This window comes from Hemiscyllium ocellatum, chromosome 42 (assembly GCF_020745735.1).
Source record: "Hemiscyllium ocellatum isolate sHemOce1 chromosome 42, sHemOce1.pat.X.cur, whole genome shotgun sequence".
Classification (NCBI taxonomy): Eukaryota; Metazoa; Chordata; class Chondrichthyes; order Orectolobiformes; family Hemiscylliidae; genus Hemiscyllium; species Hemiscyllium ocellatum.
The window spans coordinates 14,737,074-14,881,252 of record NC_083442.1 but is presented as its reverse complement, the minus strand read 5'-3'; the positions used below and the strand labels follow the sequence as shown (position 1 = coordinate 14,881,252).

Sequence of the window (144,179 nt, the reverse complement as noted above, 5' to 3'; positions counted from 1 at the left end):
CAGAGACTAGCAAGATTGCACATAGGTGTTGAATGGCCATGGCCAACACTACAAGCCCAGCAATGATAGTGATAAAGGCTATCAGACCCTGTGGTAGAGCTGTGCCCCATTAACTCCACCAGGAGGATGCCCAGTCCCATAAGTCCCAGTGGGAGCTCTGACCATGCAGGACAGAAGCTGCCTGCTGGATATGTTGGGCCAGCCTCACTGGGGTCAGGAATGCAAGTGCAGCAGTCAGCACCAACGAGGGCACATGTGCCCCCTCTCGCAGCAAGCAGGTAGTCCAGGGCCATCCTGTTCTGCAACAGATGGCAACAGTCTCCGCATTCAGCTGGGTGAGTGCGCCTGCTGTGGAGTTTGCGACCTCTTCTAGCGTGGTGGTGAGGTAATAGGCTTCTGCCTGTAACCGTAGGGTGGGGTGACATCAGGTAGATGGCAGCGAGGGCTCGTCTGCTGTGGCTCATGGGCTTTGGGAAGGGAGGGGGCTAGGAGTGATACATGAATGATACTGTGTACCCGACATAACAGCTCCCAGTCCAGGATAATGGCAACCAGGGGTAGGCTTTGCGGCCACAGATAAAATAGGTGCCGTTGTAGGTCCAGAGATGGTGGGTCTGGGTCCCTGTCCAGACAGTGAGGAAGGTGGGGTTCTGGCTGGTCCTGTTGAGGAACCTGTAGGTTTAAAATGCTGCCTTCTGTGGATCAGCGTGCTGCGGGAGTCAGGAGCAGGGAGTCAGTGCACCGGCTCCAACCAGCCTCCCAACCGGATGCTGTGTGAATTTAAACAGATGGATCCTGCAGATGGCCCATCTGTGTCAGCAATGGTCAGGGCTGGGGGCTCATGGGAGAGGTAGGCCGGCTAAAACCACCCTTTCAGTTAGTCCAGGTGGTACCCTGCCGACCTCCAGTGGGCTAGGCTGTTGTCCCCATAGTTGGGCACGGCCAGTGTAGTAACTTAAGGGGATCTGTCTGGGTTGAGCCACCACTCCTCCACATCAGAGATGTTTAAGGGGATTGAGCCTAAAGGAATGCCCCCGTGAGAGTGGACAGGGACCCTAATGCAGACCCAGCAGCGGGTCTGATTAAATCTCTGGGCATACCCATGGGTCATTCTCAGGAAGTTGTTGGACCACAAATCACAGCGGGTTATGAAATGTCCTGTCCCTTGTCCCTGTTTACCAGCAAGCCACAGTGTGATGGTCAGGCAGGTCAGGCCGAGGGTGCTGATGGCTACTGTGAGCAGCTGGATCCATCCTCGGTGGTTGGAGTGGTGTCTTCCTCTGTCCGGTCCTTGTTCATTGGTTGTGGAGCCCTCTTGCAGTGGGGCGGTACGTGTCCATTCGGGCCGTCCTTCCAGTTTCACGGCTGTCCGGGTCCTCATCAGGATCAGGGACGGGCCTTTCCACTTTGCCTTTTCTGGGTACTCTTGTTCATTTTCAGCCCTGGGCCATTCTCACCACGTGGGTTGGAGTTGCCCAGCTCCCACAGCTGGCATCTCCTGGCAGAGGGTGGATGTCCGTGACTCCATGCCATCCTGGACATATTGGGATGACTTGTAAGTGCTGTACTTAGCTTTCGAGGAGAAAGAAAAGGCAGAGAGCGCTCACAGAACACGCAGGCAAGGAGTGATTGACAGGTTCGGCAAGTGACTGCAGAACAAGCAGAGAAGGGTGGGAATGTTAATACCTCATTAATAAAACTTATGCAGAACTTTCATAAAGCACCGACAAAAGAAAAACCATCATAGATCACCGAATGCAAAATAAATCAAGTCACCTCTGGATCTTGAGGTGCAGGAATTGAAACAGACATTCAATCACCAGCAAGGCAAATGTGCATTCAAGGCCGAACATAAGTTTCTCCAAGGTTTAGTGAATAAGTTCATCCAGGCACTAGGACCCTATCGATTACCAACATGAATTCTGAAGGGCTGCTGGTCAGTCTCTCTCTCTGCCGCCCCCTGCAGCTGGGAAGCCAGAAACTCAGCCACCTCATCCCCCCCTCCCTCCTCCCCCTGCCAGGACCAAGTTCCTCAGCAACAAGGTCGATGTGGGGTACTTACGGAAGGGGGGGTGGGACAGGACCTTTGTTTTTCAGAGTTTTCGGGACTCTGTGATTTTAATTTAAGGGTTGGGGGGGGGGGGGGGGCGGTGTGCTGACCACTTCCCTAAACTTATTTACTCTCAGGCCACGAAGGGTCACCATAACTACCTTCCCTATTCTGCTCCCAAACAATATTGGCTGGTGACTTATATAAAAAGGGTATTCCCCTACCTTGCTCTCCAAGTGTAAGTGGTTACCCTGGTGCTTGGTACTTCCTTGAGAGATTCGGTGTCCACAGACTGCTGCCTCAGCAGGACAAGTTAGACTTGTCCCCGGGGCGGTCCTTCTCTGGAGAGTTGGGGTCCCACAACCTCATACGCCTGTGGTTTGAGCTGGGAATAAAGAACAGACTGCAGCACTGACAAACACAGAAACAAACGGGACAAGGAGACGAGACAGATACAGGACAAACACAGGACAGACAAACAAAACAGCAGGGCCCCTGTCGAGTTTGCACGATCTGTGGGTTTTAAAGTGAAAATTTAATCGGCGAACCATACTTTCTCCGTCCGACCATCTTTCTCCTGGCTCGTGATACATGGCCTGGTTCAAGTTGGATCACACATGGGCCAAATTTCTGTGTCTTGCAAAATTTAGGTAATGAATTTAGTACAGCTGACTACCTCCACAGGCCAAGTCTACGGCTGCTCAATTCCAAATTACCGGCTGCCAGTTAGTTAACTTACTTGCTCACCAGACCACCTCCACAGGCTAAGTCGTAGCAGCCGATGCCAATTTGCCGCAGTTGCTACATCAGAATTGTGGCCACTCTCCGCAGTTGTCCAGCCTTTCTCTGGTCGGGCCTGCTAGGGCAGGGCTGACTGCCAGGTCCGAATTGGGCTAAATTTGAAATGTCAGTTCGCTTACCCTGTTGAGAGACAAAAAAGGCCTGCCGACTAACGCCAAACTGTCGGAGAAATTTGCCCAATAAAGTAGAGACCACACAAACCAGATCGGGTGAAATTGACATGCTGTTTAATTACAAGCGATATCGCTGGAAGAGAAATTGACTAGGCTGACACATGTAGATCATAATTTCTCTTCCTCAAGCTGAGGATGAAGCCAGTTTTTATAATATTCCTGTACAATGAGGCTAATTAGAAATGGGGAAAATACAATGTACCTGGAATGTATCTGGAAATGGAGTAATCTAGTTACGATGCTGCTAAATGGAAAATAGTTATCGGAGGAATGTCCTAATTCTCTACACAAAGCAACGTCCTGACAGTATCCATGGGTTTGGAGCTTCCATTCCTCTTCACAGGTAGATGCTAGTGTCTCCTCTGAAGTGGTGAGGTGCTTCCATTGTCTTGTTCTGGGAATAGTGCTCCTGCTGGTGCCTCTCTGTCTGACCTGCTGTTTGTGGGGCTTTGGTATTGCTGGGTTGTGAAACTGCCCTCGGAGCTTTGGGATAGCTGTGGTGCTCTGTCATTGCTAGTGGGAGCTTGACGTGTATTCCCTTGTCAGCGAGTGCTGTCTAGTTTCGCTTGTCAGCCTGCTTGGTCCCTGCTGAGGCATTCTGGGTGTTTTGGGTACAGTTTGGCCAAGTTTGCTTTTGTAGGCCTATTCTGGGTTGGCAGGGTGGCAGATCTTTTCCCACAAGTATTAACACAATATAATCATTCTGTGGCTTTTCAACCCACACTTGTATTGACAAACTCAACTTCCAAACGCACACTTTCATTCACAAACTCAACCTCCAAACATAAAAGCTTCTAGCTGGTGTAGGCCATTCTGTCATTCAACACAATCGTGTCTAATACTCCATCTTAATGCCATCTGTCATAGAGAAAATGCTAGAAGCAATTATTAAAAGCATTGTAATATGGCTTTCAGAGGCGCTCAATGTAATCAAGCAAAACCAACATGGATTTGCTCATTTATTTGAGCTGTTTAAAGAAACAAGCTGTACTGTGGATAAAGGGGAGCTGTTATGTTTAGATTTTCAGGAAGAATTTTATAAGCTGCCATGTCAAAGGTTATTATATAAAATAGAAGCTCTTGGATTAATGTGATAGAATGACTGACTAACAGCAAACAGAATAGATATAAGTGGGTCCTTTTCAGACTTGGCAAGATGTCACATATGGTGTGTCATTGGGTTGCTGCTCTTCACAATGTCTATCAATGATTGGGTGAAGGCAACAAAGGTATGAGAGGTAAATTTGCTGATGGCACAAAGGTAGTTGGGAAAGTGAGCTATGAAGAGGACTGTACTCCTTATACACTCTGGGTGGGTGGGCAAATTACGCCCCAACTTCATTTACAAGTTGGCTGATGAAAGATCACAAACAAAAACATGACAGAATACAAGGCAGAGATTGCGTGCTGAGTGGATGTAAAGACAATAATCTCTCCATCAACATCAATAAAACAAAGGAGCTGGTCATTGACTTCAGGAAGGAGAGTGGAAGGCACGCTCCTGTCTGCATCAATGATAATGAGGTGGAAATGGTCGAGAGCATCAAGTCCCTGGGAGTGATGGTCACCAACAATCTATCCTGGTCTATCCACGTCTACACAACGGTCAAAAAGCACGCCAATGTCTCTACTTCCTCAGGAGGCGAAGGAATTTGGCACGCCCACAAGGACTCTTACCAAGTTTTAATAAGTGCAGTACAGAAAGCATCCTATCCAGATGCATCACAGTGCGGTCTGGCAACTGCAGTTCCCAAGAACACAAGAGGTTACAGAGACTCACAAACACAGTCCACTCCATCAGGAAAACCAACCTTCCATCCATCAACTCCATCTACATTTCCTGCTGTGTCAGGAAAGCACCCGACATCATCAAAGACCTCTCCCACCCTGGTTATACTCTCTTCCACCCTCTTCCATTGGGCAGAAGATATAAAAGTTCGAATAGATGCATGAACAGATTCAAGAACAGCTTCTTCCCCGCTGCTATCAGACATTTGAACTGACCTCTCAAATTTTAATTCAGATCTCTCTCTGCACCTTCTCTGCGGCTGTAACACTGCATTCTGCGCTCTGTTCTGCTACCCTGATGAATTTTGAATGGTACAATCTACCTGCCGTTCTAGATTTTTCCTCCACAGTACTGTCACTGTGGAGAATATATTCTTCCTTAGGACTTGCACACAGCACTCCAGGTGCAATGTCACCAAGGGGCTACACAAATGAAGCAAGATGTCTCTGTTTCTGTGCTGTCTACCCCTCTCCATACACCACACCTAGTTAATAGGGAGATATAAACTGACAAGAATTGAATTAGCCTGCATGATTTTACATCTACATTAGTTTTAACATAAACAGAATACAGAAGAACAACAGTCTACACTACAAACACACCATGAATCACTTAGTGCTGCAGCTGGCAGTGATAACAGCAGAAGGACAGCAGGAACTAAGAATTTGCTTCAGGGAAATTATACTTTGATCATTAAATGAACAGAAAGACCCAAGTGAAATTATTTAAAAATTGAATATACAAAGTTAATCATAAGATATTATTATCTCGTTATTTGCGTTTAGATTCAATTCAAGGCATGCATGACTTAATCAGGGACATGTTGTCCTATCACAGCACAAGAAGGTGATCATTCAACCTATTAATTCTGTACTAGCCCTATGACAGACAATGAAAAGAGCTGGTACCACTCACTGGACAGCACTGTTGTGCTCACAGTCTGAATTCTATGCAATCATCCTCGCCCCTTGCTTGGGAGGTTGTTGCAAACTGTTTTGGCTGGAGGGGCATTTCTAAAAATGATCCCATTATCTCCACCTGTTCACAAAGAAATTGTGCAAATCCAGCATTGGGGTCACACCCTGCAATTATTTGGCGCAGATACGATCTTCTGTCAAAATAAATCACCTCCACACAGCGGAATCATACACTAATGGGAGACCAGACACCGACAGAAGCGGAGGCTTTGAACTGTCATCAAACAGGATATTGTAGAAATGCATTCTCCCAGCCTCCACACAAAAACATTCTCAACAGTTGTCAAACATAAAGTAACACAAAAGGAACATATTAACTTCCTGTACACCACAATTATATAGATTGATACAAAACAACAGGAAATTCCTAGAGGCATGGCACTCATCCACAGATTCAATCAATAAGCACATCGACCTGGACCCAATATACCGGCCACTGCAGCAGACAGCTGGAACTGACAACCGGAAGCAGCAGGTACAAATCACCATAAATGCCGGAGGAAAGATCACAAAAGCGCTTCACAGGAGGCTCCCAAGCACTGAGGATGTCACCTAGACAGGGGACGAAACGTTCTGCAACACAAATTCCCAGGCTTGGCGAACAGAACCACAACAGAACCAAACTGATGAGTCATTTAGTGTCATAGAGATGTACAGCATGGAAGATCACAGCGGGTCAAGTAGCATCCATGGAGAGAGAGCAAACTAACATTTCCAGTCTAAATGACTCTTTATCAGAGCCTGAGTCCTGATGAATTTCATTCTATGTTCATAACAGAAGCAGCTAATGAGATAGCTGATGGTTTTAATTTTCCAAAACTCTTGATTTGTGGATGGTCCCATTAGATTGGAAAATAGTGAATATAACTCAAAATAGGAGGGGGTGAGAAAATAAATAATAACAGTCCAGTTAATTTAATATCTGTCATACAGAAAATACTAGAATCTATTTTCAAAGAAGAGATAGCGGACCACTTGGCTAAGTTCAAGGTAATCAGGCAGATTTTTAAAAAATGATGTAACAGAAGGTTGGAGAGTAGAAGGGTACAGAGGGATGGAGATGTCCTGATGCATGAACTGCAAAATATTAGTATGCAGCTACAGCAAATAATAGAATATTATAATTTATCACAAGTGGAATTGAATATAAAAATAGGGAGTTCATGCTTCAGTTATACAGGACACTGGTCAGACTGCAGCTGAAGTATTATGTACAATAACGTTTTCCTTGTTTAAGGAAGGATATGAATACTGTGGAAGCGGTTCAAAGTAGGTTTACGACATTAATACCTGGAATGAGGATTAGATCCTCAGGGATCTTGACAGAGAGAATGGGGAGAGGATGTTTCCTCTTACAGGGTGATCCACACGCAATCAATGTGGATTTCACCACATTCCCCATTTTCCACCCCTCCTCTCCCCCACTGCCTTATCCTAGCCCTAACCTTCCAACTTGGCGCTGCCCTCTTGACCTGTTCTACCTGTCCAAATTCCTTCCCACTTGAAAGGGTTCAGAAAAGATTTACAAGGATGTTGCCAGGGTTGGAGGATCTGAGCTATAGGGAGAGGCTGAACAGACTGGGGCTGTTTTCCCTGGAGTGTCGGAGGCTGAGGGGTGACCTTATAGAGGTTTACAAAATTATGAGAGGCATGGATAGGGTAAATAGACACAGTCTTTTCCCTGGGGTTGGGGAGTCCAGAACTAGAGGCCATAGGTTTAGGGTGAGATGGGAAATGATATAAAAGAGACCTACAGGGCAACTTTTTCACACAGAGTGCTCCACCCTCCTCTCTGACTTATCATTCACACCCACCTTCATCTCCCTACTGCATTCCTAGCTACCTTCCCCCCAGCCCCCAACTCCCCCACCCCGCCACCCCCCCTTCCATTTATCTCTCAACTCCCTTGGCCTACAAGCCTCATTCCTGATGAAGGGCTTATGTCCGAAACATGGATTTTCCTGCTGCTCAGATGCTGCCTGACTGGCTGTGCTTTTCCAGCACCATACTCTTTGATCTAGAAATAGGGGGTCACTGTTTAAAATCGGGGGATGCACATTTCAAACTGATGAGTCATTTAGAGTCATAGAGATGTGCAGCATGGAAACAGACCCTTCGGTCCAACCCGTCCATGCTGACCAGCTATCCCAACCCAATCTAGTCCCACCTGCCAGCACCCAGCCCATATCCCTCCAAACCCTTCCTATTCATATACCCATCCAAATGCCTCTTAAATGTTGCAATTGTACCAGCATCCACCACTTCCTCTGGCAGCTCATTCCATACATGTACCACCCTCTGCGTGAAAACGTTGCCCCTTAGGTCTCTTTTATATCTTTCCCCTCTCACCCTAAATCTATGCCCTCTAGTTCTGGACTCCCCGACGCCAGGGAAAAGACTTTGTCTGTTTATCCTATCCATGCCCCTCATAATTTGTAAACCTCTATAAAGTCACCCCTCAGCCTCCGATGCTTCGTGGAAAACAGTCTCAGCCTGTTCAGCCTCTCCCTATGGCTCAAATCCTCCAACCCTGGCAACATCCTTGTAAATCTTTTCTGAATCCTTTTAAGTTTCACAACATCTTTCTGATAGGAAGGAGACCAGAATTGCACGCAATATTACAACAGTGGCCTAACCAATGTCCTGCACAACTGCAACATGACCTTCCAACTCCTGTACTCAATACTCTGACCAATAGAGGAAAGCATACCAAATGCCTTCTTCACTATCCTATCTACCTGCGACTCCACTTTCAAGGAGCTATGAACCTGCACTCCAAGGTCTCTTTGTTCAGCAACACTCCCTAGGACCTTACCACTCAGACCCCTTGGTATCATGGTAGCCCACAAACCCACCAACACATTAAAACAGCAGCTAATGAACTTGAAAGACGCTATCCAGACAACAAGCAAAACTAATGTCATTTACAAAATACCGTGCAAGGACTGTAACAAACACTACATTGGACTAACAGGCAGAAAACTAGCCAACAGGATATATGAACACCAACTAGCCACAAAAAGACATGACCCTCTCTCACTGGTATTCTCACATAAGGAGGAGGAAGGACACCATTTCGATTGGGACAACACATCCATTCTAGGACAAGCCAAACAAAGACATGCATGAGAATTCCTACAAGCATGGCATTCCAACTGGGACTCTAACAACAAACACAGCAAGTTAGACCCCATCTACCACCCCCTGAGTGACTTCACCACAGGAAATAACATCACCAACCCAAAGAAAGCCAAACATATAAATAGAAAGCAGGAATTTTCAACATTGCTTCACCTGAGGCCCACTGAAGATGTTACCTAGTAGGGTAACGGAACATCCAGTAGGGTAATGAACCTTACAGCTCAGCGAGCAAACCTACATCCAAAACCTCAACCTGAGCTACAAATTTTCTCAAAACTTGCTATAAACAATATGTTTGAAATGTTCCAAAGCCAAAACTGATAGCTGTGTGAAACACCCTCCATCATAAACACAAGCAGTGTGGTCACACAGTCACAGATACTGCTAAGTACATGATCAATATCTCCAAGCATTCTTTCTGAGACATGTTTGTTCTTGTGCACAGGTACGATTTGTTGTGTCCTCATTCTGCGTTAAAATGGAAGACAGAGTTCAAACTCCTTTGTTAATAGTTGTTATAAACCAATGCCTGGCAAGGATGCTGAGGCCCTGAAAGCATGCCCAGCAGATTTGTGCATACCGTAAAGAACACTAGCAGCTGTATATAATCTGCATAAAGGCCATCCAATAGGTCTCTTTAATATCATTTCCCCTCTCACCCTAAACCTATGCCCTCTAGTTCGGGACTCCCCAACCCCAGGGAAAAGACTTTGTCTATTTACCCTATCCATGCCCCTCATGATTTTGTAAACCTCTATAAGGTCACCCCTCAGCCTCCGACACTCCAGGGAAAACAGCCCCAGCCTGTTCAGCCTCTCCCTATAGCTCAAATCCTCCAGCCCTGGCAACATCCTTGTAAATCTTTTCTGAACTCTTTGAAGTTTCACAACATCTTTCCGATAGGAAGGAGACCAGAATTGCATGCAATATTCCAACAGTGGCCTAACCAGCATCCTTTACAGCTGCCACATGACCTCCCAACTCCTGTACTCAATACTCTGACCAATAAAGGAAAGCATACCAAAAACCTTGTACTAGCCTATCTGCCTGCGACTTCATTTTCAAGGAGCTATGAACCTGTGCTCCAAGGTCTCTTTGTTCAGTAACATTCCCTACGACCTTACCATTAAGTGTATAAGTCCTGCTAAGATTTGCTTTCTAAAAATGCAGCTGCTCACATTTATCTAAATTAAACTCCATCTGCCACTTTTCAGCCCATTGGCCCCTGGCTACGTAGAACAGTCGATCTTCTGCAATTACAACGGCACCGCTCCCCACCTCTTCCTCCGCTACATTGATGACTGCATTGGTGCCACTTCGTGCTCCCGCGAGGAGGTTGAGCAATTCATCAATTTCACCAACACATTCCACCCTGACCTTAAATTTACCTGGACCATCTCTGACACCTCCCTCCCCTTCCTGGACCTCTCCATCTCCATTAATGACAACCGACTTGATACCGACATTTTTTACAAATCCACCGACTTCCACAGCTACCCGGATTACACATCTTCCCACCCTACCTCCTGCAAAAATGCCATCCCGTATTCCCAATTCCTCTGCCTCCGCCTTATCTGCTCCCAGGAGGACCAGTTCCACCACAGAACACACCAGATGGCCTCCTTCTTTAGAGACCGCAATTTCCCTTCCCAGGGATGCCCTCCAAATGCATCTCATCCACATCCCGCACCTCCGCCCTCAGACTCCACCCCTCCAACCATAACAAGGATAGAATGTCCCTGGTACTCACCTTCCACCCCACCAATCTTCACATAAACCAAATCATCTGCCAACATTTCCGCCACCTTCAAACAGACCCCACCACCAGGGATATATTTCCCTCCCCACCCCTTTCCACCTTCCACAAAGACCGTTCCCTCCATGACTACCTGATCAGGTCCATGCCCTCCTACAACCCACCGTCCCATCCTGGCATCTTCCCCTGCCACCGCAGGAATTACAAAACCTGCTCCCACCCCTCCTCCCTCACCTCTATCGAAGGCCCTAAAGGAGCCTTCTACATCCATCAAAGTTTTACCTGCACATCCACCAATATCATTTATTGTGTCCGTTGCTCCCGATGCCGTCTCCTCTACATTGGGGAGACTGGACACCTCCTAGCAGAGCGCGTTAGGGAACATCTCCGGGACACCCGCACCAACCAACCACACCGCCCTGTGACCCAACATTTCAACTCTCCCTCCCACTCTGCCGAGGACATGGAGGTCCTGAGCCTCCTTCACCACCGCTCCCCCACCACCAAATGCCTGGAGGAAGAACGCCTCATTTTCCGCCTCGGAACACTTCAACCCCAGGGCATCAATGTGGACTTCAACAGTTTCCTCATTTCCCCTTCCCCCACCTCACCCCAGTTCCAAACTTCCAGCTCAGCACTGTCCCCCTGACTTGTCCTACCTGCCGATCTTCTTTTCCACCTATCCACTCCACCCTCCCCCCGCCCCCGACCTATGACCTTCATCCCCTCCCCCACTCACCTATTGTACTCTATGCTACTTTCTCCCCACCCCCACTTATCTCTCCACCATTCAGGCTTTCTGCTTATATTCTTGATGAAGGGCTTTTGCCTGAAACGTCAATTTTACTGCTCCTCAGATGCTGCCTGAACTGCTGTGCTTTTCCAGCACCACTAATCACCTCTGATCAAGATCCTGTTGTAATCTGAGGTAACCCTCTTCGCTGTCCACTACACCTCCAATTTTGGTATCATCTGCAAATTTACTAACTGTACCTCTTATGCTCGCATCCAAATTATTTATATAAATGACAAAAAGTGGAGGACCCAGCACTGATCCTTGTGGCACTCCACTGGTCACAGGCCTCCAGTCTGAAAAACAACCCTCCGCCACCACCTTCTGTCTTCTACTTTTGAGCCAGTTCTGTATCCAAATGGCTAGTTCTCCCTGCTTTCCGTGAGATCTAACCTTGCTAATCAATGTCCCATGGGGAACCTTGTCGAATGCCTTACTGAAATCCATATAGATCACATCTACCACTCTGCCCTCATCAATCCTCTTTGTTACTTCCTCAAAAAACTCAATCAAGTTTGTGAGACATGATTTCCCACGCACAAAGCCATGTTGACTATCCCTAATCAGTCCTTGCCTTTCCAAATACATGTACATCCTGTTGCTTAGGATTCCCTCCAACAACTTGCCCACCACCAACGTCAGGCTCACTGGTCAAAAGTTCCCTGGCTTGTCCTTACCGGCCTTCCTAAACAGTGGCACCACGTTAGCCAACTTCCAGTCTTCCAGCACCTCACCTGTGACTATCGATAACACAAATATCTCAGCAAGAGGCCCAGTAATCACTTCTCTAGCTTCCCACAGAGTTCTCGGGTACACCTGATCAGGTCCTGGGGATTTATCCACCTTTATGCGTTTCAAGACATCCAGCAATTCCTCCTGTATAATATGGGCATTTTGCAAGGTGTCACAATCTATTTCCCTAGATTCTATATCCTCCAAATCCTTTTCCACAGCAAATACTGATACAAAATACTCGTTTAGTATCTCCCCCATTTTCTGCGGCTCCACACAAAAAGGCTGCCTTGCTGATCTTTGAGGGGCCCTATTTTCTCCCTAGTTACTCTTTTGTCCTTAACGTATTTGTAAAAACCCTTTGGATTCTCCTTATCTCTATTTGCCAAAGCCATGTCATGTCCTCATTTTGCCCTCCTGATTTCCCTCTTAAGTATACTCCTACTTCTTTTATACTCTTCTAAGGATTCATTCGATCTATCCTGTCTATACCTGGCATATGGTTCCTTCTTTTTCTTAACCAAACACTCAATTTCTTCAGTCATCCAGCATTCCCTATACCTACCAGTCTTTCCTTTCACCCTGACAGGAATATACTTTCTCTGGATTCTCGCTATCTCATTTTTGAAGGCTTCCCGTTTTCTAGCCATCCCTTTACCTGCGAACATCTGCCCTCAGCTTTTGGAAGTTCTTCAAGGAACAGGAGAATTGACGTTTCGGGCATAAGCCCTTCTTCAGGAAAGAAATGCTGCCTGACTTGCTGCGCTTTTCCAGCAACACATTTTCAGCTCTGATCTCCAGCATCTGCAGACCGCACTTTCTCCTTTTGAAAGTTCTTGCCTAATACTGTCAAAATTGGCTTTCTTCAATTTAGAACTTCAACTTTTAGATCTGGTCTATCCTTTTCTATCTCTATTTCTTTCAGAAACACCAACAGAAATGGCTGAGAAATCTCAGTAGGTCAGGCAGCGTCTGTTGAAAGAGAAATCAGAGCGAGTGTTTCAGAGTCACAGAGATGTACATCACGGAAACAGACCCTTCGGTCCATGCCGACCAGATATCCCAACCCAATCTAGTCTCACCTGCCAGCATCCGGCCCATATCCCTCCAAACCCCCAGTGACCCTTCTTCAAATCATGGCTAGGAAAAGGCTGGTATTGATGCTGAAGATGAGGTGGGCGAAGGGGATGATGAGTAAATGAGAAGTGGAAATGGAGCCTAGGGAGGCAAAAACTGTTGGACAGACAAAGGAATTGGTAAAGGTCAGCCTGGGAGAATCAATAACTGCTAATGGGAATTATTAGTAGCTGATAATGGGTTGTTGTTATAGCAGCCCATGTGTTTGACAAGGTCTGGCGTGTGGGGTTAGCATATGTTATGGACCAGAGCAAACCTACTTCAAAAATATTAAGGAGATAGCCTAGACCCTAACTTTTATCTTATTTAAAAGCAAGGCTAAGGTGCTGTGTTTCAGGTGTGATTTGATTGGTCACACTACTTGGCTTGAAGTAAATACACACTTTATTCTTACACCCAATTAATATACAAATGAAGGAAAGATGAATTGGTGTAACTTTAACTCTAATGGAAAACTTAACAGAATAATAGATTATTTAACAACTAAACAGCAACTGCTCCAGTGTAGTAACATGCCATAAAGACACCTGGGCAAAGGCAATGTCAGTAGAGTAGATTGTTTCACGTGTGGTGTTTCTCTAGTTTCGGGTGTGGGTTTATTCACTGAGCTGTAGGTTTGATATCCAGCTTCTCCAGTCCAGGAGGAAAGAACATTAAGAGAAAATTCTAGCATGGGGGTGGGGGGGGGGGGGGGGGGGGGGGGGGGAGAGAGAGAGAGAGAGAGAGAGAGAGAGAGATCTGCACCTCTATCTCAACCTATCTTCTGGCATTCTTTAAGCATTTTTTATTCCTTTCAGAGGGCCCTGTGTCTTTGGAACTCTCTTCCTGAAAAAACTGATGGAGGCTGAGACATGAATATTTCTAAAATAGATGGATTCTTGTTAAGCAAAGGGTCCAATAAAACCGCCAATTTCAAAACCAGCCAGCAATCAAATCTTTTCTTGGTATCTTCCTCTGTAGATTTGCTCTCTGGTCATTATCAAACTTTTTTTGTGCGCAAATCCCTTCTCTAGTCTTACTACTTTATTCTGTCTTACTCATCGCATCTCTACTGAGGGTCCCATCCCTGGGAGTATCTCCTGCAGAACCCATATTCTTTTCCTTCCAGTCTCCTCCCAGGGCCCCACGGGCGCCTGTAAAGATTCCCACAGCTGTACCACGGCTCTGACTAATATTGCCGACAAGTCGGTTTCAATATAATTTAGAAAGGGCCGCAACGTCCTATAAAACTGTTCCGTGTTGTGGTGCACCCTTTGAAGAGGTAATCTTTGGGGAGTTAAGATAGGGATAGTACATCATTTAGCCAACATTGGTATCGCACTTCCAACCAGTCATCTACAAGGAGATCCTAACATAAACACTCACCCTAACCTCTCCTGAATGGCAATGGTGGATGAATTGCAGCAGAACCTGTCAAGAATGATAGGAAATCATTGGTAAATGTTGATAACTCAACCCCACTCAGTGATCTCCAAGGAGACCATAACACTATCCCTAATCCCAAGTCTTACTGTGACCCTTTCTAACCATATCCCTAAGCCTATGGCAGGTGCCACCACCTCTGCTGAATGGCTACAGTTGGCTTGACTGTAGTAGAACTCACAAGGGCTAAGATATGGATGGTAAGTCATCCAGCAAGCATTCATATCCTACTTCCAACCAGACATCTGCAATGACACCTCAACACTAACACTAAGCCTAGCCCTAACCCTCACCCAATTGTATCTATCACCAGACAGGTTACCAACCTTATGTAGGGTGGCATGGTGGCTCAGTGGTTAGCACTGCTACCTCACAGCACCAAGGTTCCAGGTTTGATTGCAGCCTCAGGCAACTGTCTATGTGGAGTTTGCACATTCTCCCCATGTCTGCGTGGGTTTGCTCTGGTTTCCTTTGACAGTCCAAAGATGTGACCAGGTGAATTGGCTATGCTAAATTTCCCACAGTGCTGGGTGCATTAGTCAGAGGGAAATGGGTCTGGGTGGGTTACTCTTCAGAGGGTTGGTGTGGACTGGTTGGGCCGAAGAGCCTGTTTCGGCCAAAGAGCCTGTTTCCACACTGTAGGGAATCTAATCTAAAAAAAAGTCCCAACAACTCCTACAGCCTGCTCTCAAGTATGGCTAGAGTCATGTGACAGCAAGTCCTCTAGTTATAAACTTATAACCATCATTCAGCATAATTTCCAATTGCTGATGTTATCACTGTTTTAAAGTATGAATACTCCATTCTTTATATGAAAATCAAGGATGGTCTTTATGCAGATTATGTATAGCTACTAGTATTCTTTAGGTGTTTTACAGTATCCACAAATCTGCTGGGTATGCTTTCATGGCCTCAGCATCCTTGCCAGATATTGGCTTATAATAACAAGTAACAAAGGAGTTTGAACTTCATCTTCCCTTTTCATGCAGAATGAGGACACAAGTTGTACCTGTGCACAAAAACAAACATGTTTCAGAAAGAATGTTTGGAGATATTGATCTTGTACTTAGCAGTATCTGTGACTGTGTGACCACACTGCTTGTGTTTATGATGGAGGGTGTTTCACACAGCTATCATTTTTGGCTTTGGAACATTTCAAACATATATTGTTTATGGTTCAGATATATTTCAGCTATTGTTTAATGCAGTGTGTACAAAACAGCTATTATTTATAGTATGAGTGCTATACCTGAATTGCTATTGTTAATGGTGCAGTTGTCCATCAAGGGAGTATAGAGACATGAGTGGGTGAAACTGAAGAATGTATAGAAGTGTGCACTCCAGACTAAGTCCAATGCAAAACATAATGCAGATTGCAATCCTGCCACAGGTCTGTTCTATCTCGTCATGCATAAAAGCTCATCTCTTATTTTAGCACGACCAATGCACGCGGAAATGGACACCAGCCTCACCTTGGGTCCATTCCAACTTGGAGAAATTCAATAGTTTGCTAGCTTTTCTGTGAGCACAACATCATTTGGTCTCTGTTGTACCCTTGTCTCAGATATATCAATAATAGTACACAAATTAAACATTGCTAAAATGATGGGTTCACACAATGGGTGATTTCAAGTTGATGCAGGAGAACCAGGGAAATGCGTGTTACAGGGTACAGTCAAATCACTTGGAGTCATGTAATATAATAATTCACTTCAGGTTTCTGCTGCGTGGACAAGCCGGTCTTCTCAAACTCCCAATTAGCAAAGATCCCAATGATTTCCCATTGCAGAAGCCATCCCAACTACTTGCACCATACTATTTGCCAGAAGAAACAAACATGTGTTAGCTGTCTGATGGTGTCATCGTAGTTGCCACTCCGAGCAGTCTCTATCACTGCAGTGTATGCACGAGTCTTTCCAATGTAACTATACAAGAGGAAGCACTGGGCTCCATGAGTCTCTTAGTCATGCTCAGAGGAAATCAAGGTATCGAGTTTAAATCCATACAATGTAGATTTCAGGTTGGTCAAGGAGTCTGATTCAACAATCCCCAAAACCAGGCTTTCCACACCTCTGCTCAGCCACAATAACCTGACCGATGTAGAGGAGAAACTGAACATCACCCCCCTTCCCCACAAAGTAAAATATCAGAAATTACAAATCACTGAAGGTTTTTTGATCAAGAAGCCAGCATTTCACACCAACCCTGTAGAAACTCCATTTATTTCACAGAAATCACCTGTAAGTTGTCAGAAGAGAATGCAGCATGTGGAACAATGAAAATTACAAACGCAATATTTTTGTCTTTTTGTTTAATTTTGGAGGGATGTCATACAAATAATTTTAGATCCTTGGAGTCCGGAAGGCCATTCCTACTGAAGGCTGTGTGACCTGCAGATTGGACAGGCTGCCAAAGTCCTACAAGAGAAGACACAGACCACGTTAAATCCAAGGCAGAAAAAAATCCACCCAATACACAGGTCAGCTCAGTAAGGAGCAACATCAGACCAAGTGACAGTCTTTTCAGACAACAGACTTACATTCCGTCCGCAGGTGTCCCAGAGAACTTTACAAGATAAGCAAGTTACAGCACTGACAGTTCAGTTCAATGTCCTTCACAGTGCCCTCGGAAAGCTCCATGGCGTGGGAGGGTTAGCAGTTAATTCGCATCATGTATTTTCTGTGCATGAATGCTTTTTGAATCCTACTTCATACCTTCCATTTGAGGTTGAGCTAAAAACAGATCCTAAAATTTGTGTAGTTCGAGCATGGAGTTAAATGTGATCTTAATCTAACTTTCCATGCAGACTCCTGATGTATGGAACACCTCTCCCTTACAGGCAGCGGGAATGCAATGGGAAAGCTTGTGGAACAGGAAGGAACTATAATAGGAGGTTTAAAAAAAGGCAAACGTTGCAATGCAGGCACAACCCCATTCACAATGGTAAATTTTATTTGCACATGATGCATTTGCCTTAACTCAAATATAAATGAACCTAATCATGCTGTTCCAAACTCCATTTTGAAGTCAGCACAGATGGTGCATGCTTCCCTCCCCAATGAGAATTTTACACATGGCTATCTATATGAAGCAAGTGGAGTCAAGCTCCGTTGTTACTCTGAATGATAGAGTTTGTCATCCACTCCCAAGTTCCATCATTGAGGAGAAACTCTTCACCCAGAGAGTGGTGGATATATGGAATGCTCTGCCCCAGAAGGCAGTGGAAGCTAAGTCTCTGGATACTTTCAAGAAAGAGATTGATAGAGCTCTCAAATATAGTGGAATCAAGGGTTATGGGGATAAGGCAAGAACAGGATACTGATTGTGGATGATCAGTCATGATGATAATAAATGGTGGTGCTGGCTTGAAGGGCCGAATGGCCTATTTCTACACCTATTGTCATTGATGTTCGATTCACCTGGGACATACAACACATCTGACGGATAGCAACAAATGTTTTCATCCATTCTGGGATCACACAGATCAATCCAGTAACTGGAATCTTGACCAAATTTGCTCTATTTCAATGTGTATCTAATGCTCTCAAGTGTGCTACACCCCAAAATAACATACAAAACAATATGGTTGCTTCTGCCAATGCTTTTTATATGAAAGTACACTATCCTTCAAGTATTACTGTAAATAGCATCTCTGAAAAGGGAGGTCAAAAGAATAGTAGATTAAGATTTATAGACTGGGGAGTGGGGAAGTGAATGCTCAGCTGAGTTAGACTATGTTAGTGTAGATAAAAACAATGACTGCAGATGCTAGATACCAGATTCTGGATTAGTGGTGCTGGAAGAGCACAGCAGTTCAGGCAGCATCCAAAGTGCAGCGAAATCGACGTTTCAGGCAAAAGCCCTTCATCAGGAATAAAGGCAGTGAGCCTGAAGCGTGGAGAGATAAGCTAGAGGAGGGTGGGGTGGGAAGAAAGTAGCATAGAGTACAATGGGTGAGTGGGGGAGGGGATGAAGGTGATAGGTCAGGGAGGAGAGGGTGGAGTGGATAGGTGGAAAAGAAGATAGGCAGGTAGGACAAGTCAGGACAAGTCATGGGGACAGTGCTGAGCTGGAAGTTTGGAACTAGGGTGAGATGGGGGAAGGGGAAATGAGGAAACTGTTGAAGTCCACATTGATGCCCTGGGGTTGAAGTGTTCCGAGGCGGAAGATGAGGCGTTCTTCCTCCAGGTGTCTGGTGGTGAGGGAGCGGCGGTGAAGGAGGCCCAGGACCTCCATGTCGTCGGCAGAGTGGGAGGGGGAGTTGAAATGTTGGGCCACGGGGCGGTTGTGGTTGATTGGTGCGGGTGCCCCAGAGATGTTCCCTAAAGCGCTCTGCTAGGAGGCGCCCAGTCTCCCCAATGTAGAGGTGACCGCATCGGGAGCAACGGATACAATAAATGATATTAGTGGATGTGCAGGTAAAACTTTGATGGATGTGGAAGGCTCCTTTAGGACTTTGGATAGAGGTGAGGGAGGAGGTGTGGGCACAGGTTTTACAGTTCCTGCGGTGGCAGGGGAAGGTGCCAGGATGGGAGGGTGGGTTGCAGGGGGGCGTAGACCTGGCCAGGTAGTCACGGAGGGAACGGTCTTTGTGGAACGCGGAAAGGGGTGGGGAGGGAAATATATCCCTGGTGGTGGGGTCTTTTGGAGGTGGCGGAAATGTACGCGGATGATTTGGTTTATGCGAAGGTTTGTAGGGTGGAAGGTGAGCACCAGGGGTGGTAGGTAGGAGAAAGGATTGAAACACTTTCATCAAATAAGCAGCAAGTTTGTTTGCTTGAGTGCAGTTCTGCAATTTTGGATAAACCAAAAATGGACTGCAACTACAGCCTGCCTTTCGAAACCCAAATGGTGAAATGACAACAGTCACAAATCTGCTGAGGTAGAAGGATTACGGTCAAGCAGGATCTAATTTATCAGGTGACACAAATAAGACAACACAATGAGGGCATCCTCTTCATGAACCTCATGATTGAGGAAGGCAAGTGTTCAAATGCCTTAGTCACCACTCTATGATGCTACTTTCATGGAACTACACTTGTACCCCAGGTCAATATTTAATAACTCTCCCCAGGGGCCTTACCATTAACTGTCTAAGCCCTGCCCTACTGAATAAGAGCCCCAAATTCTAACAGAAGTCAGTGATTTTGTATGGCAAAATAAGCAGAGGAAGGGGGAACAGAACTTGTTACCCATCCCTAACTGGCCTTCTACCCTCAAAATTGGTGATATGGTGGACAGTGAAGAAGGTTATCTAAGAGCGGCTTGCTGTCCACAGGGCAATTTAAGACTTAACTATATAACTTGCATGTGGAGTCACATGTAGGCCAGACAGATAAGGACAGATTTCTTTTCCTAGATGGGTTTCTACAACGATTAATAATTGTTTTTTGGTCAACTTTGGCTTATGAGGAGAGGCTGAATAGATTGGGATTATATTCAGTGGAATTCAGAAGAATGGGGGCTGGGGGATCTTATAGATACATATAAAATTATGAAGGCAATCTATAAAACAGAAATAGATAGGATGCTTCCACTGGTAGGTGAAACTAGGACAAGAGGGTCTGGCCTCAAAATTAGAGGGAGCAGGTTTAGAACTTCTTCACCCAGAGGGTGGTTAATCTATGGAATTCCTTGCCCAGGGAAGTAGTTGGCACTACTTCAGTAATCGCTTTTAAAGCTAAGGTAGATACTTTTTTGAAAAATAAAGGAATTAAGGGATATAGTGAAAATGTGGGTAAGTGGATCTGAGTCCACAAAATTTTACTGAGTGGCGGAGCATGCTCGAGGGGCCAGATAGCCCACTCCAGCTCCTAGTCCTTATGTTCTTTACTGAGGCTGCATTGCAAATTTATTAAATGTAATTTAAATTCCACCAGTTGTTTTGGATTTGAACCCATGTCTTCAGAGGACTGACCTAAGCTTTTGGATTTCTGGTTCATGTCATGATCACTGAGAATACAGCAGACATGGTTAGCAAGTTTGTGGATGACACTAAAATTCACTGCAGACAGTGAAGAAGGTTATCCAAGAGTATAGTGAGGTCTTGATCAACATGGCCAGTGGGCAAAGGAGCGACAGATGGAATTTAATTCAGATAAATGTGAGATGTCATATTCTGGTAAGATAAAGCAGGGCAGGATTTACCACAGTTAATGCTAGGGGCCTAGGGAGTGTTGTCAAGCAGAAACACCTCAGGGTGCAGGTACAAAGTTCCTTGAAAGGGATGTCACATGGAGACAGAAAGGTGAAAGTGGTGTTTGGCACACTTCCCTTCCTCAGTCAGAACAGAGAGTACAGGAGTTGGGATGGCATATTATAACAGTACAAGACTCCAGATATGGAGTACTGCTTAGAATTCTGGGTTGCCCTGCTATTGGAAGGATGTTACTAAACTGGAAAGGTCTTTTCCCCAGGCTAGGGGAATCCAAAATTAGAGGGCATAGGTTTAAGGGGTGGGAAGGGAAAGAGTTAAAAAAGAAACCTGAGGGGCAATTTATTCACAGAAAGGGGTGGTGTATATATGGAATGAGCTGCCAGAAAAATGGTACAGGTGGGTACAATTACAATATTGAAAAGACATTCGGATAGGTACACGGATAGGAAAGGTTGAGCCAAACACAGGAAAACAGGACCACTTCAGTTTAGAAGCTTGGTTGGCGTGAACGAGTTAAGCCGAAAGGCCTGTTACTGTGCTGCAGTCCTCTATTATTTTATGCCATCATCTTCATATACTGTGAAGGTTCTCAGTTCCTTCTACCCTATCATTTCAGGAATCCAGCCCAGCATCAACCAGTGGGCTTCAAAAAAAATGCCACTGGACTGTCAATGGAACAAGAATAGGCCATTCAGCCTTTCCCAACATTTCATCTCACTATGGCTGATTGAACACTTCAATGATTCTTATTTACATTAACACTCTTGTCTTTATAAACCAAAAATTTATCAACCTTTACTTACTCAAAAATGGAGCTTCCAGAATCCTCGGAGGTGCAGAATACCAAACATAACCCACTGAGTTAAAAACAACCACTTCCATGTTTGTCCTAAATGGCATCCTTCCTGCTTATTTATAAATTATGCTCCCGGATTACTGACATGGAACATAGAAAAGTACAGGCCCTTCGGCCCTCGATGTTGCGCCGATCCAAGCCCACCTAACCTACACGAGCCCACTATCCTCCTTATGCCTATCCAATTCCCGTTTAAATGCCCATAAAGAGGGAGAGTCCACCACAGCTACTGGCAAGGCATTCCATGAACACACGACTCGCTGAGTAAAGAATCTACCCCTAACATCTGTCCTATACCTACCTCCCCTTAATTTAATGCTATGCCCCCTCGTAATATGTGGAAAAAGGTTCTCATTGTCAACCCTGTCTAAACCCATAATCATCTTGTACACCTGTATCAAGTCACTCCTAAACCTTCTTTTCTCCAATGAAAACAGCCCCAAGTGCCTCAGCCTTTCCTCATATGATCTTCCTACCATACCAGGCAACATCCTGGTAAACCTCCTCTGCACCCGTTCCAGTGCCTCCACATCCTTCCTATAGTATGGCGACCAAAACTGCACACAATACTCCAGATGAGGCCGCACCAGAGACTTATACAACTGCAACATGACCTCAGGACTCCAGAAGTCAATTCCTCTACCAATAAAAGCCAGTACGCCATATGCCTTCTTCACAGCACTATTTATCTGGGTGGCAACTTTCAGAGATCTGTGTACATGGACACCAAGATCCCTCTGCTCATCCACACTACCAAGTATCCGACCATTAGCCCAGTACTCCATCTTCTTGTTACTCTTACCAAAAAGGTGATTCACTTCACACTTACCTACATTGAACTCCGTTTGCCTCCTTACTGCCCAGCTCTGCAGCTTATCTATATCCCGCTGTAACCTGCCACATCCTTCCCCACTGTCAACAACTCCACCGACTTTCGTATCATCCGCAAACTTGCTCACCCAACCTTCTAGTCCCTCCTCCAGGTCATTTATAAAAATGACAAACAGCAATGGTCCCAAAACAGATTCTTGCGGAACACCGCTAGTAACTGCACTCCAAGATGAACCTTTATCATCAACTATCCTCTGTCTTCTTCCAGCCAGCCAATTCCTAATCCAAACCTAACGCACCCTCAATGCCATACCTCCGTACTTTTTGCAGTAGCCTACCATGGGGAACCTTAACAAACGCCTTACTAAAATCCACATACACCACATCTACTGCTTTACCCTTGTCCACCTCCTTAGTCACGTTCTCAAAGAATTCAATAAGGTTTGTGACGCACGACCTGCCCTTCACAAAACCATGCTGACTATCCTTGATCACATTATTCCTATCCAGATGTTCATAAATCCTATCCCTTACAATTCTCTCTAAGACTTTGCCCACAACAGAAGTGAGACTCACTGGCCTATAGTTACTAGGGTTATCCCTACTCCCCTTCTTGAACAAGGGAACCACATTTGCTATCCTCCAGCCTTCTGGCACTATTCCTGTAGACAACGAGGACATAAAAATCAAGGCCAATGGCTCTGCAGTCTCCTCCCTTGCTTCCCAGAGAATCCTAGGATAAATGCCATCAGGCCCAGGGGACTTATCTATTTTCACCCTTTCCAGGATTTCCAATACCTCTTTCCTACATACCTCAAAGCCATCCATTCTAATTAATTGTGACTCAATATTCACATCGGCAACAATGTCCTGTTCCTGAGTAAATACTGACGAAAATGTTTCATTCAGTGTCTCCCCAATCTCTTCAGCCTCCACGCACAACTTCCCACTACTATCCTTGACTGGACCTATTCCTACCCTAGGTCATTCTTTTATTCCTGACATACCTATAGAAAGCCTTTGGGTTTTCCCTGATCCTACCAACCAAGGACTTTTCATGTCCCCTCCTTGCTGCTCTTAGCTCTCTCTTTAGATCCTTCCTGGCTATCTTATAACTCTCAATCGCCCCAATTGAACCTTCACACCTCATCTTTACATAGGCTGCCCTCTTCCCTTTAACAAGGGATTCCAATTCCTTATTAAACCACGGCTCCCTCACACGACCCTTTCCTCCCTGCCTGACAGGTACATACTTATCTAGGACACTCAATTGTTGCTCCTTGAACAAGCTCCACATATCGATAGTGCCCTTCCCTTGAAGCCTACTTGTCCAAGCCACGCATCCTAAATCATGCCTCATCACATCATAATTTCCCTGCCCCCAGCTATAACTCGTGCCCTGCAGTGCACACTTATCCCTCTCCATCACTAGAGTAAAAGTCACTGAATTGTGGTCACTGTCCCAAAATTGCTCACCTACCTCCAATCCTAACACCTGGCCTGGTTCGTTACCCAGAACCAAATCCAGTATGGCCTCACCTCTTGTTGGCCTGTCTACATATTGTGTCAGGAAACCCTCCTGCACACATTGGACAAACACCAACCCATCTAACGTACTCGAGCTATAGCTTTCCCAGTCAATATCTGGAAAGTTAAAGTCCCCCATAACAACCACCCTATTACTTTCACTCTTCTCCTGAATCATCTTCGTAATCCTTTCTTCTACATCTCTAGGACTATTAGGAGGCCTGTAGAAAACTCCTAACAGGGTGACCTCACCTTTCCAATTTCTAACCTCAGCCCAAACTACCTCAGATGGCAAGTCTTCACCCATCGTCCTTTCCACCGCTGTAATACTATTCTCGACAAGTAATGCCACACCTCCCCCTCTTTTACCCCCACCTCTGACCCTACTAAAACATTTAAACCCTGGAACTTGCAACAGCCATTCCTGTCCTTGTTCTACCCATGTCTCTGTAATAGCCACAACATTGAAATCCCAGGTACCAATCCACGCTGCAAGTTCACCTACCTTATTTCGTATACTTCTCGCATTGAAGTATATACACTTCAAGCCACCTTCCTGTTTACAGGCACCCTCCTTCGAGATTAATGCCATGTTCCTAACCTCCCTACACTCAAGGTCCTGCACCCTAAAGCTACAGTCCAGGTTCCCATACCCCTGCAGAATTAGTTTAAACCACCCCCAAAGAGCACCAGCAAACCTTCCCCCAAGGATGCTGGTGCCCCTCAGGTTCAGGTGTAGATCATCCTGTTTATGGAGGTCCCACCTTCCCCAGAAAGAACCCCAGTTATCTAGATACCGGAATCCCTCCCTCCTGCACCATCCCTGTAGCCACGCATTTAACTGTTCTCTCTCCCTATTCCTTGACTCTCTACCACATGGCACGGGTAACAAACCAGAGACAACAACTCTGTTCTAACTCTGAGCTTCCAACCTAGCTCCCTGAAAGCCTGCCTAACATCCTCATCCTCTTCCTACCTATGCCATTGGTGCCAATGTGGACCATGACTTCGGGCTGCTCCCCCTCCCTCTTAAGGACCTGGAAAACACGATCAGAGGCGTCACGTACCCTTGCACCTGGGAGACAACATACCAATCGCGAGTCTCTCTCGCCCCCGCAAAACCGCCTATCTGTGCCCCGAACTATCGAGTCCCCAATAACTATTGCTCTGCACTTCTCCACCCTTCCCTTCTGAGCAACGGGGATAGGCTCCGTGCCAGAGGCCTGAACCCCATTGCTTACCCCGGTAAGTTCCCCCTCCCCCACAAGTATCCAAAACGGTATACTCGTTCTTGAGGGGAATGGCCGCAGGGGGTCCCTGTACCGGCTGCTTCCTCCCAGTCCCCCTCACTGTCACCCATCTGTCTGCAATCTTTGGAGTTACTACTTCCCTAAAGCTCTGATCTATGACCCCCTCTGCCTCCCGAATGATCCTAAGTTCATCCAACTCCAGCTCCAGTTCCCTAACACGATTTTGGGGGAGCTGGAGATGGGTGCACTTCCTGCAAATGTAATCAGCAGGGACGAATATGGCATCCCTCACCTCAAACATGCTGCAAGAGGAACATTGCACTGCCTTCACTGCCATCCCTCTAACCTTTAAAAAAACTAGGTCTAAAGAATAGAACAAGCAAAATGCAGCACTTACCTGCTTACCACAACGGGTCTTATTATTAGGTTAGAGGAGGAGGACGGGTGGGAGGCACTGTAGTGCCTTGGGTTCCTCTCCTGCGTGCCTTTATTGGAAAAATCTACCCAGGTAAGCTAGCGCTACACCAGCTTCCGGGTCCGCTCCGCGCTTTTTAAAAGCGACTTTTAAATTTAAAGCAACCTCCTGATCAGCAGAAATATTTTACCTGCACCTACCCTGTCAATCTCTTTAAGCATTTTGTAAGTTTCAATCAGGTCACCTGTCATTCTTCAAACCTCTACGGAGAATACAGGCTTAGTTTGTCCAAATTCTTCTCACAGGATGTACCACCAAAACAGGAACAAGTCTGGTAAACCTTTCTTGCACTCTCTCTCTGGCAAAAATATCTTTCCTCAGATAAGGAGACCAAAACTACATACAATACTCCAGCTGCAGGCTAACCAGCTCTATACTATTGAAAGTAGACAAGCAGGAGGCTGAAGAACACAAGTCTGACAGCATCAGGAGATGGAGAAGTCAACGTTTCAGATGTAACCCTTCTTCAGGACTGAGTTGGGTCAAATGGCCCATTTCCACACTGTAGGCCTCTATAACTCTATGCCATCGCCTTCATATACTGTGAAGGTTCTCAGTTCCTTCTCCCCAGTTATTTCAGGAATCCAGTCCAGCTTCAACCGGTAGCTTTGAACAATGCCACTGGACTGTCAATGGAACAAAAGTAAGCCTTAATTTATAAACAAACAGGAAGGATGCCATTTAGGTCCATGATAAAGTTTTTTTTAAACTCAATGGGTTATGTTTGGAATTCTGCACCTCAGAGGACTGCATCCAAGTCCTGAAGAAGGGTTACACCTGAAATGTTGACTTCTTCACCTCCTAATGTTGCCTGGCTTGCTGTGTTCTTCCAGCCTCCTGCTTGTCTACCCTGGATTCCAGCATCTGCAGTTTTTATTGTCCCTATACTACTGAAGCAAGACTTCACAAATCCTACACTCAAATCCTCTAGTGATAAAGGTTCAAAGTCCATTAATCTTCCCAATAACTTGCTGCATCTGCATGTTAGCCTTCAATGAACTTACTGACAAGGAACTCAGAGTCCCTTCGCACATCTACATCTTCTATCCTCTCACCACTTTCCTTGAAAGGACACTTTGCCTCCACATGCAAGTTCCTGCCACAAGATCAATGCAGCTTTGTATCATCAAGCCACAACTTCTGGAGGCTTTCAAACGACAGCAGTTTAGATGAATTACAAATTTGAAGCAACAGCCATTCACTGCCCCACCTCTAAATACTCACCAGCAGCTTCAGCATCTCCTTGGTATCTGGGTCCACTTCTATCATCTCCTGGTCCAGCGCAGAGACCTGGAAAACAGAGAAAACAGTCAGAACGTAGTAACCAGAAAAACCACCCCTTTCAGTCATAGCACAGGACCTGAGCCTTAGCAATGGTTGCTCACTCAGTTTGGTTCAGAGAGTGACATTCACACTAGGTTACGATGCTCAGATTCTGTCACTGACTGAAATGAAATCTTCAAGCCCAAACTTGCAGCTCAAGCTCAGATGGCCATGGAAATTGCCATGGTACTCCAGAAAAGCAGGGGAGTTCCAGCAAACATTCACTCCCTCAACCAATGCCAGAGAATCCAGTCACTCATACTGTTCTTGGCTGAGAGATCTTCCTGTGCACAACACCCACACGTGACAACCAAATATAACTGCACTACTAATTGTGCTGAGGTGTGAAAGAAACTACGCAAATGCTTCCTTCTTCCAGACACTTGGTAGGACATAACCTCATTCAAAACCCATCAATGCACTGCTCCAGGAAAGGACCAGACAAATTAAAACCAAATAACAATAAAATGCAAATTAAGAGGCTTAAACCAAACGCAAAGACTCAACAGTCAGTAATCTCGGAGATGAACACTCTGGTTGTTTTCAAAGTTTGAAGTTTGCACAATGTATTCACACACTGTGATCACTTGGACAGGACTGACCTGGGCAAGAATGTTCTAACAGCAAACTACATTTGTACTCATGATTTGTAATTGAATTAGCAACACCTCTGGAGGCAAGTTATTCAGTGTACAATGTGTTAAGGCGGACATTGCTGGCAAGAGCTACAACACAGCCAGAAGCAAAACAGAACAGATCTCAACAAGTCTCAGTCTTTTGATTGAAGCTAAACCCTGAGCATCCAAAAAGCCCTGAACAATGCTAAAAGTCTAATCAATGTTTCATGTTAGGACTTGCAACAGAGAAGCACTGCAAGTTGCAGTGATAAAGATATGGAAATTGCCTGTACTGGAACTGTCTACAATGTTGGCAAACAGCTTTTTTGAGCATAAATGCAAAGTCACTGTTTACAGTTGTTACAGACAAACAGTAACTATTTGGGTTCAGTTATACAAGCCATGATAACTTGTAGTCCCTGTGTCTACGTGGGTTCCCTCCGGGTGCTCCGGTTTCCTCCCACAATCCAAAGATGTGGGTAATGGCCATGGCAATTGTCCTGTAGTGCCCAGGGATACGCATGCTTGATGGATTAGCCATGGTAAATGTGGGGTTACGGGGATAGAATAGGGGGATTGGGTCTGACTAAGATGCTCTTCGGAGGGTCATTGCAGATTAGACAGCCGAATGGCCTCTTTCCACACTATAGGGATTCTATGATTTATTATGGAGAGCATTCATGCTTTACAAACAAACCAACACTAGCTCAACACAGGCTTGAATCAAAGAACACAAGAAAGAGGAGTAGGCCATTCAGCCCCTCAAAGTGAAAGTGAGTACTGCAGATGCTGGAGATTAGAGTCAAGAGTGTGGTGCTGGAAAAGCACAGCAGGTCAGATAGCATCTGAGGAGCAGGAAAATTGACGTTTCAGGCAAAAGCCCTTCATCACCATTCCTGATGAAGGGATTTTGCCCGAAATATCGTATTTCCTGCTCCTCTGATGCTCCCTGACCTTTTCCAGCACTATACTCTTGATGACATTCAGCCCTCAAGCCTGTTCTACCTTTCAAAAAGATGATGGTTCATTTTCTTTAATTTCACTTTCCTGTCTCTCCCCCAATAACTATAATTTGGTTTGTTAATCAAAAAATCTCTCATGTTTAATGAGGGGAATGACTTAAGGAGGACCTGAGGGGCAACAACTTCATGCAGAGAGTGGTGCATATATGGAAGGGGCTATCAGAGAGAGTGTTTGAAACAGATACAATAGCAACATGTAAAAAACAATTTGAAAGGTACACGGATGGGAAGGGTTTAAACTGATATAGACCAAATGCAGGCAATTGGAACTAGCTGAGAGGGCATCATCGTCAGCGTGAACCATAGAGTCAAAAAGATGTACAGCAACAGACACATCTCAACAGACACTTCGGTGCAACCCGTCCATGACTATGACTAGCTATACTACTTTTAGTAGAAGAGAATTTCACAGACAACAATGTTTTGACAGAAACATGTTCATCCCTAATCTTAAATGGGAGACTCACAGTTTTAAACTATGCCTCTTAATTCCTGACTCCTCCTATAGGGAAACATTCTCTCAGCATCAATCCTGCTAGGTCCCCTCCAGATTTCAAATTTTCATTAAGATGAACTCAAATTCTTCTAAACTTAAATGAGTATAGGGGTCAACCTGCTCAATCTTTCCTCATCAGACAACCTCTGCAGTCCCAGAACCAATTCAGTGGACCTTCTCTAGAAGTAGTTCAATGCTATTATATTCTTTCTTAAGCAAGTAAAGCAAAGCTGTACATAGTACTGCAGATGTAGTTTAACTAAAGGAAACTTCCACAAAAATACAAACCACAGCAGCACATTCAGCTTAAAAAGACAAGGACTTTGTGCCACAAACTTGTGCTTTTATGAGTGGAGCAACAGACTGGATCAATTAGTCGCACATGCATAATATACTGGGATTATGGATACATGGCTGTAGGGTGATCACAGATGGGAACTAAATATCCAGAGGTAGATTTTACTATCCATTTGTTCACTCACTCACGAGGGTGTCGCTGGCTAGGCCAACACTTATTGCCATCCTTAGATGCCTCTGAGGGCAGTTGAGTCACACAATGCTGTGGGTCTGGAGTCACATATAGGCCAGACCAGATGGAAACAGCAGATTCATCCCTAAAAAGGACATTAGTGAATGAAATAGGTTTTTAATGGCAATTGAGAATCGTTTTGGTCATCTTTAGATTCTGAATTCCAGATTTTTATTGAATTCAATTTCCACCATCTGCCATGGTAGGATTCGAACTCAGGCTCCCAGAATATTACCTGGATTTTGAAATTAAGTAGTCTAGTAATAATACTAAGCCACAGCCTATTAATTTTTTAGGAAGGACAAAGAGGAAAAGGAGTTGAGATAGCCTTGCTGGTTGAACAGGACCATAATGCAACAGCGAGGAAGTACATTAGCTCTAGTGAACTGGAATCTGTATGGGTAGAGCTTAGAAACACAAAGGAACAGAAAATGAGAATGGGGGTTGTGTATCAACCCTAACATTAGGGAAGGCACTAAACAAACAATTAGAGAAGCAAGCAACAAAGGGACCAACAGACAGCTGTAATTATGGGTAACATTAATCCACATATAGATTGTCAAGTCAGATCAGTTACAATATCAGACAGATGGAATTCCTGGAGTGCATATGCAATAGTTTCTGGATCAATAAATTAAGGACCAAGAGTACAGACCATCCTTCGTTGGGCATTGTGTAATGAGAAAAGAGTAAGTAGCAACCTAGCTGTGCAAGGCTCCTTGGGGAAAACTGGCCACATGACTGAATTCTTCATTAAGACGAAGAGCGACAAATCTGCTTCTGAAATAAGGGTCCTTGTTCTAACAAAAGAAATCTACGATGGTATGAGGCATGAGCTGGCTATGATAAACTGGGGAACATTTAAAAGGGCAATGGCAAGCATTTAAAGAGTACATAGAGAAACTGCAACAAATGTCGAGTCCTGTCTGGCACAAAGATAAAATGGGAAAGGTGGCCTGGCCATGGCTAACAAGGGAAATTAAGAACAGGATTAGATTCGAGGAAGGGATACAAATTGATTTAAAAAAAGCAGCAGACTTGAAGATTGAGAGCAATTTAGATTTTAGCAAAACAGGACAGAGTGGGAAAATAGAGTATGAGTGTAAGCTTGCGAGGAATGTACAAACTGATTGTAAAAGGCTTTATAGTTATGTGAAGAGAAAGATTAGCAAAGATAAATGTAGGTTCCATACAATCAAACACAGTGGAAGAGTTAGTAGGGTACAAAGAGATGCCAGGCCAATAAAATACATATTTTGCTTCTATCTTCAAAAGGACATAAATAACATTCCAAAAATGGTGTTGCACAAAGGGTATAGCGAGAGGAACTGAAGGAAATCAGCATTAGTAGGGAAATGGTGTTGTCTAGTAGATACTAATTGTTCGGAGTGCCAGCACTCACCAATTTTCAGATTGTTTGTTGGTTCTTCTCGATATCTGGGTTGGGGATTCATTTTAAAAGGAAAGGTTGCGTAGTCTGGGCCTGTATCCATTAGAGTTATAAGAATGAGACAGGATCTTAAATATCTCAATAAGATTGGATAGGGTGAAGGCTGAGGGATGGTTCCCCTTGTGAAAGAGACTAGGATGCAGGGCACAGTTTTAAAAAGTGCCCCATATTGATGCAATTAAAAGCTGATAAATCACCTGGACCAGATAAATTTACATCCCACTGTACTTAAAAGTGGCCGTAGAAAGAGGCATTGGTGGCCATCTTCCAAATATCTATAGACTCTGGAACAGCTCCTATGAATTGGAGGGCTACTAATGTAACCCCGCCAACTAAAAAAGTAGAGAGAAAATAGGAAATCATAGACTAGTCAGCCTGACAGTCCATTATCAAAGCTTTAATAGCAAGGTATTTGGAAAACAGTAACAGGATTAGACAGAATCAGCATAGATTTACGGTATAAAACTCATACTTGAGTAATCTAAAGGAATTTTTAGAGGATTTAAATTGTAGATAAGGGTGAGTCAGTGAATCTGATTCATTTGGACTTTCAGAAGGTTCTTAATAAGGACCCACATAAGAGATTAGCATTTAAAATTATAATGCATGGCATTGCGGGTAGTGCACTGACACCAATTGAGAAGTAGGTGAAAGTGAAGACTCCAGATGCTGGAGATTAGAGTCAAGTGTGGTGCTGGAAAAGCACAGCAGGTCAGGCAGCATCCGAGCAGCAGAAAAATCGATGTTTCAGGCAAACGCCAATTGGTTAGCAAAAAGGAAACAGTAACAAAGAGTAGAAATAAACAGACATTTGTTTTTAAATCAGCCATGATCAGACTGGAAGGCAAACAGAAAGGGCTGAATGGCTTACTCCCATTCCTTTTTTTAAAAAAAAAGGCAAGACTCCCTTTTTAAAACAATGCCCCATATTCTGGTCTATTTCACAAGGGGAACCATCCCTCAGCATTCACTCTATTCAGTCTTATTGAGATATTTAAGATCCTGTCTCATTCTTATAACTCTAATGGATACAGGCCCAGACTATGTAACCTTTCCTTTTAAAATGAACCCCCAACTCAGATATCAAGAACAACCAACAAACAATCTGAAAACTGGGCGAGTGCCAGCACTCTAAACAATTGTAATCGACGAGACAACATCAATTCATATTAGGAAGAGAGTGGAATGATGCTACAGCACAAATGGAGCAAAGTAACAGCATAATGTTATGCAGCGCAACACTCAAGATCTCAGATGGCAGGAATGCAGACCCTATTTATTCTCCACACTACAACTCACATCCTACAAATGTCATGGCAATTGTTGGAAAAATGAAATCAAATGCGGCTGAAGACCCCGCTAAGTACAAATCCAAATTATGATCAGACTTCAGAGACAGAGTGGTTCACATTACTTCAAATAGAACCTTGAACACTGGTAATTTACAGCCAAATTTAGTACTTTAGTTGAATACTTCAAGCTTCCTAATCTTGCAATTTAAATAAAAAGAACAAATTTTCACAACATACATGAGTTACACCAGTAGTCATTAACTCCAGCAGACAGTGAACTGGGCTGGACTGGAGAGAAACTTACCTCAGGGACATAGTTGTCCCGCCTCTCCCGCTCTTCCTCCTGCAGTTTGATAGAGATGCCTCTGACAGGTCCACGCTGGATACGCTTCATTAAGTGTGTCACATACCTGGGTAAACCAGACAGTGGTTACTGTACATTTTAACCACTAATCACTATCTACCAAGTCACTAAGCAATTCATCACCAGCTTCCAGTTTGTAGACTTCCCAACTGAAGACTCCAGCTCTAAAAGTCATATTTGAGCTGACAAATATATTCCTCTTTCAGGTGACACTCAAACTGGACATAGAGTCATAGAGATGTACAGCACGGAAACAGACCCTTCGGTCCAACCCGTCCATGCCGACCAGATACCCCAACCCAATCTAGTCCCACCTGCCAACACCCGGCCATATCCCTCCAAACCCTTCCTATTCAGACACCCATCCAAATGCCTCTTAAATATTGTAATTGTACCAGCCTCCACCACTTCCACTGGCAGCTCATTCAATACACGTACTACCCTCTGCGTGAAAAATTTGCCCCATATGTCTCTTTTATATCTTTCCCCTCTCACCCTAGACCTATGCCCTCTAGTTCCAGACTCCCCAGAGAAAAGACTTTGCCTATTTACCCTATCCATGCCCCCCATAATTTTGTAAGCCTCTATAAAAGGTCACCCCTCAGCCTCCGACACTCCAGGGAAAGCAGCCCCAGCCTGTCCAGCCTCTCCCTATAGCTCAAATCCTCCAACCCTGGCAACATCCTTGTAAATCTTTTCTGAACCCTTTCAAGTTTCACAACATCTTTCTGTCAAGGAGACCAGAATTGCATGCAATATTCCAACAGTGGCCTAACTAATGTCCTGTACAGCCGCAAATGGACCTCCCAACTCCTGTACTCAATACTCTGACCAATAAAGGAAAGCATACCAAACGCCTTCTTCACTATCTTATCTACCTGCGACTCTACTTTCAAGTTTGAGACATGATTTCCCACGCACAAAACCATGTTGACTATCCTTAATCAGTCCTTGCCTTTCCAAATACGTGTATGTCCTGTCCCTCAGGATTCCCTCCAGCAACTTGCCCACCACTGAGGTCAGACTCACTGGTCTATAGTTCCCTGGTTTGTCTTTATCGCCCTTCTTAAACAGTGGCACCACATTTGCCAACCTCCAGGGTTCCGGCACCTCACCTGTGACTATCAATGATACAAATATCTCATCATATGGCCCAGCAATCACTTTCTAGCTTCCCACAGGGTTCTCAGGTACACCTGATCAGGTCCTGTGGATTTATCCACCTTTACCCATTTCAAGACATCCAGCACTTCCTCCTCTGTAATCTGGACATTTTGCAAGATGTCACCATCTATTTCCCTACATTCTATATCTTCCATACCCTTTTCCACAGTAAATACTGATGCAAAATATTCATTTAGTATCTCCCCCATTTTCTGTGGCTCCACACAAAGGCCGCCTTGCTGATCTATGAGGGGCCCTATTCTCTCCCTAGTTACCCTTTCATGTATTTGTAAAAACCCATTGGATTCTCCTTAATTCTATTTTCCAAAGCTATCTCATGTCCCTTTTTGCCCTCCTGATTTCCCTCTTAAGTAGACTCCTACTTCTTTTATCCTTTTCTAAGGATTCACTTGATCTATCCTGTCTATACTTGACATATGCTTCCTTCTTTTTCTTAACCAAACCCTCAATTTCTTTAGTCATCCAGCATTCCCTATACCTACCAGCCTTCCCTTTCACCCTGACAGGAATATACTTTCTCTGGACTCTTGTTATCTCATTTCTGAAGGCTTCCCATTTTCCAGCCGTCCATTTACCTGCGAACATCTGCCTCCAATCAGCTTTCGAAAGTTCTTGCCTATACTGTCAAAATCGGCCTTTCTCCAATTTAGAACTTCAACTTATAGATCTGGTCTATCCTTTTCCATAACGAGTTTAAAACGAATAGAATTACGGTCACTGGCCCCAAAGTGCTCCCCCACTGACACCTCAGTCACCCGCTCAGATTATTTCCCAAGAGTACGTCAAGTTTTGCACCTTCTCTAGTAGGTACATCCACACACTGAATCAGAAAATTGTCTTGTACACACTTAACAAATTCCTCTCCATCTAAACCTTTAACACTATGGCAGTCCCAGTCGATGTTTGGAAAGTTAAAAATCCCCTACCATAACTACCCTATTATTCTTACAGATAGCTGAGATCTCCTTACAAGTTTGTTTCTCAATTTCCCTCTGACTATTAGGGGATCTATAATAAAATCCCAATAAGGTGATCATCCCTTTCTTATTTCTCAGTCCAACTAAATAGCTTCTCTGAATGTATTTCCAGGAATATCCTCCCTCAGCACAGCTATAATGCTATCCCTTATCAAAAATGCCACTCCCCCTACTCTCTTGCCTCCCTTTCTATCCTTCCTGTAGCATTGGTATCCTGGAACATTAAGCTGCCAGTCCTCCCATCCCTGAGCCATGTTTCTGAAATTGCTATGATATCCCAGTCCCATGTTCCTAACCATGCCTTGAGTTCATCTACCTTCCCTGTTAGGCCCCTTGCATTGAAATAAATGCAGTTTAATTTATTAGACCTACCTTGTCCCTGCCTGCCCTGACTGTTTGACTCACTTGTTCTCAACTGTACCAGTCTCAGATTGATCTCTTTCCTCACCATCTCCCTGGGTCCCACCCCCACCCACTTTACTAGCTTAAATCCTCCCGAGCAGGTCTAGTAAGTTTCCCTGCCAGTATATTAGCCCCTTTCCAATTTAGGTGCAATCCGTCCTTCTCGTACACGTCAATTCTACCCCAAAAGAGATTCCAATGATTCAAAAATATGAATCCTTCTCCCATTCACCAGCTCCTCAGCCATGCATTCATCTGCTCTATCCTCCTATTCCTGCCCTCACTAGCTCGTAGCACTGGGAGTAATCCAGTCTGAAGAACATTTTAAATTTCAGACTTTCAAGTTTCATTTCCCACTACCAACACCCTCCAGGTAGTTCTTCAGGTCATCGTTTGTACGAACAATGTAAGATCCTCTAGTCCTTCAAATCAAAATGAATGCTGCAGGGGAAGCAGTATCATCTCATTCCGCTGCTGTTCAATTAGTATAACCATCTTCACCCTTAAGTGGAGATCGGAACAAACACATAAAGGACGTTCAGATTCACTAAGATGTACAGCATGGAAACAAACCCTTCAGTCCAATTCGTCCAATATCTGCTGACCAGATATCCTAACCTAATCTAGTCCTAACTGCCAGCACTTGGCCCGTATCCCTCCAAACCCTTCCTATTAGATATGGAAACAGGCCCTTCGGTCCAACACGTCCACACTGACCCTCCGAAGAGAAACCCAATCCCTGTATTTATCCTTGACTAATCCACCTAACACTATGAGCAATTTAGCACAGCCAATTCACTTAACCTGCACATCTTTGGGTTGTGGGAGGAAACTGGAGCACCTAGAGTAAACCCATGCAGACACGGGGAGAATGTGCCAACTCTACACAGACAGCTGCCCATTGCGGGGAATTGAACTAGGGTCTCTGGCGCTGTGAGGCAGCAGTGCTAACCACTGAGCCACCATGCCACCCCTATTCATAGACCCATCCAAATATCTTTTAAATGCTGTATTTGTACCAGCCTCCACCACTTCTCTTGGCACCTCATTCCGTACACGCACCATCTTCTGCATGAAAAAGTTGTCCCTTTTATATCTTTCCCCTCTCACCGTGAACCTATGCCCTCTAGAATGGACTCCTCCCTCCCCCACCCCAGAGAAAAGACCTTGTCTATTTACCTTATCTATGCTCATGATTTTATAAACCTTTATAAAGGTTGCCCCTCAGCCTCCGAGAGAAAATAGCACCAGCCTAATCAGTCTCTCCCTATAGCTCAAATCCTCCAACCCTGGTAACATCCTTGTGAATCTTTTCTACACCCTTCCAAGTTTCACAACATCTTTCCAATGAGGAGACGACTGGAACTGCATACAATATTCCAAAAGTGGCCGTACCAACGTCCTATTACAGCCGCAACACGACCTCCCAACTCCGATACTCAAATACTCTGACCAATAAAGGAAAGCATATCAAATGCCTTCTTCACTATCCAAGCCCAACCGAAACCACATCATAGTGCAAACAAACCCTTTCCTCATTTAGATGGGAATTCTACTTCAACCACCATAAAGGAACACAGCAAGAGCACTGGGAGCGCTACTGGGTTGGTTTTTATTAAAGCAGAACAGATGAGATGACTTTGCTGAGAGTCCTGAACGCAGTGTGTATATTTGGGGCAGGATCTACGTAGATCAAGGAGAAAAATAAATAACGGAACTAATCTGATATGCAGAGCCACAATGGTCCAAGTGGCCTTGTTCAAGAAAGATTGGACAACAGGAAGATCTGCAATTGGCTACAACACCTAACTCTTCTGTCAAGCAGTGGTAATAACCAGTAACCAGTACAGGACTGTGATCAATCCCTTTGTGCTCACCTCTGCCTTCCTCACAAGACATGGCACATAGGCAAAGCATTTTCCCAGCATTCTTTCTTATTATTTGCAGGTCAATTGCAACCAATTTGGCATAATTGATCCAGTATAACAGGAACATGAAGCTGCTTTCTACCTCAACTAGATCCAGCAAAGGTAAAAAGGAACACAAAGATACCTACCCTGCAATTTTGTTGCGAAGTTTCTTGCTGGGAATGATGGCGATTTCCTCACAGACCCTTTTGTTGGTATGGAAGTCATTGCCAAGGCGAGTGTAATATTTCTCAATGATCACTCGAGCAGCTTTCTTGACTGTCTTAGTCCTGACACGACCCTGACCAGAAGAGAGAAGACGTCATTTTAAGAAAACCATCCTTGTTCCACAACTTTCATAATCGAACAGCAATAAAAGGGCAGACATCCACAATGGTTTGTGGAATAAGAACTGATAAACAAAACACTCTTGCCTCTCAGTCTGGGCCACAGCTGTATTTTTACATTCCAGGTAAACTCATAAAAGACAACACTGGCTTTCGGACCTGCATGTTCCCATTTCCCTAAGACTAACAATCTATACAGCACCTGTAGCTGAAAAACAAGAGCCCTTTTATTGCTTTTCTTACAGAAATCAGACAACAGACCCAGCCTTCCATCATCTATAGTGAATGTCCTTTGAATATATTAAGAGTACCATGGACACAATGCTGCTGCTAAATGGAGATCAATAACCACTGCTTGGTTAAACTACTTCGTAATACTGTCAGGGTTTCAAAAGAACTTATTTAAACAATCATAGACCTGTAACGAGTTCTTTTTCAAGTATTCCCTTGCAAAATTACCATTCAATCTGCTTTCCTGGCCCTTTCAGGAAGCACACTGCGAACTACATCAACTCGATATATTCTAAATAATATTTAACACTCTGGTTCTTTTGCCAATTAATCGTAACCTTGTTGCTTCCCCACCCCATTTACTCCAGCCAAAGCTCGATTATATCTCGGCCGCAAAGAGCATTCCACATTCTCCTGGAATATATCTCGAAGGGGGAAAGATGCTGCCAACCTGCGCCGGCAGCCACTAGGGACACCGATTGAGAGCCTGAAAATACTCGGAGAAAGCCCAAGGCCGGGCTCACTGCTTCATTCTCTCTCCTCCCACCCCCAAAGCCTGGCTAAGAGGCCCCTCAATTCGAGCCCCCTTTTCCCTTGAATCCTCCTTAATCAGCCCCGGGCCAAACGCCACCTTCAACTCGGCGGCGGAGAGTCACAGCTTTCCTCCAAGCCCGCCCTCCCCTCCCCTCCCCTCCCCTCCATCGGCCGCTCGTCTCCCGCTAATATCGGCGGCTAAATATGGCCGGGTAAGTTTACGATACGCCCGACCAGCCGCTGACGGGTTTAGGGCCGTTTTAACAGCGGATGGAAACAGATTGTTAATCCTGGCCGATTCTGACATACCCACCATCTTGGATTGCGAACCAGAGAAGAGAGCGAGGATTGCTGGGAACGGCAGTAATGAGGACCCCCAAGACTAAGCTGTCCAGCGCATTGCCTGATACCAACCTTCCCAGTAGCTCGTCCCATTCATTCATTCAGCCCCTGTCCATTCCCATTCATCACAAGGTATGATTCTAGGGGTTAGTTAGCTCAGTTAGGTATACTGCTGGTGAGTGATGCCCCCAAAGCAGGTTTAATTCCTGTACCAGTTGAGGTTATCACAAAGATCTTTCCTTCTCAATCTTTACCTTCTCCAGAAACACAATTAAATTTATCTTGTACATTTTTCCCTGTGTTCTCCCTCTGCATTTCCACACAAAAAAACAGACATTTCCAAGTGCTTAACAGCCAATTAAGTCCTTTTGGCGCCTCTCTTGTAAATTGGAATACAGGGTAGGTGATATGAGCACAGCAAGCTCCCACAAACAGCAACTTAATGACATCTTCTGTCATTACATTATTGAGGGGTAAATATTGGAAAGAACTCTCAGCAGAACTTGCCTGCTCTTTTATAACAAAGGACACAATTGCATTGGAAACAATGAGGAGAAAAAGGCCAAGGTATAACTCACACAGGAGGGAAACCTAAAATCAGTTAAAAATCACACAGCATCAGGTTATAGTCCAACAGGTTTATAGTCCAACACTGGCATCTCCAAATCATGACTAAAATCAGATAGTCATTTAAACTTAGTCTTCACTTGCAGGACCTTAATCAACAAAGTGAGAGTCATGAATTTATGGTGTGGAAGTATCAACAAGGTGTGTTTAGCTATCTTAAACTAAGATATTTAAAATTCCTCTTTACTATATTGTGTTAAAGATAACGTGTAACTAGTTGTACCTGCAGCAGTCAGTGATTGTTAAAACAGAACTCTGCTGGATTGACAGGTTACCTGATGCATCAGTTCAAGCAGATTCAATAAAGTTTGTTGTCAACATTTCCAAAAGAACTGTTCATTATGAATGATTGGCCAATTTTCAAAAACTTCAATTATCTTAATAGATGCTTCAGAATTTGCAGTTTGAGTGATAGCTATAATAAACAATTCAAGAATTAGGGGAATGAAAGTAAGTTTCTCTGTTCTTATACATTACAGGAATGATTTAGAAAATTGCTGCTTCCATGAATAAGATGATTTTCACTAACTGATCTGTATAGAAAGAGCAGTATTAGATGTTTAGAAATTTTCTTTAATCTCCACAGGGCTCTGAATGTCTGACCATAATCAATGGCCTGCTTTGTCCTGGATGATTTCAAGCTTCATGAGTGTTATTGGAGCTGCACCCATCTCGGCAAGTGGAGAGTATTCCATCACATTTCTGACTTGTGCCTTATAGGTGATCAACAGGCTTTGAGGAGGCAGGAGGTGAATTACTCAAAGCAGTATTCCTAGCCTCTAACCTGCTCTTGTAGCCACTGTGTTTGTACGGTGAGCCCAGTGGAGTTTATGGTCAATGATAACTCCAAGACATTTGATAGTGGGGGATTCAGTGATGGTAACACCAATAAATATCAAGGAGTGATGGTTAGATTACCTGTCATTGGAGATAGTTGCTACCTGGCATTTACGTGGCACAAATATTACTTGCCACTTATCAGCTCAAGGAGAAAGTGAGGACTGCAGATGCTGGAAATCAGAGCTAAAAATGTGTTGCTGGAAAAGCACAGCAGGTCGGGCAGCATCCAAGGAGCAGGAGAATCGTCCTGAAGAAGGGCTCATGCCCGAAACATCGATCCTCCTGCTCCTTGGATGCTGCCTGACCTGCTGCGCCTTTCCAGCAACACATTTCCAGCACTTATCAGCTCAGCCTGGATAGTGTCTAGATCTTGTTGCATTTGAACATGGACTGCTTTAGCACCTGAGGAGTCTCGAATACTGCAATCATCAGCAAATATTCCCACTTCTGACCTTATGATGGAGGGAAGGTCAGTGATGAAGGAGCTGAAGATGGTTAGGCCTTGGACACTACCCTGAGGAACTCCCGCAGAGATGTCCTGGAGCTAAGAGACTGATCTCCAACCACCACAACCATCTTCCTATGTGCCAGGTATGACTCCAACCAACAGAGAGTTTGCCCTCTGATTTCCATTGATTCCAGTTTGGCTAGCGCTCCTTGATGCCACACTCATATGGTCTTGATGTCAATGGCTGTCGTTCTCACCTCACTTGTGGAATTCAGCTCTTTTGTCCATGTTTGAACCAAGGCTGTAGTGAGGTCAGGAGCTGAGTGGCCCTGGTGGAACCCAAAATGGGTATCACTGAGTAGGTTATAGAAGCATGGAGTCAGAGAGATGTACAACATGGAAATAGGCCTTTAGTCCAATTCATGCATAGTAAAAAGTCCTGATGAAGGGCTTTTGCCTGAAACGTCGAATTTCCTGTTCCTTGGATGCTGCCTGACCTGCTGCGCTTTAACCAGCAACACATTTTCAGCTCCAATTCATGCATACCAACCATATGTACCAACCTAATCTCATCCCATTTGGCCCATATCCCTTTAAACCCTTCCTATACATATACCCATCCATATAGGTTATTGCTGAGCAGATGCTGATTGGAAGCACTATTTATGACATCTTCCATCACTTTACTGATGATCAACAGTAGACTGATGAGTTGGTAATTGACTGGGTTAGATTTGTCCTGCTTTTTGTGTGCTGGACATACCTGGGTAATTTTCCACATTATTGGAAAGTTTCCAGTGTTAGAACTGTTCTGGAGAACAGCTTGGCTAGGGGAGCGGCACATTCTGGAACACAAGTCTTCAGTACAACTGTCATAATGTTGTCAGGGCTCATAGCCTTGCAGAATTCAGTGTCTCCAACCGATTCTTGTTTTCATGTGGACTGAATTGAATTGACTGAAAACAAGCATCAATAGAGACCAATGGTAGAGGCTGACATGGATCATCTACTCAGCACTTCTGGCTGAAGATTGCTGCAAATGCTTCATCCTTAACGTTTGCACTGAATTGCTGGGCTCTTCCATCATTGAGCCTCCTCCTCCTCCAGTGAGCTGTGTGATTATCCACCACTCTGCTGAGTCTGTCCTGCTGGTGGGTTAAAACATCATGAAACAAACCCATATCAAACACTCATCCATCTTGTGTTAAGTTGAATGAAGTTCTGTCTCATTTCATGTAGTTTAGCCTCTGGTACTGAACTTCTCCTGAGATCCAACACAGGAACATAGGAGTAGATCATTCAGCCATTAAGCCTGTTCCACCATTTACTTTCAGGTGATTTGTAGCCTAACTCCAAATACCTGCCTTTGGCTCATATCCCTGAATACATTGGTTTAACAAAAATGTACCTAACTCAGTTTTAAAATTAACAACTGATCCAGCATCAACAGCCATTTGTGAGAGTTCCAAACATCTACCACCCTTTGTGTATATAAATGCTGCCTAACATTTCTCCTAAACAATTTGCCCTAATTCGCAGACAATGCTCCCTGAATCTAGAATCACCAACCAGTGGAAACGGTTTAGCTACACTGTCTGTTCCTGTTAATATCAGGTCACCCCTTAATCTTCTACATTCTAGAGAAAATTTGCATAATTTCTCCTCATAACAAAAAAATACACACCCCAGATGGGACTTGAACCCACAATCCCTGGCTTAGGAGGCCAATGCCTTATCCATTAGGCCACTGGGGCTATAGAAACAATGGGACAACACTGACCTAATGTAGGCTGAGCAGAAAAAGTAAGGAGAAAGTCTGAAAGACTCTAATAAAAAATGTACTACATATTATCAACGTGGTGTTAGCCAGAGAGGAAACTACAGTACCAAGTAAGCTATAGACACCAATGTGTAGGATTAAGTTATTTTTCAACAATTTAACTTTTTAAGCAAGTGAAGAATTAATTATGTTCTATTTAGTTATCGTTAGTAAACAGTTTCTGGAGATAAGAAACCATATGAACCAGGTCAACAGTAAGGTGTATTGTGTTATTACTGTTTTATGACTAGGCTAATGGAAACTTACACTAATACAATGAGAATGCTTTGAAGTAAAATTCTTGAGGTAAACTCAAAAGCATAGCTATATTTCAAATGGGAACTTTAAATATGTAACAGACCTGCTAGTATTAATTTGTACAGCTATGTTGAACCTTAATTTGTTTCAGGCATCAATGTTTATTGTCAAACATTGTCCTTGTAGTTAAAGAATGTTGATAGGTTTTGTCGAACATTCATAGATATCATTTGGATCACTAATGTCCTTTCGGGAAAGAAGCTGCTGTCCTGACCAGACCCTGCCAGTATGTGGCTCCAGACCAACAGCAATGTTATTGACTCTTTACTGCCTTCTGGACAATTAAGGGATGAGCAATAAATGATGGCATAGCCAGTGACACCCACATCTTTTCATTAATCTCTAGGAAGTGATGCCAATACGTGATACTCTAAGCAGACATTGTTGATTGGTGCCATCTTCTCTCAGTAAAGATCTACAGAATTGGTGAACTGACAGGGACAAGCAGGCATAAAAGGCATAAGGTTGTAAAATAGAATCATGGAGACATACAGCATGGAAACAGTCCTGTCGGTCCAACTAGTCCGTGCTGACTATGTTCTCAAACTATACTAGCCTGACCTACTTGCACTTGGTCCTTATCCCTCCCAACCTTTCCTATACACATAATTATATAAAAGCATTTCAAGTTATGATGGCTCAGTGGTTGGGTTCAATTCCTGCCTTGGGCAATTATCTGTGTGGAGTTTGCACATTCTCTCTGTGTCTGCATGGGTTTCCTCCCGCTGTCCAGGGATATGCAGGCTTAGGTGAGTTGGCCATGCTAGATTGCCCATAGTATTCAGGAATGTGTAGGTTAGGTGTATTAGTCTGGGTGGGTTGCCCTTTGGAGGGTTGGTTGGACTTGTTGGGCTGAGGGGTCTGTTTACACACTGTAGAGATTCTACATCTATTAAAAAAACATTGTAACTCTACCTGCATTCACTGCTTCCTCTAGCAATTCATTCCACAAATGAACCACTCTCTGTGTAAAAAGGTTTCCCCTCATGTCTTTTTCAAAATTTTCTCCCTTCACCTTAAAAATATGCCCCCTGGTTTTGAACTCCCCCACCTTAGGGGAAAGATCCTTATCGATGCCCCTCAGGATTTCATAATTCTCTGTAAGGTCACCCTTCAACCTCCTACAATCCAGTTAAAAAGTTCCAGCCTAACCAGCCTATTTTTATAACTTACACCTCCAATCCTGGCAACATCCTGGTAAATCTCTTCTGAACCCTCTCCAATGTAATAATATCATTCCTATAGCAGAATGTGAGAACTGGACACAGTACTCCAGAAAAGGTCGGTACAATCTCAGTATAACATCCCAACTCGTATACTCAGAGGTCTGACCAGAGAAGGCAAGCATGCTAAATGCCTTCTTAATCACTCTGCCTACCTGTGACACAAATGTCAAAGACTTTTGTACCTGAGTCCCTAGGTCTCTGTGTTGTCCAACACTACTTAGAGCCCTACCAGGAACTGTGTCCTTGTTTTACCAAAATACAATACCTTGTATTTATCCAAATTAAACTCCACCTGCCACTCCTCAGCCCATTGACCCAATTGATCAAAATTAATTTTAAAGTCTTTATCCATGGGGAGGCAGCTTGCACCTAAGAGATACTCCATTTGAAAGAATCTTGTCAGGCAATATAATTAATGTGAAAGAATCAGTCAGGAGACATAGGAAGTCATAACTTTAGATGACCATACTTTTAAATAAACCAACTAGGAATCAGGCAAATATTGTTTTACCAATCAAAATTGACCAACCTCTGTTTGTGCGTTAATAAGCCAATTTGTTTTCAGGATGCTTTTGTTTATGTTCCGGGACTAGCAGCTCATAAGAAAGGGTTTGCGTGGCACTGTGATAGTGCTCCTGATTTGTAAGCTTAAAGGCTCAGGTTCAAGTTCTGCCTGCTAAACAGATTGCTTATGGAGCCAAAAAAAAGGTATTTAGTAAGGCCTGAGTTTTTGAAGAAAAATCAAAGACAGAAGAACATAGGTCAACAGGACAAAACAAGAGACTTTTACTTAGTCAATTAGTGTTTCAAAACTGGCATTACAATATGGATAGGCTGAAAACTGCTGTTTCTATCAAACATTATTTCCTTTGTATTTTTTATGATAAACCTGATTCAGTGAATCCTGTGAAAGCATTTTTTGTATGAAATGGTTTTATGAACTAACCATGACTAAACATTAGATTGGCTCTCTCCAGCAAAGTGTATAATCTAAAGTGATTTACAATTAAAAATAATGTGCACCCTAAAATCTTGCAAAGTTGGGCAGAACAGTTTCAAGTTAACTCTGGAGTAGTGTGAGATCATGCATTTAGGAAAGGCAATTGGGCACAGAATTATACAATAAACAGTGGGGATAGTGAGAGGTGGAGAGGAACAGGCATGTTGGAATCAGAACTCTGGACAGGTAGACAAGGTGATCAAGAAGGCATTAACCAAGGCATAGGATGTAAGAGCTGTGAGGTGATGCTAGAATTGTAGAAAGCACTGGGTTACAGCCACAGTACAGCTTGCAATTCACTAACTATAAGAAACATGTGAATTGTGTGGGGCTGTGTTTAATGGTGGTTACACAGATCTCACTTGTCAGACACAGAGCTGCTGAGAACCCCATGACATCTCCTTTAAAAAAAGGCCTAAGCTTTTCCCAGAACCAATGCTCTTGAAATCACACACACACACACACACACACACACACACACACACACACACACACACACACACACAAAGCCCAAGAGCAGCAGGACAATCAGAAGCTGGAAAGCTGGGGCTTGCTCAGCAGCACCACTGGGGACATGATTGCTGCCAGTACTATATCCACCAAAGATCCAGGATCAAGATAACAGTGAATGTTGGCATAATAGGGGTTGTGGGATTCCCAGCCTCCCATGCTTCCTGATGCCGGGTCACTCAATCAGGCACTGAGTACCTTTGAACAGGGGCCCTCACACCCACTTCACTGGAAGCTCGCAAGCAACACTGATAGGATTTGCTTTTGAACTTCTTGCATTGCAAAACCCCTGCCCACCACTGAGTAAGTACCAGCTGTGGTGGGAGGGGACCCTTAGCAGGCATCAATTTTTTTTCATTCACAGGCCTCAATTGACAGTGATATGGGAGGGCCATGTGAGAGTGACTTTGGATTATAGTTTCATGGTTTCTTGAAAGTGGAGTTGCAGGTATTCAGGGTAGTGATGAAGGTGTATGGTGGACTTGCCTTTATTAATCATTGCGTTGAGTTTTGGAGATGGGATGTCATGTTGCAGCTGTACAGAATAGTGGTTAGGCCACTATTTGGAATACCACATTCAATTCTGGTCTCCCTGCCATCGGAAAGATGTCATGAAACTTGAAAGTGTGCAGAAAGGACTTACAAGGATGTTGCCGGGATTGGAGGGTTTGAGATAGTGGGAGAAGCTAGAGAGGCTGAATAGGCTGTGGCTATTTTCCTGAGAGTATCAGTAGCTGAGGGGTGACCTTATATAAGTTTATAAAATCACGAGGGGCATGGATAGGGTGAATAGCCAAGGACTTTTTCCCAGAGGTGGGGAAATCCAAAATTAGATGGCATAGGTTTAAGGTGAGAAGGGAAAGATATAAAAGGGACCTAAGGGGCAACTTTTTCACACAAATCGTGATGCGTGCATGGAACAAACTGCCAGAGGAAGTGGTGGAGGCTGGTACAATCAGAACATTTAAAAGGCATTTGGATGGGTACATGAATAGGAAGGATTTAGAGGGATATGAGCCAAATGCTGGCAAATAGAACTAAACTAATTTTGGATATCTGGTTGGCATGGACAGGTTTGACAGAAGGGTGTGTTTCTGTGCTGTACAACTCTATGACTCTATAATTAGGACAGAGGAGAGGTTGCCTGCTCCCAACTAGGGATTAAGTACCCCTGCCACCAGACATCCAACCAAGTGTGGGTATTAAATTCCACTGTGATTGAGCTAGAGAGGGTACTATCTCTAAGGGTGGAGACTTTTGATTGTATAGGCTGTAGTTGTTTTCTTTAAAACATACAAGGCTAAGGAGAAAGGTAACTAAAAAATTATTTATCACATATATTAATAATTTGGATGAAGGAAGTTTGCAGATGATACAAAAACTGGTTAAGGCCAGTAGTGAGGATGATACAAAGAATCCACACAAGGATACAGACCAAACTTGGCAGGTGGAATATCAATGTGGGGAATTGTGAGGTTTATGCATTTGGGTAAAAGAATAAAGAAGTTGAATGTTATTTGCATGGGGAATACTGCAGAAATCTGCAGCACTGAGGGACTAGAGAATCCTTGTGAATTAGTGATAACCTTATTGATATATGCAAGAGTCTGAGGGGTCCTGTTGGGTTGTTTTCCCTGTGGGAAAGATTAGGACCAGACAGCATAATCTCAGAATAAGGTGTCACACATTTAAGAGATTAGATTTTTTTCACAGAGTGGAGTGTATCTTCAAGTTTGTTACTGCAGAGGGCTGAAGAGGTTGGGTCATGAAGTACATTCAAGGCCAAGATAGTCAGATTTTTAATCAGAAAGGGAATCAAGAATCATGGGGGAAAGGCAGGAAAGTGGAGTTGAGTGTTCACAGATCAGCCAGAATTAAGAGAACAGACTCAATGAGTTGAGTGGCCTACATCTGCTTCGACGGCTTATATGTAGGTTAAGATGTGAGGGGATTTGAGGAGAAATCTTTCTGAGTGATATGATTCGATGATTTGGTGAAAGATGGTGAAAAGAGGGTGTGAGATATTTCAGTGTCCAAGGTGTTCCTCCAAAGACTCGCTGTTTTGCTGCTATTCCTCCTCAGTGGACTTCATCATAAAGTTGTTGCTCATTGAGTCTCCAAATCCTCCATCATGAATCTTCTTTTGATACTTCTGTGGGGAAAGGCAGAGATTTTTCTTCACAATACAGTTCATCCCAAATACGTTTATATCCCAAATAGCCATAAGATTTGTTGCTGGAGTAATTGCATCATTCCATTATGTACGATTGTAAGATGGAATCAGTGAATGACAATGCACTGAAGGATGCCATTTGGCCCATTGTGCTTCTTTGGAAGAGCTTTCCAATTAATTTCAGTGACTTTGCTCAAGCCTCAGAGCCCCACAAATCACTGCTTAGATTGTCAAGTATGATTTTAAAAGTAAGATTGTGTTGCAACTGATAATAATTTCAAAAACTTTCTACAGAAGGGTGCAGTTATAACTCTTCATAGTATTCTTATTTCTGCTGCAAGGGTCATGGGTTTAAGTCCAGTTGAGCACTTACAACAATATTGCAGGAGGATTCTATTTTGCCCTCTTTATTTGGACTGGCAGTTTGTGAGGGGAGCTTAGCCAATTCCATTTCTCATCATAACTCTGCAAATATAATCATTCATTATAATAACTCTTCATGTAATAATTCAATTGGTTTTTGAAACCAATGTTGAATCTACTTCCATTATAAACGCAGGCAGTGCATTTCACATTCTAATCACCTTGAAAACTCTAGAATGCGGCAGAGATCCAGGATAAAGCTCTGGGGTAATGAGATTGAATCCCACCACAGCTGGTGGCAAAGTGTGACCTTGCGACCATTGCCAGTTGTATGAACCTGTCTGGTTCACTAATGTCCTTTACTGGAGGAAATCTAACCTACATGTGACTCCAGCCTTCAGCAAAGTGGTTGACTCTTAATAAACCTAGCGCTCAGTTAAAGGGCAATTCGAGTTGGCAATAAAAGCTGGTCTTGTCAGTGATGCCCATTTGCCATGAATATATTAAAAAATCATTTTTATTACCGTTTGAGTGCCTTGTTTCTGGACAGTTGTGATACCTTAGGGTTGTTTTGTCAAACGTTCATTGGGTGGAATCTTTGTCTCCTGTTGACATATCCAAAGGTGGAAACAGAAATGTGTGGCACTCTGAGGCACAGCCCCCAGCCATGCCCATACCTGCAGTGCCCAGCCAATTAGATATGACAAGCTGTGGGCCCCATCCACTCATTTGCCTGGAAAAGGCCCCACCTCTACCTTGAAAGGTTGGGACACTGAGTTCAAATGGCATTCATTCCCTGTTTGTGAGGAGTTTCTGTTGGCAGTTACTCAGCACTGTTTCCAGAGAAAGATGAAGAGGTCTTGCGGGGGCAGGGCCTCATTCTGGCAAGAATGTGGAGACAATCAGATGTGTCTCTCCATTTTCCCTGTTCTGCCTTCAACGATCCTCAACTCACACACTAACCATGACTTACCATGAGTCTCTGCCCTGTCACCATCCTTAACCTGCTAATCATCATCATCCACCTTTTCTCTATCATCTTCAACCTTCCTCTGTGACTCTCAACACTCAGGCCTTCATCTTTGACCTTTCCTGCATGGCCTTTGTTCTCCCCAAACTCATGATTGACCTATCCGTCCACTGACATTGACCTCCCCTAGGGATTTCAGTCTGTTCCGCATGGGTTTTTGTAAGGCCACCAAACCCCTCCCACCTTCAATCAGGCATGGTCTGTTCTTCCTTCTTATGTGCTTAATGCTTCCTCTCTGCTAGTCCAACAAAGATCCCTCAACAAAAACAAAACTCCTATAGAATCCAAATGCATCCACAAAGAATAACTCATCCTTTACATGATATCTTTACCAGTTGTGAATCTGAGTGCAGGTAGAGTCACAGAGGTCAATAGCCCATTGCGTCTGCATCAGTCAAACTCAAGCACTTCACTGTCCTCATTCCATTTTCCAGCATTTGGCTTATAGCCTTGTCTATCTTGGCATCATAGGTGCGCACTTGAATTTTTCTTAAATGTCATGAGGGTTTCTGCCTTTACCATCCTTACAGTGAGTTGCAGATTCCCGTCACCCTCTCTCTCAGTGAAAAATCTTTTCCTCACATCCCCTGTAAGCCTGCTGTCCTTTACCTTAAATCTATGCTCCCAGTCATTTATTCCTCCAGCAAAGGGAATGAGTTCCTTCCTGTCCAACCTGTATTTGCCCCTCAAAGTTTTATTAATCTCCAACATGCTCACCTTCAGTCTCCTCTGTTCCAAGGCAAACAACCTAAATCTGTTCAATCTGTCTTCATGAACAAAGAGGATTGATGAGGGCAGAGCAGTAGATATGATCTGTATGGACTTCAGTAAGGTATTTGACAAGGTTCCCCATGGGAGACTGGTGAACAAGGTTAGATCTCATGGAATACAAGGAGAACTAGCCATTTGGCTAGAACTGGCTCAAAGGTGGTGATGGAGGGTTGTTTTTCAGACTGGAGGCCTGTGACCAGCGCAGTGCTGGGATCGGTGCTGGGTCCACTACTTTTCATCATTTACACAAATGATTTGGATGGGAAAATAAGAGATACAGTTAGTAAGTTTGCTGATGACACCAAAATTGGAGATGTAGTGGACAGCGAAGAAGGTTACCTCAGATTACAACGGGATCTTGATCAGATGGGCCAATGGGCTGAGAAGTGGCAGATGGAGTTTAATTTAGATAAATGTGAGGTGCTACATTATGGGAAAGCAAATCTTAGTAGGACTTATACACTTAGTGGTCAGGTCCTAGGGAGTGTTGCTGAACAAAGAGACCTTGGAGTACAGGTTCATAGCTCCTTGAAAGTGGAGTTGTAGGTAGATAGTGAGGAAGGCGTTTGGTATGCTTTCCCTTCTTGGTCCGAGTAATGAGTACAGGAGTTGGGAGGTCATGTTGCAGATGTACAGGGCATTGGTTAGGCCACTGTTGCAATATTGCGTGCAATTCTGGTCTCCTTCCTATCGGAAAGATTTTATGAAACTTGAAAGGGTTCAGAAAAGAATTACAAGGATCGTGCTAGGGTTGGAGGATTTGAGCTATAGGGAGAGGTTGAATAGGATAGGGCTGTTTTCCCTGGAGCGTCGGAGGCTGCGAGGTAACCTTATAGAGATTTATAAAATCATGAGGGGCATGGATAGGGTAAATAGGCAAAGTCTTTTCCCTGGGGTGGGGGAGTCCAAAACTAGAGGCATAGTTTAGGGTGAGAGGGGAAAGATATAAAATAGACCCAAGAAGCAACGTTTTCACTCAGAGGGGGTACATGTATGGAATGAGCTGCCAGAGGAAATCGTGGAGGCTAGTACAATTGCAATATTTAAAAGGCATCTGGATGGGCATATGAATAGGAAGGTTTGGAGGAGTATGGGCCAGGTGCTGGTAGGTGGGACTAGATTGGGTTGGGATACTGGTTGGCACGGATGATTTGGACCGAAGGGTCTGTTTCCATGCTGCACATCTCTATGACTCTATGACTAAAACTCTCCAGCCCAGAAACAACCTGGTAACATGTTTTTCCTTGCTACATAAAGAAACAATTTATTTCTTTATTTTTCTACTTCTTTTTCCTTAAGAATTTGTACAAGATTCTGTACTAGGTACCTTTGTAACTAAGGTAAAAACAATGACTGCAGATGCTGGAAACCAGATTCTGGATCAGTGGTGCTGGAAGAGCACAGCAGTTCAGGCAGCATCCAAAGTGCAGCGAAATCTACATTTCGGGCAAAAGCCCTTCATCAGGAATAAAGGCAGTGAGCCTGAAGCGTGAAGAGATAAGCTAGAGGAGGGGGGGTGGGGGGTGGGGAGAAAGTAGCACAGAGTACAATGGGTGAGTGGGGGAGGGGATGAAGGTGATAGGTCAGGGAGGAGAGGGTGGAGTGGATAGGTGGAAAAGGAGCTAGACAGGTCGGACAAGTCCGGACAAGTCAGGGGGACAGTGCTGAGCTGGAAGTTTGGAACTAGGGTGAGGTGGGGAAGGGGAAATGAGGAAACTGTTGAAGTCCACATTGATGCCCTGGGGTTGAAGTGTTCCGAGGCGGAAGATGAGGCGTTCTTCCTCCAGGCGTCTGGTGGTGAGGGAGCGGCGGTGAAGGAGGCCCAGGACCTCCATGTCCTCGGCAGAGTGGGAGGGGGAGTTGAAATATTGGGCCACGGGGTGGTGTGGTTGATTGGTGCGGGTGTCCCGGAGATGTTCCCTAAAGCGCTCTGCTAGGAGGCGCCCAGTCTCCCCAATGTAGAGGAGACCGCATCGGGAGCAACGGATACAATAAATGATATTAGTGGATGTGCAGGTAAAACTTTGATGGATGTGGAAGGCTCCTTTAGGGCCTTGGATAGAGGTGAGGGAGGAGGTGTGGGCACAGGTTTTACAGTTCCTGCGGTGGCAGGGGAAAGTGCCAGGATGGGAGGGTGGGTTGTAGGGGGGCGTGGACCTGACCAGGTAGTCACGGAGGGAACGGTATTTGCGGAAGGCGGAAAGGAGTGGGGAGGGAAATATATCCCTGATGGTGGGGTCTTTTGTGGAAGGTGAGCACCAGGGGTGTTCTGTCCTTGTTCCACCCTACTAACCTTCGCATAAACCAAATCATCCGCCTTGTTTCCCTTGACAATGTTACCTCCTCCACTTAACAAACCTGACCTCAGATACATTGATGCTTTCTACTCCAACCATCATGTTTAGATGTGAGAGACATGTATCTGGAATTATCCTAGTCAAGGAAGGCATGAACAATGAAAATATAAATATGGAACTATATCTAACTAACACCTTTTGCTAGCTGCTATTAAAGTTGCAGGATTTCCACTAGAGCTATACAACCAAAGAAGACTATCTTCTTGCTGGCAATTAGGAATGTGCCCATAAATGTTGGCCTAACCAGTGGACACCCACTTCCCATGGAACAATATATTTTTAAAAGATTGATATTCACAACCACCAGATGTCTCAAAGCCAATGAAGTACTAAGTAATATAGAGAACATAGCAGTCATTTCTTGTACTGCAGGAACTCACAAGCAGCAATACCTTTCAAAAGAGAATTGGATAGTTATCTGGAGAAAAAATATTTGCAGGGTTGACAGGGGAAGAGCAGCGGAGTGGGACTTGGGGAGTGGCTCCTGCAGCGAAACAGCAGAAATGCAATGGCCTCCTTGTGTAATGTAACCATTTCATGATACAACCTTGGAATTCAGAATCTCACTTTCTTCTCTCTCTCAACCTGCTATAGAATTTTCAGCTCTCACCATTTGTACAGTATTTGCAGGCTAAAGGCCTAACTGCATCCTCCTATTTCATCTGTCCCCCCATCAGCAGATCCCTCATGTACACTTTAAGCCTCCCTCAATACTGGGTTGTCTCAGCCTTACCCTTTTGGGAGCAAACTTCCACATTCTCACTCAATGTCTGTCTCACCTGCTCAGTTTTTAGGCCACGTGGATAGCGTGCAATGTGATTTTGCAGTCTCTGCACTTTCTCCCACTCCTCATCCAGTCTGCAGCATCTATATTCCGACTGGCAATGTGTGATGCGGCGTAGCATGGCTTGGTTCTCCTGCTGTATCTGTTTGAGCTCCCTCTGATGCTTCTCCGCATTTAGACTGCATGGAGAGATATCAGCTCAGGAACAACATCGAAGCAGTAAAAAGAAGATAAAGATTAATTGAGAAAGTGGTGACACTTCAGGGCCAAGGTGTTTGATCTCAATCATCCCAAGTGGGGTCCATAAAATCTATAAAAAAAGGTAGGATGGCAGGGAATGCAGTCTAGCTGTCTCTGGTGGTATTTTATCAGGAGTAGCCTATGTGACCTGGTGATCTGGCCATCTAAAGACCGACCCAAGACCTAACATATTTAAGATCCCAGAAAATTAAGGGGCAGAAGGGATGCAGGAATGTGTCAAACAATCAGGATCACAAGTGAAAATGTACAAGGATGAAAGGGTGACAAGATCCCTGGATCCAAAGGAATGCAGTTCCAGCAGTGACCATCCTCCTGGTGATACTAGAGTGATTAAGAGCTGTTGGAGTTCTAATTGGCCACAATCCCTGGAGGCAAGTCATCCTACCTCAAAAAGCAGCAAAAAAGCCATGCCTTTGGGCAATTAATTGCTGGAGCCATGTGGAATGGAGCCAAGAATCCCAGGGAAGTGACTGACGTGGGATTCCGACTTTCAGCTGGTGGCTAGGTTAGCATTTCCCATTAAATCCTTGCCACAGAATGCATTTCAGAAAGTCGACAAGGCTCCATCAGCAACAACTAAATCCTGGCACCTCCACTTCATCACTATGTTCTCTCGGGAGAGGGGAAGTGTACCATATCCAAATTCACTGGGTTATGCACAGGCAGTGGCCAGGGTTCTCCGGTTTGTTACAGTTCCAGATGGGGTGCCCTAAAATCTTTAGATTCCCAGGTGAGGAGGAATGAACTGGCTCCCCTTCTATATTCACCCCAACCTGGTCGAAACAAGGCTAATTTTAAAACTGATCCACTGGGGGGTACCTTTATTCCAGACTCAAAGGGACTTGTGTTTTAAAAGGAGCCAATTTAACCGGGCTTTCATCTATTAATAGAGCCTGATGGTTTGTGCGAAATTGCTCAACATGAGAAGAATTAGAAATGCGATACATGTAGCTACAGATAATAAGAGGCTTCAGCGCAAAAAGGCAAAAGATTAAGAAATGGAATCAGAGATTGAATTGTTTGCAAAAAGGAGATAGTTGAATGTTGTTGCCATTGCAATGGAAATTACTGGTCGTGTTGACATTGGTGATTGAATAGTATTTCACGACCCTTAGTTTTGCAGTTTGGTTGAGATTCTGTTGTTCTGAATCCTTTTGACCCGATTCCAGCATTCAGATTGAGAGAGAGTCCTTTTGTTGTTCTGTTTCCCTTTCCCTGGCTTGCTCGCTCACTGACTTCTAACACTCAGAATGAAGGAAACCCTTAACCTCCAACAGAAGTGTGGCTTAGGGATAGTTCTTTGACTGTCATGATTTGGAGATGCCGGTGTTGGACTGAGGTGTACAAAGTTAAAAATCACACAACTAGGTTATAGTCCAACAAGTTTAATTGGAAGCACACAAGCTTTCGGAGCGACGCTCCTTCATCAGGTGATTGTGGAAGGCTCAATCGTAACACAGTATTTATAGCAAAATTTGCAGTGTGATGTAACTGAAAATTTACATTGAAACATTGATTGTCTGTTAAGCCTTTCATCTGTTAGAATACAGTGATAGTTTCACTTCTTTCATTTTTTTTAAAGTTGCACTCTCGGGTTAGCTGTTAACAATGGGTGATAGCTAGACAATATGTTGAAGGTGTTAGCCCTCTGTGTTCTCTGTCTATGACCTGATGTTTAGATTGATTCTAATCTAAAAAGTGAGATAACAGAGTTTCACATAAATTCATGCAGTTTTTGAGCTCAGAGTTCTACATGAATGCATGCAGTTTTTCAGCAAAGTGAAATGTAATTCTGCAAGTACAAATTCACCACACCAAATATATGTTCATGTGGGTCTTTGTCTGTCTGTGTGTGTGTGTGTGTGTGTCTGTCTGGGGTGGGGGTTGTGAGTGTGAGAAAGTGTGTGTGTGTGTAGTGAGTGCAGAGTGTCTAAAGTTTGTGAGGGGGGGCTTGTGTGAGTGTGGGAGTGTGTGTGTCTATACGGGTGTGTGTGGGTGTCTGTGTGTACCTGTGTCCGTATGTATGTGAGAGTGTGCGTGTGTAGGAATATCTGTGTGTGTGTGTGTAGTGCAATGGTGATCACCTATAGTGTGACATGAACCCAAGGTCCCAGTTGAGGCCCTCCCTGTGGGTACCGAACTTAGCTATCAGCCTCTGCTTGGCCACTTTCCTCTGCTGCCTGTCCCGAAGTCCACCTTGGAGGATGGTCACCCGAAGGTCCGAGGCTGAATGTCCTGGACCACTGAAGTGTTCCCCAACTGGGAAGGAACCCTCCTGTCTATTGATTGTTGTGCGGTGCCCATTCATCTGTTGTCGTAGCCTTTGCTCGGTTTCCCCAATGTACCATGCCTCCGGGCATCCTTGCCTGCAACGTATAAGATAGACAACGTTGGCTGAGTCACATGAGTACCTCCATGTACAAGGTGGGAGGTGTTCCCACACATAATCGTAGTATCTATGTCCACAATCTGACACGTCTGCAGCGTCCACCGTGACAAGGTTGTATGGAGTTGTCCTGAGAGCTGAGCAGTTTGCTACGAACAAAGATCTGTTTGAGGTTTGCCGGTTGTTTAAAGACAAGTAGTGGAGGTGTGGGGAAAGTCTTGGTGAGGTGCTCATCCTCATTGATAATGTGTTGCAGGTCACGAAGAACATGGCGTAATTTTTCAGCCCCTGGAAAGTACTGAACAACGAAGGGTACCCTGTCAGTTGCAGCACCTGTCTGTCTCCTGAGGAGGTCATTACGGTTCCTTGTTGTGGCACGTCGGAACTGGCGGTCAATGAGTTGAGCATCGTACCCTGTCCTTGAGTACTTCCAGGTGTCCGTGACGTTCCTTTCCAGTGAATTTCAGTTACATCACACTGCAAATCTTTGTTATAAATTCTGTGTTAAATTGAGCCCTCCACAATCACATGATGAAGGAGCGTCGCTCCGAAAGCCAGTGTGCTTCCAATTAAACCTATTGGACTCTAACCTGGTGTTGTGTGATTTTTAACTTCTTTGACTGTGACCTTCATAGCACAGTAATACTTGAACCCAGGCTGGTTCTAGTCCTCACTTTCTCCATGATTAGCTTAGCACAATCAGTCCCATACCACACACCAGGAGATTCGAATCTAGCTTTTTATCCTCTGTCATTGTTTAAACTTCAAATGGAAATATGCAAAATACATCTGCAATGGTGGAGATGTGAAAATTGAGAATGCCCAAGAGATCAGGACTGCTAGGATACAGTTATCTCAGAGACCATGGAGCTGGAGAGGATTACAGAGATAGCTGGGGAATGAGACCTCAGAATTTGAAAACAAGGATGGTGTTGCTTACCTGAGCACCATTGCACGTTAGTGGGCACCAGAGTGATATGGGAAGGGATTGGTGCGAGTTAAGGTATCGGAGTGTTGGCTGTTCTCAGGATTGCAGAGGGTAGAATGTGGAAGGTTAGCCAGAAGTGCATTGTCAAATCTAAAGATATGAATGAGGGGTTTTGCAGCAGATGAGCTGAGGCAAGATTGATATTGTGGAGGTGGAATTATGTGGTAGGAAGCTTATGTTGAGATCAAACATAAAATCAAGCACTGAAATCTTAAGCTTCTTCTACATGCTCCTAACTTCCATACCTTTTATTTGTGTAGTTATTCCAATTGTCTACAGTCCCATCGGAACTCATAATTTCAGACAGTTTACAAGAAAGAATCTGGTTGTCTCTTCTGATAATAGCCAAACGTTCTTTCTCTAGCTGAATAAAGAACATGCAGTTGTTAATGATTGGTGCATCTGGATTCTCTGTAGTCATTGCAGTTAATTATTGCTGAACTCACCAACAAAATATAACATTCAACACAAAGTACAAACTCAATGAGACTTTGTTTCTGTGTGTAGACCTTGTTCCATTCCCCAATCTGACCTCCAACCTATGGACTAATTGGTCAAAGATCTTTCTTGGAAAGTATGGGTGTTGCCAATATAGTTGTCCATTCCAAACTGCCCTTGAATGGATTGTTTGCTGGGTCAATTTAGAAGGCAGTTAAGAGTCAATCACATTGTTGTGGGTCTGGGGTAACATGGAGGCATGGCAGATTTCCTTCCCTAAAGGACATTATTGAAACTGATGGGTTTTTACAGCAATCAGTAATAGTTTCATAGTTAAAAATCACACAACACCAGGTTATAGTCCAACAAGTTTATTTGGAAGTATAAGCTTTTGGAGCACTGCTCCTTCATTAGGTAGCTAGTGGAGCAGGATCACATCTCCGGAACCCAGGTCTCTTAGCTCAGTTGATCGGATACCTAGAGAGTAATGCTTAGTGATAGCAACAGTACAATCCCTGTACTGCTCTGCTCGTTTGTGGAGTCCAAACTTTTTGATTTTCTCTGTGCTTGCTGTAGAGTGGTGTCCCTCAAGCTATCAATAGCAATTATCTTGCTTTAATACAGAGAGATACCAATAGTCATAGAGTCACAGATATGTACAGCACGGAAACAAACCCTTCGGTCCAACTTGTCCATGCCATCCAGATATCCCAACTCAATCTAGTCCCACCTGCTGGCACCTGGTCCATATCCCTCCAAACCCTTCCCATTCACATACCCATCCAGATACCTTTTAAATGTTGCAACTGTACTAGCCTTCACTACTTCATCTGGCAGCTCATTCCATACAAGTACCACCTCCTGAGTGAAAAAGTTGCCCCTTAGGTCCCTTTTTTTATCCTTCTCCTCTCACCCTAAAGCTATGTCCTCTAGTTCTGGACTTCCCCACCCCAGGGAAAAGATTTTGTCTATTTATCCTATCCATGTCCCTCATGATTTTACAAACCTCTATAAAATCACCTCTCAGCCTCTGAGAAACAACCCCGGCCTAATTAACTCTCCCTATAGCTCAAATCCTCCAACCCTGGCAACATCCTTGTAAATCTTTTCTGAACCCTTTCAAGTTTCACAATATCCTTGCAGAGGCCTAACCAATGTCCTGTACAGCCGCAACATGACCTCCCAACTCCTGTACTCGTTACTCTGACCAATAAAGGAAAGCATACCAAACGCCTTCTTCACTATCCTACCTACCTGCGACTCCAATTTCAAGGAGCTATGAACCTGCACTGCAAGGTCTCTTTGTTCAGCAACACTCCCCAGGACCTTACCATTAAGTGTATAAGTCCTGCTAAGATTTGCTTTCCCAAAGCAGCACCTCACATTTATCTAAATTAAGCTCCATTTGCCACTTCTTAGCCCATTGGCCCATCTGGTCAAGATCCTGTTTTAATCTGAAATAACCTTCTTCACTGTCCACTACATGTCCAATTTTGGTGTCATCAGCAAACATACTAACTGTACATCTTATGCTCACATCCAAATCATTTATGTAAATCACGAAAAGTAGTGGACCCAGCACCGATCCTTGTGGCACTCCATTGGTCACAGGCCTCCAGTCTGAAAAACAACCCTCCATCATCACCCTCTGTCTTCTACCTTTGAGACAGTTTTGTATCCAAATGGCTAGTTCTCCCTGCATTCCATGAGATCTAACCTTGCTAATCAGTTTCCCATGGGAAACCTTGTCGAACGCCTTACTGGAGTCCATATAGATCACGTACACTGCTCTGCCCTCGTCAATCCTCTTTGTTACGTCTTCAAAAAACTCAATCAAGTTCTTTGTGGATTTGTGCAAATACCGAGAGTGACTTTACAATTCTAAAATTAATGAACAGAATTTAAATTCCACCAGCTGCTGTTTTGTGATTAGTTGACCTTAAAGGAGAGGCAGTGACAAAGAAGAACAAAGAAAATTTACAGTCCAGGAGCAGGCCCTTCAGCCCTCCAAGCCTGAGTCGATTCAAATCCACTGTCTAAACCTGTCACCAAATTCCTAAGCATCTGTATCCCTCTACTCCCCACCTACTCATGCATCTGTTCAGACGCATTTTAAATGAATCTACTGTGCCTGCCTCTACCACCACTGCTAGCAATGCGTTACAGGCACCTACCACCCTCTATGTAAAGTACTTGCCGCATGTATCCCCCTTAAATTTTTCACCTCTCACCTTGAAAGCGTGACCTCTTGCTATTGAATCCTTCACCCTGGGAAAAAGCCTATCTCTGTCGACCCTATCTATACCCTTCATGATTTTGTAGACCTCAATGAGGTACCCCCTCAATCTCCTCTTTTCTAATGGAAAGAATCCTAACCTACTCAACCTCTCTTCATAGCTAGCATCTTTTATACTAGGCAACATCCTTGTAAACCTTCTCTGCACCCTCTCCAAATCCAGAGTAAATGCTCACCTACTATTGCTGTTCACCATCCAAGACTGAATTTGAAATAAAGATGCACATTTATACCTGCAGTTTTTTTAGCTTGACTTGAAGATGAGCAGGAGTCTGAGGTCCCCTTGTATCCACCACTGTGGTCGCCTTTTGCACCTGTGGATTGAGCATACTAATAATTATACTGTCAGACATTTCACAAAGAAGCAGGCTTCAAATCCAACTTTCGGTTAGAAACGGTTTCTGTTGCTCAATTACCAGAGTGGAAGATGGAGTGTGTGCTGGATTACTCTGCACTTTGAAAAATGTGTTGCTGGAAAAGCGCAGCAGGTCAGGCAGCATCAAAGGAGCAGGAGAATCAAAGGCTTATGCCTGAAATGTCGATTCTCCTGCTCCTTTGATGCTGCCTGACCTGCTGCGCTTTTCCAGCAACACATTTTTCAGCTCTGATCTCCAGCATCTGCAGTCCTCACTTACTCTGCACTTTGCCTGGATGAGTGCTGCGCATATGATATTGATAAACTGCAAAATCCTTCCCAGAGTTCAAAAACACACCAGTAACATGATATAAAAAAATTGACATGTCATTTTAAAACAATATTTAAATTTTTGAGTATGTTTGACACAACCTTTGTCCTGTGCCTTTGATAATCATTCTTGTCCCATTTCTGTTGTAGGTACTTGTTGCTGGTTGGAATGATGGTTTGATAAGCTCGATGCATCTTCAAATATCTAGAGAGGTGACTGTGATCCTAGAGTGTTGAGTTACTAAGTAGATCAAAATGGATATGCTGACCAGTGAGTCAGAACATTACCCCACACTGAGCTCCTTTTCCTGGGTCCTAGTGCCTTGCTGTGTCTGAATTTGTGTGTGGAGGCAGACAAATTCATTTTGCATACACAGCAAAACCTTTTAACTTCACTCCATTTTCATTGGAGGGAGGTCACAGATGTTAGCTGAGGTGAAGAGGAGAGTTCAAGTAAATAAAACCTCTCATTTTTAATCCAACAGCAATAAAGCAACACAAAGGCATAATACTGGAATGCAATGTTCAATTCTGATCTCCCTGCTATAGGAAAGATGTTGTTAAACTTGAAAGGACACAGAAAAGACTTAAAAGGTTTTTGTGGGTTAGGGCTAGGGGAGAGGCTGAATAGGTTGGGACAACTTTCCCTGGAGCATTGGAGGCTAAGGGTGACCTTACAAAGGTTTATAAAATCATGAGGGGCATGGATAGTGTGAATAGCCAAAGTCTTTTTCCCAGGCTAGGGGAGTCCAAAACTAGATGGCATAAGTTTAAGATGAGAGGGGAAAAATATAAAAGGGACCTAAGAGGCAACGTTTTCATGCATAGGATGGTGCATATATGGAGCTGTTAGAGAAAGTGCTGGAGGCTGGTACAATTACAACACTTAAAAGGCACCTGGATGGGTGTATCAATAGGAAGGGTTTAAAGAATTCTGGGCCAAATGTTAGCAAATGGGACCAGATTAATTTAGGATATCTGGTTAGCATGAATGAGTTGGACTAAAGGGTAAGTTTCTGTATTGTACATTTCTATAACTCTACACTTTGCTATGGATGCCGGAGATCTGAAATAAAAACGGAAAGTGTTGAAGAAATTCAGCAAGCCCAGTAGCATTTGTGGAGAGATAGAAACAGAGTTAACGTTTTGAGTCCCATATCTTAGCAATAACATAATGCATTTGGATTTCACCAAAATGGCCTGTCATTTCTGGAGGTTATTCTGGTACAGCAGTGTCTATTTAAGGTGTCTATGTGAGGAGTTTCTAGGTAGCCCATTGCTAACCACCAATACACCCTGGAAATTTAGTGACAGGAGACTGCTGACGAGATCAGGGTGAATCCACGACTATGCCCGTAAACCACAACCCGGAGAGTCTGGGTACAGACAGAAGAGATGCACAAGTTGGAACTCTTGCTGAATGAAAGCCACAAGGTCCTTCCAAACTTCTGAGTGTTCTATGGATTTTTCACGAAGAATTCCATCCCAGGAGGCCACAGAATGTCCAGGCATGGACATTTGAATAGTCATTAGTGTATTATTCTCGAACTTTTTTTTAGCCTCCACTGCATCTTTATCTTCTGCACCGACAACTTGCATTCTAGATTCTACACCAGCTGGTGCTAGGACCCAGAGTAAATATTCTTCTGTCTTTTCTGGAGGTTCAGTCTGTTTCTAAGATACTAATGGTTCCTCATGTACTGAAGTACTTCACAGTTTATAATATCACCAGAGCAACCACGGATTCCAAGGAATTAAAAATCAACTGGCCGTTGACCAGAGTCCAAAAAAAGCACAAATGATTAAATTCATTTTCCCTCATTTTGTCCTTTGTTACCTATTTCAGGATTTGAATGATGGGGGCATTTACTATCTCAGCTTACAGTGAGTGTTTTCCAGCCATATGACTTGCTGGACTATTTCAAAGTTTTTTAAGATACAATCATAATGAAGGAAAATATTGTATTTATTTCACATCTTTCATCATCATCCCATTAAAACTAATGAAGTAGTTGTTGGTAAAACTGTTATAATGAATGGAATAAGTGAGTTGCGTATAGTAAGATCCCACAAATACAAAATCTGTCTTCTGTAATGCTGGCAGAGGGATAAACATTAGCTAGGATGCCTAGGGCAACACTCCAGCTATGTGATTCTATACGATACATCTAATGATAAAAAGTTTGACAGACTGGGCCTGTATCCAGGCGAGAGTGAGGACTGCAAATGCTGGAGATCAGAGTCAAGATTAGAGTGGTGCTGGAAAAGCACAGCAGGTCAGACAGCATCTGAGGAGCAGGAAAATCGATGTTTCGGGCAAAAGCCCTTCATCAGGAATGATAGCCCCTCATTCCTGATGAAGGGCTTTTGGCCGAAACGTTGATTTTCCTGCTCCTTGGATGCTGCCTGATCTGCTGTGCTTTTCCAGCACCATTCTAATCTTGGGCTTGTATCCATTTGGATTTAGACAAATGAAACTTATTGAAGCATATAAGATGCTGAGAGAACTTGCCAGTGTGGATGCTGAAAAGATGTTTCTGCTTCTGGGAAAGACTTGAATGAGGGGACAAAGTATAAAAATAAGAGTTCTCCCATTTAAGATAGAGACGAGGAGATCTTTTTCTGTGAGTCTATGGGACTCCCTTTCAACATAAAGTTCTGTGGGAGGGTGAGCTTTGAGGAGGATGCAGAGATGCCTCAGTGTAATTTTGACAAATTGATTGAGTGGAAAATGCATGGCAGGTGAAATATAATATGGAAAAATGTTAGGTTTTCTACATTTGTAGCAAAAACAGGAAGGCAAATTATTATCTGAATGGCAATAGATTGGGAAAGAAGGAGATGTAACAAGACTTTGGCATCCTTGTACACCATTTTATGAAAGTAAGTATGTAGGTACAGCACATGGTGAAGAAGGCAAATGGTATGTTGGCCTTCACAGTGTGACAATGCTGCTCCTTCAACAAGATTATGTTGTCCTTGCTTCTTCCAAAAGGGGTTGTATAGGTAAAGGTTCTCATATGTCTCGAAATATCTACTCGAGAAGATTACATACAGTGTGGAAACAGGCCCTTCGGCCCAACAAGTCCACACCGACCCGCCACCCACCCATTTTCCTACATTTATCCCTTCACCTAACACTATGGGCAATTTAGCATGGCCAATTCACCTGACCTGCACATCTTTGGACTGTGGGAGGAAACCGGAGCACCCGGAGGAAACCCACGCAGACACAGGGAGAATGTGCAAAATCCACACAGTCAGTCGCCTGAGTCGGGAATTGAACCCGGGTCTCCGGCGCTGTGAGGCAGCAGTGCTAACCACTGTGCCACCGTGACGCCCATAAGTTTAGGCTTTTAAGTTTTTTAAAAAACACTTATACAATGAAAGGGGATAGCCAGTTCTCCCAGTTCAGGGTTTTTTTCTGGTTTGGTTTTAGCCAGCAGTCTCTTTGAAGTTGCTGGGTCAAGTTATTAGCTGGGGACCCAAAGAATCAGCTCCCTGCTGATCCTCTCTCTCTCTCTGACATCTCTCATGTAAGAATCTGTGTTTGAAATTACCTTTTTGCCAAGGGAGTGTTATGGGATGTTGCAGGAAATCAGAACAGCTCTTTGTTAAATTGCTTGTCTGTGTTGTTTGGGTTTTCAAATAGTTATGTTATTGGAGATAAGTTTGCTTGCTGAGCTTGGAGGTTCATTTCCAGACGTTTCATTACCTTACTAGGTAACATCTTCAGTGGGCCTCATGCGAAGCATTACTGAAAAATCCTGCTTTCTATTTTATATGTTTGGATTTCTTTGGGTTGGTGATGTCATTTCCTGTGGTGATGTTACTTCCTGTTCCTTTTCTCAGGGGGTGGTAGAAGGGGTCTAACTCAATGTTTGTTGGTCGAGTTCCAGTTAGAATGCCATGCTTCTAGGAATTCTCATGCATGTCTTTGTTTGGATTGTCCTAGGATGGATGTGTTGTCCTCATCGAAGTGGTGTCCTTTCTCATCCGTGTGTGAGGATACTAGTGAGAAAGTGTCATGTCTTTTTGTGGCTAGTTGGTGTTCATGTATCCTGGTGGCTAGTTTTCTGCCTGTTAGTCCAATGTAGTGTTTGTTACAGTCCTTGCATGGTATTTTGTAAATGACGTTAATTTTGCTCATTGTCTGTATAGGGTCTTTCAAGTTCATTAGCTGCTCTTTTAGTGTGTTGGTGGGTTTGTGGGCTACCATGATGCCAAGGGGTCTGAGTAGTTTGGCAGTCGTTTCTGAGATCGGACTTGTATTAAAAAAGAGTGGGTACCCAATGAATACAGTTCGCCGATTTCTCAGCAACAAACTCAAACAAGCAGACAAAACACGCCCAGAAACCCTAGCCACTCTCCCCTACATCAAAGACATCTCAGAAATCTGCTTAAAACTAGAAAAGTTAGGTTCTAGGATACCTTCTTAAAATATTATAAGGGAGTCGGGCCTGGTCCATAACAATAGCAAGATGATTAGAATACAGCAGCAGAATATCTTGCTGCAATTGTGTAGGGCATCAGTTAGGCCACACCTGGAATATTGTGTTCTGTTTTGGTCTCCTTATCTGAGGAAGTATGTTCAGGCTATGTAAGGAGCCCAAGAAAGGTTGATCAGACTGATTCCTGAGATGGTAGGAGTCACATATGAAGAGAGACTGGATAGCTTTGGACTATATTCACTGCATTCAGAAGACTGAGGGCAGGATCTCACACAAACTTAATAAGTTTTAATAGAATTATACACAGTAAACACAGGAAGGATGTTCACAATGACCAGGGAGTCCAGACAAGGGGTCACAGTCTAAGTATATGGGGTAGGCCATTCAGGATTGAGATGAGGAGAAATTTCTTTGCCCAGTGGTGAGCCTGTGGAATTGTCTGCCACAGAAAGTGGTTGAAGCCAAAACATAGAATGTTTTCAAGAACAATGCAGATATAGCTCTTAGGGCTAAAGGGATCAAAGTGTACTGGGCCAAAAGGAGCTGCAAATGTGTTGCTGGTCAAAGCACAGCAGGTTAGGCAGCATCTCAGGAATAGAGAATTCGACGTTTCGAGCATAAGCAGGCCAAAAGGAGAACAGGATATTAAGTGGGATGATCAGCCATGATCATATTGAATGGCGGAGAAGGCTTGAATGGCCAAATGGCCTACTCCTACTGCCTATATATGAAAAGAACTGTAGGATTGGGGTCATTGAATATTTTTAAGACAGAGATGGGTAGACACTTGACTAACATGGATATTGAGGATAGAGAGAACTGCAGCCCACAATCAAGTCAGCCATGATCTTAGTGAATGGTAGTGCAGGTGCAAAAGACTCTATCCTAGGGTATTACTCTATCTTGAGGTGTCACTCCAGCCTCAGATGTTACTCTGTCATAGAGTCATATCCTGGGCGGTTATTCCATGCAGAGGTATTACTCTGTCCTGAGGCATTACTGCATTCTGGAGTTTTTTCCCTCTGTCCTTGGGTTTTTTTCCTCCATTCTTGGGATATTTCCCTCTCCCCTGGGGTTTGATTCCAATCATTGTGGGCTATTTTTCTCCATTCCTCGATATTACTCGAATCTCCTGTTGTTGAAGGGCGGGCTGTTCCGTTCCCATGACAACGAGTGATCCTCGATTCCCCCCGGCAACGTAGTCAGTGACGTCAGACGCAGGGCCCGCTGGCCAATGGGGAGCCGTGCAGAGTAGAGAGAGCGTCATGGCGCTGAGGGATCGGGAGCCGCTACTGAGGCCGGAGGGTTTGGACGTTGAAGGTGAGGCTGGCAATTGCGGGGTCACAAGCCGGGAAGGGAACTCCATAGGGGGCAATGTGCTACGGTGCATCGGGGGGGGGGGGAGAGAATTGGGAGTGATTAGAGAATGGATACCCCCAGCCCCCTCCTCCCCCAACCCCCCTCCTCCCCCACCCCAACCCCCCCCCCTCCTCCTCCCCCGACCCCCCTCCTCCCCCGACCACCCCTCCCCCTCCCTCCCTCCCCGACCCCCCTCCCTCCCTCCCCGACCTCCCTCCCTCCCTCCCTCCCCGACCTCCCTCCCTCCCTCCCCGACCCCCCTCCCGACCCCCCTCCCTCCCCCGAACCCCCCTCCCTCCCCCGAGCCCCCCTCCCTCCCCCAACCCCCCTCCTCCTCCTCCTCCCCCAACCCCCCTCCTCCTCCTCCTCCCCAACCCCCCTCCTCCTCCTCCTCCTCCCCCAACCCCCCTCCTCCTCCTCCTCCTCCCCCAACCCCCCTCCTCCTCCTCCTCCTCCTCCCCCAACCCCCCTCCTCCTCCTCCCCCTCCTCCCCCAACCCCCCTCCTCCTCCTCCTCCTCCCCCAACCCCCCTCCTCCTCCTCCCCCTCCTCCCCCAACCCCCCTCCTCCTCCTCCCCCTCCTCCCCCAACCCCCCTCCTCCTCCTCCTCCTCCCCCAACCCCCCTCCTCCTCCTCCTCCTCCTCCCCCAACCCCCCTCCTCCTCCCCCAACCCCCCTCCTCCTCCTCCTCCTCCCCCAACCCCCCTCCTCCTCCTCCTCCTCCCCAGGTTGAGACTCATAGAGATGTACAGCACGGAAACATACCCTTCTGTCCAACCCGTCTATTCCGACCAGATATTCCAACCCAATCTACTCCCACCTGCCAGCACTCAGCCCATATCCCACCAAACCGTTTCTATTCACATACCCATCCAGATGCCTCTTAAATGTTGCAACTGTACCATCTTCCACAACATCCTCTGGCAGCTCATTCCATACACGCACCACCCTCTACGTGAAAAAGTTGCCCTGTAGGTCTCTTTTATATCTTTCCCCTCTCACCCTCTCACCTATGCCCTCTAGTTCTGGACTTCCCATCCCCAGGGAAAAGACTTTGTCTATTTATTCTATCCATGCCCCTCATAATTTTGTAAACCTCTATAAGGTCACCCCTCAGCCTCTGACGCTCCAGGGAAAACAGCTCCAACCTGTTCAGCCTCTCCCTGTAGCTCAAATCCTCCAACCCTGGCAACATCCTTGTAAATCTTTTCTGAACTCTTTCAAGTTTCACAACATCTTTCCGATAGGAAGGAGACCAGAATTGCACACAATATTGCAACAGTTGCCTAATCAATGTCCTGTACAGCCACAACATGACCTCCCAACTCCTGTACTCAATATTCTGACCAATAAAGGAAAGCAAACCAAACGCCACCTTCACTATCCTATCTACCTGCAACTCCACTTTCAAGGAGCTATGAATCTGCACTCCAAGGTCTCTGTTCAGCAACACTCCCTAGGACCTTACCATTAAGTGTATAAGTCCTGTTAAGATTTGCTTTCCCAAAATGCATCACCACATTTATCTGAATTAAACTCCATCTCCCACTTCTCAGCCCATTGACCCATCTGATCAAGATCGTATTGTAATCTGAGGTAACCCTCTTCGCTGTCCACTTCGGTGTCATCTGCAAACTTACTAACTGTACCTCTTATGCTCGCATCCAAATCATTTATGTAAATGACAAAAAGTAGAAGGCCCAGCACCGATCCTTGTGGTACTCTTCTGGTCACAGCCTTCCAATCTGAAAAACAACCCTCCACCACCAACTTCTGTCTTCTACCTTTGATCCAGTTCTGTATCCAAATGGCTAGTTCTCCCTGTATTCCGTGAGATCTAACCTTGCTAACCAGTCTCCCATGGGGAACCTTGTCGAACGCCTTACTGAAGTCCATACATATCACATCTACTGCTCTGCCCTCATCAATCCTCTTTGTTACTTTTTCAAAAAACTCAATCAAGTTTGTGAGACATGATTTCTCACTCTCAAAGCTATGTTGACTATCCCTAATCAGTCCTTGCCTTTCCAAATACACGTACATCCTGTCCCTCAGATTTTAAGAGATTTAGTGAATGGATAAAACGCCATCTATCAACCCCTCAGAAAACGAACAGGAAATGACATGACCACAAACACCAGGAACCCCATCCAGGAGAAAGATATAAATAAAAAATAGGAGACAACAGCTTCGCTTCACTTGGAGGTCGCCAATGATGATGTTACCTAGCCAGGTAATGAAATGTCTGGATATCAAACCTACAGCTCAGCGAGCAAACCTACACCCTAAACAGAGGAAGATAGTTGTTGGACTTCGATCCCTTGATATCAGTTGATGAATTCCTCAGGGTAATGGCCCAGTTGTCTTCTGGTGCTTCATCAATGACCTTCTTTGCATCCTAAGACCAGAAGTGGGGATGTTTGCTGATCATTGCACAATATTTAATACCAGTTGTGACTCCTCAGATACTGAAGGTCCATGGCCCATATACAACAACACCTGGATAATATCCAGGTTTGGCTGACAATTGGGAAATAATATTCGTGCCAACTAAATGCTAGGCAATGAACATATCCAACAAGCGAGAATCAAACCATTGCCATTGATATTACCATCACTATTCACTTCCTGTGGGATTACGATTCTCCAGAAACTGAACTGAAACAGCTGAATAAATACTGTGGTTCTCGGAGCAGGTTAGAGGCTGAGAATTGCTTGCTAAACTTGCTGGTTAAACATATGTGGTTTGTATTCCAGGACACCCAGGTCCTTCTGAATGCTAACAATTTCCAGACATTCACCCTTTTTAAAGAAAAAGTCTACTTGCCTATTTTGCCTATGTCATCCATTTGACTGCACCATTTTCTAATTAGATTGAGTGATTGAATGGTTAAAGCACTTGGCTACTAGGAAGTTCTGTATTTTGTGGTTTGCGTGACTTCTGTGTGATTGCGAGCTTGCCTGACTAGGCAGGCAGAGAACTGTCAGGGACAAAAGGCACTACCACTATGTTACAGGGACCGAGATACTGTGATTCGTGATGTTGGCGTGGCTGTGGTGGCTCCTCATTGTGTCAGATTGACATTGATTTTTAATATTAAAAAGCTGCACAAATATAACTGGTCACAATACTCCAAGAACCTGAAGCTCTGTCTCCTCCATGCATTAACCCCTTGACTAGTCTGGCCTGTGCACGGCAGTGGGAGTAATCCACAAATTATCCTGTACTGCCTTTGAAACTGTACTTTTTAACTTTCTCCCTTGCTCCTGAAATGCTGACCATAAAACCTACTCTCTGTCATTGGCGCAATGTGTTCCACAACCTCTGGCTCAATGCCACTTTCTTGAAGAATAAGAATCAGTATCAACGTCACTGGGCTAGTAATCTAGAACCTCAGGCTAATGTTCTCGGGTCCTGGATTCAAATCCCACCATAGCAGATGATGAAATATGAATCCAGTCAAAAGTTACTCTCGTGATGGTGATGTGACCACCATTGACTGTTGTAAAAGCCTGTCTGTTCACTAATGTCCTTCAGAGAAGGAAATCCATTGTCCTTGCCTTGCCTGGCCTTTGAGACTCTCGACACCTGGTAATGTGGTTGACTCTTAACATCCTTTGACCTAGCTAACCTAGTCAACAGAAGCCACATTTTATGAATAAATTAGAAAGAAAAGAATTGCACCCTCTTTGTGATGTCCTTTTGCTGGTACCAGCAAGGCAATGCAGCACACGGGACTCTCAATCCTTCCAGGGATACAGGGTCTAGATTGGAAGGTACTGAATATAGGCAAAATTAGAAACAAAAACAGAAATTGTTGGAAAAATTGAGCAGGTCTGGAAGCTGTTCAGAGATAACATTTGGCTCCAGTGACCCTTATTCAGAATAGAGAAATTAGTTGTGGCATTAGGTTTTGCATGTGCTGCCGTTAGTGATGTTATCAAATTAATCTCATCAACCAACCTGTCGGTAGGATCAAAGTTTAGCCCTGATCAAATTAAGTTCATAAGCCCTGTCCCATGATACGTAAAGAATCGTGCAGTCCTGCAATACACAAGGAAACTATTCAGCCCATCAAATCTTGACCGGTTCTTTGAAAGAGAAGTTGTGCTCAATCCCATATCCCAACTTTTTGTTTGAAATCCTGTAAGTTCTTTGTCCTTTAAATCCTGTTCAACTCTCTCTCAAAACATTTATGGAGTCCACCATCTCTTCAGGTAGTGTTACAAATCCTAACAACTATCTGAGTGAAGAAAGCTCCTCTCATACTAACTCTAGTTCTTTGCAGTAGTTTTGAAACTATAACCTCAGGTTATAGAGGGAATATTCTTTTGTTTTTAATCCATTAAAACTTCTCATCATTTTGATACTTTGGAGTTGCCAGATCTGAGCCAGCAACGGCTACTTTAGGCTCCAATTGAGTTATAATGAGTACCAATACTCCAACCTTTGCTCTCTCAGCATTCCCACTCCTTCTCAGTTCTGACTGAGAGGCCACAATAATTTTCAAACCCTGAAAAGGGATCAGACTAGGAAACAGTTTGAGAAGTACTATTTCATTGGGTCACCTCTTAACTTTCTGTCTTCCTCAGAGATCAGTCTTTCCATTCATGTCACATAGTAGAAATTTCTCATTCTTGGCAACATATTCATAAGTACCATCTGAATCCTTTCTAAGGCCTTTACATCTTACTGGAAGTATGTTGCTAAGAATTGCCCACAAATTCCATTCAGACCTGACTAGTCATTGAGTCAAAGAGATGTACAGCATGGAAACAGACCCTTTAGTCCAACTCATCCATGTCGACCAGATATCCTAACCTAATCTAGTCTCATTTGCCAGCATTTGGGCCATATTCCTCTAAGCTCTTCCTATTCATATACCCATCCAGATGCCTTTTAAATGCTGTAATTGTTCCACCTAGAGAAAAGACCTTGTCTATTTATCCAATCCATGACCCTCATCATTTTATAAACTTCTATAAGATCATTCCTTAGCCTCCGCTGCGGGGAAAACAGCCCCAGCCTATTCAGCCTCTCTCTATAGCTCAAATCCTCCAACCCTGGCTACATGCTTGTAAATCTTTGCTGAACCCTCACAACACCTTTCCAATAGGAAGGAGACCAGAATTGCATACAGTATTCCAAAAGTGGCCTGACCAATGTCCTGTACAGCCACGATATGACCTCCCAACTCCTGTGCTCAATACTCTGACCAATGGGGGAAAGCATACCAAACGCCACCTTCACTATTTGATTTGAAAATCCCGACATGATCTCTTTATTTTCTTATTTTGCTATTCATCTATTTATAAATTCAAGTCTTTTAAAACTATTATATTTATTCCCTGTGCGGCTTGCAAGAATTTGCGTATCCTGCTGACTCGGAGGATTTAAGGGGCAACTTTTTCATGCAGAGGGTGGTGTGTGTATGGAAAGAGCTGCCAGAGGACGTGATGGAGGCTGGTACAATTGCAGCATTTAAAAGGCATCTGGATGGGTATATGAATAGGAAGGATATAGAGGGATATGGGCCAGGTGCTGGCAAATGGGACTAAATTAGGACATCTGGTCAGCATTGACGAGTTGAACTGAAGAATCTGTTTCCATGCTGTACTCTATGACTCTATAGTGCCTTTCCCAAGTATCTTTCCTTGTCCTTATCTTATTTTCAGATATGTGCTGCCCCTTAATAGTATCATCTGAAGGCACAGTATTAGTTTTTATATTTGCTGATGACACCACATTGCCACCACCTCTTTTGACTCCTCCACTGTTGCTAAATAGATTGCTTGTCTGAAATCCAGTACTGAATGAAGAGAAATTTCCTCCAGTTAAATATGGGGATGGTATTGTTTTTGATCTCCTCTCCAAACACTCTTCACTATCTCCCGAGTCTATTCCTCTTTCTGGCAGTAATCTGAGTTTGAGCCCTGATGTTTGCAACCCTAGCAATAAATATGATCTCCTTGGGCAGCAGCATCCAGCTTTACTCCTGTCTCAGCTCAAATGCTGATGGAGCTCTTATTTAGGCTTTCATTCACTCTCGACTTGATTATTCCAGTGCCGACCTCCCACATTCTGCCATCCTTAAACTTAAGGTCATCCAAAACTCTGCCCATGCCCTAACTTGCACCGAGCACTGTAGCCCTTCTCACTAACTGTGATCGCTCACTGAAGTCAGCTCCCAATCAAGCAATTTCTTAATTTTAAAATTGCCATCCTTGTTTTTAAATCCTCATTTGTTGAGGCCTCAAATTATGTGATACTCCTTCACTCTTCTCTCCACTCTCCCATTTCCCACCTCCTCTGTGGTCTATGACATTGCAATTGCGTTAGTATTGCTGCTCCCGGGTAGAGTGTTGGGCCTGTAAAACCACTTTGTGTTCTCTTGTACACTGTTACTTGCTACTGGTTACTTGCATAACAAATGCTTTATGCTGATATAATTCAGGTCATCTTTACCATCCTCTTTCCAACACTTGATACCTCTGTCAGTGGACTGGAAATCTAACTTTGAAATAAATTAGAAACTTATTTTTATGTTATTTTGAAAGCTGCTTATTTTGCTTGCAGTTCCTTTTTAGATGAACCTAGCTAGTATATTTTCTGTTGCCTTCTGATTAACTAGAAACTTTATGGTAATTTAGGTTTTCTGTTGCAATCTGAATAATTGTGGGTGGTGACAGTTTGACGTTCAGTCAATTTCCAGTCAGTTGAGGATCCGACAGCTCTCCTTAAACTTGTTGTTGCTCTGTGCAGAGCTGCTTCACGCTAATCAGCCTGTTACCAGAATGTCAACTTCTCTTGCAGGGGAGGCTGTTTTTGAACGAAGGAAATCTGGAAGAGATAGTTACGAAATCGCACTGACATTTGAAGAAGCTGTCGAAGAAACAGGTGTTGTTTTCTGTAGTTTGTGCGTTTTTGTGAAAAATAATTATTGATTTGATTGTAACATTCTTTGTGTTCACTGTCTTTCACTGTGAATCTTGAGTTCCGTTTTGTACTCTGACTGAAAAGGGGTTCTTCTCTGTGGGATGGTTGTGTATTATAGCACCAGCTGTAGCTCAGTGAGTAGCGCACTCTTTTATCTAGGAAGTTGTGGGCTTGAGTCCCAGTCCAGAGACTCAGTACTGACGCTTGCAGTTCAATACTAGGAAGTTTGCACCGCAAGAAGTGCTGCGTTCCTGACACAACATTAACCTGAGATGATGCTGGAATGAAAACAATGTTTGTTGGATTGATTAGTTTTATTTTCAGCTTAACTGCTGTAACGCTCTTACATGGGTATAACAGGAACTCCACTAGTTAGACTCTTGACCACAAGTGCAGTCACATGATAATGTTTAGATTAGATTACTTACAGTGTGGAAACAGGCCCTTTGGCCCAACAAATCCACACTGACCTGCCGAAGCGCAACCCACCTAGACCCATTCCCCTACATTTACCCCTTCACCTAACACTACGGGCAATTTAGCATGGCCAATTCACCTAACCTGCACATTTTTGGATTGTCGGAGGAAAGCCACGCAGACGCGGGGAAAATGTGCAAACTCCACACAGAGTCGCCTGAGGCGGGAATTGAACCCGGGTCTCTGGCGCTGATAATGTTGTGAGTACTTTGCTCAGAAACTCTTCAGTGCGAGTTGTAATGTAGACATCTGAACTCTAAGAGCTTGAGATAATTATTCTTAGGCATTGCAGTATTTTGTTTTCTATGTGGTTTGCACTTTATTGCTATTAGCACAATTAATTTTATTCTTTGTGTTCTTTTCAGGTTTTGGCACTTTCCACATAGCTCTGTTGGCTATCTGCGGGTGGGCAAATGCCAGTGATGCCGTTGAAATTCTGTGTGTGTCTTTCCTGCTTCCGACTGCCCGCTGTGATCTTTACCTTAGTACAGCAGATATGGGTTGGCTTACAGCAAGTGTATTCCTAGGTATGTCTTTCACTGCCTCTAATGAGTATCCCCTGTGTCAACAGCTGATGCCTGCTTGAGGTCCCAACTGGTGACTGCAGGAGCCCTGGAGATGCTAATCTCGGGACTGAAGTTGAGTAAAGGAATGGGGAACCATTTTTCTGTGCCATTACAACTCATTGTGTCCCCTTTAGCTGGTCAGTGGTGGTTCTGAATCATACAATCTCCTCCACCTGCACATCCACCAATGTCATTTATTGTATCTGTTGCTCCCGATGTGGTCTCCTTTACATCGGGGAGGCTGGATGCCTCCTAGCAGAGCGCTTCAGGGAACAGCTCTGGGACACCCGCACTCATCAACCACACCGCCCTGTGGCCCAACATTTCAACTCTCCCTCCCACTCTGCCGAGGACATGCAGGTCCTGGGCCGCCTCCACTGCTGCTCCCTCACCACCCAATGCCTGGAGGAAGAACGCCTCTTCTTCCGCCTCAGAACACTTCAACCCCATAGCATCAATGTGGACTTCACCAGTTTCCTCTTTTCCCCTCCCCCCACCTTACCCTAGTTCCAACCTTCCAGCTCAGCACTGTCCTCATGACCTGTCCTACCGGCCAATCTTCCTTTCCGCCTATCTGCTCCACCCTCCCTTCTGACCTATCACCTCCATCCCCACCCCCATTCACCTATTGTACTCTTTGCTACCTTGCCCCACCATCCTCTCTGACCTATCACCTCCATCCCCACCCCCCCAGTCACCTTTTGTACTCATTGCTACCTTCTCCCCACCCCCACCGCCCCATTTATCTCTCCACACTGGAGGCTTCCTGCCTCTATTCCTGATGAAGGGCTTTTGCCTGAAACGGCAATTTTCCAGCTCCTTGGATGCTGCCTGACCTGCTGTGCTTTTCCAGCACCACACTAATCTAAACTCCTTCCATCAAGTCAATGGGGCAGTTATTTCCGAAAACCTCCTTGTTGCAAACCCAGTATTGGGTTGTGTGTGGCTGATGGAGCTTCTTGTAGGAACCATTTTAACATTTCCTAGGATATTCAAATCACAATCTCTGCTATAGGCTTGATAAAATCAATCAAGTGTGCAAATAGTTGACCATAACACCTAAAACTGCATTATTTGTAATGTAAAGGGCTTTTGTGCATCACGTTTACAAATGGCCTAGAATTCCCTGACTGGTTCCTTCAAAATTTCCACCAAATATTCTGCTGTTGGGCATCTAAATGCCAGTTGAACACAACAGGAAACTATTGTAAGTAATCTGAGGCAAAGTGCCAAACCCTGCAAATTAGTCAGCAAAACAGAATAAAGCATATTAAAGGCAAAATGTCACCCTGTTACTATCAGTTTTCTCCATCTTCTATGCCAATAGATAGCAGTGATCTCTAGGCGTTGGGAGCTTTTCAAACTGGTTAAACATATTTCTTTTGCAACTTTGAGATCCCCTTCGGATAATCGGAAATTCAGATATTCGAGGTTCCACTATATTCCTTTTCCACCCAAGAACCAGCAGCCACTTAGCATTCAAATCTTGAATACACCTAGGTAAATAACAAGGTTGACGACTGAGTACATTACATGTACTTAATGAGTTTTGAATATGAATTCACCTTCCCCTCCAGATCTCAAAAGTATAAATTATATTGTTTGAAAAAATATAATTTAACACAATTAGAGTCAGAATACATCTAATATGAAATATGTAATTTGGCATGGCTCATTCCTCATCAAACTCACTGGCATAAATATTGTTATTTTATATATTTAAAGTCAAAAGTCTGACCTTACTGGGTTGATTAGTTTTATTTTCAGCCTAACTGCTGTAACAGTCTAACATGGATATTACAAGAACTCCATTAGTTAGGCTGGTGTTTAGAATTATGTAATGTTAAGGTATTTGCTTTGGTAGCTTTTGTTATTAATTTATTTTCCTTGCACCTTCCAATTTCTCATGGGCTTTCGGTGTTTTAAATGTCATCATTTTATTTCCTTGTTGGTTTTTTTTGTCATGGTGCAAGCACTTGCTTTGGAGCTATGATGTGGGGGTGCCATTGTTGGACTGGCGTGAACACTATCAGAAGTCACACGACACCAGGTTATAGTTTTACTTGACAAAGGAGCAGAGCTCAGAAAGCTTGTGATTTCAAATAAATCTATTGGACTATAACCTGGTGTTATGTGACTTCTGGCTTTTATTTTGTAGATGAAGTGTTTGACTAACTCCCAGCTTTAAATATGATAACACAGAAGCAGCTCCAGGCAGAAGAAGGTCTCTGACCCGCTTTGCCCACAATGCAGAGGAAACTTGATTATCCGAACGAGACGGACAGGCACTATTTCGTTCGGATAATTGATTATTCGGTTATTTGATTTCCTCACGCTCAGAGTTTTCTGTGAAGTCCGTCCCCTATTCAGGAGACTAGGCAGAAAACCACTGTGTGTGAGCCCCTGTCCCCCAACCCCACTCCCACCCCCTGCCAGCCCCCAAACCCGTCCGTCTGCACCGCACCCCCAACCTGTCTGCTCCCCAACCCCATCTGTCCCCACCCTGCTCCCCCTAACCCTGTCCGCACCCAATACCTGCACCACCAGCCACCCTGCCACCCCCTCAATCCCCCAACCCGGGGCTGCCGAAAAGGACAGCAGCAGTAAGATTGCTACTGCCTTTGAGGGGTAAGTCTCCAAATAGTGCATGTACAACATTTTACTGCAACCTTTTGACAGGTTTCACCTCTGCCCTGTTCAGGACAATGTTGGTGAGATTATCTGGGGAAGAAGGGTTTAGGGTTCACCCCTGTGTAGGACTCCAGGGAAAGTGTGGGAAGGGAGAGAGAGAGAGAGGGCGATAGGTCAGTCATTTTGAGATGGTGCCTGGACTGTCCAGGACTGTTCTCTGCAGTATTTCAGTGAGCCGAGCTTGATTTTCATCATTTTACCTGTAAACAAAAGACTCGCTCAGGGAAGAAACAGCTCTTTGACGTAATGTTTCTTTTGCAACCTTGAGATCCCCTTTGGATAATCGGAAATTCGGATATTCGAGGTTCCACTATATTCCTTTTCCATCCAAGAACCAGTTTAGCAGCCACTTAGCATTCAAATCTTGAACCTAGTAAATAACAAGGTTGACGACTGAGTACATGACATGTACTTAATGAGTTTTGAATATGAATTCACCTTCCTCCTCCAGATCTCAAAAGTATAAATCAAGCTAACTGCAGTGAAGAAATGCCACATAGTTGAAGGTGCTATACAGTATTTCAAACAAGATTTTAAAAGTGATGGGTGTCAAACGTCTTGTAGCACAATTTGGAAATGCTTGACAGGTTATGAGGTTTGCATGACCTTCAGCTTAAAATTCTCTTTTCAATTAGTACCAGAGGCGAAAAAGGGACACATTAAGGATCATCTGACCCATTGCTGTTTGTGGAAATATGTTGAATGTAAAGTGGTTGCTGAATTATGCTTCAAACGTTAATTCACTGGAGGTGAAGCACTTTAGGATGACTTGAGATCTGGTATGAATGCAGATTAATTTTTGGTTGGTCTATTCACCCGTAAAAAATGTGTTAAATCTAATCTTGCAAACGGCATTCTTTCTTCCTGTTTTGTGCAGGTATGATGGTTGGGGGATACATGTGGGGAGTTCTCGCAGACCTGAAAGGCCGTCAACGAATTCTTGTTTTGTCATTGGCAGTGAATGGCATCTTTGGCGCAGTGTCTAGCTTGGCATCAAATTATTGGCAATTTCTACTATTGCGATTTATTAGCGGAGTTGGGTGAGTATTTTTGAAAAAAAAACATGTTTTGTCAAGGCTTTTCATCTTGCACCCATCAGGATCAGTTCGAAAGGAGAAAACAAACCTTTATATGTTATGTCTGGAGCATACTGCTGGGCTGGGAAGTAGACTAATGTGTGGAGGATTCTGGATAAGTCAAGGATTTTGGGTAATCCAAGATGGAGGACGGGAAAAATTTCTGGCTGTAACAGGCTGCCCCTGTTTTGAGGTATTTTAGCTGATGGAGGTGATTTCCTCGAATTCCAGGAGCAGCAATTACTGTTTTATATGCTATTTCATTGTTTTGGAAATTTGGAGAAAAAAATGTCAAAAAGGAACTTTTTTAAAGGGGGGAGGAGCAAACAAAGGCAGCTCGTAATCTGTGCAAGATAGAGAGAAAAAAAAACCCACATTGCTCCTGACACAGCAGTGAACCTGCGCAGTTACTGCCTTTGTTTTTGAATTCGTGTATTTCTGGACATTGGAGTGTGTCTGGGAAATTTAACAAACAGTGGAATTCACAACTGATCTTGGAGGAACCTATTTGGAGAGATCACAGCACAGAAACAGATAAGTAAGTAGTTTTAAGGATAGCCTTGCTGTAAATCTACAATAGTGAGCAGAGTGGGTTCTTTCTTGATTATAAGTTTTATTAAGATATGTTTCTTGATTAAACTTAAAAATATAAGCCATAAGTGTTAAGTTAGCCTGGAGCAGTGTTTTGTAGAGGAATAAGACTGTGCTATTTTCTGGGTCTGCAGATTGGAAGGAGCAAAAATGGCCCTTAGTATTCTCGTCGGATGTGGGAGTTTAGGGAGAGTTTACATGTAACTGAGGATAATATCTGCAATAAGTGCCATTGGTTGCAAATCCTATCTGGTCGAATGGATTGGTTAGAGCGACAGTTCGAGGCAGTGAGGAATTTACAAGAGCAAGGGAGTGTGATGGATGGCAGTTACAGGAAGGGAGAAAAGTTGCAGATTATGTCACAAAGATGGGTTAACTGCAGGAAAGGTAAGAGAGGTAGGCAGGTAGTGCAGGAGTCTTCTGTAGCTATCCCCATTTCAAACAAGTATGCTGTTTTGGAAAATGTAGGGAGTGATGGATTCTCAGGGGAATGTTGCACAAACAGCCATGTTCCTGGTTTTGAGACTGGCTTTAATGCAATGAGGGGTATATCAGGATCCAAGAGATCAATTGCGTTGGGGACTGTCTAGTCCAAGGCACACACAAACGTTTCTGTGGCCAGCAGCTAAAAATCAGAATCGTGCGTTACCTCCCTGGTGCCAGGATGAAAGATGTTTCAGAGAAGGTGCAGAATGTTCTCAAAGGGGAGAAAGCCCAGCAGTAGGATATTGTACACATTGGAATATATGACATAAGAAGGCAAAAGGATGAGATTCTGAAGGGAGAATAGAGAGAGTTAGGCAGGAATTTAAAGAGGAGGTCCTCGAGGATAATAATATCTGGATTACTCTCAGTGCTACAAGCTCGTGAGGGTAGGAATAGAAGGATAGAGCAGATGAATGAATGGCTGAGGAGCTGGTGTATGGGAAAAGGATTCACATTCTTGGATTATTGGAATCTCTTCTGGGGTAGAAGTGACCTGTACAAGAAGGATGGGTTGCACCTGAATTGGAAGGGGTCTAATATACTGGCAGGGAGATTTGCCAGAGTTTCTCGGGGATTTAAACTAGTAATGTGGGGTGGGGGGGGTTGGGGGCGGCAGAATCCAGGTAAATAATGAGGAGAGAGATCAATCTGAGACTGGTACAGTTGAGAACAGAAGTGAGTCAAACAGTCAGGGTAGGCAGGGACAAAGCAGAGAACAAGGTAGGACTGATAAATTAAACTGCATTTATTTCAATGCAAGAGGCCTAACAGGGAAGTCAGATGAACTCAGGGCATGGTTAGGAACATTGGACTGGGATATCATAGCAATTACAGAAACATAGCTCAGAGATGGAAAAGACTGGCAGTTTAATGTTGCAGGATACAAATGCGACAGGAAGGACAGAAAGGGAGGGAAGAAAGTAAAGGGAGTGGCGTTTTTGATAAGAGATAGCGTAACAGCTGTACTGAAGGAGGGTATTCCCGGAAATACATTCAGGGAAGTTATTTGGGTGGAACTGAGAAATAAGAAAGGGCTGATCATCTTATTAGGATTTTATTATAGACCCCCAATAGTCAGTGGGAAATCGAGAAACAAATTTGTAAGGAGATCTCGGCTATCTGTAAGAATAATGGGGTGGTTATGGTAGGGAATTTTAATTTACCAAACATAGATTGGGACTGTCATAGTGTTAAAGGTTTAGATGAAGAGGAATTTGTTAAGTGTCTACATGACAATTTTCTGATTCAGTATGTGGATGTATTGACTAGAGTAGGTGCAAAGCGTGACCTACTCTTGGGAAATAAGGCAGGGCAGGTGACTGAGGTGTCAGTGGGGGGGGCACTTATGGCCAGTGACCATAATTCTATTAGTTTTAAAATAGTGATGGAAAAGGATAGACCAGTTCTAAAAGTTGAAGTTCTAAATTGGAGAAAGGCCAATTTTGACAGTATAAGGCAAGAACGTTCAAAAGTTGATGGGGGAGGGGTCAGATGTTCACAGGTAAAGGGACAGCTGGAAAATGGGAAGCCTTCAGAACTGAGATAACGAAGAGTCTAGAGACCGTATATTCCTGTTAGGGTGAAAGGAAAGGGTGGTAGCTATAGGGAATGCTTGGTGACTGATGAAATTGAGGGTTTGGTTAAGAATAAGAAGGAAGCATATGTCTGATATAGACAAAATAGATGAAATGAATCCTGAGAGTATAAAGGCAGTAGGAGCATACTTAAGTGGGAAATCATAGGGCAAAAAGGTGACTTGACAGCTTTGGCAAATAGAGTTAAGGCAAATTCAAAGGGATTTTACAAATACATTAAAGACAAAAAGCATAACTAGGAAGAAATAAGACCCCTCAAAGATCAACGAGGAGGCCTTTGTGTGGAGCTGTGGGACATGGGAGAGATATTAAGTGAGTATTTTGCATCAGTGTTTACTGTGGAGAAGGACATGGAAGATATAGAATGTAGAGAAATAGATGATGACATCTTGAAAAATGGGGTTTAATTTAGATAAATGCGCGATGCTGCATTTTGGGAAAGCAAATCTTAGCAGAACTTATACACTTAATGGTAAGGTCTTAGGGGGTGTTGCTGCACAGAGACCTTGGAGTGCAGGTTCATAGCTCTGTGAAAGTAGAGTAGCAGGTAGGTAGGATAGTAAAGAAGGTGTTTGTTATGCTTTCCTTTATTGGTCAGAGTATTGAGTACAGGAGTTGGGATGTCGTGTTGCGGCTGTACAGGACATTGGTTTTGCCACTTTTGGAATATTGCATGCAATTCTGGTCTCCTTCTTATCGAAAAGTTGTGAAACTTGAAAGGGTTCATAAAAGATTTACAAGGATGTTGTCAGGGTTGGAGGATTTGAGCTAAAGAGAGAGGTTGAATAGGCTGGGGCTGTTTTCGAAGGCTGAGGGGTGACTACATTGAGGATTATAAAATCATGAGGAGCATGGATAGGATAAATAGACAAGGTCTTTTCCCTGGGGTGGGATGTCCAGAACTAGAGGGCAGAGGTTTAGGCTTATAGGGGAAAGATATAAAAGAGGCTTAAGGGGCAACATTTTCATGCAGAAGGTGGTGCGTGTATGGAATGGGCTGCCAGAGGAAGTGGTGGAGGCTAGTACAATTGCAACATTTAAAAGGCATCTGGATGGGTATATCAGAATCGATCGCTTGGAACCTGACATACCTTTCACTACATTTGAGCCAGTCTCGGTACCAGAAACCTGCCTGTTTGTGCTATGTTTCCGAGCACCCCCTACATGTTCCAAAACAGCATACGTGTTTGAATGGGGATAGCCACAGGAGACTCCTGCAGTACCTGCTTCCCTCTCCTACCTTCCTGGTGGTAACTCATCTACCTGACTGTATCTGCAGTTTTCCCCCTTCCTATAACTGCCATCCATCACATCACCTAGCTCCTGTAAATTTCTCATTGCCTCTAACTGCTGCTCCAACCAATTAATGTGATCCGAGAGGATTTGCAACCAAAAACACTCCCTGCAGACCAAATCATCAGTAACATGGAAATTCTCCCTAATTTCCGACATCCAACAGGAAGAGCACATCACTCTACTAAAGGCCATCTTTGAACCTTAACAATCTACAGAAAATAGCACAGTCTTACTGCTCTAAAAAAACACTGTTCCAGGCTAACTTAGTACCAATGTTTTATATATTTTAAATTTTAATCAAGAGACACATCTCAATAAAAAGGTATAACCACTCACACACTCTGCCTCTGCCCCCCCCCCCCACTCACCCACTCGCTCACTCATCCACCCACCTTTGTCTCTGTCTTTGTTCTCTTCCTCCTTTTTAAAGTGCCATTGTTTTGATCTTTTTCCCCAAAGTTCCAAAACAATGCAACAGCTTATAAAACAGTAATTACTGTTCCTGAAATTCGAGGAAATCATCTCCAGCACCTAAAATATCTCAAAAAAAAAGGAGCAGCTGTTACAGCTACATTTTTTTCCCCAGACTCCATCTTGGATTACCCAGAATCCTTTAGCTATAAATGGTTTGGGAGTTGAAGCTTTGAGGAATAGTGGTTAGAGCTTGGAGAACAGTGGGGACGTATGAGAACAGGGTCACCAAATAAATCAAGAGAAGAATTGTGTCTTGTGTTTGCATTGTGTAAGCACTCTCCTGTCTAAGTCTCTGATCTACAGTTGCCACTGCTGTCATAGAAGAGAGGGAACTTACCAGTCTGGTTGCAGGGGGATCATAACCCTAATTGCTTGTCATGACCCTGATGGGTTGAGAAATGCTCAAAGATAAGCTTTCTGCCTCTGTCACGTTCTTTATACCTACTTTCCATGCCCGTTTGGATCCATGTGATATACCTGCAAGAAAGAGTTGCATTTTCCTAGCACATTTCACAAACTCAGGAAATTGAAAGATGTTTTACAGCCAATTAAGTAGTTTTAAAACATAGTGACTGTTGTCATATCAGCAACACAGTTATTATTTTGTGGATAGCAAGATCCCACAAGCAGCAACTTGATAAGTGAGCAGGTGATTTGTTGTTAATTACATTGGCTGAGGGATAAACATTAGTTGGGACATTGATACGAGCTCCACTTGTTTAACATAGTGCCCTGGTAGTTTGCATCTGCCTGAGAGTTTAATCAGGCTTTGGGTTTAGTATTCCACCTGGAAGATGGGATCTCTGAATTGGACCCAAAATATTTATAATTTTTGATGCAACTGCAAGTTGAGATAGGTGTCCTTTGATCTTGGTCTACTGGTGCCAACATGCTGTGTTGTTGTGGTGGATCTTTGTTGTAATTTAACTCTGATTGATTGATTGTCTCTTTAGTGTTGGTGGCTCCATACCAGTCATATTCTCCTACTTTTCGGAATTTCAACCTCGGAATAAAAGAGGCTGCATGGTCAGTGCTTTGGCCACTTTCTGGATGGCAGGAAATATTTTAGCAGCAGGTGAGTGGAGTTGTGTATGTGTGTGTGAAGGAGAAAATGGAGGGTTATACTCATCCTTCCTTGTCAAACTCTGTTCAATTGGCTTCCTTTCTGTGCCTGATATTGTTTCCTTGCGCATTTTTGGCAAGATTAATTGCCAAAAATGTGAATACATTGTGGTAGTACTGACTCCATGTGGCCACATAGAAAATTGGTCTTTTATCATGTTGGAACATCATTTGCTTAGACAATTCCAGTGAATGTTAAACAGAATTATCTAGAGTAGGTCACAGAAGCATACAGCTCAGAAAGAATCTCTTCCTTTCCCCCTTGATTAACCGCATAATCTTTAATATGAGGTATAATGAGGAATAATTCTGTCTTTCAGGTCTCCATCCCTCTGATATGTTTCCTGCGCTTAACATTAATAGAATCATAGAATCCCTACAGTACAGATAGAGGCCATTCAGCCCATCAAGTCTGCCGCCAACCCTCTGAAGAGTATCCCAGTCAGTTCCCTCCCTCCCTCCAATCCTGTCCCTGTAACCTTGCATTTCCAGTGGCTGATCCACTGAACCTCCACGTCCCTGGACACTACAGGGCAATTTAACATGGGCCAGTTCACCTAATCTGCATATCTTTGGAGTCTGGGAGGAAATCAGACTAACCGGCAGAAACCCCACAGACATGGAACAAGCATACAAACTCCACACAGACTGTCACCCAAGGCTGGCATCAAACCTGGGTCCCTGGTGCTGTGAGGCAGCAGTGCTAACCACTGTGCCACTGTGCTGCCCTACCAATCATTAATGGACTCCTCTCTTGCTAAGGTGTTTCTTCCTTCCACTTGAACGATAGTACACTGTCGCTGATTTTCAGCTTCAACGTTTTGCATTGATCACCTGTCTTAGAATATAGAACATTACAGCGCAGTGCAGGCCCTTCGGCCCTCGCTGTTGCGCCAACCTGTGGAACGAATCTGAAGTTCATCTGACCTACTCTATTCCATTCTTGTCCATATGCCTATCCAATGACCATTTAAATGCTCTTAAAGTTGCTGAGTCTATTCCTGTTGCAGGCAGTGCATTCCACATCCCTACTACTGAGTAAAGAAACTACCTCTGATATTTGTCCTATATCTATCACCCCTCAGTTTAAAGCTATGTCCCCTTGTGCTAGCCATCACCATCTGAGGAAAGATGCTCTCACTGTCCAACCTATCTCACCCTCTGATTATCTCGTATGTCCCAAATACGTCATCTCTCAACCTTCTTCTATCGAACAAAAACAGCCTCAAGTCCTTCAGCCGTTCCTCATAAGACCTTCCCTCCATACCAGGCAACATCCTCTGAACCCTTTCCAAAGCTTTTGCATCCTTCCTGTAATGCAGTGACGAGAACTGTATGTAATACTCCAAATGTGGCCGTTTTATTGTAAGCATTAGAGAATTGCTACTCTTACAGTATAATGAGTACTATTTATTGCTTCCCTGTGGAAATCAACCTTTATTGCTGTGCAGCAGAACCTACCTTTCTACCTACTCTCTTTTGTTCCAGTTGCTAACAAATGTAAAAGCCTTTCTTAATCTGCTTGTGCTGTGTGCCATACTAAATCTTAACATTTTATTCAGCAGAGTTATACCCCACAAGTTATTGAATTTGTATTTGTAGTACCGTGAAACCTTTCACAGATTTATGACTGGCATCAACTTCTCCTCACTCTGCAGTGATTTAAATCTTTCTCTGCTAGTTGGAAAGCACTTTGATGTTGCTTCTCGTTGTAGGATGCTATGCAACAGAAATAAAGGTTGATATTACCATCTTGGCATTGGGACGATGGAGGTTAACACACAAGTTGAGCTAGCTGGTTGAGATGCAGCAGGATTATGCTATCTAGCTAGGAGCAATTAGCTTTGTACAATTTATGAAGTGTCAAATAATTTCTCTTTAAAATAATTATATCTAGCTTGGAATGCAGCTGTTGAGACATATTTATAATGTAAACTTGTCTTTACCATCTGCCCCATTCATTCCAGATGAGCACTTGAAATGTAGGGCATCAAAGGTTATGGACCAAGTGCTGGTAAATGGAATTAGTGTAGTACAGTGTTTGTAGGTCAGCATAGATATGATAGGTTGAAAAATCCATGTGTATGCTTTATGACTCAATGACACACAAAGCCTATAATCCAGTGAGAACAGAGTGTGTGTGCTGTGACTTGACCAACCCTTTGAAGAGCAGCCCACCAGATCTTGTAACCCCGCATTTTTACTGTGGCTAATCCACCTAACCTGCACATCTTTGGACTGTGGGAAGAAATTGGAACACCCGATTGCAACCCTTGCAGACATGGAGAGAATGTGCAAACTCCAAACAGTCACCCATACCTGGAATTGAACCTGGGTCCCTGGCACTGTGGGGTAACAGTACTAGCCACTGTATCCTCCTCAAAGCAGCCTATTTGCCCACATGCCATGTTATAATTTGTTTTTAATCAAGGCCACTTGAAGGTGTGTGTGTGAGAGGTGCCAGGCTGCATATTTGGGGTTACCGAGGATCATGGAAACACAGCTCACTAGGGGAGTTCCCTCTCAGACTCAAGTCTGGGAGTCCTAGATTTAGACTCATGGATCATTCCAAATCATTTTTAAACCACTCAGGAAAAGCTGACTGCACTAGGGTAGATTTTAAAATCTGACTGCACTTCAAGAAACAAATCTAAATTCGTGTGTGACTCAAAGAAGCTTAGCTTTGGAGGTTAGACAGTGTAATGGAGGTGCTGGGCACAGACTGAATTCTCCCAGGTCAACGTTTGATGAGAAGTAGCATGAATCATGGAATTATGGAATGGTTACACCAGAGAAGAAGGGCATTCAGCCTGTTGTAGCTCTGCTGGCTGACCAAAGTTGCAATGTCCTTCCTTATAATCTATTTCCTTTTTGAATGCCTTGATTTAATCTGTCTCCATCATGCAATAAGGCCGTGGATTCCAGGTTTGTATCACTTGCTGAGTAAAAACGTGTGGCCTTACATCACCGTTGCTTTCGCCTATTCCCGTAACTCTGTGCCTCTCATTCTTGAAACTTCTGTGAATAGGGAGAATTTCTCTCTATCTACTCAGTCCAGATCCCTCGTGATTTTGAGCACATTTATCAAATCTCCTCTCAGCTTCCCTTTTTCAGTTACACACGCTAATTGGAGAAGTTGAGACTGTTCTCTTTGAAGTTTCACATCCCTGGAGCCATTCTCGTGATTCTTACCCCCTGTAATGCCTTCCTGAACTGGTGCTTAGAACAGGACATATTATGCCAGCTGACACAAGTTTAATGTGACTTCTTTGCTTTTGTATTCTGAGTTCCAATCAATGAAGCCCAGGATGCTGTGTATGTTGTTACTTGCTCTCAGCGTGTTTTGCCATCTTCAATGATTTATGCACATGTGCTCTTTCACCCCTTTTTATATTGTGGCCTATATTTTACATTGACTCATGTTCTTCCTTTCAGTATAAATCACTTCAGATTCCTGTGCATTGCATTTTATTTGCCATTCTGCCAATCTGTATGTCTATTGATGTTTAATGCTTCATTGACAGAAGCATGAAAGCTGTTGACTTCTTATACTGTAAACTGTGCTACACAGGCACAGGATGATTCCTGCTCTGTGTTGGAGACAGGGTTCTCAGGCTATCAGCTTCTAGGTTTTTTTTCCACAGAAACCAGGCATCTACTTATTAGTTCACAATAGCTCTTTGCTCTGATGACATCGAGACATGTATACACATAGAGCCTTTTAGATCGTAAAAAGCCTACAAAGCTTCGCAGAAGAACTTCATCAGATAATGTTTAACACAAAGTCACAGAGGCAAATATTAACACAGATAACAAATAGTGGCATGAAAGAAGTAATTTTCTTTAAGGAACATCTCCAAAGAGCAGGTAGAATTGATGGTGGAAAGGTTTAGGGAAGAAATTCCAGAACTTGGGGCCCGGGTAGTAACCCAGAAGCCCAGACTAATGCTCCGCAGGAGGGAAAGTTGGAGTTTCAAATTCCACTGTGGCAGCTGGCGGAATTTAAATTTGATTTGGAGGAGCTGGTGTTGGACTGGGGTGTACAAAGTTAAAAATCACCACAACAACAGGTTATACTCCAACAGGTTTATTTGGAAGCACTCGCTTTCTGAGCGCTGCTCCTTCATCGGGTGGTTGTGGCGTATAAGCTCATAGGACACAGAATTTATAGCAAAAGTTTACAGTGTGATGTAATTTAAATTTGGTCAAAAAATCTGAAATATATATCTGTGATGGTGAGCATGAGAAATATCATGAGTTGTCCAAAAAACCCATCTGATTCACAATGTAGGGAAGGAAGTCTGTTGTTCTTAATTGGTCTGAACACATAACTCCAGACCCACAGCAATGTGCTTGACTCCAAACTGCTCCCTGAAATGGTTGAGCAATCCATTAGTTCAAGTGCAATAAGAGGTTGGGAACAAATGCTTTGCCAGTGATGTTTATGTCAAAAAAATGTAAATCTGGGATGCCCCAGAGGCCAGAATTGGAGGAGCACTGAAATCTAGGAGGCAATTGGGGAGATGTGGAAAGGGTGAAGCCATGGGAGAATGTCAACATAGAGGAAGCAAAGATGGGAACGGCTAAAGAAGATAAATATTGAACGTGTTACATTTGCAATTTGTCATATTATTATAGCATCACAATGAGAAGTATAACTAGAGGGCATAAGTTTAGGGTGAGAGGGGAAAGATATAAAAGAGAGCCACAGGGCAACTTTTTCACACAGAGGATGGTACGTGTTTGGAATGAGCTGCCAGATGAAGTAGTGAGACTGGTACAATTGCAACATATAAAAGGTATTTGGATGGGTATACGAATAGGAAGGGTTTGGAGGGATATGGGCCGGGTGCTGGCAGGTGGGACTAGATTGGGTTGGGATATCTGGTCGGCATGGACGGGTTGGACTGAAGGGTCTGTTTCCATGCTGTACATCTCTATGACTTTATTGCTGATAAATTCTACCTAGATTTTCATTTAAACTGAACCATGATTTTAAACAGTTTGGAGGTGAAAACTTTGCAACTGGAGTAGAGATGTTAGAAAGAGTAGTCAAATGATCAGAATAAATCAGTTATTTCTTGTGGAATTGCAGCATGAATTGCTTTTTAAAAAAAAGTGTGGAATGTTTAATTCATAATCAAAAATATTAAAAATATAGTTTGCTTTGATTCGAGGTGGTTTAGTTCTTTCTGTAAACTGCGCTTAACTATGTCTGGAAACTGTTAATTCTGTGCTTGTTTTTATTCATTCATGGGATGAGGGAATTTCTGGCTAGGCTAGCATTTATTGCTCATCTCTAACTACCCAGAGGGCAGTTAAGAATCAACCACATTGCTATGGCTCTGGAGTCCAGCCCTAGCACTGTGTTAGTGTACCGTAGTGAATCATGACGTAATACTGTGATTTTAACCTTTGTCCTCAGGTCTGGCTTGGCTGGTTATCCCCAGGGCTTCAATGTCTTTCCAGCTGGGTTCGATACATTTTCAGAGCTGGAGGCTTTTTGTGCTGCTGTGTTCAGTACCCAGTCTGACCTCTGCGTTGATCTATGCTATGGGGATGCCCGAGAGTCCCAAGTACTTGATGCAGGTAAGATTGTATCTTAAACTTTGGAAGTGTTTGTATACCATCACCAATGGGACTTTAATTATGGATCTGCCATCTCGTGTGTAATTACACAGTTTCTTTGTTTTCCTGTTGGCTTGACTTTTGATTATACATTACACCAGTGTTTATTTAATGAAGCCTTAAAATGGAGGTGTGTTGTTAATTAAAGCTCTGGAGTTGCAGGCTGTGGTCAGTAGGTAATACTATGTAGAGTTTCAGAACAATGAAGGCAACACATCAAGTGACCATGGGCAACAGTTAGTGTAAAACCATGGTAAAATTAATGGTTGACTGTTTTTGCCGATCCATCCTTTCTGTTGATTCTTGGGATGTGGGCAACTCTGACATGGCTGGGTCCATTCCTCTGAGAAGGCAGTGGTGGAATTTGTTCATAAGCCACTGCAGTACATGTTGTTGAGGTGCTCCCACGCCGATGTTGCATGATATTCTAGCTGATTCTGGGAACGATGGATTTGTCATATCAGGGATGGTTGAAGTCGCTGGGTCTGTACTCGGTTGAGTTTAGGCGTGTAGGGGGCGATCTCACTGAAACTTACTGAGAGGCCTGGATAGAGTAGATGTGGAGAAAACGTTTCTACTAGTAGGAGAGACGAGGACCCGAGGATGTAGCTCTGAATGATGGGACAACCCTGCAGAACTGAGATGAGGAGGAATTTCTTTAGGCAGAAGGTGATGCATCTGTGGAATTCATTACGGCAGAGAGCTGTGGAAGCCAAGTCATTGAGTGTATCTGAGACAGAGATAGTGGCTCTTGATTGGTAAGGGGATCAAGGGTTACAGGGAGAAGGCAGGAGATTGGGATTGAGAAACATATCAGCCATGATCAAAAAGAGTCAAAGAGATGTATAGCATGGAAACAGACCTTTCGGTCCAACTCGTCCATGCCGACCACTAGCTCCCAACCGAATCTAGTCCCACTTGCTACCACCTGCCCTGTATCTCTCCAACCCTTCCTATTCATATACCCATCCAGATGCCTTTTAAATGTTGCAATCGTAGCAGCCTCCATCACTTCCTCTGGCAGCTCTTTCCATACACGCACCACTCTCTGTGTGAAAAAATTGGTCTCTTTTATATCTTTTCCCCTCTCACCCTGAATCTATACTCTCTCGTCTGGAGTCCCCACTCCAGGGAAAATACCTTGTCTGTTTACCCTATTCATGCCCCTCAACATTTTATAAATCTCTATAATGTCAGCCTCTTGACACTCCAGGGAAAACAGTCCTAGCCTATTCAACCTCTCCCTATAACTCAAAACCTCCAAACCTGGCAACATCCTTGTAAATCTTTTCTAAACTCTTTCAAGTTTTACAACATCCTTGCAATCGGAAGGAGACCAGAATTGCACACGAAAGTCCACAAGTGGCCTAACCAATCTCTTGTACAGCCGCAACATGACCTCTCAACTCCTGTACTCAGTACTCTGACCAACAAAGGAAAGCATACCAAACGCCGCCTTCACTATCCTATCTACCTGCGGCTCTCTTTCAAGGAGCTATGAACCTGCACTCCAAGGTCTCTTTGTTTAGCAATACTTGCTAAGACGTATGAAGCGTATAAGTTATGTTGAGATTTGCTTTCCCAAAATGCAGCAATTCGCATTTATCTAAACTAAACTCCATCTGCCACTCCTCAGCCCATTGACTCATCTGATCAAGATCCTGTTATAATCCGAGGTAACCTTTGCTGTCCACTACACCTCCAATTTTGGTGTCATCTGCAAACTTACTAACTATTCCTCTTATGCTCATGTCCAAATCATTTATATAAATGATGAAAAGTAGCGGACCTGGCACCGATCCTTGTGGCACTCCACTGGTCACTGGTCACAGGCCTCCCATCTGAAAAACAACCATCCACCATCTCCCTCTGCCAGTTCTATATCCAAATGGCTAGTTCTCCCTGTCTTCCATGAGATTTAACCTTGCTAATCAGTCTCCCATGGGGAACCTTGCCGAATACCTTACCGAAGTCCATATAGATCACATCTACCACTCTGCCCTCATCAATCCTCTTTGGTACTTCTTCAAAAAACCCAATCAAGTCTGTGAGACGCAATTTCCCACACACAAAGCCATGTTGACTATCCCTAATCAGTCCTTGCGTTTCCAAATACATGTACATCCTGTCCCTCAGGATTCCCTCCAACAACCTGTCCGCCACTGACATCACACTTACTGGTGTATTGTTCCCTGGCTTGTCCTAACCACCTTTCTTAAATAGTGGCACCACGTTGGCTCACTTCCAGTCTTCCGGCACCTCATTTGTGACTAAAGATGATTCAAATATCTCAGCAAGAGGCCCAGCAATCACTTCCCCAGCGTCCCACAGAGCTCTAGGGTGCACCTGATCAGGTTCTGGGGATGTATCTGCTTTTGTGCGTTTCAAGACATCCCGTACTTTGACGTCTGTAATATGGATGTTGTCCTTCTCCACAGGAAACACTGATGCAAAATACTCATTTAGTATCTTCCCCCATTTCCTGCGGCTCCAAACAAAGACCACTTTGCTGATCTTGGAAGGGCCCTATTCCCTCCCTAGTTACCCTTTTGTCCTTAATGTATTTGTAAGAACACTTTGGATTCTCCTTAACACTATTTGCTGAAGCTATCTCATGTCTCCTTTTTTGCCCTCCTGATTTCCCTCTTAAGTTCACTCCCACTTCCTTTATATTCTTCTAAGGATTGACTCAATTGCTGTTGTCTATACCTGTCAGATGCTTCCTTCTTGTTCTTAACCAAACCCTTAATTTCTCTGGTCATCCAGCATTCCCTATACCTACGAGCCTTTCCTTTCACTCAAACAGGAATACACTGTCTCTAGACTCTGGTTATCTTATTTCTGAAGGCTTCCCATTTTCCAGCTGTCCCTTTACCTGTGAACATCTGCCTCCAATCAGCTTTTGAAAGTTCTTGCCTAATACCGTCAAAATTGGCTTTTCTCTCAATTTAGAATTTCCTTTTCCATCACTACTTTAAAACAAATAGAGTTTTGCTCGCTGGCCCCAAAATGCTCCCCCACTGACACCTCAGTCACCTGCCCTACCTTATTTCCCAAGAGTAGGTCAGGATTTGGACCTTCTCTGGTAGGTACATCCACATACTGAATCAGAAAACTTTCTTGTAGACACTTAACAAATTCCTCTCCATCTAAATCCTGAACACTATGGCAGTCCAAGTCTATGTTTGGAAAGTTAAAATTCCCTACCATAACCACCCTATTATTACAGTAACTGAGATCTCCTTACAAATTTGTTTCTCAATTTCCTGCTGACTATGGGGGGAGGGGTGTCTATGATAAAATCGCAATAAGGTGATCAGCCCTTTCTCATTTCTCAGTTCCATCCCAAAAACTTCTCTGAATGTATTTCTGGGAATATCCTCCCTCAGTACATATTGCTGTCCTTTATCAAAAACGCCACTCCCCTTCCTTTCTTCCCTCCCTTTCTGTCCTTCCTGTTGCATTTGTATCCTGGAACATTAAACTGCCAGTCCTGTCCATCTCTGAGCTACGTTTCTGTAATTGTTATGATATCCAAGTCCCATGTTCCTAACCATGCCCTAAGTTCATCTGACTTCCCTGTTAGGCCTGACATAAATGCAGTTTAATTTATCAGTCCTCCCTTGTTCTCTGTTTTGTCCCCGCCTGCCCTGACTGTTTGACTAGCTTCTCAACTGTACCAGTCCCAGATTGATCTCTTTCCTCTATTTACCTAGATTCCACCACCACCCCCCACCCCACATTACTAGTTTAAATCCTCCCGAGAAACTCTAGCAAATCTCCCTGCCAGTATATTAGTCCCCTTCCAATTCAGGTGCAATCCATCCTTCTTGTACAGGTCACTTCTACACCAGAAGAGATTCCAATAATCTAAGAATGTGAATCCTTCTCCCATACACCAGCTCCTCAGCCATGCATTCATCTGCTCTATCCTTCTATTCCTACCCTCACAAGGTTGTAGCACTGGGAGTAATCCAGATATTACTATGCTCGAGGACCTCCTCTTTAAATTCCTGCCTAACTCTCTCTATTCTCCCTTCAGAATCTCATTCTTTTGCCTTCTTATGTCATAGATTCCAATGTGTACAATATCCTACTGCTGGGCTTTCTCCCCTTTGAGAACATTCTGCACCCTCTCTGAAACATCTTTCATCCTGGCACCAGGAAGGCAATGCACGATTCTGATTTTTAGCTGCTGGCCACAGAAATGTCTGTGTGTGCCTTGGACTAGACAGTCCCCTAACACAACTGATCTCTTGGATCCTGACATAACCCTCATTGCATTAAAGCCAGTCTCAAAACCAGGAACATGGCTGTTTGTGCAACATTCCCCTGAGAATCCATCACTCCCTACATTTTCCAAAACAGCATACTTGTTTGAAATGGGGATAGCTACAGAAGACTCCTGCACTACCTGCCTACCTCTCTTATCTTTCCTGGAGTTAACCCATCTTTGTGACATAATCTGCAACTTTTCTCCCTTCCTGTAACTGCCATCCATCACACTCCCTTGCTCTTGTAAATTCCTCACTGCCTCGAACTGTCGCTCTAACCAGTCCATTCGACCAGATAGGATTTGCAACCAATGGCACTTATTGCAGATATTATCCTCAGTTACATGTAAACTCTCCCTAAACTCCCACATCCGACGAGAAGAGTACATCACTCTACTATGGGCCATTTTTGCTTCTTCCAATCTGCAGATTCAGAAAATAGCACAGTCTTATTCCTCTACAAAACACTGCTCTCGGCTGACTTAATACTTATGGCTTATATTTTTAAATTTAATCAAGAGACATATCTCAATAAAACATATAATCAAGAAAGAACCCACTCTACTCACTATTGCAAGGCTATCCTTAAAACTACTTACATATCTGTTTCTGTGCTGTGACCTCTCCCAAACCGGTTCCTTCACGATCAGTTGTGAATTTCACTGTTAATTTTCCTAGATGCACTCCGATATGCAGTGATAAATGAATTCAACAGCAAAGGCAGTAACTGCGCAGGTTCACTGCTGTGTCAGGGAGCAGTGTGGGTTTCTTTCTCCCTCTCCCTCTCTCCTGCGCTGACCTGACCACGTGCTGCCTTCGTCTGCCCCTTTCCCTTATAAAAGTGCTGTTGTTTTGACTTGTCTTTTCTCCAAAGTTCCAAAACAATGCAACAGCATAAACCAGTAATTGCTGCTTCTGAAATTCGAGGAAATCACCTCCAATAGCTAAAATACCTCAAAAAAGAGTAGTCTGTCACCCCAAAAATGTTTAGTTGGAGCAGGCTCAATGAGCCAAATGGCCTAATCTTGCTCCTATATCATATGGCTTTATGGTCTTACAATCTACTTCATGGGAAGACTGAAACTATTGATTTTGCTCCCTGCTCCAAATCTGTTTCTGAGCTACCATCTGCATTCCTCTCCCTGGCAGTGGTCTGACAGTAAACTGGGCTGTTTGCAGCCTTGGTGACACACTTGATCCCAAGCTAAGCTTCTCATCTCACATTCCTGACAACATTAAGATTGCTCATCTTCACCTCCGCAGCATGACCCAACTTCTCCCCTGTCTCAGCCCATCTCTTGCTGAAATCCTCTTTTGTGTTTTTGTTATCCCTAGACTGGACTATTTCAACACAATCCTGATTGGTCTCCCACATTCTACTCTGTAATTGGTCATCTAAAACTCTGCTGCCCATGGTCTTGCAACAAATGCTATTTTCCTAACCTCTGTGCGCTTGCTGATTTCCATTGCATTCGAGAAATTCTTGGTTTGTTTTCAAATCCTCTGTGGCTTACACCTCCTTTCCTTCATAATCTCCTCAGCCCCTTCGATCTCTAATATATAAGCAGACCTCTAATTCTGGCCTCTGTTGCATTGCTGATGTTAATTGCTGCATAGTTGTTACTTGCAATCTTCAGTTGCCAAGACCCTAAGGTGTAGAATTCACTCCCTATTCTTCCCTTTTTTTTTAAAGGAGCTCTAAAATCTCTTTGAATAAATGTTTAGCTGTCTGACTTCATATTTCTTCCTGTTGCTTGGTATCATACTTTACGTTATAATGCTTCTGTGAAGTACCTTAGAATGTTTCATTGCACTAAAAACTCTACATTAAAATTTGTTTTAATGGTAACTATGAAGGAAAGAATATTGTATCCAAGTCAGGATGGTATGCTACTTGAGAGTCTGTGGTGTCCACTTGACCTTGCTGTTTTATCTTTGGTATTGAAAGCTGTTGGTGTGGAATACATTATCAAAGTAAGGATATGAGATGAATTACAGCAGTCAGCTCCTGCACAACGAATCAATCTGCTCAATGTGAATATTAGACCTCGTATTTTGTTCTTTCAGATACACATCAACCTCTCTGATGAGACCTTTCTCTCACGCCTTTATTTGAAGTTAGAGGGCCTTTACCACAGATACAATAGACGTGCCATAAAAACAAAACTGGTTCCTAAACACGAGCAGCTTGTTAAAGTAGGGAATTCATTGCTGTTTCTATGATCAGCACAAATTTGTTCATGTATGTTCAAATTTTGTTCTGGATGTCTGACCTGAATATTCTATTTATTGAATCATGCAACATTAAAAGAGGCCATTGATCCAATGTGACTGTGCTATCGCTTTTTTTAAAAAAAGACTATCCAAATGCCACCATTCCTCTGTCCATAGCTTTGTGAATTCTTCCTTTTCAAGGACATATCTAAATATTGCTTGAAAGTTACTGTTGAATTGTTTTCCACTACCCTTTCAGGCGGTCTGTCCAGATCTTCACAACTTAGGTTACCAAAAAAAACTCACCACTTTTCTGTACGTTTTTTTGGCAGTAATCCCAGTACAGGTGCACAATCCTTTATCTGAAATCCCAAAATTCGTAAAGCTCCGAAATCTGAAGTTTTATTTGGTGAAGTGTTTTTCTCCATAGCAAGGTTGTTTGGCGTGCCAATAGTTAACCCATCTCACACCCACTCGACCCACTTCACTCAGGTGTGACGTGGCAATGTGGTCCAGCACTGGCAGGCATCAATTCTGTCTCAGTGCTCTTGGTACTCACAGACGCGTCTGCTGTTTGGTAACTTTTTAAAAACTTTACCATTAAACTGTTGTTTATTCCAAAATCTGAAGAATTCAGAATTCGGAAAACCAGCTGGTCACTAGGGTTTCGTATCAAGGATTTTGTACCCATACTTATTTCTTTGTTCAGGTATTTGTCCTATAACTCCATAGATGTATTCCTGCGTGCCGCCAATTTATAGAAACTCATGCAATATCATTAATGGGGCTGATGGCAAAAACAGAGTTGGGGCAATCCATCAAAAATACCAGTAAAAATCGAAACAAGAATAGCTAACACAAACAATAGCACAAACTAAGTAAATTTTGACCTGTTGTAACTGAACTGTTGTATGGTACTGTGTTCATCAGAATCATCAACTGATTACTCTCGAATGGCATCTATACCTGCTGGCTGCACTACGTTCTAGCCAGTCTTCTGATCCCACCCAAGGTAACACTGCACAAGTCAGATCTCAGAATGAAACCTGCCTTGATGGATCAAGGACTGAATCTTAATTTCTTTTGCTCAGTGTCAGTTTTGTCAAGTTTCTCAGAGGGTTTTACATTGTGATGCTTGGGGACGTCTATCACCTTATTTTGCAAAACCCGCCTGATTTATTACCCACTCTTTGGTGCCCCCTCACACATTCCAACACCATTATACCATGTGCCTTTTCCAAAACGACTTACCATTTCCTGGATATCCGAGAATTGACCAACATCCATGGTGCAGCACTGTCTTTAAAAAGATATTGTGCAACCCAGACAACAGCTTTCAGTCTGGAACTGCCCTGCATGGTTCCTGACATTGGCCCTGGATGTGACAGACAATAGAAAATTGGTGTCTCTCTTTATGGGAAGGGACATGGAGATGCTGCTGATGGGGATGGGGTGATGCAGAGGCAGGACGTCCTTTCTCCCGGGCCAACAGAGGATGCCATTCGACTGGAACCACACCAACTGGACCAGATTACCATCCAGACCAGTGCAGTCTCAACCATCTGAAGGAATGCACAGAATGTAGGAAGAACAACAACGACCTTTCCCACTCTGCCAGTGAAAGTGCCATCATCTTCTCATTGCCACCTCACACTTGCTCTATTCCTGGTACTGTACCCATCACTACTTGCAACATCTTCCCCAATCACACTCATCCTTGCTAACATCTGACCCTGACTAATACTGAATCTCTTCTGCACAGCCTACTCACCCTCTCATGACATCTCTACACAAGCTCCAAAAGTAACAGTGTGCCACCCATCTTCCTTTCCCTCACCCTGAGCTGACTGATAATGTCCAACTCCCTGTACTGGTTTTTGTTGTAGTTGGTTACCACAGTGATTAGTTACTGAAACAGATTCACACAAGTGTGCAGATATTTTTTAACATCTTAAACAAAAAAAAGAGAAACAATGCTCTTAATACAAACAACAAAGCCAAGTTTCAAACTGCACCTCAACATTGATGTTCTACTGTTAGGAGGAGAAAGTGAGGGCTGGAGATCAGAGCTGAAAATGTGTTGCTGGAAAAGCGCAGCAGGTCAGGCAGCATCCAAAGAGCAGGAGAATCGACTGTTAGTCAATTCCAGCGAAATCTCAATCTTATCTCAACTCTTTAAGTTTTTAAATTAACAGATTGCTCCCAGCTTTTTATTCTCAGGCTTTTCCAAGTCCGTTAGCATAAACATTTCACAATACCTTTCACAAAGCTGTTCGTGAGAAAGTGCATGAGCCAACTGATCACGTGATGCCGACGCGGAGTCTGATCCTCTGTGCACTGCGACACCTAGTGCTGGGGATGAGACTCGCGTAACAGCGAGCATGAATTCGCTTTATTAAAAATAGTCAGCAATTCGCAACTCGGGTTACAGACAAATCAGGTTTAATAAATGCGTGTTATAGGAGAACTTCCTGAACCGATTCCCAGAATCCTGCCAGTGAAACAGCTTCACCCCCTCAACTCCTTGAAAGCCCTCATGATTTTGAACAGTTTGAATAAGTCTATCTTTAATTTGCTCAACTCGAAGTGAAAGAATCGCAGCTTCTCCCAAAACTGAAGTGCCGCATTCCTGGCATTGTTGAAACAAATCTCTGCATCCTGTCCAAGAGCTTGGCACCCATCCTATAGTGTAGTTTACAGAATTGGGTACACTACTGTGGTTCAGGGATAACTAATAATTTATGAGGGCTTTGCAACATTTCCTTTCTTCTTCACCCTATGCCTCTGTAAAATTAAGGATTCCTGTATGATTCATCAATTTCTGTTGTCGTCTTTATAGATTTTATAATTTCCTGATTCCTCCCGATTTGTCAAACTCAGATTTTAAAGTTTTGCAACCTTGTTTTGGTGTCCACACGGGAAAATAATTTTTCTCTATCCACCATTTTGACTCCTTTAATCATCATAAATACCTCCATTCGATTGCTCTGTAATCTTCAAGGTAAAACAAAACATCAGGGAAATAAAGCAAACTTGTAGACAATGATTTTTGTTTAAAAGCTCTATGCACGTTCCCTCAGTGTAGCTGTTCCCTTCTGTATAGGAACACAGAACGTAAAATTTGCTGGAAGAAAATGAGAATTGGCAATAAACACCGATGGTGAATGTGAAGCTGAATCACATGATCAAACATGTACATCCAGGAAAATAGATTAAGAATAATTACTGGGATTCAGATTGTTTCAAAGTGTGAACAATATGTGGTATTGAAACTAGAAAAACACTTGCAGGTAAGTTTGGGGAGTTGGAAATGAGGAAAACTGTTCAACATTTTAAACATTAATATAGCAACTGTAAACTTATAATAATAGAATCCCCACAGTGCAAGAACAGGCTATTCAGCCCAACAAGTTTACACTGACCCCCCCGAATAGCATCCCACCCAAATCTATCCTCCTACTCTATCCTTGTAGCCCTGCATTTTCTGTGGCTTTTGCACCTAACCTACACATCCCTGGACACTAAGGGCAATTTAGCATGGCCAATTCATCCACTTGCACATCTTTAGACTGTGGGAGGAAGCCAGAGCACTCGGGGAGAATGTGCAAACTCCACACAGACAGTTGCCTGAGTTTGGAATCGAACCCGGGTCTCAGGCGCTGTGAGGCAGCAGTGCTAACCACTGAGCCACCATACTGCCATAATAACATCATCATGTTATTATTTCCCCTTTGTATTTACTGTGGTCAAGATGAGGGATATTGATGTTGAACAATGAAATCTCTCCTGCTTCAGATTGCTTAATGTTGGAATCAAGCACTTTAAGTTAAATCAGAGCCTGCCATTACAGCTCTTATTCTGTCTCAACAACACAAGAGCTCTCCACAGCACCGTTATTGCACTTTCCACAACCTCTTGGTGAGGTATTTTAAACTAGCAGTTGACCTTGTGCACTCTCATGTTGCAGCTTTTATGAAAGATTCTATCCCATTGCAACGGAGCAAAACTGGTCATCATTTTCAAACCTCGGCCTCATTAAGGTCTAGGACAGAGAAGTGTTATTTGGCAATGTGCTAATCTCCAAGTGCACTGTCATACATATTTCTTTCACAAGTGAGGTTTTGTGAAAGATGGGGATCTAAAATGACCCACTGACTCCAGTCACACTGGTTCCATGGAACTAAAAGGTATCTGTGGTGTTGAGAACAATCAGCTGAGGTGTCCCAGAGAGCGAGGTATACTCATTAAAAACTTACAAATCACACAACACCAGGTTATAGTCCAACACCTTCATCAGGTGGTTGTGGAGTAAATTCCACAACTACTTGACGAAGGAGCGACACTCCGAAAGCTAGTGCTTCCAATTAAACCTGTTGGAATATATCCTGATGTGTGATTTGTAACTTTGTACACCCCAGTCCAACACCAGCATCTCCAAAAACTTATTCCTTTATTTTCCTTGTTTAAACTATGAAAGACTTTAATTTTAGTTGTTACCTCATTTCTTTATTTTTCTACTTATTCTATGAAGTAATACTTAACTTTTTAACTCTCGTTTCTCTTGCTTTTTTGGACCTAGGTACCTTGGTACCTAAAGGGGTGACGTTATACACTTTTCACTGTGCTCCTGTACTGAGTGCACATGACAATAAAATCTAAATCTAAAATTTGAATCTAAATCAAACTTTTGACAAAATTACCATTAGTTTAGCTCCAAGAAGGCAAAGCGTGTCAACCAGTGACCCACTTTCCATCAGCAAATCAAAATGGGATGCTCACTAGTGACTCCCTAGGAGGAATGTCCTTGGATGAGTAACTGCACCAAGAGTTAATTTTGTTTGGAACTGCGGTGAATATATTCAAACTGCTGCTAGCGGTTTGGAGCCCAGCAAAGGGATCTAGTGAACAGTAACTATATCTTGAAGTATTTTTCACTCCTTGTTAAGATTGAATTGCTGAATGATTAAAATGGGCCGAGACGTAATGATTTGCAAATGACTTGGTGTTTTAAAAATAACTATCGACGTCTTGATTCAAGCACAAATGTTTTGGCCAGTGGTTCTTCATTTGCCATGCTGCGGATGTCTGCATCAGTGCAAATTGATTCTTGCGTTTTATGTATTCAGTGCAGTTGGGAAGATGACGGCTGCTGATATTTCTGGGCTTGTAATCGGTGAATAGGGTGGCAGTGATGTGGCAGCCAGTAGAGCTTCTCCAAGGTGCATTCACTGTCTAGTCTGTATGTAAATTGGACAGCAAATTAATTTTCAGAGCATGGCTATCTATAATCAGTCAGCAGATGGTGCTTGTTCAGCCCATCCGCAGCACTGGCCTCTGCCTCTTTGGCGCAACCAAGCAACAGTCTGTAGCAAGTTATTTTTATGCATTTTGTTTTACAATCAGGGCATTTAGAAAGCCATTATAAGTACAGTATAATGAAGTAACGAATGATCCTTGTTACTTAAAGTTTAAATTTTTCCCTAAAATGTTTTGGATATTAGGGGCACCATTGGTGGTTGCAGAACTAGGATTGGATTAGATTCTCTACAGTGTGGAAACTTCAGCCCAACAAGTCCACACCGACCCTCCGAAGAGTAACCCACCCAGACCCATTTCCCTCTGACATATGCACCTATCACTATGGGCAACTTAGCAAGGCCAATTCACCTGACCTGCACCTCTTTAGACTGTGGGAGGAAACCGGAGCACCCAGAGGAAACCCACGCAGACATGGGGAGAATGTGCAAACTCCACACAGACAGTCGCCCAAGGCTGGAATCGCACCTGGGACCCTGGTGCTGTGAGGCAGCAGTGCTAACCACTGAGCCACCGTGCAGCCCACTATAATACTTGATCGATAGTTTTGGTTCAATAAGGAATCCAGACTAAATTGATTTGAGGAATAGACCAGCTGCAATTTAGAATGATGGAATAGGCTTGAGAGCCTGAATGGCTCAATGCCTTCCTATGCAGAAACACGTCAGTATTCTCCAGCTCTCTTGTTAATTAATACATGAAATTCAGGCTGGGCAGCCTCAACAGAACCAGCATTTTAACCAGAATTTTGATGAACGGTCACTGACCCGAAATATTCAATTCATTTATCTCCATAAATGATTCCTGACCTGCTGAGCTTGCAGCTTTTTGTTTGTTCTTGTTTCAGAATTCCAGCATCCACAGGATTTTGATTTGTGCCTAGAGTGGACATTGAGCAATGTGTAGAGCAGCAGGAATCTATTTTCTTTCATTCATTGGATGTGGCGATTTGCTTTTCCAGCACCACTCTAATCTAGGTCAGCATTTGTTGCCTATTCCTAATTGCCCCTTGAGAAGGTGGGCAGCACGGTGGCACAGTGGTTAGCACTGCTGCCTCACAGCGCCGGAGACCCGGGTTCAATTCCCGCCTCAGGCGACTGACTGTGTGGAGTTTGAACGTTCTCCCCGTGTCTGCGTGGGTTTCCTCCGGGTGCTCCGGTTTCCTCACACAGTCCAAAGATGTGCGGGTCAGGTGAATTGGCCATGCTAAATTGCCTGTAGTGTTAGGTAAGGGGTAAATGTAGGGGTATGGGTGGGTTGCGCTTCGGCGGGTCGGTGTGGTCTTGTTGGGCCGAAGGGCCTATTTCCACACTGTAAGTAATCTAATCTAAAAGGTTAGATTAGGTGCACCGAGAGTGCTGTTGGGAAAGAAGTTCTGGTATTTTGACACAGTGACAGTGAAGGATTTGGTATCCTGTCCTCTTTCTGCACATGTAAAGTTGCTATTATCCTTTATTTTTAAGAAGCAAATATTTCCTTGAGACAAACTCCATGTGGTTTTTAGAAGGTGACCTTCTGTGGGCCTTTGCCAGATTGAGCAGCTTCACGTGTTGCTGCACCTGGTATTCGAGCCTTTGATGCACTTGCTCAGCTGTGTTCCCAGTAATCAGTGTAATCCAACTACACCAAACAAAACGCCCAATCACAGCGTGCAAAAACACTGATTTGAAAAAAAAGCCCTAGCAGAAGATATTTCTACCTCTAGAAAACCCTTCTAACCCAACCTTCAAGCGCCACTTGTCCTGCATCTCACAGATTCATCAGCAATCTTAGAACTCATCATATTGAAGTGAACCTCAGTCCTGAGGGATGATCTAAATAGGAGAAGGAAGAATAATGGAGCAATCAATTTGAACAAAAGGCAATTGGGGCTAGCTCAGGAATTGTATCATGTTACAGTAAGGTTGGATGCCACCTGTGGTTCTCACCTCTGTGCAGGGAGGTAGTAGGTTCCAGTCTCAACACAGATGTGAAATCCAGACTGACACTCCAATGCATTGCTAAGACGTGAAACTGAGGTCTTGCCTGTCCTCACACCACCTTTTGTTTGAAGAGCAAAAGAATTATTTTATGTGCTAGCCAGTTTCATAGAATCCCTACAGTTTAGAAGCAGGCTATTCTGTCCATTGAGCCCACACCGACCCTCTGAAGGGCATCCCACCCAGACCCCACCCTATCCCTGTAACCCTGCATTCCCATGGCTAATCCATCTAACCTGTACATCCCTGGACACTATGGGCAATTTAGCTTGGCCAATCCACGTAACCTGCACATCTTTGGATTGTGGGAGCAAATCAGAGCACCTGGTCTGTTCCACAGACAGTTGCCTGAGGGTGGGCCACCACAACCATTAAAAATTAAAACATAAAAGTGGATAAATCCCCAGAACCTGAACAGGTTTACCCTAGAAATATGTGGGAAGCTAGAAAAGTGGGCCTCTTGCTGAGAAATTTATATCATCGATAGTCACAGTGAGGTGCCAGAAGACTGGAGGTTGGCTAATATGGTGCCACTGTTTAAGAAGAGTGGTAAGGACAAGCCAGGGAACTATAGACCAATGAGCCTGATGTCGGTGGTGGCAAGTTGGTGGGAATCCTGAGGGACAGGATGTACATGTACTTGGAAAGGCAAGGACTGATTGGGGATAGTCAACATGGCTTTGTGCGTGGGAAATCATGTCTCACAAACTTGATTGTGTTTTTTGAGGAAGTATCAAAGAGGATTGATGAGGGCAGAGCAGTAGATGTGATCTATATGGACTTCAGTAAGGCATTCAACAAGGTTCCCCATGGGAGACTGATTAGCAAGATCAGATCTCATGGAATACAGGGAGAACTAGCCATTTGGATACAGAACTGGCTCAAAGGTAGAAGAGAGAGGGTTGTGGTGGAGAGTTGTTTTTCTGACTGGAGGCCTGTGACCAGTGGAGTGCCATAAGGATCGGTGCTGGGTACTCTACTTTTTGTCATTTACATAAATGATTTGGATGCGAGCATAAGAGGTACAGTTGGTGAGTTTGCAGATGACCCCAAAACTGGAGGTATAGTGGACAGTGAAAGGGTTACCTCAGATTTCAACAGGATCTTGACCAGATGGGCCAATGGGCTGAGAAGTGGCAGATGGAGTTTAATTCCGACAAATGCAAGGTGCTACATTTTGGGAAAGCAAATCTTAGCAGGACTTATACACTTAATAGTAAGGTCCTAGGGAGTGTTGCTGAACAAAGAGACCTTGGCGTGCAGGTTCATAGCTCCTTGAAAGTAGAGTCGCAGGTAGATAAGATAGTGAAGAAGGCGTTTGGTATGCTTTCCTTTATTGGTCAGAGTATTGAGTACAGTAGTTGGGAGGACACGTTGCAGCTGTACCGGACATTGGTTAGGCCACCATTGGAATATTGCGTGCAATTCTGGTCTCCTTCCTATCGGAAAGCTGTTGTGAAAAGGGTTCAGAAAAGATTTACAAAGATGTTGCCAGGGTTGGAGGAGAGGCTGGACAGGCTGGGGCTGCTTTCCCTGGAGCGTCAGAGGCTGAGGGGTGACCTTAGAGAGGTTTACAAAATTATGAGGGGCACGGATTGTGTAAATAGGCAAAGTCTTTTCCCTGGAGTCGGGGAGTCCAGAAGTAGAGGGCATAGGTTTAGGGTGAAAGGGGAAAATATAAAAGAGACCTGCAGGACGACTTTTTCACGCAGAGGGTGGTACGTGTATGGAATGAGCTGCCAGACAAAGTGGTGGAGGCTGGTGCAATTGCAACGTTTAAGAGGCATTTGGATGGGTGTATGAATAGGAAGGGTTTGGAGGGATATGGACCGGGTGCTAGCAAGTGGGACTAGATTGGGTTGGGATACCTTGTCAGCATGGATGAGTTGGACCAAAGGGTCTGTTTCCAAGCTGTACATCTCTGTGACTCTATTCTTTCATTGTTGTTTATGGTAGCTTGTTCTATGCAAATTAAATACTGCATTTTCTGCATTATAACGGTGACCTGACACACAGTGGCTGCAGTGTGCACATGATGCAGTGCAAAGCCTCAACAAGACCCCTTGTGCAACACCTTTCAAACCTGAAACCACTACTATCTAGAAGGTCAAGGGCAGCAGATACATTGGAGGCACAACTTTCCAAGCCATTTTGCTTTGGATCTATATCATTGTTCTTTCAGTGTTGTTGGGGCAAAATCTGGGATTCCTTCTCTTACAGTATTGTGGATGTCCCTGCAGAACGTGGTCTGCAGTGATTCATGAAGGAAGCTTAGCACCACCTTCTCAAGGACGATTAAGGGTGGGCAATATATCCTGGCTTGGTTAACAGCCCCCACATTCTATGAATTAACTTTGTGAAAACCTTACCTCAAACGTAGTTCGTCAGCTGTTCAGCATGAATCAAATTCATAGATTTTGATAGGAGGAACACAGAGATCACTTCTTATTAGGCAGCTGCGGGACTAGTAGGGTCAAGGAATGAAGGGTCTCAGGACAATTACACTGGTCACTAAAACTATACCTCAAGTTCTGTAAATAAGACCAAAATTAAACATGGGGCTATTTTTCTAGAAGGATACAATTAAAAAGCATAGAAGTTGTGCCACAGCTGTATCTAACTTGGTTTACAATAATGCACATGTTTTTGACTGCCATTTTACAAAAAAAGATACAGATGTACTAGAGTGGATACAGAGACATTTACAAGGCAGATACCAGAAATAAATGGATATATATCCCAGGCAAGGATTAGCAGGCTTGGTCTGTTTTCTTTTGTAAAAACAAGGCTGAAGAGCAGCCTAATAAAGGTTTAAAGATTTAGACAGAGTGGAAACCTGGAGGATTGTTCTCTTTCGGGAAAGCACATAACTGGAGGCCAACAACGTAGGGCCATCACCAAGAATTGTTGTAGAGAATTCAGAAGAGATTTCCTTGTCCAAAGATTAGTAAGAGTGGGAAATACTCTATCACAAGGAACAGTTGAAATGAATAGTGGAGATGCATTGAAGTAAAAGCTAGACATTGTTTGAGGAGGAAGGGAGTACGGACTATGATCATAAATTTCAATCGGGAAAGATGGAAGAAGGCTTGAGTGGACCATAAATGCCAGCATTAACTAGTTGAACTGAACAGCCTGTCGCTGTGCTCTATATAGAGTCAGATGTACAGCATGGAAACAGACCCTTCGGTCCAACTTGTCCATGCCGATCAGATATCCCAACCCAGTCTGGTCCCACCTGCCAGCAGCTGGCCCATATTCCTCCAAACCCTCCCTGTTCATATACCCATCCAGATGCCTTCTAAATGTTACAATTGTACTAGCCGCCACTTCCTCTGGCAGCTCATTTTATACATGCACCACTCTCCGCGTGAAAAAGTTGCCCCTTAGGTCTTGTATCTTTCCCCTCTCACTCTAAACCATGCCATCTAGTTCTGGGCTCCCCCACACCCCTGGGAAGAGACGTGTCTATTTATCCTATCCATGCCCCTCATGATTTTATAAACCTCTAGAAGGTCACCTCTGACGCTCCAGGGAGAACAACCCTAGCCTATTCACCCTCTCCCTCTAATTCAAATCCTCCAACCCTGGCGACATCCTTGTAAATCTTTTCTGAACCCTTTCAAGTTTCACAACATCCTTCCAATAGGAAGGAGACCAGAACTGCACACACTATTGGCAAACAAAAACCAAACAAGTACAAAGATTGCCAGCCTTTAACATGCACATGTTCAGGTTTGCTTCTAGTCAAGGGGCTGATCAGCAACAATTCTGGTTTCTGTACTCAGACTTACTATTTATTACAAGTAATAGACTGACAAATATATCTTATGCTACTCTGTGTAAAGCAGTTCAGCATGTCCTGAAATTATGGCAGGTGTGATATAAATATGCTCTTTTTAGTAATTAATGTGCAGTATTAATCTGGGAAGAGAAGGAGAGGTAATGCCACTCCTTTACTCATCAATTCTATTCAATCATTGTCTCGAAACTAGCTGGGCTACACAACAGCAGCAATCACCATTTACTTTCTCAGTTCATTGTATAGAGCACCTTCCAGCATGGATTCTGGAGGTAATAATGTAAACAGTAGAAGAGATGTGTCCCAATCTTCTGGAGCTCAAACAAAGGGTTGATGCCTGCCTGTATTTTAGCGATTGTGAAAGGAAAGAGAGTCTTGCATCTATGACGCAAATTGCATTACCTCAACCCTAAACAATGAAGACCACATTTTGAAGCATGGTTGGTGTTATAACGTAGAAACTATAACAGCCAAATAGGAGCCACAAACTGTTTCAAAAATAATGTGACATGGAAATGCAAACTTGCATCAATTTGGCACTTTTCACAACGACCTGCTATTTCGAATACTTTGTAGCCAGTGAAGTACAAAAATAGTCACTGTTATAATGCAGAAAATATTGAAGCGAATGTGCATGATGCAAGCTCCTATAAACAACAGGGTGACAGTGACTAGATAATCTGTTCTTTTGTTCTGTAGATTGAGGGATATATATTGACCAGGGCATCAGGAGGAATTCCCCTGCTTCTCTTCACAAACGTCCACCTGAGAGGCAGACAGGCTCTCAGATTAGCATCTCTTTGAATTGACAACATGTCAGACAATGCCGCACTCCCTTCCCGCTACATTGCAGTGCCAGCAAGATTATGTTTCTGTCTCTTTACCAACAGATGATAGATTTGACCGAGGATGTTCAATCCAGATATCCAGTGTTGCATTGCCACCCAACTGTACAATCTATGTTATTTAAATCTTGCCAGTAGCTTTAGTTACTTATAATCTGTTTGTTTTATTAGAGTGATGTGCTCTAAATTTCAATGTCCACCCAAATTATGAGAGTATAATTTACAATCTCCGGTAGGAAAAGCCAAGCTTGCACAATGAAGGATCAGTGTTTGACATTTGTAAGCTAAAAATATAAATTTGAGTGATCAGAATAAATATTATTCAGTTGGCTGCTTTTGCCATGAAATCGGCACTTTTCACATAGAGTGCAATGAGTCATTCCTGACTCATGAATATTTGACAAGCCTATGCTATCTTGCCAAATCCTCCCTTTGTTTCTTCAAAGTCAACCATTTTCATAAGTGAATTGTTCAGATTAACACCTTCGTGCCCTGTCTTCTCCCTGTGAAAACATCCATTCTTCCTGCTGGAATATTGCGGTATTATGATGGCACAAATTCTGGTTGTTCCCTGAGCAAGCTGCCAAAGTCATTTGCAGATCATTGTCAGGATTTTCCAACAAACACCAATCGTATCTTGGTTGCTGGTGAGAATTAGACAGGCAGGAGGCTGGAACAACATAGCAAGCCAGTCAGCATCAGGAAGTGGAGGAGTCGACATTTTGGTGTAATCCTCCTTCAGGACTGGGTGTGGATGTAGGTAAAGAGGGTGGCGGGGGAGGGTGATGAAGTGGGGATAAGTGAAGACAGGTAGAGGGTATGACCTAGTGGTCAGTGGGAGGAATGAATCTGGTTGGTGGCAGTGAGAAGAGCATTACCCGTTAAATCTTCTATGTACACCTAGTCTATGTGTGCCACTGCATGCTGCTCTCAAAGCAGCTGGGTGATTAATGGAGGTTGGCAGAGCATAGAGATTGTCACACATCTGCTGGAATGTGCCTTTGCTAAGGAAGTCATAGAGTCACAGAGATATACAGCCCAGAAACCGACCCTTCAGTCCACCTCATCCAGGATGACCAGGTATCCTAACCTAATCTAGTCTCATTTGCCAGCAATTGGCCTATATCCCTCTCAACCCTTCGTATTCATACACCCGTCCAGATGCCTTTTAAATGTTGTCATTGTACCAGCCTCCTCCACTTCCTCTGGCAGCTCATTCCATACACGCACCACCCTCTGTGTGAAAAAGTTGCCTTTAAGGTCCCTTTAAAATCTTTCCCTTCTCATCCTAAACCTATGCTCGTTCTGGACAGACCCTGATCGTGTGTTGTAGACTGGCACATTCCAGGGTCTAGGACTACGTGCTAGGGAGTGCAGTGAAGTGTGGGGCAGCTCTGGCCAAGTTGCAGTGAGGAGAAAGCACCATCTAAGATCTTTCTGCCAAAGTTCAGTGGGGGTCTGTTCAGTTATTGGACACTCTCAGTGCCTCAAATATCTGTAAATAATGTGTTGCAGAGTAAGGAATAACTTTGCGTCTTAGGAAATGTTGGGAGAGTCAAACTCCAATGTTTGTTTGTTCTCTATATGCAAAGACTGCGCAGAACCAAATTGCTCTAGTGACTGTTTTTGTATTTAAGATTATGAATAAAGTATATATTTGAAATTTTAAAAAAATATTGAGGGAACAACCTTCCTTTAAATAGCACCTTTATAGGAGTAAAATGGGCCATGTGCTAACAGAGGTGTTCTCAGACCTAAAGAATGACACACAAAGCTAAAGGAGAAATCAGCAAGTCCAAGAGGTTCGCATCTTAAAGGAGGAAAGTGAGGTTTGAAAAGAATTCTAGAGCTTGAGGCCAAGGTTACAGTGAACATGGAAAGCAGAGGATTTACAAAGGGCCAATTTGAAGGAATGCAAAGTTCCAGGTGTATTGATATTGTTGGAGAAGGTCACAGGTATCTGGAGTGGGGTTTTCTGCAATCTAGGCTTGAACATCAGACTAGATTTAAAAAAAATCAACTTTTCTTAGCATTTTGTTCATTATCAGAATTTCTTTTCTCAAGTTCCCACTGTAGTTTTGCCATGTTTGCACCCACACTGGAGGTTGGTGTTGTCTCATCAGAGCAATGGGAATGGGGCAGGCCATTCAGCCCCTTACAGTTGTCCCATTTTTCAGTTTGATCCAAGCTGACAAGTATCTCAACTCCACTTACTCACCTTGGTTTTGTATCCTGTACTCTCGACGCTAACAACTTATCTCAGCAATCTGTTTTGAAATTTTCACTCACTCTAGCCTCTGTAGCTCTCGGGAAGGGTGGTTTGGGGGTCTGGGGGAAGCAATGGGACGCATTTGGCCACGTTTTCTGGATCCCTCCAATAGTTTCTCTCTCTCTCTCTCTGTCCCTTCTGAATTATTCTAATTACTTTCCACCAAAGGCTAATAAATTCTTCCCGAGGGTTCTGGACAGACCATTGAATAACACGATGAAGTGCCCATTCGGTATGTAGTTGGATGATGGAGTTGATGAGCTGTTTTAATCACTCTGTTCGTTCGTGTTTTGGTGCACCTCAGAGCAGGTGGGACTTGAACCTAGATTTTCTGGCACAAAAGTATTGGATTGAGTCTGGATTGAGGAGTATTGTCAGAGTAGATCCTTCTTGTTTCATTCCCTCTGCTAATCACCTGTAGGTACATTGGATACTAGATATATGGATCTCCATGTCTGAGATCCAAAAGCAGGGGGCACCTCAAAATAATTTGGATTACAGTACTCCATTCTCCAGATGGTTCACCACAGATCTCCAAATACTTACCTTCAAGATATTTTTAATCTGCAAAAGTGTAAATTAGCAATTGCTTCCTGCAATAGTGTGATATCACACAGTGATGCTATATGGGTCGGTCAAAGCTGTTCACTGTGTCCATCAGGCTGTGGGGGAAGTCAATCTCCTCTGTATGGCCTGTTGGCTGTAGTAAGGTGAAATGATGGTGTGGGGTGTACTGCCTGTCTTAATTCCTGAATGCAAAGAAAGAATTTGCACTTATATAGCACCTTTCACGGCATTGTAGCCAATGAAACAATTTCTGGAATGTTGGAAATCCCATAAGTAATTTGCATAAAGCAAGCTCCCACAAATCGTAGCTACCATTTAATCTGTGGTTCCTTGATGAATGTCACGCATTGTTTGAGGTAGCACGGTGGCTCAGTGGTTAGCACTGCTGCCTCATAGTGCCAGGACCCGAGTTCGATTCCACCCTCGAGTGCCTGTCTATTGTGCTGTTTGCACATTCTCCATGTGTCTGCATGGGATTCCTCTGGGTGCTCCGATTTCTTCCATTAGTCCAAAACTGTTCAACTTAGGTGGATTGGTCATGCTAAATCACCCCGTGATGGCCAAGGATGTGCAGATTAGGTGGATTAGTGATGGGAAATGTGGGGTTACCGGGATGGAGAGAGTCTGGTTGGGATGCTCTTCAGAGGGTTAATGTGGACTCGATGAGCTGAATGGCCTCTTTCCGCAGTTTAGGCATTCTGTGATTCTATGAAGAATAGTTGATAGGAAGCCAGGGATAGCTACCCTGTTTTTCAGAATGATTATCTTTTATGCCCATTGAGAGGACAGGTGGAGCCTAAGTTTAGTGCCACTTAAACTTAATGCTCAAATCTTTGAAATGGGACACAGGCAGCAGTGTTTTGGCTGATCTCACCTTTACATAAAGTAGAATGTGAGAGGTCAGTCAATAGTGTGTCGGAATAGTCATGTTTGGAGGCAAGATCACAGTAGCATATGAACAAGGACAAAGTCAGCTATCAAGGTGGAAGTAGGCAGCATTAGTGTTAACACTGATGTATAGTCAGGAGCTCATTTTGGGGACAAGTATGAGACTAAGTGCAAACCATCTGAGTGTCAGGGAATAGAGGGAGTTGGAATCTCCCCGGGAATTTCCATGAACTAACTTTTTAGAAGTTCACAGATTAAATGCAAAAAGGCATCCACTGAGGTTTCAAAATCATTGTTGTCACTGAATCTCCTGGTTTGGCTCATTGAGTGCAATAATACGGAGTCTTGGAAATGGAGGAAGGCCAAAGTGGGATTAGCTCTCTCCCAAATGTACCAGTCAACTGAGCTTCTTCAATGATTTGGGATTTCCACCGTGCTGACAGGAAAAAGTCCTCTGCACTAGTCCAGCAAAAGCTAGAGACTTAAATGTTCATTACTAAGGTGACAATCAAGGAGTGCTTTCCCTGCAGTTTGGCTGGATATGGCATAACTCAGCTATCTCCTTACTGCTGAAGCAAAGCTTTTGCAAGAGTCATCCTATAGACAGGTTTAAAGGTGTCTGTTCTATTTGATGGATGTGACAACCTTCTGACTCAGGCAAGAATGTGACTCACTGAACCACAACCAGAGCTGCAATGTTTCCGTTCAGTATCCCATTTTTCTAAAATGCCTGCAGGACATTTATTATTGTACCCTGATTCCCTATTGAAGGGAGCATTCTGAACAAAAGATTACAAGTCAAAAACATGGAACAGAAATTGTAGAGAAGTGTCTTTGAGACAAGGCAAACAAATTAACTTACTTTACAATTCTTTCAGAGCAGTCAACATGAGTCACTCTAGCTATGGCTGGATTGGTTGTCTGAATCCTATTCATTTTATTAACGAGCATTGTTCTGCTGTAATGTGCTTCCACTGGCTTGAGAAAGCCCTAACAAATTGCCAGGAATTGGATATGGTTTCGCTACCTTTCTTTTTTTTTAGATTACTTACAGTGTGGAAACAGGCCCTTCGGCCCAACTAGTCCAGACCGACCCGCCGAAGCGCAACCCACCCATACCCCTACATTTACCCCTTCACCTAACACTATGGGCAATTTAGCATGGCCAATTCACCTAACCTGCATATCTGTGATTGTGGGAGGAAACCCATGCAGACACGGGAAGAATGTGCAAACTCCACACAGTCAGTCGTCTGAGGCGGGAATTGAACCCGGGTCTCTGGTGCTGTGAGGCAGCAGTGCTAACCACTGTGCCACCATGCTGCAGGGAATTCTATTTCCCTCCTTCTACTTTGTGCCTTTCCTATATTGTTGATCTAGCACTCTGATTTTTGGAAGGTGGCCAATGTGTCACCACTGCTGTTCCAGTCACATCCATCAACTAGAGCTGACACTTCTGAATCTGTCTATGGGTTGTGTCTAGCAAAAGCTTCGCTTCAACAGTGAGGCAATGGCTGAGTTGTGTCAAATCCAGCCAAACTCCACAAGGAAAGCACTCTGTGACAGTCACCTTAGTAATGAAGCCCAAATCATTGGAGGAGCTCGGCTGAGTGATGCAAATGTATTGCAGTCAGGAGTGATCTACTTGGCTTTCCTTATCTTCCAAGACTCTGTGTTAATGCACTCGATGAGCTGAAGCAAGAGATACAGTGACATTGAGGCCTCAGTGGATGTCTTTTTGCATTTAATCTGTGAACTTTGAAAAAAAATAATTTATGGAAATTCCCTGGCTTCTAACTCTCCCATTCCCCGACACTCGGATGGTTTACAGCTGAGACTCATATTTGACCCCAAAATAAGTTCCTGACTTACATCAGTGTTAGTACTAATGCTGCCTATTTCCACCTTGATGTCTGACTTTGCTCTTGTTTCAGCTTATGTGCTACTGTAACCTTGTCTCCAAACTCGACTATTTCAACATAGTCTTGACTTTCCTCCCACATTCTACCCTCTATAAACCTGAGATTAGCCAAAACAGCCTGTGTTCTTAATTGCATGAAGTTTCATTCACCCATTATTAGCATGCTTGATGACTAATGTTAACACCTGGTTAAGTTGTTCAGTTGGTAGGACTCTTGCTTGAGTCACAGAGAGTTTGATTCAAGCCTCACTGCAGATCTTGAGTATAACAAAATCAAGGTCAATGCAACAGTGCAGCAACTCCCTCAGTGTCTGAGATGTTGTATTTTGAATGAGATATCAAACTGAGAACCCATCTGCCTTTTCAGGTAGATGTAAAAGGATGCAATACACTATTTTGAAGAAGAGCAGAGAAGTTATTCCCTGTGTTTTGACCAATATTTAATCCCTCAATCAATGTCACAAAGACTGGATAATCTAGTCATTATCGCATTTGCTATTTTGGAAGTAGCTGTGCATAGATTACTTTGTGACCACATTTCAGAAGGACCTCATTTGGTCAGGCAGTTGAGAGAAACACTATTCAAATGCACATCCTTTCTTTAAACCATGGCCTCAATTTCAAGGTTCTCAACGTTGTTTTCACATCTGTCCAATGGCCTCACCTCTCCCTATCTCTAGCTCTGCAATGCCGAGAGATAGCTGTGCACCTCTAATTCTGGCCTGTTGAAAATTTCGTATTTTACTGGTTCCACTGTTAGCGGCTGTGCCTTCAGGCTCTGGAATTCCTGCCCTAACTCTGACCTTTGATTACATGATTTCCCCTTAAAGGTGATCCTTGCTTGGAACCTGACCCTTTCAAATTTTGTCCAAGGTTTTGGCCATCTGCCCTTATATTACCTTACATGATCAGTGTCTGTTTTTGTTTGATTACATTGTAGATGCAGTCTCAAAAATATGTTTGGAATATGGATGTCACTGGCAACACCAGTATTTATTAACCATTCCTAAGTGTCCTTGAGAAGGTGTTGGGCAACTGCTGCAATCTTTGTAGTGAAAGTAGTGACAGCAAGGAGAATCCAGGATTTTGACCCAGGAATGATGAAGCAGCTGAGATTCTCTGAAGTCTGATGGTTTGGGACTTTGGCAGGTGACGGTGTTCCTGTAAAAAGCCTTTGCCGTGGTAGGGGTTCCTAGTTTGTCAGGTGCTGTCGAAGAATCCTTGGTGATTTGCTGCTACGTATAAGGATATGGTGTACACTGCTGCCACCTCACACTGGCAGGGAAGCTGAATGTTGAAACTGGAGGAGAGAGTGCTGATGAAGTGAATCTTGAGCTGGAAGATGATAAACCACTTGAATATTGTTGGAGCTGCACTCATCCAGGCACGTAGGAGGTATTCTTTGTACGATGGACTTGCACCTTATTTATAGTGCACTGACCCTGGAGATCCCTGTTCCTAAGAGAGTACCTGAATGAGGAGAAATGTTGACCATCCAAGGCCTATAATATAGGGGGTCCTCATATTCATTCGAAATGCCTGTGCTATTTTACTTAGTGTGGAAACAGCAAGTGAACAGGATGCAATTCAACAGAACTGAGCCGGAGCAGGGAAAAGTCGTACACAAGAAACAGGGACTAGCTGGTCAAAGGGCAACAATGAATTCTACCATAATGGTGATCACAGGATAACAAGTCCACACCGACCCGCCGAAGCAACAACCCACCCATACCCCTAACCTAACACTACGGGCAATTTAGCATGGCCAATTCACCTGACCCGCACATCTTTGGACTGTGGGAGGAAACTGGAGCACCCGGAGGAAACCCACGCAGACACGGGGAGAACGTGCAAACTCCACACAGTCAGTCGCCTGAGGCGGGAATTGAACCCGGGTCTCCGGCGCTGTGAGGCAGCAGTGCTAACCACTGTGCCACCGTGCCGCCCTAATATTGCTGGAGTTCCCACGTGCTTGAAGATGGATTACAGACTCACCAATCTCTATTCAGATGGATTCTAAAATTGGAAAATCTGGAAACGTTCATGTCAGGGAATGAAATAAACAGAGTAGAGGTTTCTGGTTTATCTCCTTTCATTACAGCACAGCAATCACATGACCAAGCACAAGGTTGGACACAAAGCAACAGAAGTACTATTCACTGGAGTTATAGTATACTTCATACCATTTGATAAAAGCTGTGAACCTAATCCATACAAGATGTTATCCTGTGATCACCATTATGGTAGAATTCATTGTTGCCCTTTGACCAGCTAGTCCCTGTTTCTTGTGTACGACTTTTCCCTGCTCCGGCTCAGTTCTGTTGAATTGCATCCTGTTCACTTGCTGTAACTTCTTGAAGAGGCTGTACTGATGTTTGCTGGAGTGAGATTTGACTCATGATAATGCATTATTGCCCAAGATGCACAGTTGCCCACTTACATTCCTTCTGCTTTACACACACGCACAGACAAGGAAATGTATGAAAAACCCACCCTCGTTTCTCTCCTCCGAGTCTAGCCTCCTGCATGTTCCTCAGTTTTCGTTGTTGCATAGTTGACGGTTGTGCCTTGAAGTCTCCCCCACGTTCTCAGCAGCTCCACCTCTCAATCTTTTCTCATTTCAAAAGGTTCCTTAAATCTTACCTCTTCAAACAGGTTTGAGTCACCTTCCCTAATATGTCCTTACCTTGCTCAATATCAGGTTTTATCTAAGCACCTCTTTTGGAAGCATAATGTGTAATATATAGTTTATGTTAAACATAGTATTTACATAGAGGGCTCAGTGCTTAATTTGACTGAGTTAGTCATTGTTGCTGAGCCTTTGACTATTGGGAGTTGGGGCAGAAGGCAGGGATTTGGAAGTGGAGGAAGGTTTCTGGGAGAATTGAATACTTGGATCTCCTGAATCCCTGCTTTATTTTACCCCCTTCAGGCTGGTCGGGAGGTCGATGCTCTTCAAGTTTTCCAGCGCATGTTTTACTGGAATCACCGTGGGAAAGCTCGTTTCTTTTCGGTAAGTGAGCAGTAGTTCTTATTATCTTTCTACTTTCTGCAACTTAATTCACTTTAATACTGCTTCCTCTGCATTAATTGTGCATCTCTCTCAATCTCTCTCCTTCACTTTCCATTATTATTTTTATCTTCTGCTTAGATGTTAATGACTCTGCAGGATTCTGAGGTCTTGCCAAGGGTAAGCTCTGAACACCTGAAGCTTTGATGTTTCCAGTTGCACCAGAGAACCCAGAAATCTTCATGCATCAAGGAAAGAAATTCCCAGTTGTGCTATGTATTCCGATTTGTGGAATCTCCACTGTTAAAGGGAAAGTGCGTTTGAGAAATCTGAGCTGGGAAATCTGTTGTCGTAGGGTACGTGCAGTGAATGCAGCATATTTGGATTTTAGAAAGGCATTCATTAAAGTGCCACATGAAAAGGTGTTGAACAGAATTAGCACTCATGGGGTTGGGCTAATACTGACAGAAGATGGTGAATACAGGCATCATTTTCTGATTTGTAGACTGTTACGAGCCTGTCTCAATGGCTACTCTTCTTGGCATGGTGGAAAACTTGTGTTAGCCAATGCAACCTTGATTCTTCCCATTCCCTTGCTCCTGATAAGCCTTGTACTTGGTAGCAAGGCCAGGTGGAAGTGTGAAGGTGCAGTTGGAAATGACCCAGAGGCAGACAAAGTGATGGAAACCTGTGTTTCTTTCCAGCTGTGAGGTGGCAAAGGCTACAGGGTTAAAGTGCACGTAGTCATCATATTTCAAAATGTCACTGAAACCTGACCAGCATCCAAACACATCAGGGTCATGTGGACAATGACAGCACTCCACAATCCTCATGTTAACTAAAGCCATGTGCATATTTCTAACAGGACACATTACCACATCCTGTGATGATGGGTAATTGGTGACAGGGACAGAACTGTGAACCTGGGAGTCCTTGGTCAAGGACCTGCACACAGGTGACAGATATACAGACACCATTGGATGCTTATGTTGTGGTAGAGGTGTCTTTGGGCTGCAGCTTCTGTGACTGAACAATCCTCTTCAGGATGCCCACTGCTCACCCAAAATGAGAAATGGGCTAGAAAAACAGCCCATGAGACATGAATGAAAAGTAATTCATGGCACATGGTCAGCTTTTATTACCCACCACTAATTGCCCAGAAGACAACTACATTGCTGTAGTTCCGACCTGAAATGTTGACTCCCCTTCTTCTCTGATGCTGCTTGACCTGCAGTGCTTTTTCCAGCTCTAGTCTGACACTCCAGCATCTGCAGTCCTCACTATCTCCAAGTATTCCAACAGCTCGAGATCCATGTCCAGGGAGAGTTCTGGCAGGTGAAGGACGTGGTGGGAACCAGGGCCAAAATCAAATGGAACAGAGCCTCCTTGTTCACACATTTGTGTGTCTCTTCTTAAGCTTGACGATCCTATGTGCCAACACTGGAATAATCTTTTCCACAGCCTGTCGACTGTGAATCCGCTGTGGGGGCTGATGCTCTCTTGCTATCCCCCAGTGGTCTGTGCTGGAATCAATTGGTGAGCCACTATTGATAGGAAAACTGGAACAAGCAGTCAAAAGAATGAGCACCAGCACTTCAGCTTGAAGATATTCCTGCTGAGCAGATGCTCACATCAAGACCCCTATGCACTCGCCCTGCTGGTTTGGGAGGTTAAGGTACAATGGGCCAAATTCAGGGATGGATCCGTTGTGATTTCCTTCATGAAAGGAGGTCAATCATGATGTGTAAAGTATTGAAGTATGTCCCTCTCCCACAGCAGGGGAAATCCTGAAGCATATTTTCCTGAATCACTTATTTCCTGTGGCTGAGGGAAACCTCCCAGAAACTGTGTGGCTATAGATCTTCCAGAGAAACCTCTATTGTGGTCTTTAGTTGCCAGACAAATCCCTGAAAAATGTTAAGAACAGCACCATGTACTGTTCATTGAATTCATTGATCTGACCAAAGCGTTCGACTAACTAAATTGGAGATTATCCAGAAAGTTCTTCACAACCCTGTGCTTGCTTCGTGATCATCAGACCGCAAGTAACTTGTGTGGGATCTGAAACAGACACCTTTACAATCTCAACTGTTGCCCAGCCAGGCTGCATAATGGCCACCTTACTATTTATAATTTACCTGACAGCAGTTGTTCCCCTCAGCAAAGACCAACTACCTTCTGGTGTCAACATCCAATACCATCTTGATGGAAATCTCTTTTACCTTAACCACCTCTGTGTCCAAACCGACAACTATAGATGGCCATGACTGCAGGGTTATTGTGAATTCTGCATCTGATTTGTAAACCACTTGCAGTCTCTTCAATTCTCCATAGCAGAAACTCGGCCTGTCCCTAAATGTTGCCAAAGTGAAACTCCTGTCTATCTGCTCCTGGTCAGCCTAACATTCCACCACCCATATAATATATTGAAGGAGACCCTGGAATATAGGGCATAGAACATAGAACAGTACAGCACAGAACAGGCCCTTCAGCTCACGATGTTGTGCCGACCATTGATCCTCATGTATGCCTCCTCAAATCCCTATGACCATATGCATGTCCCCAATGACCTTGCTTCCACAACTGCTGCTGGCAACGCAAACCATGCTCTCACAACTCTCTGTGTAAAGAATCCACCTCTGACATCCCCTCTATTCTTTCCCCCAACCAGCTTAAATCTATGACCCCTCGTGTTAGCCATTTCTGCCCTGGGAAATAGTCTCTGGCTATCGACTCTATCTATGCCTCTCATTATCTTTTGTACCTCAATTAGGTCCCCTCTCCTCCTCCTCTTCTCCAATGAATAAAGTCTGGGCTCAGTCAACCTCTCTTCGTAAGATAATCCCTCCAGTTCAGGCAGCATCCTGGTAAACCACCTCTGAACCCCCTCCAAAGCATCCACATCTTTCCTGTAATAGGGTGACCAGAACTGGACGCAGTATTTCAAGTGCGGTCTAACCAAAGTTTTATAGGGCTGCAACAAGATCTTACGACTCTTAAACTCAATGCACCTGTTAATGAAAGCCAAAAACACCATATGCTTTCTTAACACCCCTGTCCACTTGGGTGGCCATTTTAAGGGATCTATGTACCTGCACACCAAGATCCCTCTGTTCCTCCACACTGCCAAGAATCCTATCCTTAATCCTTAAGCTTTCAAATTCGACCTTCCAAAATGCATCACCTTGCATTTATCCAAGTTGAACTCCATCTGCCACCTCTCAGCCCATCTCTGCATCCTGTCAATGTTCCGTTGCAGCCTACAACAGCCCTCTATACCGTCAACGACACCTCCAACCTTTGTGTCGTCTGCAACCTTACTGAATCATCCTTCAATCCCCTCGTCCAAGTCATTAATAAAAATTGCAAACAGTAGAGGCCCAAGGACAGAGCCCTGTGGAACACCACTCGCCACTGACTTCCAGGCAGAATATTTTCCCTTTACGACCACTCGCTGTCTTCTGTTGGCCAGCCAATTCTGTATCCAGACTGCTAAGTTCCCTTGTATCCCATTCCTCCTGACCTTCTGAATGAGCGTACCATGGGGAACCTTACCAAATGCCTTGCTGAAGTCCATATACACCACATCCACATTTCGGCCTTCGTCAACATTTCTAGTCACATCCTCAAAGAACTTGATAAGGTTCGTGAGGCATGACCTGCCCCTCACAAAGCCATGTTGACTGCATTTAATCAAGTAGTGCCTGCCTGGAACCCTCTCCTCATTCCTGATGAAGGGCTCTGGCCCGAAACGTCGAATTTCCTGTTCCTTGGATGCTGCCTAACCTGCTGTGCTTTAACCAGCAACACATTTTCAGCTCTGCATTTAATCAAGCCATGCTCTTCCAGATGGTCATAAATCCTATCCCTCAGAGTCCTTTCTAGCACCTTGCAGACGACAGACATGAGACTTACTGGTCTGTAATTGCTGGGGATTTCCCTATTTCTCGAAGAGAGGAAGTAAATTTGCCTCTCTCCAGTCCTCAGGTACGACTCCAGTGGAGTGTGAGGATGAAAAGATCTTTGCAAGTGGCGAAGCAATCGCATTTCTCGTTTCCCAAAGCAGCCGAGGACAAATCTGGTCTGAGCCTGGCGACTTGTCAATGTTTGACAAAATTTTCAGCACATCAGCTTCCTCTATCTCTATCCATTCCAGCATGCACACCTGCTCTTCAAAGGTTTCATTCACTACAAAGTTCGTTTCTTTCTTAAAGACAGAAGCAAAAAACTCATTTAGGGCTTCCCCTACCACCTCAGAGAATGTTAAGTATTCTCTACATCTTGAAAGCTGCCTCTTGTGAAGAGGACAAGGATATACCAGGGACAAGGGGATTCAACGCTGGGTCAGCTGCCCCAGTTTAGCCGCTTTACAAATTATGACAATGTGTTTTTGGCAACAAGGAGCACAGCAAGTCATGAGAAGTTCACGTAGTTGTCATCACTACACTCCTGCACTGTACTGAGACTTGGACTGTGTATCAGTGACAGAGTGGTGGAGGAAATCCATCTACAGTGTCTCTGCCATATCCTTTGATTGACTGGAGCTTGTGTCCAGGTGGCTGAAAAACATCTCCCCAACTCAGTCCTGGTTTCTCAACTTTCAAACAGCAAAGCAAACACTGCCCTCCACCTGCAGCAGCATTGAGATTGTGTCTGGGGAGCAATTTGCTGCCAGTAATTCATGTTGATAACAAGCTGCATCATGCTTTTCAGTCCAAACACCTTCATGAAGTAGAAGGAATAAAAGGGAGGAAGCGCTGCACTCTGGATCCCAGCACCCCATGCGGCATCCTACCCACGTACTCAAGCATCCACAGGTCGAGAATTGACCTGTTCTGTCATAAGATTCTTGGCAGAAACACTCAACCCTGATTGGACGTCAAAGGATACACCCATTGACTCTGTCTCATAGATGCCACAGTGATCAGTGCTGATCTCTGTTGTTCACAGTCTTTTGATCTGATGATTATTACAATCTAATGACATAGTTGACGGGTCCAGGTCCTAATGTATCCAAGTTTACTGATGTTATAAAACTTGGTGGGAAGGTCAGCTGTGAACTTGACTCAGAGGGATATGGCTAAGTTCAGTAACTGAACAAGAAGATAGTGAATGCAGTTAAATGTGGGGCATCTTAAATTGTTCACTCTGATGAAAAGCGTTGGAAAGTGGGATTTTTAAATGGTGAAAATTTATTAAAGGTTGGTGTTTAAAATGATTTGGGTGGCCTTCCACTCAAGCAGGCGCAGGAAGCAATCAGGAAGGCAGTTTGTAAGTTGACCTTCATAGTGAGGGGTTGAAATGTGAGTAGAGAGGTTCTCTTGAAATAATGCAGGTTGTCACACTGGAATGCACTCTCACTTGTGTTAATGCTCACTTTCTTTTAATTGTACTCCTGCCTTCACTTCTAGACACAAATGTGCTCACGTTTACATGCACTTTTACATGCTTTTGCTCTTGCTTTCTCATTCTCTCCTTTCTCTCTCTCTCTCGCGCTCACTCGTCGCGCTCACTCACTCTCTGTAACTCTTTCTCAGGCTGTCTCTCTTGCTTTCTCATTCTCCAGCTCTCTGACACTCCTCTCTGTCTTTGATACCACTGACATCTCTCACATCCCTGCTCTCTCTCTCACAGCTACACCTACTCTCTTTCTCACATACTTTCATATATACTCTCTCTCTCCCTCCTGCTGTTTCTCTCCTCTCTCTTCCTCCTTTTTTCTCTTGGACTCTATGGTGCTCTTTTTCTGGCTGTCTTGCACCTGTTCCCTCCTGCTTTCTCATTCTCCTGCCCTCTAATGCTCTTTTCTGTGTCTTTCTGATGCTTCTGCCCCCCCTCTGTCCCACTCCTACCCGCGCCCCCGCCCCCTGTTTTTCTCATTAGCAATGTTTGTATTTCCTGGTTTATTTCAATGAACACAATCAGAAGTTCTCTATTTCCTGGCTTCCATCAGCTTTTGTTTTGTTGATTGCCAGGTTCAGCGGCTGGCGATTCCTCCACTTGAGAGAAGCAATGCAAGGACGTATGAAAGTCGTACTATTTGGTTTAAGCAGCAGATGATAAAGGTACAGGTTCCAAGCTGCTGTTTTTCAGTGGCTCAGCAAGAAGTCTGATACTAAAGTTTGTCGATTATTGGAAGAAAAAATAAATAAGTTTTGACCATGCCTTTCATGTTCTTAGTGAGATCACGTCGTAACGCTGCAACCAGTTTGTGCACAGCAAGATCCCACAAAGGGCAACATGGTAATGACCCTGGCCATTCATATTGGTTACGTTGGTTAACCTTAACTGTTGACCTGAATATCAGGGAAACATTGAGAGACTATTGTCAAGGATAAAATTAATTCTTAATTGGGAAGGGATTGATTAATAACATCTCTGCAGCATAGAATTGTGAAAGGAAAACTGAGTGATGGAGTTATTTTAAGAAAAAGATAAAATTGGTAGACATAGCACAATAGATATTATTCGTTACTGGGTCTTTCAAAAAATATTTGATCAGATATCCTGGATAACAGCTTTATTTGGGAGGGTGAAGACAATCCAGGTGTGCAATTGGTTTAGAGTTTAGTGGTGATCAAATGTTGTCTAGACTGGAGGGACGTGGTGCTTTGGGTTCACCCAGGGACTATTGTTTCTCTTGTCTAGAAATGACCTGCACTTGGGTGAAGTGTCATTTGGATGTCTATGGGTAATGTAAATAATGAACCGAATAGTCGCAGTCATTGACCGGTTGTTGAAGTGTGCGGCTACCTGATGAGTAATTTTGATTTGGGCGAGTGGGAATATAATCTGCCAGAGCGAAACAATCAGGAAAAGCGGCAGCAACCAGATGGTCCCGTACGGAGCTACGTGAAGGGCTGACCTCAATATAGTGAGGCAATGAATGTCCCAAAACCGGTGGTAGACAAACCAGAGCAGATGTGAGAGGATGGCACTAAGTGGCTGAGGGTGGCACCATAACAGCAGATACACTGGCAGCTGCAGCAGAAATTGCAGAGGGATGTGGGGCTGAAGATGGCTGGGCAGGTTGAACATGTGGCTGAGAAAATATGCGCAGTCTCCAACCTTTGTACTTATAGGTTGTGAATGTTAGAGCAAGGGGTTTACCCCACACCTTGAGAAAATGTCAAGTTGGGCTCAGCTGGAGTATTATTTCCAAATCTGCACATTGCTCTTTCATGAAGGATGTAGAGAGGGTGCTGAGGAGGTTCATCAGGGCTGATTGGCTTCAGATATATGGAGGGACAGGAGAAAATGGAATTGTCCATACAGCAGAGAATGTGAAGGACAGACCTAATGAATTGTCAAGGGGCTTTGAAAGAGCAAGCAGGGAGAATCAGTTTCCCCTGGCGGTTGAGTATCAAGAGGTTATGCATTTAAAATAATTGGCGAAAGAATCAGAGAGAAAGTATAGAGGAAAAGACCTTTTGGTACCCAGTGTAATAGCATTCCAGTGTTGATCGGGGGTGGGGGGGCGCGCGATCAACACTGGAATCAGCCCAGCCCTACATTTCACAATTAGTGTTTTCATATCTATTCATTCCCTCTGCATAGAATCTCTACAGTATGGAAGCAGGCCATTCAGCCCAGTGAATCCATACTGACCCTCCGAAGGGTGTCCCATCCAGATACCCCATCCTATTCCTGTAACCCTGCATTTCTCACAGCTAATCCACTTACCCTACATGTCTTAGGACTGTGGGAGGAAACTGGAGCACCCAGAGGAAACCCACACAGACAAAAGGAGAATGTGCAAACTCCACACACACACTGTCACTAGATCCCTTTTTATTACATAAACGTCTACTTCCTGAAGCTCGTGGATGCACATCAGTGCAGACCCAAGTCCTGCTCGGAAGGTGGTGCTAACAGTCCTGTTCTTATTTTCAGGGATTGGATCCCATCAGGAAGATTTTTGACCAAAAGCTGTGTACCACATCAATTGTTCTCTCCAGCATCTTCTTCAGCATCTCGTTTGGGTGAGTTGGCCTGACACCAGAGCCCTCAGCAAACTGGGCTGCGAGTTTCCGTTCCAGAAGCTGTTGATTTACGCTGGGGACCAGATCTGTGGATGTGAGCGAGGACCCGGGTTCAAATCCTGGATGAGCCCCCAAACTGTTTACCCTCCTGCTTAATTTAAAACCAGCAACACTGAAAAGATTTATCCCGTGCAGTAATCTGTAAAAATTTGTTAGGCCAAGAACTATTTAAAGTTAAAACTAACAACTTTATTTCTTAATGTATAACAGAGAATAATTAAGTAACAACTATTTACAATTCCTTCCTCTAACCTATTTTACCTTCCCTTCTATAATACTAGTCTGATAAAACTCCCAATTAAGATTTACAGAAAATACCAGCCAGCGGTTGAATCTTCTCTTTATCTTCGTCGGTAGAATGGCTCTTCACGTCAGTGTTGAGGTTTCTCTCTGCGCACACTCCTTCTCTAGAAGGAGTGGTGATAGTTCTCCTCCCAACTGTTAGATTTTCCCAGGTCTTATACCCCAAAGTATAGGATTGTGTCATTGGCTTTCAAGATTGTCAATATACTCAATTCAAAGTTGATTGGAATTTGGTATTTTTCGGGGTATGGTTTAAACTGATTGGCCTGATTCAAATCTGTTTTGTCGTTTCTAGGCAGCCAGCTACCCCAGTAGCTGGAGCACATGTTACATTGTGTCTTGTTGAGAGCACTTGATGCTGTCTCTGCTAGCTTTTACTCTCTTCAAGGTACAGTACACCCGCATCTTCATAACACCTCCCCCCGAAGAAAAAATGAACCATCATAATGAAAAGATAGCTTTTTTTCTCTACATTTTAAACACATTACCCTAACATACAGATAATGTTGATATAAGTTCATCTTAACTTCTTCACGTGTACCTGTGTCACATTAATTAAGACAAACCTTGTCTAAATTCTATCAGTTAAATCCACGTTAATGCATCTGCAATTACATTCGTCCGACCCGCAACATGTATGATTTTTAAATTAAAAGTCTGTAACATAAAACTCGAATGAAATGGTCTCTCATTCTTTTCTTTGAAACGTTCTAAGAATGTAAGCAGATTGTGGTCAGTGTACGCAACCATCTGCGACACATTGTTCGTGACACACATATTAAAATGCTGTAAGGCCAGTACCAAACTCAATAGTTCTTTCTTGAATCGTGGAGTATTTCCTTTGCTGGATGTTGATCATCTTTGAAAAGTAACCAGCTGTTACTTCAATCCCATCCTCATCTTCCTGTAGGAATGCAGCTCCAACTCCAATGTCACTAGCACTGATGCCATCTTTAAAAGGTTTTGAAAAGTTTGCTATACTAAAACTGGTTTGGTGTTTAATATTGATTTCACATGGTCGAATTCCTCCTGGCATTGTTGTGTCCACCGAAACTTTGTGTTCCTCTTCAGCAAATCGGTTAACAGCGCAACTGCACCGCTGAAGTTTGGAACAAACTTCTGATAGAATCCGCTGAGTCCTAAGAATCAAAACACATCTTTCTTCAAGGTTGGTCATGGAAATTCCTCAATGGCCTTTGTCTTTGCGTTCCATGGGGTCAACCTTCCATGACCCATGTAATGTCCCAAGAACGTCACCTCTGATTTCGTAAATTCCGTTTTATTTAAGTTTATTACCAGTTTTGCTTCTCGTAGTCGTTCAAAGAGCTCTGCCAACTGTACCCTGTGATCTTTCCAGGACTTACTAAATAGACTGTACAGTTTGTTAACCCAGCCACAATTGCGTTCATGAGTCTTTGGAATGTGGCGGGTGTGTTCTTCATTCCAAAGGACATCACTTTAAACTGATAGAGCCCATTTGGGGTTACAAACGCAGAAATTCCTTTTGCCATCTCTGATAAAGGTACCTGCCAGTAACCACACATTAACTTGGTGATGTAACTGGCTTGTCCGACTTTCCAAATACAGTCCTCGAGTTGGATATGAGTCCGATTTTGTAATGGCGTTGACCTTCCGATATCCAGGCAGAATCATTGAGTCCCATCCGGTTTGGGAACTAAGGCGATCGGTGAACTCCACGCTCTCTGTCTTGGTTCGATGATGTCCTCATCAAGCATGGCCTCCACCTCCTTCTGAACCGGTCTGACCTTGAAAGGATTAAGCTGATGGAGATGTTTTATTGAAGCAATGTTTCCTACATTTACTTCATGTACAATAGCATTAGTCCTCCCCATCTGATTCTTACATATGTCCTTGTACTGCTGCAACCAATCTTTCAACTGCGTTCTGTGCTCCTGAGACAGATAGCTTATTAGCCTATTCCACACCTCAAGAACTTCTTCATTTTTTAATCTATTTTGAGGCATCTCAAAATCCATATCAATTGGATTTGATTCCTCATTCTGTAACTAACACCTCCATTTTCTCCAGTTCTTTCTCTCTAGTGTAATACAGTTTCAGCATGTTCACATGACATACCCGATACCTTTTTTTTTCCTATCTGGCATCTTTACTAAATAGTTCATCTGACTCAACTTTTTCTCAATTTGATAGGGACCATTAAACTTGGCTTTGAAGGGATCTCCTATCACTGGTAACAGTACTAACATGTTATCTCCTCGGGAAAATGTCCAAGTCTCAGAGCTTTTATTTGCCACCTGCTTCATTCTACGCTGTGCTCTCGTTAGGTCTCGCTCTCGCTCTCGCTCTCGCTCTCGCTCTCGCTCTCTCCCCTTTGTTTATCTTCTAACTCCATTTTCCTCAATTGTAATTTAAATTTTTCTACCTCTGTGGCACTTATCTGTTTCTCTGATACACCTGAGTGTTTGAGTAATTCCCTTACAATTTTAGCTTTACTTTTGTCCTTGTTAAACCCAAATCGAACTAATTTGCTAATTTTAAAAGTATGGCCTTTTTCTTTCCTTCTAAATTTTCTTGAGAATCATCTTCAAACTTCAGAACCTCTTCAGCAACATTAAGAGCTATTTCTCTTCCTTTTAATTTAATCAACCACAAGTCACCGAAGTTAAACAAATTGTCTCACCTTCGTTTTATTTAAAGATCTAGGACGCTAACCTGCAAGTGTTTAAAACAGCTGGGATCTTTCATACACCCAAATATATTCAAATTTGTCGAAACCAATTCAAATCCCGAATTGGTGCTATCACTGCTAGCCTTTACTCTTAAAGGTGCACTACATGCACATCTTCATAACATTCCCATGAGCCATTCCATGGAGCTGAGGTTGAATAATGCGTGTGGTCAGGCTTGTTACCTGGTGGAGGCATTAGTGCCAATACTAATCTTCTGCCTGCCTGAGGCCTACATGTGGATGTACTGTCGAGATGCTACCACCTACCACCAACCCACTGCACGCATCATTGATTCTCTGAGAGATCAGCTATCCATCAAATGACCTCCTAGTATAAATTCCTCTAAGAGCAGGGTGTTCTCAGCAATGTCCTGGGTGATATTTTCATCTGAACCATCGTGGTTGAAATATTGCTGTTTCTGGAACCTTGCTCTGCACAGGTTAGCTGACATAGTTCCTGGTTTGCAATGGTAACTACACTTAAAGCAGCACTTTCTTTACTCAGGTTATGGTAGGGTCCACATAAATCCGAGTGTGTTTATGTTGGCCTTTGGAATTTAGGTAGCTGGTTGACTGTTTTCTCTTATTCCCCTTCTTCCAGGTATTATGGTCTGTGGATGTGGTTTCCTGAGCTCCTAAAACGGATCGAGATCGGAGGTGGTTCTGCGTGCTCGAGTAATTGGAGCAGCTCCAGTGAAGGAAGTGTGGAGAATGTCACTTGTTATCCCGTGAAGACAGTGGGTGAGTGTCGTGTTGAGTTCGATTCTCTCATTCTGGCGTCCATCTGGGAGGAGGAATTTGATCCTTTTCCAATTAAAAGAAAAAGTTAATTTGTCCAACCCATTTCATCTGGAAGTGACTCAGCTATTCACGTTTTAAGTTTTCATTTCTGAGATATTCTTAGTGCAGATTCAGTCGAAATAATGTGTGGCTGCATAGTAGACTACACTACTCCCAGCATCTCATACAGAGTTTGAATATATCAGGGGCTTATTTACAACAAATGCATGGAAGACTTAAGAGGTTTAAAGCATGGAAACAGGCCCTTCAGCCCAACTTGTCCATGCCGCCCAGTTTTTGCAATTAATCTAGTTCCATTTGCCTGCGTTTGGTCCATATCCCTCAATATGTATCCCATCCAGTTGTGGACTGGGAAATTCCTTTGGGACTTTTAGCAGTTCCTGAGCTGAAGTCCTCACTGGGCTTTACCCATGTTCTTCAATTGAGGATCAGAAACTGTCTAACAGTGGGAAGCGTATGTTCCAATAAGCTCTCCCTGTGGATTATGCTCTCTTAACTTTGAATGCCTCTTCCCTCATGCTCTATCTTCACTGCAGAGGTCAGACATAGTGCGAGGACATATCTGCAGTAATATAATTACAATTTCTTGATGTATTCCATCCTGCAATGCACACTGTAAAGGGTATTGTGTCTCTTCAGAAAGTGATCTTTTGGGACATTAGCAGATATTTTCTAACCAACTTGTTCAGGGATGTTATTACACTCCTCTGGAGCAGTGGGACTTGGACCCGAACCTCCTGACTGAAAGGTAGGGACATTACCACTGTGCGACAAGAGCCCCCTTTAGTATTGTTAATGTCTGTTTAATCATGTTGTAAAATTTGTTAATGTTTTTATTTAAGTTCAGGAAAAAACAGGTGGTGGCTATCAGCAGCAACTGATGTTTGGAAGGAGCTGTAAGACAGCCTAGATAATGCACTCTATCCACAAAGGAAGGTTGTCTGTTGTTTCTTTTTTATCCCACTATTTGCTAGGATCCAAATTGAGAAATATATGACCACAAAATGTAGGGGCAGAAACAGACCACTTACTCCATTGAGTCTGTTCCACTGTTCAATAAAATTATGACTGTTCTGATCATCCTTGACTCCATATACCTGCCATATCCTCATAACCCTTAACTCCCTTATGATTTAAGTATATTCAGGGCTGAGATAGACAGATTACTAAGTATCCAGTTTTGACGATCCTCTACGATAAGAAATCGTAGAGATTCACGACCCTCTCAAAAAAAGAAATTTCTCCTCACCTTGGTCCTAATTGGGTGATCTGTTTCTCTGAGAGTATGACCTCTGGTCCTCGAGTCTCTTCCAAGGGGAAACAACTTTTCACCATCTATTGTAAGTTCCCTAAGAATAGTTTTGTAGAATAGAATCCCTACTGTGTGGAAACAAACCTTTCAGCCCAACAGCTCCACATCGACTCTCTGGAGAGCATCCCACCCAGACTCATTCCCCTACCCTATACCTGTAACCTTGCATTTCTCATGGCTAATCCATCTAACTTACACTGGACACCATATGGGCAATTTAGCATGGCCAATCCACCTGACCTGCACATCTTTGGACTGTGGGAGGAAACCGGAGCACCCAGAGGAAAGCTGCACAGACACAGGGCAATTGTGCAGACTCCACACAGACAGTCACCTGAGGCTGGGGTTGAACCAATGTCCCTGGCACTGTGAGCCACTGTACTGCCACTGCATATTTTTCAATAAGGTCGCCTCTTATTCTTCCAAATTTCAATGAACAGAAGCTCAACCTCTCCTCAAGGAAGTCCTTCCTTACCTGGAACCAATCTGTTAAGTAATTTGAGAAATGACATGGTAAGTGGAGTGTGGGAGCAGCAAGTGACTTTGAATCCTAAGATTCCCAAAGCTTTTTACTGGGATTCATTGAAACGTCATGTTGTTTCTGCTCCTATTGTAGACTGATTGATAGATACATAAGCTAACAATTCAACTCTTGCTGTATTGTGTGATGCAATGATTGGAGGTGGTGAGCAAGATGGATCTTTTGGCCTTTATTTATCTAGTAATTCCCATGTTCAGGTTATATCTGGCATCAGCTGCAGTGTATAGCTAACATTGTTGCTCTGACCCTGAACGTCAGGACTTTGGTCAGTCAGGATACTTTCATACCCTCCTCACTTCAGATATTTTTCAGGAATTGTCTTGCAGTCCGTATTTACACTCCATCATTTTCAGTCTCCTCATCCCTTCCTGTTGGTTCTCCAGACAATAACTGAGCTTGGGTAGGGTTTTGTTTTGTAAATGTTGCATGGGATATTAGAGTCAGCTTTTGTGGCCTTTGGGCAGGATCAGGTTTCTGCTCCTGAGAAGTGACAACTTTGCCAACATAAGCAATTGGGCACTGTTCATCTGAACTATCCCAGGTTCTTTTTCATTATGTTTCTTCTCATTTTTCTGAGTTATCCCTGTAAGAAATGAAACTCTTGTGTACCTCACAGCACTTCTGCCACCTAGCCTGACCATGAGTAAGGCAAGATCAGTGGATATAAGGTAAAGGTGTAATAACAGGATAGGTTGCACAGTATTCCATAATTATTGGAGGCTTTGGCCTACACTGCTATCTATGCTTCTCACTGACCCCCTCCTCATTCCAAGGGAGAACCTCAATATGAGGATGACATTTCCCAACTCCAGAGTTAGGGAGCCTGGGAGGACTCCACATACTCTGCCGCAGGCGAGGCTGGGGGTAGTTGAAGAGGTGAGTACAATGGGATGCTGAGGTTTCCACACGCTCCTTTTGATGTTTGTGCTTTGCCTTCACTGGGGCCTGGCAGAGATGGCTGCTGCCTTTGGACCTGGGCAGGAGCTTCCCACCCATCCTATCAATATGCCTGTTACTACTCCACATGCTCGAACAAAATTGTGTGAATATTTTGTGGGGCTGATTAATCCCTTGTTCCTTTGTGCATTTGTCCCTGTCGCATTTACACACACAACCTTTGGAATAACCAACAGACTTTTTTTAAAAAAAAAATGCCATCCTCAGGATCTTTTATATATGGAATTGTGCAGTTAATTTTGATAACTTTCACACATGCTGTTCCCTTGTTCTTTCTGGTTTGAATTTTAAAAGTGGTTTGTTTCCTTTGTTTTGCAGTGTATAAAGAAGGCTTTATAATTGCTGCTGCCAATCTTCCTGGTAATATCTTCACTATCTTACTGATGGATCTGCTGGGAGGCAAATTTCTACTTGGTGAGTACCAACCAGGAAGAACTCAAGAAAGGGAATAGAATGGAGACAGCGCCCAGTGTGAGGAGCTGTTTATTATTCAGAGCAGTAGTGTCCATAAAGAATATTTGTTCTTATTTAGCACGTTCCACATACCTGCACATTATCAAAGAATCATTAACGGGACAGTACTTGCTGCATGTACCTGTTCCAATTATGCATCACCAAAAGCAGACAATTAAATTATTAGTTAACAGGTTTTACAGTACTAATGGTCTTGTGGATCACAGCCAGTAATATTGCAGTGTTGTTATTGACTGTGTTTTGTAGAGTAGATGACTAGTTAACTTGGCAAGTTGGGTGTTGATTATTTCCTTATTCTCTGACCTTAGGTGCTAGTCTTTTTCTGTCAGGAATCTGTGCATTTTTCATCTGGCAAGTGAAGACCAAAACGCAGAGCTTGATAGTGTCCTGTGTGTTTAGTGCCATCTCAGTTGTTGCTTGGAACTCACTTGATGTCATTGGGTTAGAATTGTACCCAACTAACTTAAGGTAAGTTACAGTTTTAAAAATCAAGAGGGAGTCTACTCCTTGTATTCCACCTTCTCAAACATTTGTCTATTGTTCATTATATTGAACATAGAAAAATACAGCGCAGTACAGGCCCTTCGGCCCTCGATGTTGCGTCGACCGAAGCCTTCCTAACCTACACTAGCCCAATAACCTCCATATGCTTATCCAATGGCCGCTTGAATGACCATAAAGAGGGAGAGTCCACCACTGATACTGGCAGGGCGTTCCATGAACTCACAACTCGCTGAGTAAAGAACCTACCCCTAACATCTGTCCTATACCAACCCCCCCCCTTAATTTAAAGCTGTGTCCCCTAGTAACAGCTGACTCCATACGCGGAAAAAGGTTCTCACTGTCAACCCTATCTAAACCCCTAATCATCTTGTACACCTCTATCAAATCTCCCCTAAACCTTCTTTTCTCCAATGAGAACAGCCCCAAGTGCCTCAGCCTTTCCTCATACGATCTTCCTACCATGCCAGGCAACATTCCTAGTAAACCTCCTCTGCACCCGTTCCAGTGCCTCCACATCCTTCCTATAGTATGGTGACCAAAACTGCACACAATACTCCAGATGAGGCCGCACCAGAGTCTTATACAACTGCAACATGACCTCACGACTCGGAACTCAATTCCTCTACCAATAAAGCCCAGTACGCCATATGCCTTCTTCACAGCACTATTTACCTGGGTGGCAACTTTCAGAGATCTGTGTACATGGACACCAAGATCCCTCTTCTCATCCACACTACCAAGTAGCCTACCATTAGCCCAGTAATCCATCTTCTTGTTACTCCTACCAAAGTGAATGACTTCACACTTAGCTACATTGAACTCCATTTGCCACCTTTCTGCCCAGCTCTGCAACTTATCTATATCCCGCTGTAACCTGCCACATCCTTCTTCGCTGTCCGCCACTCCACCGACTTTCGTATCATCCGCAAACTTGCTCACCCACCCTCCTCCAGGTCATTTATAAAAATGACAAACAGCAATGGTCCCAAACAGATCCTTGTGGAACACCGCTAGTAACTGCACTCCAAGATGAACCTTTACCATCAACTACTACCCTCTGTCTCCTTCCAGCCAGCCAATTCCTAATCCAAACCTCTAATGCACCCTCACTGCCATACCTCCGTAATTTTTGCAGTAGCCTACTATGGGGTACCTTATCGAACGACTTGCTAAAATCCATATACACCACATCTACTGCTTTACCCTCGTCCACTTCCTTGGTCACCTTCTCAAAGAACTCAATAAGGTTTGTGAGGCATGACCTGCCCTCCACAAAACCATGCTGACTATCCTTGATCACATTATTCCTATCCAGATGTTCATAAATCCTATCCCTTACAATTCTCTCTAAGACTTTGCCCACAACAGAAGTGAGACTCACCGGCCTATAGTTACTAAGGCTGTCCCTATTCCCCTTCTTGAACAAGGGGACCACATTCGCTATCCTCCAGCCTTCTGGCACTATTCCTGTAGACAACGACGACATAAAAATCAAGGCCAATGGCTCCGCTATCTCCTCCCTAGCTTCCCAGATGAGATAGAAAATAATTCCAAGTATAGAGAGAACCATTGTACTGGGAGAGTTTTATTGTAAGAATGAGACTGATCAGAAACTTATTAACATATTCCTAGTTCAGTGCATGCATCAGAACAAGCCACACTTCAAAAATCAAGTGTATCCCATCAAGTGATTGCATATTGACTGGCTTTATGCTGTGGACTTAAATTATGAGATCTTCCCATTTAGTTTCTCAGGCCTGTACTGTTCATTTGTGTTTTATAATTCCTTACTTTTAAATATCAATTGATATTTAATATCTGGAAGGAAAGATTACATGACTCTTAATGGATGGAGGAGAGTACTAATCATGGAAAATCTCAAGTTTCGTTAATTTAGGGCAGATATGAGCCACTGAGCAACAGTCCCATCTAGTTTAAAGGATCGAGGGACATTTTGATTCAAGTTTGCTAACGATGAATTGTTTTTAAAGTTCCCAGATTCTTTAAAATAATCTGCCAGGTTGGAAAATATTTCATTTCACTTCCATAAAGAAATTCTTAGAATGAAACATTTTATTTTTCCATTAACTTAATCCAGACTAAAAGTACATGTTTGTATCTCCTGTTGAGCCCCAACGTGAACCACCTTTCTTGACTATTTAATGCAACCCATTTCCCATAGCTCCTAACCTTGATCACGTTGACGCTGTTCTCAACATTCCATAGGATATGTTTTATTAATAAATACAACTATATGACAAGTTTATAGGCAGCATGTTAAATATCTGTGCCCTTCTCATGAAATATTAACCTATTTATACATGACAATGACACAGGAGGCCATTTGTTTCTTTGACGGTGTACAACTCTACCATAATTATACTTGAAATTTTGATTTAGAGTTTCAAAAGTACAACTACACCGCTAAAATGTTTAGAATTTTAGTACCTTTATGGTGGAAGTATTTTTAATTTAAAATTGAAGAAATAAAAACTGTCTCTCAACAGGTCTTCTGCACTTGGAGTTTTCACTGGTATCAGCCGTGTTGCCTCCATTTTGGGAAATGTGGTGTTTGGCCAGCTGGTTGACATGAACTGCAGTGTGACCATCCTCCTGGTGGCAGCAATATTTTTCATCGGCAGTCTGGCATGCTTCAAATTACCTAACACTAAGCACATTGAATTGAGTTGAGAAGAGAGTTGAAGTTACTGGAACATTTATCAATAGTGCCTTTACCCATGTGTGCGTTTACCCATCAGCTCCAATGTGTCCTTTGCTTGTGAAGTGTACTGGAATGAGATGCCATAAGCTCGAAGAGGAAATATGGCCCTATTGTAAGGGTAACTGCAAAAGACAACCAATACGAATATTTTGAATAGACACAAATTGTTGACAAATGTGGCTATATGAAGCATGCACTATAAAATAAGGGATCTTCTGCTGAGACTCAAAAAACCTCACTTGTTACATTGTAAACTCAAAATGCCATGCAGGTTGTGCTTACAATGACAACTTTCAGGTTCAGATCATGAAACTTTGTGATAAGCTCCTTCCTCAGTTTGTACTTTGTTCTTCTGTTGACCTCCCACTATAAGCAGGAAGGGTCATGGCTCATGTAGTAACTCTGAATAGATAGGGAGTAAAGACAACATGCATCTGTTACACTTTGAAAGTGAGACAGTCTAACTAAAGGATCAAGTTTTCTATAGTGAACGTTTGTCGAGAACATCATTTGTCTTACAAACAAGGCTGGCCATATTGTACAATATTTACATGTTTACTTCTAAGCCATTTGGATTCTGTACAGAAGCAAAATGGGCAAATACCAAAATTGTGGATAATCAATACTGAGGATTGCAATAGAGTGAGAATGAAATCTGCACAATGATAAACAGTTGCACCAATGGAGAGTTATGACAAGATATTTAGTCATATTTTTAAAACTCTGCTGGATTGACCAATTTGCATTATGTAATCCCTCACCATCCCTGGCTTGCTGACCTGGGACATTGCTTAGGCAGGAGCGTAGTTTTGAATTAATTTTCTGATGCCTCCATAGCCCCATCTGATCTCCCCACACCCCTCAGGTGTTCTGACTTCAATTTCTGAATTAGTCATAAACTCTCCTATCCTTTAAAAGGAACTCAAACCGGTGACCAGGCTTTTGGTGATTTAATTTGTTGTAGTGTCCCTACCTCTCGGCCAGACAGCCAAGTTCAAATCCACCTGCCCTGCAGGTGGGTAACAACCCGTCCAGTTTCATTAAAAATAATTGTGATCACCCATCCAAAATCTTGTGGCCATTTTGTTTGATGTATTTATAAATGCAACAGTAATAGATACTAATTCAAAAATATTGCACATAGTGCCTGTTTATGGACCAGACCAGACCTCCTCAAATATATTAAGCTAGCCTAGACTCTAACGTTCTTATTTTAAACAGCAAATGTGAACTGCTATGTTCAGATGCAATTTGACTGGTCAAACATTAAGCAAGACAATTTATTCAGAGCTGAAAATGTTTTGCTGGAAAAGCACAGCAAGTCAGACAGCATCCAAGGACCAGGAAATTCGACATTTCGGGCATAAGCCCTTCATCAGGAATTTAGTCAGACACTAAGTTAAAAAGGAGGAAGAACAAACTTAGAATAACTTAGTGTATTATTTTGTTAATCAGTAATAGTTATTGGAGAACTTAACTTTCAACACCACGTTATAGTCCAACCAGGTTGGACTATAACGTGGTGTTGTGTGATTTTTAACTTTGTACACCCCAGTCTAACACCGGCATCTCCAAATCATAATTAACTTTCAGTATAGTAACATCCCATAAACACAGCCCTGGCAAAAAGGCAAATTCGGAAAAGATTTCTCACATGCAACACCTGCAGTAGGAAAAAAACCCCCCAGCTTCTAACTAACTGACGAGGTATGTGTGTCTGCGGAAAAAGCTTCGACTTCAAGACTCCAGCAGCTTGTGCTGAAGCTAAAAGCTTAAAAAACCCAGGTTCAGGAGAGCGGGATACGGCCATTTGTGTTGTTCCAAATTTAAGAGTAAACCCCAAGGCCTCAAATTATTTATATTCCCACACACTCCATGTCACCTCTTGTTCAATCTCTCAAGACAAAACACACTTCTTAAAGACACAGCTATTTTCAGGATACCAAACCAGGGTAAAATTCTCAACCTAGCACTTCCTGCTGAGCTGAAAAAAGAATAGGAATAGGCTACTTAGTCTTACCAATTAACAGAATCGGCTTGAGGTACTGTGACCAACCCAGTTGTAGGCCCAACTGTACTTTTAACCTGAACCCTAAAACTCTTGATTCTCTGGTCAGCCAGCAACCACCAACACCTCTCAGAAGAAACACCTTTTAGCACTGCTCCTGTCAAAAGCCCCTTTGCCAACTTAGCCATAAATTTCCATAATGTAAAAGTGGGAAAACCCTTTCTAAATCGTGACCACAGTTCTAAGTTTCCACACGGGGAGAAATTGGCAAAGGGACTTTTGATAGGAGCAGTGCTGAAAGACTTAGTGCCATAAACATGAAGGAAAATATGGCAGGTGTGATTTCCTTTGAACAAGGGAAAGAGCACATTTAATTTCAAATGCAGGACAAATTATTGCACAGTAACCTTAAACTATATTTAGTAAAGCATTCACTTGAAGACTAAAGCTGTTCACAATTTTTTTTAAAAGGCAGTACTGCTATGGGACTGTTTATTATATGCAAACTAGATTTGGTTTTTGGTCTAGTGAAGAAAAAATGATTTTGATTCTGATCAGATTGTGGAAATGTATCTGTACTAATCAACAGTGGTACTTCTACTTGAATAATTGAATAAGTTCTCATTGAACTTTTCAGATGTTTCTACTCAGGAAAAAAATAATTGGTGTAGCACCCAAATCGTTAAAGTGAAAGTGCCTTAATTCTTACCTATTCTGTCTTTATATTACTTTGATCTTCTGACGCTGGAATTTGTAACAATCCAAGAATTTAAAAAAATTTCCTCCTGACGCTTCTGACTTTTGTGTGTTTATAAAAGAGAATGATCCTTAACTCTTATTGCCTTGTAAAGGGCATGAGGTCTTTTTTTTTAAGATTAGATTACTTACAGTGTGGAAACAGGCCCTTTGGCCCAACAAGTCCACACCGACCCGCCGAAGTGCAACCCACCCATACCCCTTACCTAACACTACGGGCAATTTAGCATGGCCAATTCACCTGACCTGCACATCTTTGGACTGTGGGAGGAAACCGGAGCACCCGGAGGAAACCCACGCAGACACGGGGAGAACGTGCAAACTCCACACAGTCGCCTGAGGCGGGAATTGAACCCAGGTCTCAGGCGCTGTGAGGCAGCAGTGCTAACCACTGTGCCACCGTGCCGCGATGATAAAATCCCTGCCTCTGAGGGACAAATTCCCACTCAATCCCACTTCAGGATGGAGCACCAGAGGTGCGAGAGACCAGGATCATCAATTAAGCTTCATTGAATTGCTGGATTCCCTAGAACTCCCAGTGTTTGACATAAATGGGATGTACTTGCTGAATCAGTTCAGAGGGCAGCCAGAAGTCAAATCATGTCAGCGGGAGTATGAGGAACTGGAATCCTTACCTGATGGACATGGTTAGAGTACAATAGCTTTTTGTCATTCCAACTATATACAACTGGTCCAGTAAATAGAAGTGTTCCTCCAGGACTACAAAGACTGCATAAACTACACAGGGTGACATAGTGCGTAAGTGCAAAACATGCAAATTAGAGTAATAAAAGAATGATAATTAATAGGTATTGTACTGGCAGCAATTCAAAGACGTGCAAAGAATTTCAGATGGAGTCCGTGTTAAGGAGCCCGGTGGCTTGGGAGAAGAGACTGTGCATGGTCTAGCCGTGAGAGACCATATGCTCTGGTATCTTCTACCAGCTGGCAGGAGGGAGAAGAGTTTGGGGTGGGGGAATCTTCAACAATACTTTTAGCCTTTTGGATGCAGCGTGTGGTGAGGTGAGGAAAGAGAGAGCCCGATGATCTTCTCAGCTATCGTCACTATCCGTTATAGGGTCTTATGATCAGACAAGGTACAATTCCTGAACCAGGCAGTGATGCAGCAGCTCAGGATACTCTCAATGAACCTCTGTAAAATGTGGTAAGGATGGGGAGGTGGGTTTTTCTCAACTTACACAGGAAAGAGATACTTCTATGCTTCTTCACCAAGTGGACACCAAGAAATTTGGTGCTGTTCACTATCTCCACAGGGGAGCAGATGTCCAGCGGTGTGGTCGCTCCATGCCCTCCTAAAGTCAACAACCATCTCTTTCATTTTGTCCACATTCTGAGACAGTTGTTGGCTCTACATCAGTCAGTTAGCCACTGCACCTCCTCTATGTTGATTTGTCATTCCTGATGAGATCCACTACAGTCATATCATCAGCAAACATGTGATTTGAGCTATGAATCACAGCACAGTGTGGCAGCAGGACAAACAGCAGTTCCCTTCTTCCCCTGTGCTCAGGGTGGTGGTGTTGGAGATGCTGTTTCTAATCCAGGCTGACGGAAGTCTCCCAGTCAGGCAGTCCAGGATCCAATCACACAGGGAAGTATTCAAGTACAGCAGCCTCAGTTTTCCAATCAGGTGCTAAGGAATGTGTTAAATGCAGAACTGAAGGCTTTTGTAGAGTAGTCTTATGTAGATGTTTTCCTTTGCCAGGTGGGTGAAATCAGATGGAGCGTGGTGGAAATAGGATCAGCTGTTGAGTTGATTCATTGATGTTATTTTATGGATTACCATTTCCCAAGTTTAGCTATTTAAAACCTCCTGTTTGCCATAGTGCAGTTTGCACTCTCGCAGTAACATTTCCAGTTATGCCTGTGAAACAATGACCCTTAAAACATTTATTGTCTATAGAACCAAAGTCTACAATAGTACTTGATCTTTAAGATGGTTTCTATAGCTCCTAAACTCAAATAGGCAGCAAATAATTAAGTAACTTGAGCAACAGTTAAGATACACAGTCTAGACAGGAGAAACTATGTAGTCCACAATTGTGGACAGCAAGTGCATTTCACAGATCCCAGAGGGGCAATTAGCCATGTGTGCTGATCTCAGCAGCTTGTGATTGCAGCATTCTGCTGACTCCTTCCTCATCTTCAATCTAGAAGGAAGGGAGCTCAGGCAGCTAAGCACTTGACTATGTTCAAGATGGGAGCTGGTATTTCAACTATAAAAGCCTGTTCAAGGGTGGTGTGCTAGAAAAGCACAGCAGGTCAGGCAGCATCCAAGGAGCAGGAGAACATTTAGGGCATAAGCCTTTCATTGATCACACTACTTACCCAAACAGGTAACAGATATCAGGATGGTCAGCTCTCCTTGCTTATTACTTTTTTTTTTAAAAAAAGGTAACTTTTGCCTCATGCAGAGAATCGTTCACTAGCCTTTACCAGATACTTGCAAGAGGACAAAGAAACTCCATTCTACTGCCACAAGGCAGCTGACATTTTTCCAGAGTACAAACAGCTGCTCCCAGCACGAGGCCACCACGTCTGCCTACCAGTAATATTTATGTGGAAAGAAATAGCACTTTTTGGATATACCCAGTTCAGAATGTTTGGTACTAGCTGAAACACTAACACTAGATGTGAAATATTTATTAGAGTGTTAAAGTGATTACATTTAACTTTTGCATTCTTCAAAATTTCCATACAAAGTACTGTATCAAACTGCTGACATTGAAGTTCTGATCAAAAAAAAACTGCTAGTCGGTAAAGTCACTCATCCTACCACAGGGCAGCACTAAGAAACAACTGTTGGTGGCTTCATCTGGAAGTCATCTTGTCACAAAACAAAGGGGAGGGGTTCAATTCAGGCTATTAGCATTACTCTAGATAGCAAACCAGCTGGCTAGTCAATTGGATGGGTTGCACCTGAACAAGGCAGCATCCAATATCCTTGCTGGGAAGTTTGCTTGTGCTATTGGGGAGGTTTAAACCCAATTTGGCAGGACATGGGCTCAAGAAGTCAGGAGCAAGGTCAAATCACATTTAGAAAGAATACCAGGAGAGTCCAAAATGGAGAAGATTATAGGCACATGGGTGGACTGAGATGTTAAATTGTATCTATTTTTAAATTCAAGTAGTTTAACTGGTAATTTGAATAAGCTTAGAGCATTGATCAGAATTGGGAATGATATTGTTGCAATCAAACAGTTGAAGGGAGGCAGGATGACATCAAGATTGCAGGGTATAGGATTTTTCCAGGCAGGATTGGGTGGGAAAGGGTTTGAGAAATATAGTAAGAAGGTGGGAGGCATGACAAAACTACACAGTGATTTTGTTTCTCAATAGAAGACCAAGATCTACCCAGATGGCTTCTATTTGAAACTTTAAAAAGTTACTTTGCTAAGATTACATTACAGGCCTCCCAACAGCCAGAGGGAGATGGAGGAACAGATATGTCGGTAAATCAGAAAAGTTGAGTGCAAGAAAGGATTTTAACTATTCTAACATTAACTAGAATCAGTTCGTGAGAAAGGATTAGACAGGATGGCACTTTTAAAGTGTATCAAGAATAGTCTATTTGCTAATATGTAGATAGCCCTGAGAAATGGGGCAGTGCTAGACCCTCAGGAATGAGCCCACTTCATGGTACCTCTAATCCCAAAATCCTAATAATTTGCTTCTTAAGCAACCCCTAACATTTTGAAGGGTTTTTTTTGGTAAGGCATGAAACTTACTCTCCCTCCACTTGCTGCCCACCTTCATTAAGGGAAAATACTAGTCCTGACTTACGATCCTTCTAAAAAGACTGACTCCCATTCTACCTGCAAGTAGTTGCTCCCAGTCTGTTTGGCAGATATCTAATGATATTGAAATTGGCCTTCCCCCACTTTAAATACTTATCCCTTTCCATAAGGGCATAAGTGAATTGAAAAGAGTGGGCAAACAGTTTGGGATAGCAACCTTTGAAGTTTCAAAGTCATTATGGAAAGGCATAAGACTAAGTATCTAAATTGGGAGTGGGGGAGGAGGCCAATTTCAATATTAGACAGCTGCCAAACAGACTGGGAGCAACTACTTGCAGGTAAAATGGGAGCCATGTCTTTTTGACAGACAGTAATCAGGGCCAGCATTTTCCTTTAAGAGTGAAGGGTGGGTAGCAAGTCAAGGGAACCCTAGATGTCAAGGGAGAGCACATGAGTTTCATTTAAAAAAAGTTAGGTAGCATGCATTACAAACAAAAAGGGAGGCCCTTAAAAAAATTTAGAGTCACTTAAGCAGCAAATTAGGAGTTGGGGATCAGAGGGACTGTGAAAAAATTAGGATTAAGGGTTGGAGGAAACCAAGTAATTGAATATTAAAAGAGGATTACTAGGGAAAGAACAAACCTGGTAGACTAAGGGCAATTGGTGCATGGTGCCAGAGGCTAGGACTGGCAGCTAAGTGTCCCAGGACTTGCATGTTTCATGAAATAGAAAGGAATGTAAACAGATAGAGGAATTGCATTACTGGCAAAGGAGTATGTTACGGCTGTACAGAGGGAGAATACAGAGGACTCATGCAGCAATGTATGGGTAGAACTAGAAATAGGAAAGGTGAAACCACAATGCTGGGGGTGTCCTACAGGCCTCAACACCCAAGACTTAGAGAATGTATACAGATTTTGGATAGATGCAAGAATAGCAGAATTGTGGATGATTTTGGGCAACTTCCCCCATATTGACTAGGACTTACTTTGTGCTGGGGGCTTGAATGGTGCAAATTTGTAAAAGTCCATTCAGGAGGGATTCTTGACAATATGTAAACAATCCAACCAGGGAAAAGGGTTATACTGGACCTGGTTTTGGGAAAAGAGCCAAACCAAGTAAGCGAAGTTTCAGTGGGGAAGCGTTTTCTAGTGACCTGTAATATTGCAAGTTTTAAAAAAAATTCTCATGGATAGGATAACAGCAGGCCATGGGTCCTGGGGTCAAGGCAAACTACAATATTAGGCAGGAACCGGAGAATTGTTTGGAGGCACCTGGTTGAAGTTAAGTCTACAAAGCTGACGTGGGTGTATTTAAAACAGCAGTCGAAAAGTTCAGGAGCAACACATTCCTGTGAGAATGAAGGTTAGGTATAGCAAGTTGCATGAACCTTGCATGACTGGGGATAATCTTGGTCAGAAAGAAAAGATTTAGGACGATGGGAACCGATAAACCCTTGATGTAAAAGGAAATAATTTAAAAATCAGGAATTACAAGGGCTTAAAAGAAGTCATGAAAAGTAAGAGAATACAGATTAAAAGGAGATTCCCAATACTTTATACATACAAAAAAAGGGACAGCCAGGGAAGGGGTTGGCCTATTCAAGGACAATAAGTGATTGTGTGGAACCAGAAGAGGTAGGCCATGCCTCACTAACTTGAGTGTTTGAGAAGGTGAAGATGATTAAGGAAAAAGCAGTTTGATATTGTTACATGGACTTCAGTAAAGCCATTGACAAGGTCCCTCAGACTGGAACAAAAAGGTAAGTTGTATGATATTGGGATGAGCTGGCAAAACGGTTACAGAACTGGTTCAATCACAGGAGACAGGGTTGCACTGGAAGGATGCTTTTCAGAACAGAGGATTGTGACCAGTGGTGTTCCACAGGGATCATTGCTAGGACTTCAGGTACTAGGGGACACAGGTTGAAGGTTCAGGTGGAGAGGAGAGGAGTTTAAGATGGGAGGTAACTTTTTCCACACAAAGGGTCATGAGTGCCTTTAATGTGTTGCCAGAGGTGGAGCCACCAGACAATAGCAGCATTCAAGAGCATATAATTGAGGGAAAAGAGGGATTATGTATTCTAAAAAGGTAAAGACAATTTTAGTATGGAAAGGCTAAAATGTGGTGGTGCAGGCTTGGAGGGTTGAAGGACCTGTCCCTTTCTTAAATTAGAATCCCTACAGTATCAGAACAGGCCATTTTGGTTCAACAAGTCCAGTGACCCTCTGAAGAGTAACCCACCCAGATCCATTCCCCTACTCTATTTACCAGACTAATGCACCCAACACTATAGGCAATTTAGCCTGGCCAATCCACCTAACATACAGATCTTTGTGTGGGTTTCCTCCAGGTGCTCTGATTTCCTCCACAATCCAAAAGGGAGACTGTGCAAACTTCACAGACAGTTGCCAGAGGCTGGAATCTAACCCAGGTCCCTGGTGCTGTGAGGCAGCAATTCTAACCACTTGAGCTACCATGCCATATTGTTTTTGACATGGGTGAAGTTTTACATGGATAAGACATAGCCAGGATCTCAGTTGGAATGGTGAGGTTTAGAACAAGATTAAAAAGGTTTGTGGTCATAAAGGTGCATTAACAGCCAGGGCCTGATGAAGCTGCTATGGGAGACAAAACATTGTCAGGGCCCTGAGAGAGGTAGACATTTAATAGTTTGCTTACCACAGGTGAAGTGCCAGATGACTGCAGAATAGGTAATGTGGTTCCTTTGTTCAAGGGCAGCAGAGCTAGATCAGGGAATTACAGACTTGTTAATCTGACAGTTGGAAAAAAACTGAGGGACAGGATTAATCATTTGGAAAAGGGAGGGACTGATCAGGGGACAACCAGGCCTGTTTGTGATGACTAACTGACCCCTTCTTTACAACTGTTTCAAAGAGAACTGTAGATGGAGGAGATATTAAAACAGTAAATTGGCATTTTTCTGCCAAAAATGCTGAATAAATGCAACAATGGGCAAGTAAAGTTGGGCTGATATTTAAAGCAACTTGTCACCAAAAACATCTCCGCTAAATTTAATGATGTCATGGCAACAATGCCAAGAGGAAACCATAGCTAGACAGGAAGAGAGTTAATGTGGTCAAAAAGAAAAATCAATGCAGACCCAGAACCGAGCAGCAACCTTCCTTGTCACATGCTGGAAGATCAGAACTTCAATGTCAGCATTTTAATATACAGTACTTTGGGAGCAAAGCTTAGAGGGTGGTGTCACTGTCAATTCTGCATTTTGCTT

At 43.5% G+C, this 144,179-nt stretch overlaps 3 protein-coding genes and 1 non-coding gene across 5 annotated transcripts; 1 reads left to right on the top strand and 3 right to left on the bottom strand.

Annotated features, from left to right (window-relative positions):
- Window positions 1–17,067: 17,067 nt before the first annotated feature.
- On the bottom strand, window positions 17,068–38,915 carry LOC132834737 (small ribosomal subunit protein eS17). Its single transcript, XM_060853704.1, has 5 exons — window positions 38,857–38,915; window positions 37,581–37,732; window positions 32,901–33,006; window positions 27,092–27,157; window positions 17,068–17,188 (listed from the first exon to the last, which is right to left on the bottom strand). The coding sequence occupies exons 1-5, from the start codon at window positions 38,857–38,859 to the stop codon at window positions 17,114–17,116; spliced, it is 402 nt and encodes a 133-aa protein (XP_060709687.1). The 5' UTR covers window positions 38,860–38,915; the 3' UTR covers window positions 17,068–17,113.
- Window positions 38,916–42,481: 3,566 nt separating this feature from the next.
- trnar-ccu (transfer RNA arginine (anticodon CCU)) lies at window positions 42,482–42,554 on the bottom strand. The gene has a single exon. It is a non-coding gene; the product is annotated as a tRNA-Arg (tRNA).
- A 5,187-nt stretch (window positions 42,555–47,741) lies between these two features.
- LOC132834701 (uncharacterized protein CFAP97D2-like) lies at window positions 47,742–60,400 on the bottom strand. The gene is made up of 5 exons (XM_060853662.1): window positions 60,308–60,400; window positions 59,754–59,834; window positions 57,032–57,150; window positions 53,147–53,330; window positions 47,742–47,825 (listed from the first exon to the last, which is right to left on the bottom strand). The coding sequence occupies exons 1-5, from the start codon at window positions 60,398–60,400 to the stop codon at window positions 47,742–47,744; spliced, it is 561 nt and encodes a 186-aa protein (XP_060709645.1).
- A 5,497-nt stretch (window positions 60,401–65,897) lies between these two features.
- sv2 (synaptic vesicle glycoprotein 2) lies at window positions 65,898–135,474 on the top strand. Of its 2 annotated transcripts, XM_060853652.1 has the most exons (14): window positions 65,898–65,976; window positions 72,829–72,912; window positions 73,794–73,955; window positions 77,563–77,725; window positions 83,157–83,278; window positions 88,751–88,914; window positions 115,961–116,041; window positions 116,180–116,218; window positions 122,014–122,103; window positions 123,932–124,020; window positions 127,695–127,834; window positions 131,023–131,118; window positions 131,487–131,646; window positions 134,190–135,474. In XM_060853652.1, the coding sequence occupies exons 1-14, from the start codon at window positions 65,922–65,924 to the stop codon at window positions 134,371–134,373; spliced, it is 1,629 nt and encodes a 542-aa protein (XP_060709635.1). In that variant the 5' UTR covers window positions 65,898–65,921; the 3' UTR covers window positions 134,374–135,474. The 2 variants fall into 2 exon arrangements, with proteins under 2 accessions (XP_060709635.1, XP_060709636.1); XM_060853653.1 differs by lacking the exon at window positions 116,180–116,218.
- The last annotated feature ends 8,705 nt before the right edge of the window (window positions 135,475–144,179 follow it).

Excerpts from the sequence above, each read along its gene's own strand:
- LOC132834737 (XM_060853704.1), bottom strand. Across the intron at positions 27,158-32,900 it reads GGGACAACTATGTCCCTGAG|GTCTCTGCGCTGGACCAGGA; the intron begins GTAAGTTTCTCT and ends TCTGTTTTCCAG. Across the intron at positions 17,189-27,091 it reads AGGAGATGCTGAAGCTGCTG|GACTTTGGCAGCCTGTCCAA; the intron begins GTGAGTATTTAG and ends CTTCTCTTGTAG.
- LOC132834701 (XM_060853662.1), bottom strand. The coding sequence starts at position 60,400 with ATGCATCGAGCTTATCAAACCATCATTCCAACCAGCAACAAGTACCTA. Across the intron at positions 59,835-60,307 it reads ATCAAAGGCACAGGACAAAG|GTGCAAAAGGCGACCACAGT; the intron begins GTTGTGTCAAAC and ends CTCAATCCACAG. Across the intron at positions 57,151-59,753 it reads TCAAGCTAAAAAAACTGCAG|CTAGAGAAAGAACGTTTGGC; the intron begins GTATAAATGTGC and ends TTCTTTATTCAG.
- sv2 (XM_060853652.1), top strand. The coding sequence starts at position 65,922 with ATGGCGCTGAGGGATCGGGAGCCGCTACTGAGGCCGGAGGGTTTGGAC. Across the intron at positions 77,726-83,156 it reads CGATTTATTAGCGGAGTTGG|TGTTGGTGGCTCCATACCAG; the intron begins GTGAGTATTTTT and ends TTGTCTCTTTAG. Across the intron at positions 83,279-88,750 it reads AGGAAATATTTTAGCAGCAG|GTCTGGCTTGGCTGGTTATC; the intron begins GTGAGTGGAGTT and ends CTTTGTCCTCAG.